The sequence below is a fragment of the Dendronephthya gigantea genome, unplaced genomic scaffold (genome assembly GCF_004324835.1).
Source record: "Dendronephthya gigantea isolate DGI-Jeju-01 unplaced genomic scaffold, DenGig_1.0 000004F, whole genome shotgun sequence".
In the NCBI taxonomy this organism is placed as follows: Eukaryota; Metazoa; Cnidaria; class Anthozoa; order Malacalcyonacea; family Nephtheidae; genus Dendronephthya; species Dendronephthya gigantea.
In genome coordinates this window covers 3,936,682-4,080,000 of record NW_021163014.1, presented here as the reverse complement: position 1 = coordinate 4,080,000, position 143,319 = coordinate 3,936,682, and the positions used below count along the sequence as shown (strand labels likewise).

Here is a 143,319-nt window from a genome sequence, read left to right as displayed (position 1 = left end):
CGGAGCGATTCAACTGTATACTCCTGGCACACTGGAAAGTCCAGGATATCCGAATTTATATCCCAATTACCTGAACTGCGAGTGGACAATTTATAACGCTGACGGAATTTCGGATATTCTCCTCCATTTTGTTCATTTCTCGGTAGGTAACGTTAACCATTGTTTTATGATTGATGTTCCTTATTAATAAATTGGTCCGCGTTGTCAATTTTCTACGATCTTTTATCCTAATACTAGCCCTATTCTATGAATTATTGGGAAAAGTCGTGCTACACGGGCGATTTCTATCGCCGATTTTTTCCTCTTAGCGTATGTTATTTTGTAAATTATCTACAATATACGTCGATATACGTTGCATATCTTCGCTGCGGAGTTAACCCCGAGCCGGTGCGGAGAACCGTGCGAGGGTACTAATTCCGTCCGGAGATTAGGAATTACACCCGGAACCTGGGAGTGCGTAGCGGGATCCAAAGTTGTCCTCTTCATGGACGGTAGACGGTCGACGTTTTGTCAGTTATGCACATGCGCGAGTAACGACTGGTAATCAACGACGTTCTGCTTGGCTAAGACAGAAAGTTTATATTTCAACGAGAACGTCAGCAATTTAATAACTGGCATATCGTAAACTCTTTTGTAAACGTTTCTGCTGTTTCATAAACTTTGTGCAAAATAAAACGAGAAGAAACATGATAAAGAATATTTGGCAGATAACTAAGGAGAACATGAATACAGACAAAGCGGTGTAAGAGAAATAGTTCATAATCTGCAATCTTAAATAAGACAGTGTTTATTTCGTATTTGCTTCACGGAAAGGATGCAGTTTATTATATAATTTTCATCCTTGTATGGCATGACCAACACCTTCGCTTGAAATTCAAAAAGTCTTTTGGAAAGTGTAATTTGAATTTTGATATGACAAATATCACTACACACTGTAAAACTTTTAGCCGTCGACTGCAATCACAGAATAAAATAACATTTGAGGTTTTTTGTTTGTCTCTGAAGATTTTATACCTTTTTAATCGTTTGAAACTTCAATTTTAAACCATTATTTAATTGCTGACATGGCATAATGCAGCAAATATTGAACGGCATGCAAAGTTTATATTAGCTCTATGATTATTTTTATTCCGAATGATAGAAACATTAGCTACCTATAATATACTCCATAAAGTATAATATAGCTAGATTTGATAAAATATAATCTAGCCTGAGTTTTGTTTCTTTCATAATATAATTTTGGGTCATGTTAGCTCAGGAAATTGTGTACTTGGTTTGAAATAGCAAGGGGTTGCTGCATGCATGTGTTTCTAGTTTAAAATTACTTAATAACATATACACCAGGCGTTCGAAGAAAATTGCCGTGATAAATAGCTCGTGTAGCCAGGGATCAAATGTAGGGAAGGGATAAAGTTAGGTGAATGACCGAGAATGAAGAGATTGTGATAACCCAAAAGGTCATCCTAAGAAGGAGAAAATGAAAAATGAAATGTGAAAAACCACACGAATTCTGAATGTTTATATCCGAGGCATCTGAGGTGTAGTACACTACATATAATTATATTGCTGACATGATTTACTCGAAATTGCTTCACTTTCAGCTGGAAAGTTGTGAATATGAATATCTGGAGGTTTATAACGATGATTTAAAGGGTGCAAGAAGACTAATGGGGCGATATTGTGGAGATCAGTTACCTAAAGATTTGAAATCAAGTTCCCATTTATTCATCAAATTTCACACGAACGGCAATTGGGGAAGAAGTGGTGGATTTATCCTGAATTATACCAGCACAAATTGTAAGACACAATTAAAACTAAGAAAATTAGCAATTTTTTTCAATAACATGCAGAATGTAAGTAGTTTGTAGTCTCCATGAAGGCACCATCATCACTTTGGACGCACGCAGCTGTATCATTGACGTAATGAAAGTAAACGTATAATGGTTAGGACGTTAAAAGGTACCTGGACGCCGGAAGCAGTTTCAATTGTGGTAGAGTGGCCACGATCTAACTCATTGAAACACTCTCTGTTCTTCCTTTCATTGGTAACATAGCTGTTTTGTCCGTTCTTAAGTTGACCAACATCCCATTCGGATCAAACCCGAAACAAATTTCCGGGAAAATATAGTACGACAATCAAAATTGCGTAAAATCAATTTACTTCACATAGGAGAGTTTAATTTCGTCCTTCTACTCGCGCGAATTTTCATAGGCATGATTTCGCGGAACGTAAAAAATGTTATATTAACAGTGGCGTAACGGACGTAAGGTAGGGCCCCCGACCGTTGGGGGGCCCCCATTGATTGCCGTCTATCGCCACGATTCTTAAAGAAAAACGGCGTGTCAGTGTATCGCATAAAAAAGTCAGGTTAAAAACAAATTGTTATGCCAAAGATAGGCCTAGGGTATAAGGTTGACTGCAAAGGAAAATACAGCATTAATGATGGTAGATTAAATAATAGATTATCCATCGACCATGGCTGAATATTCTATTCTATTACCCATGTTCTATTACTTCAATAACTAATGAAGTAATACACTAATGTAAATTTACAAGCTTCAGCTCTCAAATTATTTTTCAAGTGAAAACATAACAAACAGCTAGGGCCCCCCCACCAAATATACCTAAGGGCCTCATCTTCGTTCGTTACGCCACTGGTTATATATTCGGATTAGAAAATCTGCAGTTACGAGGAAATAATTATGTCATTAATCAGCCAATACCTGGTGTATGAGTGCAAGAACTGCTAAAAAAAATTAATTATGTAAGGATCCTTCAACCTATTTTCAACGTCTGACTCTTGCGACGTTTAAAAGCAAAAAGAATAATTCAACAAGACTTGTGAAAGAGTATATTTTAGTATTTTTTGCTAAATTCTAAAAGAAAAACTTTGACAGTTTCGATAAAGCATGCAATCAGTCAGGTTTCAAAATCTGTGTATGTGTTACCTGTTGCTTTATTTTTTGCAGATTCATGCGGAGAAACGTACCTGTATACTCCTGGCACCCTCAAAAGCCCTGATTTATACTCTAGGAACGTAGACTGTGTATGGAGAATTTTTAACGTGTATGGGACGCCTATTTTCCTCGAATTTTTGCATTTATCGGTAGGTTACGTTAGCGGCTGTTTACGGTTTAGTGTTCTGTGATAATACAATCATATTTCTCTGATCATCGCCAGCGATGTCGGTCATGTTCAGGACATGCGACGGTTGCTATATACCCGTGAATTTAATATTTTAGAAAGCACTGTTTATGAAGAAGCGATTTGAAATATAAATGGTCCTGGAATGAGTTTTAGTACATGTTTAGCTAATGCTAAGCCATATATTTCGGCCTTCAGGATATAGTGCGAGACATAAATCTCAAAACAAGATCAATGCAAGTTTTTTATAAAGAGAATTATTAATTCAGGAATAGCTACTATCGCATTTGCGCTTTTCAAAAATGTACTCAATTGCTGTCAACTTTGGTGTTTTCATGGCAATTTCTTTCAAAAGCTTTGTATCAATTTATAACGAAGATATTTTAGTTAATTCGAAAGCAGACTATAGAAACGCTTCGGAAAAATGGAAAATGTGCATATTTCGCGAGCAAACTGCACAATGTGTGCATTCTAAATTGAGGACAGCTGACCTCCTCCTGAATGTAAATGTTTTCAACGTGTCTGCGGTTACTGTTGATGTTGCATGCATAGTGCTTGTATTATATAAATTGCTCATAATTGCTTTGTCTTTAGACGAAAACTAGCCGGTGTGGATATGAATATTTGGATGTTTATGACGGTGATTCTATTAAATCAGCAAAACTGGGGCGATATTATGGCGGCCAATTCCCAATGTTTCTGTTATCATCTGGCCCGAGTTTATCTATCGTATATCACAGGGATAGTATATATAAGGAGCGATGTGGGTTTGCGTTTCGTTATGCAAACGTAAGCGGTAAGATTGGAAAAAATTATAATTCACTGAAAAGAATGCACAGATATCGATTTTAATATCTGTGGAGGCATATCCTATCGTGCCAGCATATATCAATATTATTTTTGCCCTATCAACTGACAATATAGATTACAAAGTTAAAGGCACTGCTTATTTCCTTGTTGAGCGTATCAGTTGTTGCGAGACGTTTCAATTTTTCTACTTATCCCTCGAATATCATATCATTTTACTGGCCCACTGGCCCTATTCAAGCACATCCGCGGCCATTTCGGTGTTCGTAAAATCTCTACTCAAATAGAAAAATAATAGATATTTGTCAATTTCACTTAATTGCTGATGATTGTTAACGACCTTTCAAAAACTTTATGTGCGCGTTAATTAGCCAATGAAAAGCCATTTCTCTGTGAATTAGCCATTCAGCTTTGTTACATACCCTAGCCTATGACAAATTTTTCTCAGACCTTTCTTTCGCCTTTGCGTCTCTCCCCGCGAATTTTAAGGCGGAGGAAACGAAGTTCTGTGTTCAGGCTATGATTTACCTAACTTTTTGTTGTTTTTTGGAAAGAGAAGCATATAATATTTCAAAAAAAAACAATTTCTTGTAGTATTTAACGTTTATATATATATATATTTTTTTTTTCTAATTAATTTTGTAGGTTATATCTTTGTGCGATTTTTTTTGCAGATTCATGTGGAAAAACACATCTGCAAACGCCTGGGACACTCAAATTTGACGATTCTGCTTTAATGTCCCTGAGCCTTAAGATGGACTGCGTATGGACAATATTTAGCACTGCTGGGTCGCATATTCTCCTCCAATTTTCGCAATTCTCGGTAGGTTATGTTATCTGTTCTTCTCCCCAAAACGCCGTGGAAGCTAGGATACTGATTCCGAGTATTTCGAATTACCGCGGGAAAAGCAAAATTAAAAGTCGTCCATATTTTATGTCATGGACTTCGGGGTGTCAAACCGGTGCGGAGCGCCGTGCGAGGTTATTATTCTACCAGGTGATTTTAATTGCACCTATAGGAATTCAAATGCGAATTGTTGTTGCGAATTAAAAAGTTGACCACCCTGAAAACACAGTTAGAGGTTAGGTGATTTTGTACGTTATGCATAATTTATACGAAGGTAGAAACTGGTGACAGTAACGACGTGCAAGCAGCTGATTCTAAAATTTTGGTTCACATCAATAGCAATTGCCTTCCATTTTAAAGCTTTTTAAAATTACTATATTTTTTATCTCGCATCATCCAGAACGTATATAAACGATTGACTGGTAATATTAAATGAAAGAGAATGTAAAAATGACTTTAAACGCGGGTGAACTTTACTTCGATTGGGTGATTATAGTTGAATTTGATAGCAGCTCGAGTTGTAGCTGATAAAGGATCTTACTTATGTGACAGGAAAGTCGATCATTCAATAGTCACAAATACAAAGCTTTCGCTACTTTTGAAATGAAAATTTTAATAAGATTGGAAATACATGCATGCACTAAGCTTACAGTCAGTGGCGTAGCCAGCCTGACGATTTTGTCCCGCTATGTAAATTTCGAGTTATTATAATTATTCATGTCTTTAGAAATCTATTGTTTTCACAGTCAGTGAACACTAAAATATTAGCATAGCGGGACAAATCGACAGGCTGGCTACGCTACTGCTTACAGTACTGTCCAGAAATAACCTAACACTGTGGCTACGGTTTGGTCGCAGTTCGCTTCGGGTTAGGTTGCGGTTCGGTCGCGGTCGACCGATATAGGAACCACAGACGACCGCAAGGGAAAAATACCTTCACACTGGCCGTTTGCTTCTAATCTTAAGAAATGTCTGTCAGACCGAGGTTTAATCTCCGTCTCACCGCGTTTGGACCTCGTGACCTCTCGGTTCAACCGTGATCAGACCGAGGTTTGACCTAGGTTCACCGCGGGTGTTGTTAGGTTATCTTTGGACAGTACTGTATAAATGTAACATGACTCAAATGAGTCGATAAACGATTTACTATTATTTGGAATCAAATGTATAATCAAATATAGTCATAAAACTGAAGTTAACATCACCCGTGTTTCAGTTACTTGAACCTGGAAATCAATTTATGGACTCTTACAGTTAAAAATTCAACCTTCAAAACGTCAAAACATTACAAAATCTTCAGGGCCTAAACGTCAAATGCTTTTCTTTGTAGTCGAATATAAAAGCTCTGAATTTCAAATGAATTTCGAAATTCAAATGCAAAATTTAAAAACCCTTACCTTACCTGACCTTTTGAAGGTAAAACAATGGTGTGATAGCTTTTCGTGGCCGGTTACATCTTTGAAAAACAACATATCAAGCTCATATCGTCTACAAATAAACTGCACTTTTTTAATACAGCAAATACGGAATAAACACAAAAGACTCCTAACTGTTTAAAAGACTTGGCAGCTTAGTACAGATTATGTATCATTCCTCTTTAATCACTCAGTCTCAAATTTTATCCGCATTGTTTAACAAGTATTTGTGCTCAATTTCATACTTTTGTGATATAATTTTTTTACAAAATAATTCGCGAAATGATAGTTAAATAATTTGCTGACGTTTTCATTAAATACAAACTTCCCGCCTTAGCCAATCATGACGTTGCTGATTACCAGTCTTTACTCATTACCAGTACTTCGCGCATGCGCATAACTAACAAAACCACCCAACGTCGACCGTACATGACATAGTAGTATTTGAACGACTTTGGATTCCGCTGTGTTCTGTCACAATACCCGGGTCTAATAAATCTCCCAGCGGAATTAGTGCCCTCGCACGGCGCTCTGCGCCGGCTCGGGGATAAACAGTCATTTCAAGGCTCAGTCGACTGCGTGAATACAAATATTACTAGAAATACATGCATGCAGCAACCCCTCGCCTCGGTTGAACGAAATTAGTTAAGCATAGGGATGGTAACATGATTGTTGGAAAATTTATGTGGGTTGGGGGTTTTGGAGGGTACATGGTATAGTGAGAAAAAGAAATTGAGAAAAGTATGGAAATATTTTTCTGCACGTGGAAATACTGTAGTCATAGCAACTCGCAACGGCCGTATATTTTTAAAGAATCAAAGTTTACCCTCATATTTTTGTGAAAAAATGGCAAAAATACGACGAGATTCCTACCTACTTAAGTTACTCATCTATAGTCAGTGTTATGGTAAATTATTTTAATTAAAATTACCATGAAATATAACATCAGACGTCTCATACAACTTCCAAAGTTTTAAGTTACGCTTCGACCGGTTTTTGCACGGGAATGTTTTGATTTTCTTTTCTTTTTCTCATTATGAAAACGGAGTTTATAAATGAAATTATAATGTCGTTTATCACATAACACATTCAGATTTATAGTGAAGTACTGAGAATATTAAAGTTGTGTTTACCACAAAAGAATTACTTTTTAAAGCCGTGCCGGATGAAATAGTAGAGAGGTTAAGATTCCCCGGTTCCGGTATACGGGTACGGGTAGCCTTATTTTGTTCACTGAATTTCCCTCATTGTTTCTCAATTTTTTCGAAGATTACCTTGACAATTTATTTCCAGTAGACTTTAGCCTCTTGAGGTAAGCATGATTTGTATCACGAAACGTGCAAACAACAAGAAATTCCAATGAGTAAAATATGGCTACCCGTACCCGTGTACCGAAACCAGGGTATCTTAACCTCTCTATTACCAAGTGTAAAATCTTCCGACTTCATTATACACGGTAAATTCGGTCGAAACTCGAAAATTTGGTCTTGTTATTTGTTAAACCGTGAAAAGTCCTGACCACATTCGAGTTTCCGACCAATTTAATTAAAAATACATATATTCGATATATATGAAAACATAAATTTATGAATTTCATTAAAATTTTGCGAAATGACAGTTATTCATTGATCTCAACCAATCAAGAGCTTAGTAGTTCACACTGGCGCATGCGCATAACGTAGAAGACCGTCCATGGCGTGAGGTCCATTGCATAATGGCGGACAACTTTGATTTCGCATTTGCACATCGTGGGTGTAAATATCCGAGCGGAATTAGTACCCTCGCACGGTGCTCCGCACCGGCTCGGGAATAATATCAAAAATTTTAAAAAAGCCGGTTTAAAGAAAAACGGTTAAGTTAAAAAGTATTTGCTCATAGAAATGAAGTCGTAAAGTCAATTAAGTCGTAAAGACCTCATCCATGCAGGGACTTTTCCAGAATGCATGGGCAGAGGTGAATTACTTTATTTCCTCCCAGATTAATTGTAATCTCGCGAGTTGCGCCATCAAAATTTTCCACACCAAAATTTTCACCCAAATCTGAAATTCCAATTTGGAGGAGGTCAATTTCAAAAATTATTTGCGGAGCGAATATTTACAAACCCAAATCCCTTACAAACTCGTGCTAAGGAGGGCGGCTATAAAATGGCCAGTTCTATTTTTTTTTCTTCGAATGACCAATGCAACAAACTAACCACTTCATATATCGATCATTATTGATCAATATGACAATGACCAGTAGCGTAGCCAGCCTGTCGATTTGTCCGCCCGCTATGCTAATATTTTGGTGTTCACTGACTGTGAAAACAATAGATTTCTAAAGACATGAATAATTATAATAACTCGAAATTTACATAGCGGGACAAAATCGTCAGGCTGGCTACGCCACTGACAATGACAACTGATTAAAATCAATCTATCGTGTTATAATTCATCTTCATTTAGCTGAGAAGTAGTGATGAGTGTAACTATGAGCATTTGACCGTTTATGACGGTCATTTCTTCATGCGGTATTGTGGAGACAAATTGCCTGGAGAACTGGTATCATCTGGACTAAATCTGACCATCGTATTTCACACGGATAATTTCTGGCCAGGAAGTGAATTTGTCTTAAAAGTCTCCGACGCAAATGGTGAGATGTTAACACGGTGCATTTTTTCTTGCAACTTGCAAGGCAATTCTACTTTTGTAAGATTTAATTTGGCCATTCAGAACTTTTATAGTAATTAATCATTATGAACTTTTATGGTAATTCAGTAATGTCCTGAATTTCTGGTTATGACTTTTATCTGAACCGTCTAACTTAATCAACCAAGCACATTCTCATTTTCAGAAAAATCCAAAGGCGGAACTAAGTGGTATATATTTGCAATAACCGCTGGAGCTGGACTCCTCTTTGGCCTTTTCATTGCATGTATGCTGGCGTGTTATCGTCGTCGAAGGTTCAACCGAATTTTATATCACCAATTGCCAAACACCATGCATGAACTAGATGATATTAACCTTCTACAAAGCGACAACGAACCAGAGAGTGCTGCACAAGACGGGAATAACTACACTTATGTTGATATCTAAATAACTCAATACTGTAGAGCGATATAATCGATATCGAATCTAGGAATAATAAGGCAATTTTTCTCCCATCAGCAACACTTAGTCTTAAAAGAACTAGTTAAATACGGGTACAATCTACACGGGTTAGAACAAGGCGTATAGAAGATATATAGCATTATGAAACGTCAATAAACATGCAATTAGGTGTATGATCAAAGTGGATGAACTTAGGATTGGGGTATTCTTATTTGAACTCAGAGTGATAAGCTGGTATCACCGAGCTTATCATGTGATAACCTGTTTTTCACATACATATGCCTTTATTCAGTTCAGGATTTAAATTTGGCACACATCGAGAAAAACATGGCTTGTGACTTCAAAGTTATCCTCTTGAATTGTCGTACTAAAGTTCTTAATTTAGGTTTTTACTCAGAAACTTTGCCTTTATTGCCACAGTTCATGCACTATGACTGATGATCCAGTACATTTTTATATAGGTTCGCGAAAACGATCGTAAACCAAACATAACAAATTCTGTAATTTACGAATGCATTCAGAGCAATACATTTAATTTGTGTAGCTAGCTGCAGAGCATTAATTTTGTAAAAAATTATGATTTTCTGCAGAACTCATTAGTAACAATCTACCCGTCACTATAGTTTTGAAATCAGTTCTCGATTCAACATGACTAATGTATCATAATAATTGTTGAAGACAGTATAACAGTATAAAAGTTTATACGATCACAAAGATTATACTTCTTTTTTCCATAATCTTGATAATTATATATCCTATCACGTTTTCCTTCATCAGAGTTCCCACTTCCAGACCACATGTTATATCACTTTTTGAAAAAGCGGTAAAATTCACGAGCATAAAGGAAGTGATGAATTACAAGTTATGGTGGACGGTAAGATAAATCCCGACAATATGTTTATGTTTATGTTCCTTGCTATAAATGGGGATTCAAATAATTTATATCGATTTAAAGATTCCATTAAACAGCGCAAACGGCACTAGCTTCATTTGAGCGTATGGAAATTTGAGCGCAAAGTATGTATAAATAAAAATGTAAATGTAAATCATATACTCATATAGTTCGTTGCCATCTGCGTCTGGTGGATGGTACGTCACACAATCCGTAAAGAGGGGGGAAATTGCAATCAAACAAGCGATGTTGACGATCAGCATCACAATGCCGTTTACATATAATTAAAACAACCAAAACATCTATAAATCAAAAGAGCCCAAACAACGAATCTCAAACACCGCAACAAAAGGTCACCGGCAACGCGACCATATTAATAATATCCCCGTTCGCATTACAAATCGAGCAGAACCCCTTCGAGTCCGAAGGAAAAATTCCAGACGTCATGTCCATCACGATCAACGAGCATGGCGCTATCAATCCGAACAGCCGAATAGTACTAACCTTAATGGATTGAATAAAGATTTTTTTTCGTATAGAACCCAAACGGAAGCCGAATCCACCCCGTCGAACACGGAGAATATCGAAAGACAGAATGCTATATGATACCGATTCCATTATTAGATGTATACTCCCGTTCGAACATCGCCAGTTCGAATACTACCTCTGATATTAGTAAGAATAACATTCACGAAAAAACAGCAAAAGTAGTCAATATTGAAATAGTTAATTTGAATATTAGATCGTTATGCAATGCTACTGACATGGTACAGCTCAAGGAATTTCTTTCTGAAACAAAACTCGAAGTCTTCACATTATCCGAAACATGGATGAGTTCTACGATAACGAATGCTGAGATCTCCATCCAGGGTTATACCTTATTTAGACAGGATCGCCTACATAAACGTGGATGTGGTGTATGTGCATACATTCGTAATGGCATTAAAGCATTTAAACTTAAAGAAATATCATTCGTTTCTGAAAATCTTTTCCACCAACTGTGGTTGAAACTCCGGAGTAAAAAGTTAAAATTATAATATGTATATCATACAGACCACCAGAGTGTCCACTGTTCTGCTTAGACACTGACTTAAAGCCGAGCTTTATCCAAGCCTTTCTTCAAAATAAGCCTATTTTTATATTGGAAGACTTGAATTGCAATGTTATGAAGAGCTGTCCAGAGAACACAGCATTAGGAAACTTCATGCTTGAAATGAACTTGAATCAATTAATCAAAACACCAACTAGAATAACAGACACAAGCGAATCGATAATTGACGTAATATTAACTACATCATTCAATCTTGTTATTGAAAGGGGCGTCATGGATATTACGCGGCAAGCGATCACTTACCGGTATATGCAGTCCTCAATGTGAAGCTACCTAAGCAATCACCACAATATATCTTAGCGCGCAGCTATAAGAACTACGACCGTGAAAGGTTTGCTGCCCACCTTGCATCTAGATTCGAAGAATTTATTTCTATTTTTGCAGACCCTAATGTCAATTCCAAACTTGACAAGTTTAATCACGTCTTTCTTACAACTCCGGCTGCTCATGCACCTGTAAGAACAATCAAAACTGAAAATCGTTCCAAATGCCCTGATTGGTCAAAAGTGAAATTCACCCTTGCTACCAGACTTACCATGGAGTACAATATTAGTAAAAATGGTTTGATACATTATTCCTTCTTATGGCAATAATAAATCTTTTTATTGTACCTGAAACATTGTCCACCAGGATTTGGAGAGCCATAGAATTATCACTAAAAATTTGAAATATGCTCAGTAATTAGTGAAATTACTTCAGCTCTTAAACCAGACATACCATGGAGTCAGTACACTATTAATAGAAATAGTTTGATACATTATTAGTCCTTATGGCAATATTAAATGCTTTTATTGTGCCTGAAACTATGTCCACCATAATTTGGACTGCAGCCATGCATAGAATCATCACTAAAAATTGAAATATTGTAATTAAAAATCACAAATATAAACAGAAAAATCACTTCAGCTTTTAAACCAGACATACCACGGAGTACAAGATTAATTAGAAATAAATTAATTAAAATTAATAATTAATCAGAAATAAATAAAGAATTAATGCATTATTCATCCTTATGGTAATATTTAACCTTTCTATTGTACCTGAAACTCTGTCCACCACAAATTGGAGAACTAACTGTAACCATAGAATTGTCACCAAAAAGTTGAAATATGTATGCTTTAAAATTCATTTTAATACTAGATTTTATAATTACAATTATATATGTATTGCAAATATCAAAATCTCTTCGGGAGAAAATTGAGATACAATTCAACAATACCAGCAAATTCTTTTGGCTTTATTAAATTCCTGTTTTTAGTTTAAAAAGAAGAAACAAATAGAGTATACATTCAGCAATATTTTCTTCTATTCATTGTTCAAAAGTATGACATAGTCATACTACACAAAATATTCCTCACTTCAATGAAAGGTAAAGTTGATATTACTATTAATCTTTATTAATATACCCACTGATTTTACTATTGAGCCTACCAATTGTTCTCATTCGGCATACTGCCATACTTTAAGAAAATGCCTTAATTAACCTAATCTTCATCATCTTCGTCAAAGCCTTCGTATTCTTCTCGTTTGTAGGTAGTGCAAGGTAGTCCTCTCGTTTGCAAACTTATAAAGTAAATCTTAATTTCGTATGGTTTCCCCAACTCGGCTTTATATTCTTTCAACGTAAATGGCTTTTCTGCTCTCGGATTCATGCAAACTATCTTCATATCAGGATACAACAAGCAATAAAGTTATAAAGTTCCTAGGGCCGGTTGTTCAAAAGCCGGTTACGCTAGCCCAGGGTTAAATTTGCTTAACACTGGGTTAAATTTTAACTCTGGATTACTTTGCGTTGTTCAAAACTGGGCTATCTTTAACCCTAGGTTAAAGGAAAGGTTAACTTTAACCCTCCTCGCTAGATGGGTTAACTTACTTAACCCTAGGTTAACGTATCAAGTTCGCAAATTAAACATGGCAGCCTTTCCTCTTAATTTGTTTCGAATAAATCATCCTCGTCGGGAAAGACGATATCGTCTACGTGGCATAAATATTGACGGCCTTTACGACGATGAGCTAAGGGCAAGGTATAGGTTTGGCAGAAACGCAATAATTAAATTACATTACAAACCTTCTGCATGAAGATTTAATTCGCAATACGCAGGGAGGCCATGCACTTGAGCCACAACAACAAGTCCTAATTGCCTTGAGATTTTATGCCTCCGGCAGTTTCCTACAAGTTGTTGGAGATAGTTTCGGTGTCGACAAATCAACGGTGTCTCGAACGGTCAGAGATGTAACTTTGGCACTGAATAGAAGACGAAATGATTTCATAAAATGGCCGTCTTCAATAAACGAAATCGAGAAAGTAAAGAACCACTTTTTTGCACAAGTTGGCTTGCCGTCTGTGATTGGTTGTGTTGACTGTACACACATCAGAATTCAGGCGCCACATCATAACGAGAATAATTACGTGAACCGGAAGCGCTATCACTCTATATCAGCGTACAGGGCATTTGTGATCATGAAGGTACATACTGATACTGTATCATAATTATATATAATCACACTGCTATTACTTGTACTGGGTGTCCCAAAAGATTAGTCCAGTTTAATTAATAACTTTTTGAATCAGTAAAGCCATTACACCACACGTTTAAATGTACTACATTTTTAATATACTCCTCTAATAGGACGGTTTACAAACATTGTGGCTCGATGGCCTGGTAGCACCTATGATAGCCACATTTTCCGCACATCTCAAATATGCCAGCAGCTTGAGAACAACCACAACCACTTGGAGCAGGGAATTTTGCTTGGTGACAGTGGCTATGCATTGAAGCCATACCTTATGACACCATATCATGAGCATGCCACAGCAAATCAAAGGGGGTTTAACCAAGCCCATAGGAGGACCCGGGTCATAATTGAACAAGTATTTGGTAGATGGAAGAGACGATTCCATCTTCTGCACTCAGAAGTGAGAATGCACCCGGAAAAGGTTTGCCAGCTTATTGGTGCATGCGCAATATTGCATAATATTGCAATTGCATTTAATGAGCCAATGGATGATAATGATGATGAAGATGATGAACTGGAAGTACAGGAATATCGAGGGCATGAAACAGGCCATCTTATCAGAGACATTATAGCAAATTGGCATGAATTTGTATATATTAAACCACAAGCTATTATGGTAAGTTGATTGATGTGTTCAAGCTGGTAATTGACTGAGTGTACACTCAACTTTTTCCACATACCTATTTAATTAAAATTAAATATTATCATATCAAATATTATAATTTAATATACAGTGTCAATAAAGTATGAGTTATAAATTATATTGCAAATAAATTTTGCAAAAAGAATATTTACATCTAATTTATAGATGACGTCATCTTGAGAGTATATAAGGAACCGAGTTTCGACATCAGATCACCCCTGATGAAGACACTAGACCGGAGTGTTGAAACGTAGGGTCGTGAAAGTTAATCTTTGTGTGGTGATTACTTTCATTTATAAACCAGAGAAACGATAATTACGATGAATCAAAGTGTTTAGAAAATGCAGATTCTATGCCCAAATATAAATTTGGTTATAAATATTGTCAGTGTACTGATCATCAGGAAAGCTTATTAACTTATAGCTTATTAATTAATTTAACAGACCGATGTATGAAATCTTAGATCAGGTATGGCATGATATCATGTAGATCTGTATAAGTTCTTCTAAAAATCTAGAAACATTTTCTTCGCTATGCCTAAATAAATCTCAACTAGTGCTTTTAATTAAAAAAATCGTAAATTTAGGCCTCAATTTGTTATATATGCGCATAGCGGACTTCACTTTCACTTAAACTTTGTATATTATATACTACAATATAATTATTTTGCTTGTACACTCTATAGATTTATGGTCGCATATGCATGCTAGTATATGTGGAAATATATGCTAGATATATGCATGTTTATGAATTCTAAAGCTACCGACCTGGTTATATATTAAACAAACTTACCCGTTGAGGAGCTAAGATTCAAGGCATAGCCTTTGTTGCTCGCTTTCCGGTTGACCTTTGCTTTCCTCCTATTTCTACCGACGGTCTGATACTTTGATGAATTTATATTTATCCTTATAACAGTTCAGGTTCTTTATCCAATGCTATACTTGCCAACCCGTACGTGAACTGCATCAACAGCCACTTGATATGAATACATCAACTGAACTCCCTTGATAGAGCTACTGCGCACGAGTCGCTTCCTTCTGAGCTTTGACTCTCGGAGAATTTCAAGTACAAGTTATATGTCGTAAAGAAATTAAAATAGTTTCACCGGAAACCTAATTATAACGTCTTCGGAAGTGCTTAAGAGTTTCGATAAGTGCAAACTCATGCATTTTCAATATTAAGATGTTTTCGTATTTCGCAGACCTGCATGTCTATTATTTATTCAAATCGTGCCATCTTGTAATCGATAGCGCCGGAAATGGTACTTGTCACTTGCCAAGAGTGTAAAATAATAAACTTTGAAGTAGTTCACAACAGACGGCACTGGTTACCCGAGATTTGACAAAGCCTGACATGATTTTGTGGTATTATAAAAAGTTCTCTTTAAACCAAACAAGAATATGCTATTGCTAGGATGACTGAACGTTTACCAGGATCATGTTATTTACTCATTTCAATACCCCAAAGGCCAAGCCCATTTTACAGCTCCAAATAACATCATTTTACACTCTTTGGCAAGTGACAACTAACATATGTCCTGACATGTGTGAGAAATGATAGCAACGTTGCTTTATTATAATTTATTATAATTTAAAGTTTTCTGCATCCAAAATAAAAATATTCAATTTGCAAAACTATATATATATATATATATATATATATATATATATATATATATATATATATATATATATATATATATATATAAATATATATACAGGCTTATTACGTATACAGCGTGCAGCATGTTGGTGAACTGATAATTTGAAAAGCTTATGTTATTTTCCTGGAAGAGCACTTGCAGAACCTGCATGAAATACTAAACCATTGAAAGTGAAACTAATCATGATTTATTTATTAATTTTATATCTCAATAGCCCACAAAAAGCAAGGAAGGGATAAAAATTTCAGAGATTATTAGCTTTGATGCTAACCGGATAAAAGCCCGGTTTCGCGCCGCTAACAAAATCGAACTCCTTGGCTTGGTTCATTGTTGGTGCTTGTATCCTCTGAAAGAACTAAAATCACCATTAAGTAGGGCCTACGGTTTACAGTGATGTAGACAGACTGACAATTTAGTACTGCTGCGCTAATATTTTAAGGATGTGTGTTTCAGGTCAAAATGTAGTGAGAGGACTAGCTGGAACTCAAACTTTAACCACAGTCCTCTCTCCACATTTCGACCTTTGGTTATCCTAAAAAGATTTTGCCAATATTTTATTGCTTATTGATTCTAAAAATAACTAATTTCTGAAGAAAGGAATGCTGCCAGATAATTTTCAATTTTCGCGTACTGCGTGTGTCGAAAGCCCTGGGAAAATCAATATGTCATAATAAATGACGTGACCGACATGGTTAATCATGCATGAGCAAAATCTGGCTTACTGGAATTCTTTGTTTTCTGATTGGACGAACAATTCTAGTGAAAACTATTGGCAACAACATTTGAACCTGTTAGAGCGGGTGTGAGGAAAGCTAATGTATCCACGTTCATCAACATAGTTTTCGTGACAAAATAAACACTTGCATGGTAATTATTTGAAAAGCAATGACAATTACTATACCTGGTTGCCATTCCAAAGGCAGCATGGGACTCCATACAACTGTAAACTGCATTTTGCTATTTTGTGGTACTTAGATTGCTATTTTTATGCAAATATTATATTATTTCAAATCCAATTTTGCCGTCAACAAAATTCCTATAAAATACCGGCATTTAAGTCAATAAAAAATTGCCATTAATTTGTTTTCCAAGTTATCCGAGGCCCTCAAATGCTATCTAGATCCTCTACAGTCTTTTTTCTCATAATTATAAACTTCAAAGTTCTCACGAAGCGGAGTTTAATAATAATAACTGATTATTGACCGAGCGTGAGATTTTTACTGTGAAACATCAGACCGTGGCTTTTTATATATTGTATGGCGAGAAATATTAAAATAACATTAATATGTGCATTAGAATATGAATATTAGTTTATATCAGGAGTTGAAAGAAAATAAGTACAGTATGGGCATGCAATCATGTACCTGTTATAATTATACGGTAGACGTTGACATAATTCGGCTTGATGGTTTTAAAATTCAGTAGAAAATCACGCATCATCACGTATAATGCGATGATGTAAATCTCGCCAAATATCTTGTTCACTACCTTTACAAAGTACACCATAGCATGCAATAGTTTTAGTGGCATTTAAAGAAATCTCTTTGCAGGTGTACATGTTATTAACACCGAGTCAATTTAGAAAACCACTTTCACTTCAACAAGTGCAATGGGTGAGCCTGCAAGAAAAGGTGTACGATCATGTGCATGTAAATAAACTCTGCTAGCTAGTCTTTCAAAGAAGTTCCTAAAAAGCGACCACGTGTATTGATAACCTGAACACTGATGAAAATGGGTCACGGGTACCAAATTTGGCCGTACCAATAATTTGACTGCAGTGAAACGGGGCTTTTAATGTTATTTGTTAAGATTGGAATTTAGCATACAAATGCATAATTTCTTTTCAATATTGCATGTGTCACTTTCTCGTCATCGAACTAGTTATGTCAGTCTATAAGTGCCATGATTCTCGCTCTAAAGAAACTTGACATCTGAATTCACCCTAAAAAACTCAAGGGTCTGCAACACAATTTTAGATTTTGTGGTATTAGCCAATTTAAAAGTTTATATACAGTGCATGTGTATAAAAAAATTCAAATCCAACTTTGACAAGCTGCTGTGTATAAAATACTAAAGTAAACGATATAATTTTTTGATGGCTTAATTAGTTTACGATTAGCTTAATTAGTTTACGATTATACTTTTCTTATATCGACACGATCAAAACTGGCCGAGTTATCGTCTTTTAAAAATTGTTGCTCAAAATCAAATTTTTCCGCCGATGGGAATTCGAAATGAGACTTCCAGACAAAACAAAATGCAAATTTAATTAATGGAGGCATTGTGTTCTTCAAACTTCTATCGTTGAACATTGAATAAGCAGAATTTTTGCGATAAATTTGCATTTTAGTTTTGCATTTTAGTAAATAAATTAAATTTGCATTTTAGTAAATTTGCATCTGATTATACGCTTTAAGATAATTGTTCTGTATTCGGAATTCAATGACTGCGCAGTTATCATTCCAAAACCAGATAAAATATTGTTTTCCAGGAATAACATTTGCAAACCTAGAAATACTTGCCCAATAAAAGTGAAACTGATCTGTGCTGATCTAAATAATTTTATATCATGGGGGGTAAAACTATACGGATTTCGGGGGGCGGATTATTCATATACACTGTTCTGCCCGATGGATTTCTTAATTTTGACCCATTGACTCCGTTCATTTTCGCGCTTATATACCATTAAAATATCTACAAACACTGATAAGTACAGATTGCAGTGACGTAGCAATGCGGCCTGACAATTTAGTCCTGCTATACTAATATTTTAGTGCATCTTGATTATGAAAATAAATAATTTATGCAGAAATGAATAATGATAATTTGCACATCAAGGACTACGACGCCGACACTTTGTATGCAAGATCAAATCCACTCCATTGAAACTCCACTCCACAAATCCATTGAAAAATGATCCTGTGCAGTTGTAGAGTAACTACCAAAATAATAGTACGAGTAATGTTTGAAATATTTATCAAATTTAGAAGAGCGGGAAGGGCGAGTTCAATTTTCCCAAATTTGAAACATCACGTGTAGTATTCTAATCACCCCAATTGTACGAGCAACACTACATGATTATTGCATGGCAAGGCCGTGCGCAGGATGTTTCAACAATAATTCATTTTGACTGGTCTGCGTCCATTGATTCCAAATTTATCTTCCAGAATTTAATTTACATGCTTCTGAAAACTCAAAATTCGCGTCGCGTTGTCGCTTCGCGTCCGGTCTGTGACCATTTGTAAACAAACATGGGGGAGTATAGCGGCTAAATTCACATCAAAAACTCTAATCACAATCCTTAAGTCTTACCAAACAAAGCAAGAAACATTATACAATTAATAACTAAATAATATTATTAGAAAACTACTGCAGAAAATGACAATAATACAGTTAATAGAATTTCGGTTCTTTGCCTACCTACCCACTACCATTTTCAGCCCCAAAACGGTACTCGCGACTTCCAGTGTTATCACATTTTGGACGATTGTTACGTCCGCGCATTTGCCTGATTGAATATTGCTATCGTTACTCGTAGCGGAAGTCGATCATAACCTCCCTAACGTACTACCGACGACGCGAAACGACGAGAGGTTTTTCAGTGACATTACATTATCGCTTCAAAAGTTGTAAATAAAACATTGGCAATGAGGCCTCTTGTTACGTTAAACTTCAATGCTTAACCTTTGAACCTCGCTCTGCCAGCAAAAAAACTCTTCGGGTTGACGCGTGAGGGCGTGGCTTACAGGACTAGAAAGCAGAGGTCCCAATGGGGGGGGGGTTTAAAGAGGTTAAAGTCAACTTTCTAGACGTACGTGAGCCCTTTCTTTCCCCGTCAGCTGAGATTTTATATTGACTACCTTTTTATTGTTGTATTTAATTATTGCAATAAAATAAAATAATGTAATAAAATATCCATGAAAAACGAACTTTAAAGCATGCGTTTGTTACGCAAGGCTTTATTGAGTTTAGAGATATGCATATAAAAATAGCAGTAAAAATAGGAATATCAATAGCATGACAGGGATTAGTGAATGATTTTTGCCACAGACGCCTGAGTAAATATAATTTCGACCATTAGCAAACATTAATCGCCTTTCCCTTTCATGCATCGTGGGATTAAATAAGTAATAAGGTGAAAATATTTATAATCCTCTCAGAACTAATACCTGGATAAACAGTCTTAAGTCGTCACTTATCTTAATGGTCGTATTTTTATAAAAAATGTGCGCGCTGTAGGCCATTCAAGTTCTTATATCAATCAATCGTGTTAAAAATGTTGCGCGGTCAAGCATGTAATAGATTACGTCATCAAAAGTTCAATTCGACAAAATAAGAGTGAAAATAGTTTAAGTTGAAAGATATTGTTCACAGACGTATTGTTTGTAAATTTTACTAGTTGTTGATGATAAATATTTTAAGTTGTGAACATTTTTAAGTATTGATCGATTGAGCAGAACACCAACTCGACTAGTGCGACAACGCCTTAAACAAACTAGATATGAGAGCTAGAACGAGCTTCTAAGACCAACCCACATTTCTAACTTACAACGCTGATTGGTTGGATAAGGATCAGCCCACTCTGGTTGTTGACGTCTACAAGTTTCCCTCAACCGTTACTATAAAAGGGCGTGCACAACCCCTCAGTGGACTAGCGGAGTAAAAAGCATGTGAAACATTAGGAAGCTCAACTTTACATGACTAACAACCAAAGACAAGAACAGAAAACAACGAGGTCCGAAAGGACGAAGAATTCGAAGAGAAGAGAAGAACGAAGCCAGAAACTAACATTAATGAACATTAGTTAACAATTGTAAAAGATCTCCTACCTCGCGTAGAAAATAAAAGACTTATAACACGTTGATACGTACTACATAGAATATAGTAATTACATTTGCTAACTTAGTAATTTAGGGTACAATATTTATAATTTACGTTTATTCTATGTCGTTAATCATTGAATGCCTAAACTTTTTAAGCTTCAAAATTGTCTTGACTTTTGCAATTGGAAGCTTGCAGGTTATAACAATTGTTTCTACTTATACTATTTTATTATTTGCTCTAATCATCTTCCTCGCAACATATCGCAGTATATGACAATATTAGAAGATAAAAAGGTGTTAGAATGCGAGACGAATATAGAGACTGAAAATAAACAATGACTCACTTTCAAAAACTTTTGACGAGACAGTAATACAGGCACATGCAGATAATTATTTTTCATCGGTTAAATGTAATTTATGAAATGAATGAGAAAAAAACACTTTCTTATTAGAAACATATGTGCATGGCTACATCTTCTCAATTCTAAAACCCTTTATCTTAGATTAATACTTTGAAAATTGAATATTTAAGTTTAACTGATTTTCTATAAACATTACGACCAACATTCTTCAACCACTTAATTTGTGTACTGGCACATTTCTTTTCGTACTTTCTTGCTTGTGATGTCTCTTCTCGTACAACGCTACTGAACGGCATATCCGCACGCACATGGTCGCTATAACGGTCCTTTAATGAAAGTGTTTGAAAAGGTTCCACCCAGTATATAGATGAAACAAAAACCTTTCAAATCCATATCCGCTTCCATTCCTTAAATACACTTGGCCAGTTATGATCACAATTTGTACAAAATTTCGAGTGTGATTTATTGTGAAGGTGATTTATTTAAAGCACAAGATCAATAACCACTTGCTTGGTGTGATTATAAATAAGGAAGCAACAAATGAAGCCAACAAAAACACGCATGGATATATATCGTTTAGTCGACTGAAGCACTGTCACAATACCCAACCCTTCACCTGTCCAATACTTTAACACTTGTAACATATTTTGATTTTATTGCTTTCCTTTTCTATTTCAGTAAGTGGCATGATCACGGTATACCATATGATGGTTTGAAGGTGTATTCATTTTCTCAATGTAAAATAATTGTTATTGCAGTTTTGCTGATTTCTAACTTTCGTATGTCAACCAATTTTTGTTTTAATTTGTCCGATTTTTGTTACGCCGGTGAAATAACTGTGAAGACGTTTATCAACAATTGTTATAACAAATGTCACGAGTGTTCTACTAGGTCGTAGAAGGTAGATCGGTTTGATTGATGTTATCCTTTTTTCCAAATAAAATAAAATATTGAACTATCTCATATGTTTTTAACGATGTTTTCGGCGTTGCAAGTTCAAGTGCTTATCACTGCCCCGCATCGATGATCCTCTAATACTTTTACGTCCGTCTTCATTGCGGAAACACATCAATACAATACGCGTGATGTCGGTCCACTCGGTTTTAGAATGTTGGCTAAAATGTATGTTATTTCTTATCTATAAATAAGTATCAAGTTATATTATCTGAAAGAGTTTGATGTTTACAACGTTGTAAAACAATTCTCCTCTTTCTTGTTGAAAGTTTAAGCATGCTTTGAAAACCTCATTCATTATAGTAGGTAGGTACATAGGTTTTACAATTTTCAGTCTTTTTAAACTTGATAGAAATACTATTTTATGTTTAGCGTGTTCCCAAGTTTTGTCTGAAGAGCTTTGTGAAAGTAACCATGTTTAATAAAATGCAGATCTATCAAATTTACAAACTAGATTCATTTATTGGTATAAATATAATTCTGATTGCAATAACAGAAAATCACAGATAAAAAGTAAATTGATAAATAATTTTAGCTTTTTTACTAAACTAAGTTTCCTTAATTAAAATTACTTAACCTTGGAAGCTGCCGCATATAAATTAAACATTTTGTGTTATCGTAGAAAAAATATGGAATTTCGCAAACTTATAATATCGAAGGTTAACTTTTCCAGACATAATTTGCCACATGCACTTTATTTGCTACATGCACATACATGTACCAAATTATATCTCGGAAACGCTTAAGAGGACGGTGTTAGCTTGCAATTGTTTTTCTCCCAGTGAATTTTTTCGTCAGCGCATGCATTAAGCTAGTGTAGCTATATTTATTTCTGGGAGCAAGTTCAAATTCTTGCAGAAAAAATTTAATCTGCAAAGTCAAATAAAGTGCTGCTTCCATCAGTTAAAATTTCATACAGGCAGCCACCCCCCTTTTTTTCAAGAATATAACTATTGGATGTAAACTGATGATGAGTGGAGAAAAATAATAGAATATCTGCTTGCTATAGCGTATTGTTTTAACACTGAAATGATATCCAACATATAACATTTAATCCTGACTAGCCCGATACCTAAGGACCGAAATTCAAGAACTTACGCAACGCCAATAACGAAGGGATGAAAGCCTGGTTCATGCAAGTTGCAAGAAAATGCTATTCCCCTTCATGGGACCAGCAAATAAGTATGCAAATAATTGGGATAGGGAATTCTTGCAATTAACTAAAGTGCGGACAAGGCTTAATTAAATCACATTTTGAATTGAAATTGTACATACTTACGGCTTGACGATAACTGCAAAACTGCATACTAATCGTATTTCGTCCAACGCACTATCACACTTTGATTTTGATTTATATTGATTTAAAAAACAAAATATTTCAAGTCCGATACTGGTTAAACAAAGCTATATAATTATTATACTTACAAACCTTACGGTAATACAACAAAACCAGAGAACATGTCACGCGATTTATCTCTGATATTTTCGATGTCATGTTTCTGAAAAACCACGTCCTCCCCGTAGATGGTAAATGGGGCCCAGATTGTGTAAGACCGGTAAGCCTGGATTTGGTGTTTTTGAAAGAGATTCTTTGTTTTTCTTAGTGCTTCACAAACAGATGTTCCCTGGCACAACTCACGATAAAATACTTCCATAAACTCTTTCGTGGCATCATCACTAATACGCCATAGTGTGGCGAGAACAGTGCGAGCGCCGGCTGCAATAAATGCCCGAGCAATACCTATGACACCTTCGGAAGAAATCTCACCTTGCCCAGTATGACAACAGCATAAAACTACCAAGCTAGCTAGCAAAGAAGTATTTATAATATCCTTTTGTGAGAGAAGGTAGTCGTCTGGATAAGGAAGAGTCGAAGTTGGCCGAGTCGAGGAAACGTTAGGGGAAAGCATTATTTCACCTCGAAGTTGTTCACCGTGAGCAGCGATATGGATTATGCTAGCCCCAGATAAAAGATCCAGTACAACCTGTTTTCTAGCTTCACGCCCCACTAAGGGTCTAGCATTGAAGAGCTTTGAAAGACATTCAACTTCTCGAGCAGCATTTGGTAGGGCATGGGGAGAAAATTCTTTTCCATTTAAGGAAACCGTTCCAACGGTTGGATTACCAACAAACAACGCAAAACCAAGGCCCAGATCTTGAGAGCGTTCAATGCTAAACCTTAGAGTGTGTAATGATGGCGTAACTTGAATGCTGTAACTGTGGGATAAATATGGCAACCATTTTCATCAATCAATGACGAAAATGGGGCAAAAAACAATTGCTTGTCAGGAACAACTATAAGCTTATTGCCTTTAATCACATCGCTTACAGGGTCAATCAGCAGTTTAAACAATGTTTTCAAAATACCGTCTTGGTTTAAATCATCATGTCCAAAAGCAGGTTTTTTAAAAAGAATTTTAGACGGAGATTTTTCTTTAAAAACGTCCAAAGGAAGAATAGATTTTTCATGAATACTGGCCATTGAATCGAGTTTGAAAAACGAAGAATCCCGATTAACATTCACATTCACCATTCTGAATAATTCACTTATCAGTTGCACAAATGTTTCCAATCGTGCTTCTGATTTTGATACTCTAAAGATTACTTCTTCATTTAACACCCAAACATTGAGAAAACCTTGCAAATCGAAAGCAAATACTATAATGGAAGTATCGTTACTGCTTACCTGGAGGATGCTCTGTAATTCTTCTATTTCTACCTCTTCTTCACTGTTCTTGATTCTCTTCCATCCCGCATTTGCATAATCGAACATTTTTGTATTCAAAGATTTATTCTTTCTTTCAATGGAGCAATGAAGTTCTTTAGCCCTTCCGAGGTCAATGACTAATAATGCAGATTCAATGCGCCCCAGGGAAATTAAGCAACCCATCATCATTACATGGTCGGTAAAGTATTGTTTAGTGAATGACAACTTATTTTGGTCTGGTACTGAGTTTAAAAATATTTTGTCAAAGATGCTGATAGATTCCATTAAACATGATATTGCACTTTCATGCTGTCCTAAACATCGATGTACATCTCCCAAATTACTTTTACTACTTGCTAAGAGTGACGGATCATTAATGGTAATGCTTATTTCTAAACCTTTCTTGTAATAGTCAATGGCTTTCTCATATTCTCCTAATCGAAGGTAGGCATTGCCCAAATTGCCATTCTGAATGGCTATTCCAGATATATCGCTAATACCAGTACTAATTTCTAATGCCTTTCTGTAGTAGTCAATAGCTTTCTCGCATTCTTCAATGCTAAGGTAAGCATTGCCCAAAATGCAATTGCTATTCCCTATTCCTGACTTATTGCCAATGGCAGTACTGATTTCTAAACTTTTCTTGGAATGCTCAATGGATTTTTCATATTGTCCTAAACATCTATAAGTATCGCTCAAATTGCCATTGACCATTGCTATATTTAACTGATCGCCAATAGCGACACTAATTTCTAAACACTTTTTTTCATAATCAATAGCTTTTTCATATTCTCCCAAGAATCTATAAGCAATGCCCAAACCGTTATTCGCACCTGCTATCCCTGATTTATCGCCAATATCAGTACTGATTTTCAAACCTTTTTCGAAGTAATCAATAGCTTTCACGTATTCTCCCAAACTAACGTAGGCGATGCCCAAATTGACATTGTTCGTTGCTATGCCTGACTTATCCCCTTTAGCCGTACTCATTTCTAAACCTTTTTTGTAATAGTCAGTAGCTTTCTCATACTCTCCGAAACTAAGGTAAGTATTGCCCAAATTGCCATTCCCAGATGCTATTCCTGTCTTATCGCCAATAGCACGACTCAATTCCAAGCCTGTTTCGCAATAGTCAATGGCTTTCACATAGTCTCCTAAACTAATGTAGGCATTTGCCAAATTGCCAGTGTTTGTTGGTATTCCTGACTTATGACCAATAGAAGTACTCATTTCCAAACCTTTTCTGCAATAGTGAATGGATTTCTCATAATCTCCTAATTTAAGATAAGCCATGCCTAAACCGCCATTATTATGTGCTATTCCTAACTTATCGCCAATGACAGTAGTCATTTCTAAACTAGTTTTGAAAGAGTGTATGGCTTTTTCATAATCTCCAATTTCAACGTAGACATCGCCTAAATTGCTATTGTTACAGGCAACTGCTGACTTCCGGCCAATATCAGCACTCATCTCTAAACTTTTTTTAAAATAGTCAATAGCTTTTTCATATTCTCTCAAGCCTCTATAAGCACTGCCCAAACAGGCATTCGCACTTGTTATTCCTGATTTATCGCCAATATCAGTACTCATTTCTAAACTTTTTTCCAAGTAATCAATAGCTTTCACGTATTCTCCTAAACTCAGGAAGGCAATGCCCAAATTGACATTGTTTCTTGCTATGCCTGACTTATCCCCAATAGCCGTACTCATTTCTAAACCCTTTTTGTAATAGTCAATAGCTTTCTCATACTCTCCGAAACTAAGGTAAGCATTGCCCAAATTGCCATTCCCAGTTGCTATTCCTGTCTTATCACCAATAGCACGACTCAATTCCAAGCCTTTTTCGCAATAGTCAATAGCTTTCTCATATTCTCCTAAACTAAGGTAAACACTGCCCAGTTTGCCATTAATTTTTGCTATTCCTGACTTGTCGCAAATAGCAGCACTGATTTCCAAACCTTTTTTGAAATAGTCAATAGCTTTGTCATGCTCTCCTAAACTATAATAGGCAGTGCCTAAATTGCCATTGTTAGTTGCCACTCCTGAGTGATTGTCAAATTGAGTGAAAATTTCTAAGCTTGTTGCAAAATACTCGATAGCCTCTTCATGCTGTCCTAGATGTAAACGGGCAGAACCCAGTTTCTCACAGGCAGTTGCTAATCCTTGAAAATTGCCAATTTCAGTGAAATTTCCCTATATTTAATGTAATAGGTAATAGCCTTTTTATACTCTGCTAATCTAAAATGGGTATCACCTAAGTTGAGAGTGGTGTTTGCTCTTTCTAATGGATCATTGTTTGCACTGACAGATTTTGAAGATTTCAAATCCATTTTATTACCTTTTCAGGTGTCTGTATCCTTACTTCAGACCTTAAACAAAATTATGTAAAAACTTATTAGAAGAGGTTAATTAATGTATATACCTCGCATGGAAGAGTATTTCCTTCGTTGACACTATCGAATTTTGAAGTGTTATTGTGTTCGACACTTGTAATAGTGATAATCGGACAGGTGATAGTGATATTGAAAATGCAGCATGGGGCTGTTTTGGGATGAACCTTTGTTTATGTCCCCAAAAAGTGCCTTAACTCTTTTAAATAAATAATAATATAAGTTACTGCATTAGTATACATTCATTTCTAAGAGAGAGCCTTTGTTTACGTCCCGAAAACAGGACTTAACGAGTGATTAGTCCCTCAACACCAGTCCACAAGTGAGACTTGGGAATGGCCAAAGTCATGAAAATTGAGGACATATTAACAATGTATAAAGTGGCTCTCTGTTAGAAGTGAATGTATACTAATGCAGTAGACTTATATTATTATTTATTTAAAATAATTCACAGACACTTATTTCTAAACCTTTTGTGCGATAGCGAATGGTTTTCGCGCATTCTCCTAATCTAAGATAAGCAATTCCTAAATAGCAATTGTTGCTTGCTAGTGCGTTTACAATTATTTGAGCCGAACGATCGGTATAGGCACGTTGATTTGCAAAGAAAAGCATGGCACAGGCCTTAAAACAGCTATATCAGATATTAGAAAATGAAAATGTGTTCACTAAACGCGATTGTAATTATGTGCCGCACAATAGTAATTATGTGCTGCACTTGTCAACTTGTCAAGTGTAATAAGCCATACGCTCTTCTTCGGACTTTTACGATATTTGATAGTACCGGGAAAATCCACGCCGACTACTGTGGAAGGTATAATTATCATCTTCGGTCTATTCGTGGGCAAAAATTCAGCAGGCGGGCTTGGAATGGGTTCAACAGGAAGTCTCTCACATCCAGAACGTTTCTTTAGGCCTCGCTTTGACAGCTTACGAAGGCAAAGATTGCCGAGGAATCCAAAATTCTTCACGAACTTTCGCCTTCACGAACTTTCCGCTCTTGCATTGGCTCTTCGGACCCAAAATAACTCTTGATCTAGAATCTCTTGTATTGTTAAAGTGCCTCTATCACTTGTGGGATCTTTACGGATTTGAATAGAGTTTGAAAAATTAGTTTATAAGCTCTACATCCCTTTTTGATATAGTTAAATAGTTTTCAGTGGAAATATTTACATCTAAACATGATGATTTGCCTAAATTTCCGTCGTGCTCGCGGCCCTGGGACTCAGGGACCGAGTTCTTGTAAAACATAATATAATCAATTGTAATTTTACTTCGATCTTCCAATAACGTAAAATATTTTGAGAAAAACTCGCTCAGTTGCTACAACCATACACACGCACCGTTCCCGCATTTTTTTTTGAAAATCGCAAACTATATCTCCAGTGAAACTCTTCTAGTTTACATTATAAAAGACGGCGTGTTTGCAAATCATTCCTGAGTCCCAGTCCCCCCAACCGACGTATTTTGGAAACTATTTAATTATATCAAAAAAGGTTGTAGAGCTTATAAACAAATTTTTCAAGCCCTATTCAAATCCGTAAAGATCCCACAAGTGATCATGATATAGGCACTTTAAGGGTCTCTGGATCTTATCGGAAGAATTTCCAGAATTGTGCTTGAATTTCGATGCCAAAACACCAATCTTCCTGGCTTTACTCAAGCCGAACTCTTCGAGTATACATCGAGGTCATTATTTCCCTTCTTCTCTGCATCAATTGTTGCTTTTGCACTTTTCACGATCTGAGGTGGCCATTCATCTGGATCAGCCAACTAGACTAGACATTTCCACCACAACGCTGCTGACGTGTCACTGACGCCACGACTACCCATGCAAGTCTGCAGGGTTTGCAGATGTAGGAACATGCACTGATGGCTTTGTAATACATTCGCATGGCTTATAATTTTGCTGACTGTCACGGTTTGCAAAGAATTGTATCGATATCAGGGAAGTTTTCAGTATCCTCAGCTTTTTTCCAAGGAAGGCCAAGAAGTTCGCTCTCCCCTTTCCAAGGTTGACCGAGTTGCTCATCTTGATTTGGATTTGTGTTCAGCTCCTCTCTACGTTCGGATTCGATTTGTGAATGAAGAACAAACTGAGAATCGTTGAAGGACATCGATATGAACAGCATCTCGTCGGATTCGCGGATACGAATTTGGATAAATTTCTGGTGCCAATCCTCCAAAGGGGCAACTGGATGCAGGCGATTTCTAACCAACACACTCCGAAACGTATTCTGCATTTAACAAAGTGCGTAGTGCATGGTCCTGCATTTAACAAAGGTGCGTTATTGGAGGCACGTCCAGATATTTATACCCCTCATCTGACCATGCAGCCTTATCATAACACTGGGCAATCCGCATTCGTTTAAACAAGCTGCCTTTTTAGTGATCTTTGCGCTAACAAGCAATCTTTTTACTTTGTAGACATGGTACTTAATACATGCAGTATTAATTTTATACACCCAAATATTAAACCACTATGAAGGTAGCCTCGGAAAATTTTATAATTTGTATAAAGTAATTAGAAAGCTTTTAAAATTTAAGTTCGCCAAAAAAACTACACATTTTTAACAGTATTAAGACTCTCGTAAAAATCGCATCAAAGTACTCAGGTGCGAATTTTATATAACTTATATAATAGCAATTATATAACAGCTAAATATATATACTACATTCGAATGTACTCATTCATAGGTTGCCATATATATTTATGTTCGTTTTTTAGTTGCATTTTGCAAATCCGGCAGACTGATTACTCGGGGAGAAACACTTAATGTGCATAAATAACGACAAATTCCTTCAGGATTTATGTTAGGATTTTTTTAGTAACATATTAAACAAGCAACTGTGGCTATGCAAAAAATGTTTAAACTTGAAAAAGCATCTAATATTATATAAAAAAAGACATGTCAGAACATGTAGCGTGATTGTGGCGTGATCAATTTATTTATCTATGCAATTATTTATTTACACATCTATGCTTGAGTCAGTTATCTGAATGTTGCTGCAATCACAGTAGTGCAAAGTGAAACTGCAATAAAATTTGTTAAAATAGATTTCTCTATGACTTTTCACTTGAGGCTCGAGCTATATACAGCGGTCAAAATCTCGATCTTTGTTTATTGTTTGTTTTAAAATAATTTTGCTTTTTTTCCAAGGCTGATCAAGCTGCTCATCTTGATTTCCAAATGAATGTTCACGGTCATTAGTAGGATTTGTTTACAGCTCCTCCACGTTCGGATTCGATGGTGATGACCGATGAAGAAAAAACTCAGAATCCTCTTGTGTTTGCATGGTGACACTCGATAAGTAATTTAGCTTGTAGGTACACCAGGTAAGTATTTAATACTACAAAGCTATCGGGCCGTTAACCCGGGTCTTCATACTGTAGGTGCAATTACCTGGATACACATTTACACTGTTTATACACGTCATTTAATATCACGTTAGTCGTGATTTGTTAGCTCGCCACATTCACATACCAAATAATTATGAAAAAGAAATAGTTCTAATAAAGTTCTAATAAATAGTTTTAATCTTTTCTTGCTCAATAGTACGTGGCGTGCTTTTTTCAATGTCTGCTAGCTAAATACTTGTCTAGGACACGCGCATTAATTAAAACTATATCTTTTTCATCATTATTTCGTAATTGAAACCCGCTAATTACTGGCGTGGGCTAACAAATCACGACTAACGTGTTATTTTAGTTACGTGTAAATGTTAATTCAGGGATTTTTCCCGATGAAGGCCCGCATTAACAGACCGAAAGCTTTGCAGTATTAAATACTTCTTAAATTACTTAAACTGAGAATCGTTGAAGATCTCGATATATGAAGCTAGGGCATCGCGTCGGATTCAAGGATACGGATTTGGAGAAATGTATGGCGCCTATTCTCCAAAAGGGCAACAGGATGCAGGCGATTTCTCACCAACACAATCCAAAACTTATTCTGCAAGTAGTGGCCCTACATTCAACGAAGATGCCGCATTATTGGTGGGCATGTGCAGACGCGTGCTTATACTCCTAAGATCCGATTATAACCACTCAATAGATACTCCATTCGAATGTACTCACCCTCAGGGTGCGCCATATATATTTGTGTGCGTTATTTAGTCGCATTTCGCAATTCCGGCACGCTAAATTGAGGATCACGGGGGGGGGACACTTAATTGATGTGCATAAATAACGAGATGAACTGCTAAACCTGGTGGTGAGCAATATGAATTTATTGTGACTTTATGTTTAAACAGTGCAAACGAAATGGAGAATTAAAATTGCATGCACAAGCTCTGATTGAAGACATAGTTCTATAGCTAGACTATGATGTTCCAGTACAATTATGTTACATTTAATAACTCGCCATATCGGGTGTGTATTAATTTGTCATATTACAATTACAAATGGCTGATGCCTGCCCCTTTCATAAAACCGAAAAGTCATGACTTTACCCATTAGCCTGAACACAGACTAGAGCGACAGAAAGGATTAGCCCATTCATTGTACATGGTAGGGGGAACTGACACAATTTTATGCGGCAATACCTATATGTAGACTGTAAATAGTATTCAAAAATGACAGATGGACATTAGGAATCACAGCTGCTAACTTGTGTGCTGTCTGTTGAGCATTGAGACACAAATAGTGTCAATAGAGCATGAGAGGGTATAATCATACATTTTTCTATGAATCCACCAGTAATGTATTTTATCAATAATATCTTTCCTCAAAATTTGTAGATGATAAAATCATGTGCGATTTACATAATGCTGCTCGGTACTGCAATTATTTTTGGGAGTGAATATGCGAAACTCGATTCCTTATATACTCTCAAGATGACGTTATCTATCAATTAGATGTAAATATTCTTTTGGCAAATAGCTTCCGTCATCCCTATATAGGACACAAGGACTCGCATTAATATGCCAGGCTTCCAAACAACGCCTTTGTCCATAACGATAATTAGTGGTAATGACTTTTGAATCGTTCCACGCAATGTTATGGTTAGTTTGACACACGTGTTCCGCCAAGGCTGATTTTGAACTTTCAAAGTTCGAAACGGCCTTTTGATGTTCTTTTAAACGTGTGCCGAACTGGCGTTTTTGTTTCACCTAGATATTCTTTCTCGCAATCACCACATGTTTTAGAGTATACCGCATGAATTTTCTGTCTAGTCGCTACGCGATCCTTGGGTTTCGCGAAAATATGTCCCAGTGTCTGAAAGGGTTTTAAGCAAATTTTATACCACGATTATTCAGGATCCTCATGATTGGTTCTGCAATTCCCTGAATGTATGGAACTATAACAAAACCTGTTTTTTAGGAATCACCCCCTGAGGAATTGCATCTAGTCGGGACAGGGATTTTAGACATTCATTTGAAAAGTTTCGTGGATTATTGTTCTCTCTCAGTACAGTGAGGACATAATCACGCTCGTTGTCCCCAGCAACGCGATTGGATGTTAACGATTCAACTCTTTGAAACAAAGTTTTTGCCACAGACTTTTTATGACCTTTTGGATGGTGTGAGTAGAAGGATAGATATTTGTCCGTATGTGTAGGTTTACGGTAAACATCAGTTTCTGACTGCCCTTCAATATTTCTATGAACATAAGTATCCAAGAAAGCCATGTTTCCCTCACTCGTGCTCTACAGTTAATTGAATTGATGGCTTAATAGAATTCAAATGTTTCAACAAATTATCGATCTCATTTTTGTTAACCGCAGAGGCCGAATCGTCAACATGCGGCTAAAGGCTAAAGCTCTTTGCTCGACATCTTCCATTACTAGGTTAGCAATTACTGCCGAGATCGGGGATCCCATCGCTGTCCCAAAACCTGCAGGTAATAGTTGCCTTCGAAAGTAAAATAACTCGTATTGAGACAAAAGAATAAAAAATCGATTATATCCTCCACAGGAAACGATGTTCTTTGTGATAAATAAACAGTGGCGTAGCCAGCCTGACGATTCTGTCCCGCTATGTAAATTTCGAGTTATTATCATTATTCATTTCTTTAGAAATTCATTGTGTTCATATTCAATGAACACCAAAATATTAGCATAGCGGGACAAATCGTCAGGCTGGCTACGCTACTGTAAATAAATATCTTCTGTGAGTCTTTTTTCAGCAACTTTGATAACAAGATTGACAGAGATTTTGGTAAACAAAGGAAACGACATCAAACGATACGAGCACTTGGTCTGTGTTTAGAGTTTCACCTCTAATAAATTCCGCGAAATGAGTGGAGTTTTTTACTGTGTAGACAGTATTCCCAAAAGTAGGAGACAATGATTCTAGCCAAATACCTCGAAAGAGTATAAGTGGGAGAATTGACAAAAGACACGATAGGGTAAAGTGACCTCGCTAATTTTGTTAGCTTTCTTAAAGAGTAATAGGCGTTTTTTCAATTCTCTTTCAGCCTTACCAGTTGGGTCAGACTTAAGGACACTATAGGTGTTTTTGTCATTGAGCAATGCACTCGCTTTCTCGCGATAGTTTTCTCTGTCCATTACAACAACAACATTGCCTTTATCTGCTCAGAGCACAACCCTGTCCCGATCTTTCTTCAAAGAAAGCAAAGCTTTGAATACGTTACTGTAAATATTTCTCGGGGAGCCTTAGCACGTCTGAGGATGCTACTGACTTCAGCTCTTACCGTTAGCTTAGTTTTGTCGTTAAGGTGAAAAATTCCTTCTTCAACCGAAGCGACAATTTCAGCTATTGGAATTCGCCTTGGTGAAATAGCAAACTTAAGACCATGCTCTAGTCCTTTCCTTTCAATCTCCGTTAGCTCCTTAGTAGAGAGGTTTATTACCCATCTCTGTATAGAATGGTAACAACCATCTATACGTAATCTCAGGAAGGAAAAACCTTTCAGACACTGGGACATATTTTCGCGAAACCCAAAGATCGCGTAGCGACTAAACTGAAAACAGATGCTGTATACTCTATAACATGTGGTGATTGCGAGAAAGAATATCTAGGTGAAACAAAACGTCAGTTCGGCATACGTTTAAACGAACATCAAAAGGCCGTTTCGAACTTAGACAGTTCAAAATCAGACTTGGAGGAACATGTGTTTCAAACTAACCATAACATTGCGTGGAACGAGTCATTACCACTAATGATCGTTATGGATATATAGGCGTTGTTTAGAAGCCTGGTATATTAATGCGAGTCCTTGTGTCCAAAATAGGGATGACGGAAGCTATTTGCAAAAAGAATATTTACATTTAATTTATAGATGACGTCATCTTGAGAGCATATAAGGAACCGAGTTTCAACATCAGATCACCCCTGATGAAGACACTAGACCGGAGTGTCGAAACATAGGGTCGTGAAAGTTAATCTTTGTTAGCGATTACTTTTATTTATAAACCAGAGAAACGATAATTACGATGAATCAAAGTGTTTAGTAAATGCAGTTTCTATGCCCAAATATAAATTTGGTTATAAATATTGTCAGTGTACGGATCATCAGGAAAGCTTATTAACTAATAGCTTATTAATTAAGTTAACAGACTGATGTATGAAATCTCAGATCAGGTATGGCATATCATGTAGATCTGTATAACTTCTTTCTTAAAATCTATTAACATTTTCTTCGCTATGCCTAAATGAATGTCAACTAGTGCTTTTAATTAAAAGAATCGTAAATTTAGGCCTGAATTTGTTATATATGCGCATGGCGGATTTCACTTTCACTTAAACTTTGTATATTACATACCACAATATAATTATTTTGCTTGTATACTCTATAGATTTATGGTCGCATATGCATGCTAGTATATGTAGAAATATATGCTAGATATATGCATGTTTATGAATTCTAAGGCTACCGGAGCTAGCTATATATTAAACAAACTTACCTGTTGAGGAGCTAAGATTCAAGGCATGGCCTTTGTTGATCGCTTTCGGTTTGATCTTTGCTTTCCTCCTATTTCTACCGACGGTCTGATACTTTCATTAATGTATATTTATCCTTATATCAGTTAAGTTTTTTTTCCAATGCTATACTTGCCAACCCGTACGTGAACTGCATCAACGGCCACTTGATATGAATACATCAACTGAACTCCCTGGGTAGAGCTACTGCGCACGAGTCGCTTCCTTCTGAGCTTTGATTCTCGGAGAATTTTGAGTACAAGTTATGTCGTAAAGAAAGTGAAATTGTTTCACCGGAAACATAATTATATCGTCTTCGGAAGTGCTTAAGAGTTTCGATAAGTGCAAACTGATGCATTTTCAATATTAAGATGTTTTCGTATTTCGCAGATCTGCATGTCTATTATTTATTAAGTTCGTGCCATCTTGTAATCGATAGCGCCGGAAATGGTACTTGTCACTTGCGAAGGGTGTAAAATAATAAACGGCTTTTTTGCAGCGCTAACAAAATCGAACGCCTTGGCTTGGTTCATTGTTGGTGCTTGTAACCTGTGAAAGAACTAAAATCACCATTAAGTAGGGCCTAGTGTTTACAGTGATGTAGCCAGACTGACAATTTAGTACGGCTGCGCTAATATTTTAAGGCGGTGCGTTTCAGGTCAAAATGTAGTGAGAGGACTGGAACTCAAACTTTAACCACAGTCCTCTCTCCACATTTCGACGTTTGGTTACCCTTAAAAGATTTTGCCAATATTTTATTGTTTATTGACTCTAAAAATAACTAATTTCTGAAGAAAGGAATACTGCCAGATAATTTTCAATTTTCGCGTACTGCGTGGCTGAAAGCCCTGGGAAAATCAATATGTCAACTGCGATCTGACTCGTCGTGTGAGGTAAACAATTACGGTTGCCGTTACGTGTCTAGTTTTAGCGATTCTATAACTGTATAGAAACACGGTAAATGTTTTCTATTTCTTAAATGTAAATAATATTTAAAAATTGTAGTAGGCGATCGTTATGTGATTTCATTTCAAGCAATGTAAACAAATTGAATCATAACAACTGAACTCCCTTGATAGAGCTACTGCGCACGAGTTGCTTCCTTCTGAGCTTTGATTCTCGGAGAATTTTGAGTACAAGTTATGTCGTAAAGAAAGTGAAATTGTTTCACCGGAAACATAATTATATCGTCTTCGGAAGTACATAAGAGTTTCGATAAGTGCAAACTCATGCATTTTCAATATTAAGATATTTTCGTGTTTCGCAGATCTGCATGTCTATTATTTATTCAAATCGTGCCTTCATGTAATCGATAGAGCCGGAAATGGTACTTGTCACTTGCCAAGAGTGTAAAAAATTACCTTTGAAGCAGTTTACATAACTAATTTCTGAAGAAAGGAATACTGCCATATAATTATCAATTTTCGCGTACTGCGTGTGTCGAAAGCCCTGGGGAAATCAATATGTCATAACAACTGACGTGACCGACATGGTTATTATTATGCATGAGCAAAATCTAGCTTACTGGAATTCTTTGTTTTCTGTTTGGACGAACAATTCTAGTGAAAGCTATTGCCAACAACATTTGAAGCCGTTAAAGCGGATGTGAGGAAAGCTAAAGTATCCACGTTCATCAAAATAGTTTTCGTGACAAAATAAACACTTGGTAATTATTTGAAAAGCAATGATAATTACTATACCTGGTTGCCATTCCAAAGCTAGCATGGAACTCCATACAACTGTAAACTGCATTCTGCTATTTTGTGTTACTTAGATTGCTATTTTTATGCAAATATTATGTTATTTCAAATCCAATTTTACCGTCAACAAAATGCCTATAAAATACCGGCATTTAAGTCAATAAAAAATTGCCATTAATTTGTTTTCCAAGTTATCCAAGGCCCTCAAATGCTATCTAGATCCTCTACAGTCTTTTTTCCCATAATTATAAACTTCAAAGTTCCCAAGAAGTGGAGTTTAATAATAACCGATTATTGACCGAGCGTGAGATCTTTACTGTGAAACATCAGACCGTGGCTTTTTATATAATTTGTATGGCGAGAAATATTAAAATGATATTAATATGTGCATTAAAATATGAATATTAGTTTATTATCAGGAGTTTAAAGAAAACAAGTACAGTATCGGCATGCAATCATGCATGCACCTGTTATACTTATAGACGTGGACATAATTTGGCTTAAATTTACTGGTTTTAAAATTAGAAAATCACGCATCAACACATATCACGCGATGATAAATCTCGCCAAATATCTTGTTTACTAATTTGACAAAGTACACCATAATATCGTCGGACAGTTTTAGTTTAAGTCGACACCATTAATTTTACAGTGGCATTTAAAGCAATCTGTTTGCAGGTGGAAATGTTATTAACACCGAGTCAATTTAGAAAACCACTTTGACTTCAACAAGTGCATTGCTTGAGCCTGCACGAAAAGGTGTACGATCATGTACATTTAAATAAACTCGTCTAGCTAGTCTTTCAAAAATCGATTTCCTTCTCACTTTCTGTACCCCGTAAGATTTATACAATCACTGATAAGTCACATTTTTCATGCAAGATTGTTCCACCAGGCCTCCCTACCAGCTAGGTGTCTGACAGTAACACCAATGTTCAACATTTAAAGTTCTAGTGTCCTAATTTAAATTATATTATAGTTTTTTTTCCTGCAACAAATAATATGATTCTGCGTACGTTTTGTAAGGTTGTAGCTACGAAGTACGATCATGTAATTGTGAAGTCGTCGAAGGTAACAATTTGGCAGATAAATTGTTGATTGCGTTATCACATTGTAGGTGGTTTTTTATTTAGTTTCAAACAAAGAATACAAAACTTTTGATAGTAGAGCTGATTTCTATTTAGTTAATCTGTGAACGTCTTAAATCTGACATACAGAAATCCTTCAATTTTTCCAGTTGTCATCGTCACCAAGATACCCTTTAAGATATATAATTTTTTATTCCGTATTCGGAATTCAACGACTGCGCAGTTATCATTCCAAAACCAGCAAGAAACTTACAAATACAATATTGTTTTCTAAGAATAAGATTTGCAAACCTAGAAATACTTGCCCAATGAAAGTGAGATTGATCTGTACTGGTTTAAATAAATTTATATCATGGGGGGTGAACTATACGGATTTCGGGGGATTATTTATATACACTCTTCTGCCCGATGGATTTCTTAATTTTGACCCATTGACTTCGTTCATTTTCGCGCTTGTATACCATGAAATATCTACAAACACTGATAAGTACAGATTGCAGTGATGTAGCAATGCTGCCTGACACTTTAGTCCAGCTATACTAATATTTTATTGCATCTTCATTATGAAAACAAATAATTTCTGCAGAAATGAATAATGATAATTTGCACATCAAGGACGACGCTGACACTTTGTATATGCAAGATCAAATCCACTCCATCGAAACTTCACTTTTGTTACGTTAAACTTGACTGCTTAATCTTTGAACCTCGCTCTGCCAGCAAAAAAAACTATTCGGGTTGACTCGTGAGGGCGTGGCTTACAAGACTAGAAAGCAGAGGTCCCCATGGGGGGTTTAGAGATGTTAAAGTGAACTTTTTAAACGTACATGAGCCCATTAGGAAGGTTATAAAATTGCATGTCATACATAACACAAAGACTAGCCCGTGTTCGGTCCCCGTCGGCTTTTTTATTGTTGTATTTAATTATTGTAATAATTAAGAAAATAATGTAATAAAATATCCATGAAAAACGAACTTCAAAGCATGCGTTGATACGTACTACATAGAGTATAGTAATTATATTTGCTAACTTAGTAATTTAGGGTACAATATTTATAATTTACGGTAATTCTATGTCGTTACTAATTGAAGGCCTTAACTTTTTAAGCTTCAAAATTGTCTTGACTTTTGCAATTGGAAGCTTGCAGGTTATAACTATTGTTTCCAATTATACTATTTTATTATTTGCTGTAATCATCTTCCTCGCAACATCTTGCAGAATATGACAATATTAGAAGATAAAGAGGTGTTAGAAATCGAGACGAATTAAGAGGCTGAAAAAAAAATTCCTTACTTTCAAAAACTTTAATACAGGCACAAGCAGAATGATCATTATTTTTCATCGGTTGAATGTAATTTATGAAATGAAAGAAAATAAAACACTTTATCATTGAAAACATATGTGCATGACTACATCTTTTCAATTCTAAAACCCTTCATCTTCGATTAATACTTTGAAAAATGAAAATTTAAGTTCAACTGATTTTCTGTAAACATTACGACCAACATTCTTCAACCACTTTGTGGACTGGCACAGTTCTTTTCGCACTTCCTTGCTTATGTGATGTCTCTCCTCGTACAACGCTACTGAACGGCATATCCGAACGCACATGGTCGCTATAACGGTCCTTTAATGAAAATGTTTGAACATGATCCAAGCGGTATATAGATGAAACAAAAGCCTTTCAAATCCATATCCGCTTCCATTCCTTAAATACACTTTGCCAGTTATGATCACGATTTGTATTAAATTTCGAGGCACCAGTAAAGATGATTTATTTAAAGAACAAGATATTGAACCACTTGCTTGGTGTGATTATAAATAAGAAAGCAACAAATGAAGCCAACAAATACACGCATGGGTATATATCGTTTAGTCGAATGAAGCACTGTTACAATACCAACCCTTCACCTGTCCAATACTTTAACACTGGTAACATATTTTGATTTCATTGCTTTTCCTTTTCTAGTTCAGTGAGTAGCATGATCACGGTATACCATATGGTGAGTGGAAGGTGTATTCATTTTCTCAATGTAAAATAATTGTTCTTGCAGTCTTGCCGAATTCTAACTTTCGTATGTGAAGCAATTATTGTTTCAATTTGCCCGATTTTTGTTACGTCGATGAAATAACTGTGAAGACGTTTGTCAACAATTGTTAAAACAAATGGCATTAGTGTTCTACTGGGTCGTAGAAGGTAGATCGGTTTGATTGATGTTATAATTATCTTTTTTTCAAACAAAAGGCAAATTATTGAACTATTTCAAGTTTTTAACGATATTTTCGGCGTTGCAAGTTCAAGTCCTTATCACTGAACAACGCTTCGATGATCTTCACATATTTTACTTCCTTCTTCATTGCGGACACACATCAATACAGTACGCGTGATGTCGGTCCACTAGGTTTTAGAATGTTGGCTAAAGTGTATGTTATTTCTTATCTATAAATAAGTATCAAGTTATATCTGAAAGAGTTTGATGTTTACAACGTTGTAAAAAAATTAAAACTCTCCTCTTTCTTGATGAAAGTTTAAGCATACTTTGAGAACCTCATTTATTAATGGTAGGTAGGTACATTTGGTATAAATATAACTCTGATTGGAATAACAGAAAATTACACAACAAAAATCAATTAATAAATAATTTTGACTTTTTTACTAAATTAAGTTTGCTTCAAATTTCTTAACATTAGAAGCTGCCGCATATAAATTAAATATTTGTGTTATCTTAAGAAAAAATCTGGAATTTCTCAACTTATAATATTGAAGGTCAACTTTTCCAGATATAATTTGCTACATGCACTTTATTTTCTAGATGCACATACATGTACCAAAATATATCTCGGAAACGTTGAACAGGACGCTGTTAGCTTGCACTTGTTTTTCCAAGTAAGTTTTTTTGCAATGTCGCACATGCCTGAAACAAGTGTACATTTATTTCTGGGAGCAAGTTCAAATGCTTGCACAAAAAGTTTAATCTGCAAAGTCAAATAAAGTGCTGCTTCCATCAGTGAAAATTTCATACAGGCAGCTACCCCCCTTTTTTTCAAGAATATAACTATTGGATGTAAACCGATGATGAGTGGAGAAAAATAATAGAATATATCTGCTTGCTATAGTGTATTGTTTTAACACTGAAATGATATCCAACATATAATTTTACTTGCATATTGGGAATTAAAGAGAAGTAAACTGGTTAATGTTCTAATCCTGACTGGCCCGATACCTCAATAACAAAGAGATGAAAGCATGGTTCATACAACTTGCAAGAAAATTCTATTTCCCTTCTTGGGACCGGCGAATAAGTATACAAATAATGGGGATAGGTAATTCTTAAATCACATTTTGAATTGAAATTGATATATACTTACGGCTTGGCGATAACTGCAACACTGCATACCAATACTTCGTCCAATGCACTATCACACTTTGAAGAGAGGAAATGTCTACTTATATTGATTTAAAAAACAGAATATTTCAAATCCGATTCTGGCTAAACAAAGCTATATAATTATTATACTTACAAACCTTAGGGCAATACAACAAAACCAGAGAACATGTCACGTGATTTATCTCTGATATTTTCGATGTCACGTTTCTGAAAAACCACGTCCTCCCCGTAGATGGTAAATGGGGCCCAGATTTTGTAAGACCGGTATGCCTGGATTTGGTGTTTTTGGAAGAGATTCTTTGTCTTTCTTAGGGCTTCACAAACCGTTGTTCCCTGGCACAACTCACCATAAAATACTTCCATAAACTCTTTCGTTGCATCATCACTAATGGGCCATAGAGTGGCGAGAACAGTGCGAGCCCCGGCTGCAATAAATGCCCGAGCAATACCTATGACACCTTCGGAAGAAATCTCACCTTGCCCGGTATGGCAACAGCATAAAACTACCAAGCTAGCTAGCAAAGAAGTATTTACAATATCCTTCTGTGAGAGAAGGTAGTCGTCTGGATAAGGAAGAGTCGAAAATGGCCGAGTCGAAGAAACGTTAGGGGAAAGCATTATTTCACCTCGAAGTTGTTCACCGTGAGCAGCGATATGGATTATGCTAGCCCCAGATAAAAGATCCAGTACAATCTGTTTTCTAGCTTCACGCCCCACTAAGGGTCTAGCATTGAAGAGCTTTGAAAGACATTCAACTTCTCTAGCAGCATTTGGTAAGGCAGGGGGTGAAAATTCTTTTCCATTTAAGGAAACCGTTCCAACGGTTGGATTACCAACAAACAACGCAAAACCAAGGCCCAGATCTTGAGAGCGTTCAATGCTAAACCTTAGAGTGTGTAATGATGGCGTAACTTGAATGCTGTAACTGTGGGATAAATGACAACCATTTTCATCAATCAATGACGAAAATGGGGCAAAAAACAATTGCTTGTCCGGAACAACTATAAGCTTATTGCCTTTAATCACATCGCTAACATGGTCAATCAGCAGTTTAAACAATGTTTTCAAAATACCGTCTTGGTTTAAATCATCATCACCAACAGAAGGTTTCTCAAAATGATTTTTAGACGGAGATTTTTCTTTAAAAACGTCCAAAGGAAGAATCGATTTTTCATCAATACTGGCCACTGAATCGAGTTCGAAAAACGAAGAATCCCGATTAACATTCACATTCACCATTCTGAACAATTCACTTATCAGTTGCACAAATGTTTCCAATCGTGCTTCTGATTTTGATACACTAAAGATTACTTCTTCATTCAACACCCAAACATTGAGAAAACCTTGAAAATCGAAAGCAAATACTATAATGGAAGTATCGTTACTGCTTACCTGGAGGATGCTCTGTAATTCTTCTATTTCTACCTGTTCTTCACAATTCTTGATTCTCTTCCAACGCGCATTTGCATAATCGAACATTTTTGTATTCAAAGATTTCTTTTTTCTTTCAATGGAGCAATGAAGTTCTTTAGCCCTTCCAAGATCAATGACTAATAATGCAGATTCAATGCGCCCAAGAGAAATAAACCAACTCATCATCATTACATGGTTGGTAAAGTATTGTTTAGTGAATGACAACTTATTTTGGTCTGGTACTGAGTTTAAAAATATTTTGTCAAAGATGCTGATAGATTCCACTAAACATGATATTGCACTTTCATGCTGTCCTAAACATCGATGTACAGCTCCTAAATTGCTCTTAATACTTGCTAAGAGTGACGGATCATTAATGGTAATGCTTACTTCTAAAGCTTTCTTGTAATAGTCAATGGCTTTCTCGTATTCTCCTAATCGAAGGTAGGCACTGCCCAAATTGCCATTCTCAATAGCTATTTCAGATTTATCACTAATAACAGTACTAATTTCTAATGCCTTTCTGTAGTAGTCAATAGCTTTGTTGTATTCTTCAATGCTAAAGTAAACATTGCCTAAATCGCAATTGCTATGTGCTATTCCTGACTTATTTCCGATGGCAGTACTGATTTCTAAACTTTTTTTCGAATGCTCAATGGATTTTTCATATTGTCCTAAACATGTATAAGTATTGCTCAAATTGCAATTGACCATTGCTATACTTAACTGTTTGCCAATAGCGGCATTAATTTCTAAACACTTTTTTTGATAATCAATAGCTTTTTCATATTCTCCCAAGAATCTATAAGCACTGCCCAAACCGTTATTCGCACTTGCTATTCCTGATTTATCGCCAATATCAGTACTGATTTCCAAACCTTTTTCGAAGTAATCAATAGCTCTCACGTATTCTCTTAAACTAAGGCAGGCAATGCCCAAATTGAAATTGTTTGTTCCTATGCCTGACCTATACCCTATAGCCGTACTCATTTCTAAACCTTTTTTGTAATAGTCAATAGCTTTCTCATACTCTCCGATGCTAAGGTAAGTATTGCCAAAATTGCCATTCCAAGATGCTATTCCTGTCTTATCGCCTATAGCACGACTCAAATCCAAGCCTTTTTCGCAATAATCAATGGCTTTCACATAGTCTCCTAAACTAAGGTAGGCATTTGCCAAATTACCAGTGTTTTTTGCTATTCCTGCCTTGTCACCAATAGAAGTACTAATTTCTAAACCTTTTCTGCCATATTGAATGGATTTCTCATAATCTCCTAATTCAAGATAAGCAAGACCTAAGCTGCAATAATTATTTTCTATTCCTAACTTGTCACCAATGACAGTACTCATTTCTAAACTAGTTTTGAAAGAGTCAATGGCTTTTTCATAATCTCCAAGGCTAAGGTAGGCATTGCCTAAATTGCCATTGTTAGAGGCAACTGCACGCGTCTGGCCAATATCAGTACTCATCTCTAAACTTTTTTTAAAATAGCCAATAGCTTTCTCATATTCTCCTAATTTAAGGTAGACATTACCCAAATTGGCATTGTTATTTGCTAATCCTGACTTATCGCCAATAGCTGCACTTATTTCTAAACCTTTTGTGCAATAGCGAATGGCTTTCGCGCATTCTCCTAATTCAAGATAAGCAATTCCTAAATTGCAATTGTTGCTCGCTATTCCTGACTTATTGCTAATAGCAGTACTCATTGCTAAACCCTTTTTGAAATAGTCAATAGATTTCTCAAACTCTCCTGAATTGAGGTAGGCTAAACCTAACCTTTCACTGTTTCTTGCTATTTGTAACTTATCACCAATAGCAGTACTCGTTTCTAAACCTTTTTTGCAACATTCGATGGCCGTGGTATATTGTCCCAAACTAACGTACGTCATGCCTAAATTGGCATTGTTACTTGCCATTCCTGACTTATCGCCAATAGCGATACTTATTTCTAAACCTTTTTTGAAATACTCAATGGCTTTTTCATATTCTCCTAAACTATGGTAAGCATTACCAAAGTTGCTATTGTTGCTTGCGATTCCTGATTTATCGCCAATAACAGAACTTATCTCTAATCCTTTTTTGAAATACTCAATGGCTTTTTCATATTGTCCTAAACTATGGTAGGTCAGGCCCAAATTGCTATTGTTATTGGCCATTCCTGACTTATAACCAATAGCTGTACTCATCTCCAAACCTATTTCGAAATAGTCAATGGACTTCTCATATTCGCCTAAAGTAAGGTAGGCATTGCCCAAATTCCCATTTTTAGTCGCTATTCCTGACTTGTCGCCTATAGCAGTACTCATTTCTAAACCTTTTATATAACATTCAATGGATTCCTCATATTTTCCTAAATAGAAGTAGGCATTACCCAAATTGCCAATGTTAGCTGCCATTCCTGACTTATTGCCATTAGCAGTACTAATTTCTAAACCTCTTCTAAAATAGCTAATGGCTTTCTCATATTCTCCTAATCTAAGGTAAGCATTGCCTAAATTGCCATAGTTAGTTTCTATTCCCGATTTATGGCCGATAGCAGTTCGCATTTCTAAACTCTTTTTAAAATATTCAATGGCTTTCTCATATTCTCCTAACATAAGGTAAACATTGCCCACATTGCCATTTATAGTTGCTATACCTGATTTATCGCCAATAGCCGTTCTAATTTCTAAACCTTTGTTAAAATAGGCTGTTGCCTTCTCATATTCTCCCAAACAAAGGTAGGCATTACCCAAATTGCAATTTTTACTTGCTATACCTGGCTTATCACCAATAGCAGTACTCAATTCTAAACCTTCTTTTAAATAGCCAACGGATTTTACGTATTCTCCTAATCTAAGATAAACATTGCCCAAATTCCCATTGTTATCGGCCATTCCTGACTTATCGCCAATGGCAATATTCATTTGTAAACCATTTTTGAAATAGTCAATAGCTTTTTTATATTCTCCTAAACTAAGGTAAACACTGCCCAATTTGCCATTAATATTTGCCATTCCTGACTTATCGCTAATAGCAGCACTGATTTCCAAACCTTTTTTGAAATAGTCAATAGCTTTTTCATGCTCTCCTAAACTATGATAGGCAGTGCCTAAATTGCCATTGTTATTTGCCACTCCTGAGTGATTGTCAAATTGAATAAAAATTTCTAAACTTGTTGCAAAATACTCGATAGCCTCCTCATGCAGTCCTAGATGTAAACAGGCAGAACCCTGTTTCTCACAGGCAGTTGCTAACCCTTGAAAATTGCCAATTTCAGTGCAAATTTCTCTATATTCAATGTAATAGGTAATAGCCTTTTTATACTCTGCTAATCTAAAATGGGTATCACCTAAGTTGAGATTGATGTTTGCTCTTTCTAACGGATCATTGTTTGCCGTGACAGATTTTGAAGATTTCGAATCCATTTTCTTACCTTTTCAAGTGTCTGTAACTTTACTTCAGACCTTAAACAAAATTATGTAAAAACTAATTAGAAGAGGTTAATTAATGTATATACCGCGCATGGAAGAGTATTTCCTTTGTTGAAACAATCGAATTTTGAGGTGTTATTGTGATCGACATTTGTAACAGTGATAATCGGACTGGTAATAGTGATATTGAAAATGCACCATTGGGCTGTTTTTGGGACAAACCTTTGTTCACTCTTTTAATTAAATAAATAATAATATAAGTTACTGCAATAGTATACATTCATTTCTAAGAGAGAGCCTTTGTTTACGTCCCAAAATAGGACTTAACTCCCTCAATACCAGTCCACAAGCGCAGTTTGGAAATCGAGGTCAAATTAACAATGTATAAAGTGGCTCTCGGTTAGAAATGAATGTATACTAATGCAGTAATTTATATTATCATTTAAAAGAATCCACAGCCATTTATTTCTAAGCCTTTTGTGCAATAGCGAATGGTTTTCGTGCAATCTCCTAATCTATAAGATAAGCAATTCCTAAATAGCAATTGTTGCTTGCTAGTGCGTTTACAATTAGTTCAGCCGAACGATTGCTATCTGCACGTTTATTTGAAAAGAAAAGCAAGGCACCGGCCTTAAAACTGCTACATCAGCTATTAGAAAATGAAAATGTGTTTACTAAACGGGATTGACATGCAATCAACAATAGTAATTATGTGCCGCACTTGTCAACTGCAGAAGTATAATACAACATACGCTCTTCTTCGGACTTTAAGATATTTGATAGATCCAGGAAAATCTACGCCGATTACTCTGAAATGTATAATTATCATCTTCGGTCTATTCGTGGGCACAAATTCAGCAGGCGGGCTTGGAATATAGGTAAAGCAGGAAATCTCTTACATGTATAACGTTTCTTTAGGAGTCGCTTTGCCAGCTTACGAAGGCAAATATGGCCGAGGAATCCAAAATTCCTCACGAACTTTCGCCTTCACAAACTTTCCGCTCTTGGGCTCTGCGGACCCAAAATAACTCTTGATCTAGAATCTCTTGCATTGTTAAGGGTCTCTGGATCTTATCGAAAGGATTGTGCTTGAATCTCGAGGCCCAATCACCAATCTTCCTGGCTTTACTCAAGCCGAACTCTTCGAGGATTCATCGAGGCCATTATTTCCCTTCTTCTCTGCATAAATTGTTGCTCTGCACTTTTCACGATCTGAGGTGGCCATTCATCTGGATCAGCCAACTAAACTAGACATTTCCACCACAACGCTGCTGACATGACACTGACGCCACGACTACCCAAGTCTGCAGGGTTGTCAGATGTATGAACATGCACTGATGGCTTTGTAATACATTCGCATGGCTTTTAATTTTGCTAACACGGTTAGCAATGAATTGTCAGTATTCGCTATAGTCGTTCAATCAATGGACGGGTACTGTGCTTTCTAACATGCAAATATGAAAATGTCACGTTTTAAAGTTTATCGATATCAGGGAAGTTTTCAGTATCCTCAGCCTTATTCAAAGGAAGGCCAAGACGTTTCCTCTCCCCTTTCCAAGGTTGACCGAGCTGCTGATCTTGATTTCCAAATGAATGTTAACGGTTATTAGGATTTGTGTCCAGCTCCTCTCTACGTTCGGATTCGATTTGTGAATGAAGAACAAACTGAGAATCGTTGAAGGACATCGATATGAACGGCATCTCGTCGGATTCGCGGATACGAATTTGGAGAAATTTTTGGTTCCAATCCTCCAAAGGGGCAACTGGATGCAGGCGATTTCTAACCTACACACTCCAAAACTTATTCTGCAAGTAGTGGCCTGCATTTAACAAAGGTGCATTATTGGAGGCACGCCCAGATATTTACGCCCCTTATCTGACCAGCCTTATCATAACACTGCGCAATCAGCATCATTTTAAACAAGCTGCTCTTTTTACTCTAGGACCTGTAAAGGAGTTTGCATGAATTTCATTTAGGACAGATTATCTCAACTGTTTTAGGGTAAATTTGGCGATGACGGTCAACATTGTATAAGTGCCAAAAGCTGAATCCGGGACGAAAGTCCTGAAAATGACCACACCCAAAAACTGCATAAACGACATAACTCTAAATCCTGAATTATCAAAGCTACAGTCTTTCTGAATTGTTTATATAGTTCAGAATGGTTGCTTTTAGGGGTGGTCACTACAGAGTGAAATTAGCATAAGTTTCATATTTTACAAGAAAATGAATGTTTACCATTCCAGGTCAACTGCTAATTATGCATAAAATTACAGATTCACCTAGCAAAGTCTAATTTTTCCTATTTTCTAAAAATTTTGCTCTATGATGAAAAAACATGCTTATTTCAATACAATCATTCTAAATTTCCTAGGAAATAACAATGTTTTCTTGCGATACAACATATTTCAAATCACTTATCCCCCGCCAGAACACGATCTGAGCCATATTTTGCAAATTTAATCGCCGTTTTTCGGTATAAAAATGTTGTACTTTAGCACGATTCTACAGGATGTATAAAAAAAATTCGAATCCAACTTTGACAAGCTGCTGTGTATAAAATACTAAAGTAAACGATAAATTTTTTATATGGCAACAAAGATTAGCTTATTTAGTTTACGATTATACCGTTCCTATATCGACACGACCAAAACTGGCTGAGTTATCGTCTTTTAAAAATCATTGCTCGAAATCAAATTTTTCCGCCGATGGGAATTCGAAATGAGACCTCCAGACAAAAGAAAATGCAAATTTAATCAATGGAGGCATTGTGTTCTTCAAACTTCTATCGTTGAACATTGAATAAGCAGAATTTTTGCGATAAATTTGCGTTTTAGTTTTCAGTAATGATTAGATTTTAAAGCCCTTTGGGACTAATTTTCAATAAAACAAACGTCCAGTTCCCATCGGCTGAAAATGGTGATTTTTATGAACTTTTTTTGTCGAACCAGTACTTCTTCATTTTTCAACTAAATTACACGTACAACGTGTCATTTGAAAGAGAAATAAATGAACTTAACAATAGTGTAAAAATCAACCAAATTTGTCAAATATATTTTGCATTATTACACGCAAAATTTCGATTCGAATTTTTTTGATACACCCTGTAGTTGACTAAAGAGTTATTCAACCAATTTTCGATGGGTTTTGAAGTAGTGCCATGTAATATTTTTTCATTTTTTTGTCCCTTAACATTTCATCAATCATGTCGCTATTGCAATGTTTCGCCGCCATTCTGCACGATAAACGCCACTTCTTGATTCCCAGCTGTATTTTTTTCAGAGCATCGATAAATAATTTATAGTACAATAGCAGCTATCCAAAATTTAAAAGCATTTGTCCCACTTGGTAGTAAAAAACCACCCCTCGTTTATCGGGAGGGAAATTTAAGTGCGAAATATTCAAAATAATTTAAAAGTCTAGCGCACACTCCACGACAAGTGCTCGTGGGCAACATTGCAGGGGGGTAATAAATTTCCACAATTATGTTTCTGGTTTATTTTTTTAGCTTTGTGAAAGCAAGAACATGCAATTTAAACGCGGCCGGAGACTTGTTATTTTGTTATGAGAAATATTAACAGTAAAACGGACAAATTTTACTCTGGTTGTTGACTGATTGTGGTTGTGAACAAATGTATGCTTGAATTTTCGTCCACCCGTAATGCTGTCCACGAGGACTCGTCGCGGAGTTTGCGCGAGACTTTCAAATTATTTCGAAACTTTCGCACTTGAATTTCATTCCCGATAAACGAAGGGAGGTTTTTTACTTCCAAGTTGGACAAATTCTTTTAAATTTTGGATAGCTGCTATTGTACTATCAATTAATTATCGATGCTGTGAAAAAAATTCAGCTGGGGATCAAGAAGTGGCATATATCGTGCAGAAAGGCGGTGAAACATTGCAATGGCGACATAATTGATGAAATGTCAAGGGACACAAAAATGAAAAAATATTACATGGCACTACTTCAAAACCCATCGAAAATTGGTTCAATAATTCTTTAGTCCACTAGAATCGTGCTAAAGTTCAGTATTTGGATATTGCTTGCAACGGACGGCGAAAAACGGCGATCAAATTTGCAAAATATGGCTGAAATCGTGTTCTGGCGGGGGTGAAGTAAAATGAAATATGTCGTATCGCAACAAAACATTGTTATTTCCTAGGAAATTTAGAATAAATATACTAAAATAAGCATGCTTTTTCATCATATGGCAAAATGTTTAGAAAATGGGAAAAATTAGGCGTTGCCAGGTGAATCTGTAATTTTATGCATAATTAGCAGTTGACCTGGTATAGTAAACATTCATTTTCTTGTTAAAATATATGAAACTTAGGCTAAGTTCACTCTTTAGTGACCACCCCTAAAAGCAACTATTCTGAACCATAAGCAATCCAGAAAGACTGTAGCTTTGATAATTCAGGATTTAGAGCTATGTCGACTATGCTGTTACTGGGTGTGGTCATTTTCAGGACTTTCGTCCCGGATTCAGCTTTTGGCACATATGCCATGTAGACCGCCATGGTCATTTTACCTTAAAACAGTTGAGGTAATCTGTCCTAAATGAAATGCATACAAACTCCTTTACAGAAGTTTAAAACTACACATTTTTAACATTATTAAGACTCCCGTAAAATTCGCATCTCAGTACTCAGGTTGAGATATCCAATTATATAACAGCTAAATATATATACTACATTCGAATGTACTCACTCATAGGTTGCCATATATATTTATGTTCGTTATTTAGTTGCATTTCGCAAATCCGGCAGACTGATTACTGGAGGAGAAACACTTAATGTGCATAAATAACGACAAATTCCTTCAGGATTTATGTTAGGATTTTTCGAATTTTCTATTAAAAAGGCAAAAGTGACACATTAAACAAGCAACTGTGACTATGTTTAAACAAAAAAATGTTTAAACTTCAAAAAGCATCAAATATTATATAAAATAGACATGTCAGAACATGTAGCTTGATTGCGGCGTGATCTATTTATTTATCCTATGCATTTATTTATTTACACATCTATGCCTGAGTCACTTATCTAAATGTTGCTGCAATAACAGTAGTGCAAAGCGAAACTGCAATAAAATTTGTTAAATTAGAATTCTCTTTGACTTTTCACTTGAGGCTCAGAATCTTCTTGTGTTTGCATGGTGACAGTCGATAAGTAATTTAGCTTGTAGGTACACCAGGTAAGTATTTAATAATAAAAAGCTATCGGGCCGTTAACCCGGGTCTTCATCAGTGCAATTACCTGGATACACATTTACACTGTTTATACACGTCACTTAATATCACGTTAGTCGTGATTTGTTAGCTTGCCACATTCACTTACCAAATAATTATGAAAAAGAAATAGTTGTAATAAAGTTCTAATAAATAGTTTTAATCTTTTCTTGCTCAATAGTACGTGGCGTGCTCTTTTCAATGTCTGCTAGCTAAATACTTGCCTAGGACACGCGCATTAATTAGAACTATTTCTTTTTCATAATTATTTGGTAATTGAAACCGCTTAATTAATGGCGCGAGCTAAATAAAATCACGACTAACGTGCTATTTTAGTGACGTGCAAATGTTAATTCATCTAATTGTACTGACTGCGCCATATATATTTGTGTGCGTTATTTTGTCACATTTCGGAAATCCGGCACGCTAGTTAGACTTATGATGTTCCAGTACAATTATGTTACTTTTAATAACTAGTCATATTGGGTGTGTATTAATTTGTCATATTACAACCCAATGGTCATGACTTTGCCCATGAGCCTGATTATATACTGGAGCGACAGAAAGGATTAGCCCATTCATTTTACATGGCAGGGGGAACTGACACAATTTTATCAGGCAATACCTATATGTAGACTGTAAATAGTATTTACAAATGACAGACACGGACATTAGGAATCACAGCTTCTAACTTGAGTGCTGTGTGTTGAGCATTGAGACACAAATAGTGTCAATAGAGCATGAGAGGGTATAATGACTATAATCATACATTTTTCTATGAATCCACCAGTATTTTATCAATAATATCTTTCCTCAATATTTGTAGATGATAAAATCATGTGCGATTTACATAATGCTACTGGGTACTGCAATTAATGTTGGGGTTGAATGTGAGAAAGTTTTACCTATGATATACCCAGCCCTTGGTACTTAATAAAGGTGGTATACTTTTGTTATCTTGAAAGAATCAAAAGACATGAAAGTGATGAAACAAAAATTAGATTAAAGTAAACTACAGTAATTAATTGCAAAATGAATCAAAGTGTTTAGAAAATACAAATTCTATGCACAAATATCAATTTGGTTATATATATTGTCAGTGTACTGATCATCAGGAAAGCTTATTAGTTAATAGCTAACTAATTATTTAACATACTGATGTATGAAATCTTTGATCATGTATGGCATATCAAAGATCTGTATAACTTCTGAATATCTAGCAACATTTTAGTTCGCTTTGCCTAAATTAATGTCAACTACGTAGTGTTTTTAATTAAAAAAAATCCAAAATTTGGGCCTCAAATTGTTATGCGCAGTGGGGACTTCACTTTCACTTAAACTTAATTGTATATTACATACCACAATATAAATATTTTGCTTGTATACTCTATAGATTTATGGTCGCAAAGCCATGCAAGTATATGTAGAAATACATGGTAGATATATGCATGTTTCTAAAGCCACTGACATGGCAATATATTAAACAAACTTACCCGTTGAGTAGCTAAGATTCAAGGCATAGCTTTTGTTGTTTCCTTTCGGTTTGATCTTTGCTTTCCTCCTAGTTCCACCGACTGTCTGATAGTTCGATGAATGTATATTTATCCTTATAACAGTTCAGGTTTTTTATCCAATGTTATTTGCCAACCCGTGAACAGCATCAACGGCCACTTGATATGGATATATCAACTGAACTCCCTGGGCCTGGGTAGCCTACTGCACACGAGTACAAGTTATGTCGTAAAGGAAGTAAATTTCTTTAACCGCAAACATAATTATATCGTCTTCGGAAGCGCTTAAGAGTTTCGATGAGTGCAAACTCATGCATTTTCAATATTAAGATATTTTCGTTTTTCGCAGACAGGCATGTGTATATTATTTATTCAAATCGTGCCCTTATGCATGTAATCGATAGCGCCGGAAATGGTACTTGTTACTTGCCAAGAGTGTAAAATAATACACATTGAAGCAGTTCACATGAGCCTGGTTATCCGAGATTGAACGAAGCCTTCGATGATTTTTTAATACCAAGTTCTTTTTAAACCGCATGCTATTGTTAGGATGTCTACACGATTACCAGGTCATGTTATTTACCCATTTCAATACCCCAAAGGCTAAGCCCATTTTACGCTGCCTTACATCACAGCTGCAAAGAATATCATTTAATTACACTCTTTGGCAAGTGACAAGTACCATATGTCCTGACATGGGTTTGAAATTATAGGATAGCAACGTTGCTTTATTATAATTTATACGTATCCTGATTTGACTCGGCTGAAAGTGTTGGTGAACTGATAATTTAAAACGCTTATACATATGTTTATCAGTTTATGACGCGCATTACTTCGAGCTTGTTTCTCGTTCTTTAGGTGGTTTCCTGCATGGATCCCCCGATTCCCAGAATCCCGGATTCCCCGATTACCGAACTCCGATTCCATGATTACCGAGCTCCGATTCCCGGAATCCCGATTTTTAGTTTCGATTCCACGATTCCCGGATTCCCTGCTCCAATTTTAAAAGTGGCCATAGTCATTGTCTGACAAAGTTGATGTCTCACAATGCACCTGGGCTGAACCTTGATACAGATATCTTACCCATTCGACTTAAGCAAGAAGAAAAATAGGCAAAAAACTAACAGAAGGGAAGTCGGAGTCTATAGTCATTGTCTGACAAAGTTGATGTCTCACAATGCACCTGGGCTGAACCTTGATACAGATATCTTACCCACTCGACTTAAGCAAAAAGAAAAATAGGCAAAAAACTAACAGAAGGGAAGTCGGAGTCTATAGTCATTGTCTGACAAAGTTGATATCTCACAATGCATCTGGGCTGAACCTTGATAAAGATATCTTACCCACTCGACTTAAGCAAAAAGAAAAATAGGCAAAAAACTAACAGAAGGGAAGTCGGAGAAAGGCAGAGTTATATAAATTTTGCATTGAAACCTTGAAGCAAAGCAATGAAGCATTGGCCGTTTTCACACTAGAGACGCATAATGCGTCTTCCCAGGTTGTCCGTCTTCAGTATAAAGACGGACAACAAACGTATAATATGTTCAGTTTTTCGTCTCAGAGACGCATAACCAACGATAGTTCGTCTAGACGGATAATGCGTCTCCCGTGTGAAGACGGCACATAGACGAATAATTTTGGAAAATGAGACAGTGATAAAAAACCCCAGACATTTTCATAATTTACGTTCGAATATAACGGAATATTGTGTGAATATTTTCCAAGGTAAGATATTCACACTTGATCATAATTATTATTATAAGTGTTGGTGAATGGATATAAAATAAGCGAGACATTATTCGGTGTAAGGATTTTCCGAAACTGTTTACATACTGCGAAATATGTGTGTACAGCCTGGTGTAATTCCGCAATCGCGTGTTACAGTGTTAACCATTGACGATCTAGATTTTTATTATGGGTCATTGAGGCTTTATTTCGTGTCTTCACTCCACAAGGAACAGATTACAAAGACCTATACTTTACCTTACCTGCAGATAGGGACCGCGCACGCACGGGTGCCTGGTATTGGAATTCGCGAATTTCGCACGCAAAATACCCCATGTTCGCTGCAAAATAACTTGAAAATTAAATGATGGCGGACATTGAAACCTTTTATGTAAATGTATGCGGTAAAGATCTTCAAAACAAACCATTTTTGAACTCTTTATGTTGCGTTATTCAAAAGTTATGAACTTATGAGCTGTCAAATTTGACAAATTTTGATGCTTTCGAACGCCATGAAATCACATGGCACCGATGTTCGTCGTAAACACCTCGTGTTCAAACGTTAATCCGGGATGACCCCCGGGTTCTTTTGGGATAATATTGGTATTAGAGGAGAGCGAAGGATCTCAGGATTTCAACGAGCTATGATTTTTTGGAAATCTCATCTCCGAGTGCATGAAAATAGGGAAAGCGACCTTAAAATAAAACATTTGCATTTTTCTGGTGCAAAATGTCAAGAAAATCAGGTATGGTTAAAATCTTTGTCTTAGAAGCTTTCTTTTGATATATATTTCTTCTTGTAAGAGTTCAGGGGTCATCCCGGATTTGCATTTAAACATTGGTATTTTGTAATTTTTTGTTAGCGACGTGCGGCAATGGAGCCTCGTGATGTGAATGTTACAACCATTTCAGAACAAATATTCGATGCTCCTCGTTAAAAATCTTACAAAATCAGGTAGAAAAGAAATTTGCTATAATCTTTGCATTAAAATATTTAAAGCAAGTAGTCAATTGGTGAAAATATCCAGCAATAACTACTTAACTACTATTGATAATAAACACTCAAATATTGCTCTGCTAAATCCAAATTGAGAGTAATGAGATTGATATTAAAAACTCTAGTGTTATATATATATATATATATATATATATATATATATATATATATATATATATATATATATATATATATATATATATATATATATATATATACACCCATTTGCAAAAACGTTGGCCGCAGATAGATATATAGATAGATACTCGAAATCTAATTAGAATTGCATATGTTGTGTAATATTATAGAAATCCCATGCAAATGTAATCACATGCAATTCTAATTAGACTTCGAGTATCTATCTATCTATCTATCTGCGGCCAACGTTTTTGCAAATGGGTGTATATATATATATATATATATATATATATATATATATATATATATATATATATATATATATATATATATATATATACAGGGTGTATAAAAAAAATGTCCCAAATGTAAAAATTCCGTTTTTGAGGATATTTTGCAGAATTTGGCAAATTTTTGTGTTCCTAGAGATAGTTAAGACTTATCTGGTATACCTAGGCCAAGTTTGGTTTTTCATTAACAAAATTATATTACCGGGGCGGGTGGTTCCTTTCCACTGATATTGAGAGGGCTTGCGCGCGAAAATGTAAAGCTGAAATTCAGATATTATTTAGCTGTCTAAAAGTAGGAAAGCTTTTTAATAAACTGTCAAAGTTTCAGGAAAAATAATGCATACTGGGAGCAACGCGCGACCCCTAAAGGTGACAAATATTTCATTGCGCGCAGTGGATTAAATGCATCGTTGATTTTAGCGTGACCGATCTCATACAAGGTGGGCAAATGAATAAATTAAAGCGAGAAACTGAACACAAAAACAAAGCGATTTATTCGTGATGTTAATCCTCTGCATGTCCACCATTTCATTCTAAGCAAACTGCGGCTTGTCTGAGCATACTATGATACTAAACACTGAACAGCAAACCATTTGTCTGTCCATTCGCCTAGATTTGCCGGTGGTAGCGTAGGCGATTTGCAAGAAAGAATCTCGAACGAAATGGATAATTTGAGGCAGGACAGACAAATGTGGTTCGCCGTTCAGTGTTTACCATGCTCAGACCAGCCGCAGTTTGCTTAGAAAGAAATGGTAGAAATGTTGAGGATTAACATCAAGAATAAAAATCTTGTTATTAAATCGCTTCGTCCTCTTGTTCAGTTTCTCGCTTTAATTTATTCATTTGCCCAGCCTTGCATTAGATCGGTCACGCTAAAATCAACCATGCATTTAATCCACTGCGCGCAATGAAATATTTGTCACTTTTAGGGGTCGCGCGTTGCTCCCAGTTTGCATTATTTTTCCTGAAACTTTGACAGTTTATTAAAAAGCTTTCCTACTTTTAGACAGCTAAATAATATCTCAATTTCAGCTTCACATTTTCGCGCGCAAGTCCTCTCAATATCAGTGGAAAGGAGCCACCCCCCCCCAGTAACATAATTTTGTTAATCAAAAACCAAACTTGGCCTAGGTATACCAGATAAGTCTTAACTATCTCTAGGAACACAAAAAATTGCCAAATTCTGCAAAATATCCTGAAAAACGGAAATTTTACATTTGGGACATTTTTTTTTATACACCCTGTATATATATATATATATATATATATATATATATATATATATATATATATAAATTCTAGTGTTACACTACTGTAGGTAATTGCAGTGGTATTTTTTGAATATTTTTTAAATGTAGGAAACAGTATGATATATTTATATGTACTATATATTTGGTAGAGTGCCAAAAGTTTGGTGAGCCAGGATGGCCCAGAAAAGACTCTTCTTCTTATTAAATTTATAGGCACTTATATGACATAAACATGGATTTGGAGTGCCGTTCAATGAACATGTATGGCTTTTCTAAACAATTAAATTACTGAGATTTTGAGACAGTCTGTAATAAAGTATACTTATTAATGAAAAATCAATTCAGTTTCATATATATATGTATATATATAGATCAGTTTTTTATGTTGTTATTTGAGGCAGTACCAATGATTTGTAGTATATTATATATATATTTTTATTATATATTTATTTTTAAAAGAACTTAGAATAATTTTAATAGCAATGGTAGAATACTGACATCAGTCACAAAATTAGTGACATCATTCAAAGACATCATGCATTTGCTACATTGCTATGGAAATTGCTTATGTAATATTTTTGCGGACAAAGTATTTCCCCATGTGTTTGGTTTCCAAAGAAGCCTTTTTAAAATGAAAAATTGAACTCGAAAACAGTAATTGTTTTGAGACCTGATATCATCATGATGTCATCATGTTTCCATGGTTACGCGGTTTTGCATAATTTTATAAACTAGCATAATTAAAATTTTTAATCTGTCTGTCATGAAACATTTTTAAAAAGGTATTATGAGTGATAAATAAATCAAAAAGTCTTTTTTACTATATTTTGTGACATTCTGTGACGTCATATGGTTGCTACGGCAACAGCAGAAAATCAACTGTGGCACCAACTTGTTGTTCTACACCTTAGGTATGCGGTGTGAAAATTTTATGCTGATTGAATGAGGCGTCTAGAAGTTATCACTAAATATGTTAAAATATTTCTCTAAAAACTTGGTTCTATGGTGCCACATTCTTAGCCCCTCTCTAATACAATTTCCTTATGTCCCTCTTCCAAAAAATGGCCTGAAATTCCAATGTTCAAATTGCCATAACTTTCGATTGCCTTGACCAATTTCGATGAAATAAACACCAAAATGTTTTAAATCACGAGCTCTATCAATCACGAGCCTACTTGTGGAGCCCTATTGCAAATTTTAAATTCCCGCTGTTATCCCTACTGTAGACTGTACCTTCCGCTATAGATTTTAATTAAAGTCCTATATATGTGCATAAAAACACAGCACAGAGCCAAGTGTGAGTATCATACGCGATGTCTGGTTTTCATTTAGTTGTGAGGATCGTGAATTATATATTAACTTGTGAAGGTGGCTGATGTGATATATTGTAGAATGTCTCAATGTGCAGCGGGAAGTCAACAATAACCTATTTGACTCAGAGTTGGTAGATATGCAAATATTTGAGGGCAAATTGTTATTAGCGCCATCAAGAAACTGACTAAGAAAACAAAAGGCCAAGACCAAGAAAACAAATAACTAGTGTGATGTTGTTTGATCTACTAACCCTGATTTGAATCCCGAAATCCTGACAAATTTTCATACGGATTATCTCTCATAAAATGACTTGTTTATATTGCTATCGTTACTCGTAGCGGAAGTCGATCTTAACCTCCCTAGTGTACAGCCGACGACGCGAAACAACGCGAGGTTTTTTCAATGACATTATATCACCACTTGTAATGTTGTAAATAAAACCTTGGCAATGAGGTCTCTTGTTACGTTAAACTTCACTGCTTAGCCTTTGAACCGCGCTCTGCCAGCAAAAAACTTTTCGGGTTGTCGCATGAGGGCGTGGCTTACAGGCCTAGAGAGCAGAGGTCCCATGGGGTTTAGAGAGGTTAAGGTGAACTTTCTAGAGGTATATGAGCCCATTAGGAAGGTTATAAAATTGCATGTCATACATAACACAAAGACTAGCCCGTGTTCCGTCCCGGTCGGCTGAAATCTTTTATCGACTACTTTTTTATTGTTGTATTTAACTATTGTAATAAAAGAAAATAATGAAATAAAATATCCATATGATACGTACTACATAGAAATAATTATATTTGCTAACTTGGTAATTTAGGGTCCAATATTAATAATTTACGGTAATTCTATATCGTTAATAATTGAAGGCCTTAACTTTTTAAGCTTCAAAATAAGCTTGCAGGTTATAACAATTGTTTCCACCTATACTATTTTATTATTTGCTGTAATATTCTTCCTCGCAACATCTCGCAGTATATGACATTAAGTATTGGAAGATAAAAAGGTGTTAGAATGCGAGACGAATATAGACGCTGAGCATAAACAATGGCTCACTTTCAAAAACTTTTGACGAGACAGTAATACAGGCACATGCAGATAATTATTTTTCATCGGTTAAATGTAATTGATGAAATGAATGAAAGAAACACACTTTATCATTGGAAACATATGTGCATAGATACATCTTCTCAATTCTAAAACCCTTCATCTTCGATTAATTCTTTGAAAAAAGAAAATTTAAGTTTAACTGAATTTCTGTAAACATTACGACCAACATTCTTCAACCATTTTGTGGACTGGCACAATTCTTTCCGCACTTCCTTGCTTATGGGATGTCTCTCCTCGTACAACGCTACTGAACGGGATATCCGTATGCACATGGTCGCTATATCCGTCCTGTAATGAAAATGTTTGAACACGATCCACGCAGTATATAGATGAAATAAAAGCTTTTCAAATCCACGTTCCGTGGTCCAGTTATTATTACGATTTGTACAAAATTTCGAGGCACCAGTAAAGATGATTTATTTAAAGCACAAGATCAATAACCACTTGCTTCGTTTGATTATAAAAACGAAGCGACAAATGAAGGAGCTTTCGTGCAACTCTAGTATAATTATTTCTCCAACAAATACACGCGCATGGGCATATATCGTCTAGTCGAATGAAGAACTCTCACAATACCCAACACTTCACCTGTCCAATACTTTAACACTGGTAACATTTTTCGATTTCATTGCTTTCCCTTTTTTAGTTCAGTGAGTCAACTGATCATTGTATACCATATGATGTGTTGAAGGTGTGTTCATTTTTTAAATGTAAAGTAATTGTTCTTGCAGTCTTGCGGATTTCTAATTTTCGTATGTCAAGCAATTATTGTTTCAATTTGCCCGATTTTTTTTACGCCTATGAAATAACTGTGAAGACGCTTGATGACTTTCAACAATTGTTATAACAAATGTCACGAGTGTTCTACTAAGACGTAGAAGGTACATCGGTTTGATTCATGTTATCCTTTTTTCCAACAGAAGGCAAAATATTGAATTATTTCGTATGATTTTAACGATGTTTTCGGTGATGCAAGTTCAAATTCATATCACAACGCTTCGATGATCCTTACATATTTTTACTTCCTTCTTCATTGCGGAAACATATCAATACAGTACGCGTGATGTCGGTCCACTAGGTTTTAGAATGTTGGCTAAAGTTTATGTTATTTCTTATCTATAAATAAGTATCAAGTTACAACATCGCAGAGTTTGAAGTTGTAAGCATATACTTCATTAATGACCTGCGCAAATAGAGCTATTGGTATATTGGTTCTACTATGGAGGATTTGTTCAGTTTAAATCAATTGATAATGAATTTTAGGTTTTTCACTAAATTACGTTTGCTTAAAATTTCTTAACATTGGAAGCTGTCGCACATAAATTAAATATTTTGTGTTATCGTAGGAAAAAAATCTGGAATTTCGCAAACTTATAATATTGAAGGTCAACTTTTGCAGATATAATTTGCTACATGCACTTTATTTTCTACATGCACATACATGTACCAAAATATATCTCGGAAACGTTGAACAGGACGGTGTTAGCTTGCAATTGTTTTTCTCCAAGTGAATTTTTTTACTCTGTCAGCGCATGCCTGAAAAAAGTGTAAATTTATTTCTGGGAATTAGGTTGTAAGTTCAAATGCTTGCACAAAAAGTTTAATCTGCAAAGTCAAATAAAGTGCTGCTTCCACCAGTGAAAATTTCATACAGGCAGCCACCTCCCTTATCTTCAAAAATATAACTATTGTAAACCGATGACGAGTGGAGAAAAAAAAATAGAATATCTGCTTGCTATAGCGTATTGTTTTGACATTGAAATGACATCCTAAATAAAATTTAACTTCCATATTGGGAATTAAAGAGAAGTAAGCAGGTTAATGTTCTAATCCTGACTAGCCCGATACCTAAGGACCGAAATTCAAGAACTTACGCAACGCCAATAACGAAGGGACGAAAGCCTGGTTCATGCAAGTTGCAAGAAAATGCTATTCCCCTTCTTGGGACCAGCGAATAAGTATGCAAATAATGGGGATAGGGAATTCTTGCAATTAACTAAAGTGCGGACAAGGCTTAACGAAATCACATTTTGAATTGAAACTGATATATACTTACGGTTTGGCGATAACTGCAACATTGCATACCAATCGTATTTCTTTATTACAACGCACTATCACACTTTGAAGAGAGGAAATGTCTACTTATATGGATTTAAAAAACAGAATATTTCAAGTCCGATACTGACTAAACAAAGCTATATAGTTATTATACTTACAAACTTCAGGGTAATACAACAAAACAAGAGAACATGTCACGTGATTTATCTCTTATATTTTCGATGTCATGTTTCTGAAAAACCACATCCTCCCCGTAGATGGTAAATGGGGCCCAGATTGTGTAAGACCGGTAAGCTTGGATTTGGTGTTTTTGGAAGAGATTCTTTGTTTTTCTTAGTGCTTCACAAACCGATGTTCCTTGGCACAACTCACCATAAAATACTTCCATAAACTCTTTCGTGGCATCATCACTAATGGGCCATAGTGTGGCGAGAACAGTGCGAGCGCCAGCTGCAATAAATGCCCGAGCAATACCTACGACACCTTCGGAAGAAATCTCACCTTGCCCAGTATGGCAACAGCATAAAACTACCAAGCTAGCTAGCAAAGAAGTATTTACAATATCCTTCTGCGAGAGGAGGTAGTCGTCTGGATAAGGAAGAGTCGAAAATGGCCGAGTCGAGGAAACGTTAGGGGAAAGCATTATTTCACCTCGAAGTTGTTCACCGTGAGCAGCGATATGGATTATGCTAGCCCCAGATAAAAGATCCAGTACAACCTGTTTTCTAGCTTCACGCCCCACTAAGGGTCTAGCATTGAAGAGCTTTGAAAGACATTCAACTTCTCTAGCAGCATTTGGTAAGGCAGGGGGTGAAAATTCTTTTCCATTTAAGGAAACTGTTCCAACAGTTGGATTACCAACAAACAACGCAAAACCAAGGCCCAGATCTTGAGAGCGTTCGATGCTAAATCTTAGAGTGTGTAATGATGGCGTAACTTGAATGCTGTAACTGTGGGATAAATGACAACCATTTTCATCAATCAATGACGAAAATGGGGCAAAAAACAATTGCTTGTCCGGAACAACTATAAGCTTATTGCCTTTAATCACATCGCTTACAGGGTCAATCAGCAGTTTAAACAATGTTTTCAAAATACCGTCTTGGTTTAAATCATCATCACCAACAGAAGGTTTCTCAAAATTATTTTTAGACGGAGATTTCTCTTTAAAAACGTCCAAAGGAAGAATCGATTTTTCATCAATACTGGCCACTGAATCGAGTTCGAAAAACGAAGAATCCCGATTAACATTCACATTCACCATTCTGAACAATTCACTTATCAGTTGCACAAATGTCTCCAATCGTGCTTCTGATTTTGATACTCTAAAGATTACTTCTTCATTCAACACCCAAACATTGAGAAAACCTTGCAAATCGAAAGCAAATACTATAACGGAAGTATCGTTGCTGCTTACCTGGAGGATGCTCTGTAATTCTTCTATTTCTACCTGTTCTTCACTATTCTTGATTCTCTTCCAACCCGCATTTGCATAATCGAACATTTTTGTATTCAAAGATTTCTTTTTTCTTTCAATGGAGCAATGAAGTTCTTTAGCCCTTCCGAGGTCAATGACTAATAATGCAGATTCAATGCGCCCAAGAGAAATAAACCAACTCATCATCATTACATGGTCGGTAAAGTATTGTTTAGTGAATGACAACTTATTTTGGTCTGGTACTGAGTTTAAAAATATTTTGTCAAAGATGCTGATAGATTCCACTAAACATGATATTGCACTTTCATTCTGCCCTAAACATCGATGTACAGCTCCCAAATTGCTTTTATTAATTGCTAAGAGTGACGGATCATTAATGGCGATGCTTATTTCTAAACCTTTCTTGTAATAGTCAATGGCTTTCTCATATTCTCCTAAACGAAGGTAGGCATTTCCCAGATTGCAATTCTGAGTGGCTATTCCAGATTTATCGCTAATAGCAGTACTAATATCTAATGCCTTTCTGTAATAGTCAATAGCTTTCTCATATTCTCCAAAGCTAAGGTAAGCATTGCCCAAATCGCAATTGCTATGTGCTATTCCAGACTTATTGCCAATGGCAGTACTCATTTCTAAACTTTTTTTGGAATAGTCAATGGATTTTTCATATTGTCCTAAGCATCTATAAGCATTGCTTAAATTGCCATTGACCATTGCTATTTTTGTTTGATCGCCAGTAGCAGTACTAATTTCCAAACACTTTTTTTGATAATCGATAGCTTTTTCATATTCCCCCAAGCATCTATAAGCACTGCCCAAACTGCCATGCGCACTTGCGATTCCTGATTTATCGCCAATATCAGTACTCATTTCTAAACCTTTTTCCAAGTAATCAATAGCTTTCACGTATTCTCCTAAACTCAGGAAGGCAATGCCCAAATTGATATTGTTTGTTGCTATTCCCGACTTATACCCTATAGCCGTACTCATTTCTAAACCCTTTTTGTAATAGTCAATAGCTTTCTCATACTCTCCGAGACTAAGGTAAGTATTGCCCAAATTGCCATTCCAAGTTGCTATTCCTGTCTTATTGCCAATAGCACGACTCAATTCCAAGCCTTTTTCGCAATAGTCAATGGCTTTCACATAGTCTCCTAAACGAAGGTAGGCATTCGCCAAATTGCCAGTGTTTCTTGCTATTCCTGACTTATGACCAATAGAAGTACTCATTTCTAATCCTTTTCTGCAAAAGTGAATGGATTTCTCATAATCTCCTAATTTAAGATAAGCGATGCCTAAACCGCCATTATTATGTGCTATTCCCAACTTATCGCAAATCACAGTACTCATTTCTAAACTAGTTTTGAAAGAGTCTATGGCTTTTTCATAATCTCCAAGGCTAAGGTAGGCATTGCCTAAATTGCCATTGTTTGTGGCAACTGCTGACTTCTCGCCAATATCAGTACTCATTTCTAAACTTTTTTTGAAATAGTCAATAGCTTTCTCGTATTCTCCTAATTCACGGTAGGCATTACCCAAATTGGTATTGTTGTTTACTATTCCTGACTTATCGCCAATAGCTGCACTTATTTCTAAACCTTTTGTGCAATAACGAATGGCTTTCGCGCATTCTCCTAATTTAAGATATGCATTTCCTAAACAGCAATTGTTGCTTGCTATTCCTGACTTATTACCAATAGCAGTACTAATTGCTAAACCCGTTTTGAAATAGTCAATAGCTTTCTCATACTCTCCTAAAATGAGGTAGGCATTACCTAACCCTTCACTGCTTCTTGCTATTTCTAAGTTTTCACCAATAGCAGTACTCGTTTCTAAACCTCTTTTGCAATAGTCAATGGCCTCAGCATATTCCCCCAAACTAAGGTAGGTCATGCCTAATTTGGCATTGTTAGTTGCTGTTCCTGACTTATCGCCAATAGCGATACTCATTTCTAAACCTTTTTTGAAATATTCAATGGCTTTTTTATATTCTCCTAAACTATGGTAGGCATCACCAAAATTGCTATTGTTACTTGCGATTCCCAATTTATCGCCAATAACAGTACTCATCTCTAAACCTTTTTTGAAATAGTCCATAGCTTTCTCATATTGTCCTAAATTATGGTAGACCATGCCCAAATTGCTATTGTTAGTTGCAATTCCTGACTTATCACCAATAGCTTTACTCATCTCCAAAGCTATTTTGAAATAGTTCATGGACTTCTCATATTCGCCTAAAGTACGGTAGGCATTGCCCAAATTGCCATATTTAATCGCTATTCCTGACTTATCGCCTATAGCAGTACTCATTTCTAAACCTTTTAAATAACATTCAATGGCTTCCTCGTATTTTCCTAAATAGAGGTAGGCATTACCTAAATTGCCATTGTTAGCTGCCATTCCTGACTTATTGCTATTAGCAGTACTCATTTCTAAACCTTTTCTGTAATAGCTAATGGCTTTCTCATATTCTCCTAATCTAAGGTAAGCATTGCCTAAATTGCCATGGATAATTTCTATTCCTGATTTATGGCCAATAGCAGTTCGCATTTCTAAACTCTTCTTAAAATAGTCAATGGCTTTCTCATATTCTCCTAACATAAGGTAAACATTGCCCACATTGCCATTTATAGTTGCTATACCTGATTTATCACCATAAGCGGTACTAATTTCTAAACCTTTGTTAAAATAGCCTATAGCCTTCTCATATTCTCCTAAGCGAAGGTAGGCATTACCCAAATTGCAATTTTTATTTGCTATACCTGGCTTATCACCAATAGCAGTACTCAATTCTAAACCTTCTTTTAAATAGCCAACGGATTTTACGTATTCTCCTAATCTAAGATAAACATTGCCCAAATAGCCATTGTTATCAGCAATTCCTGACTTATCGCCAATGGCAATATTCATTTCTAAACCATTTTTGAAATAGTCTATAGCTTTCTCATGTTCTCCTAAACTAAGGTAAACATTGCCCAAATTCGCATTAATATTTGCCATTCCTGACTTGTCGCCAATAGCAGCACTGATTTCCAAACTTTTTTTCAGATAGTCAATGGCTTTTTCATGCTCTCCTAAACTATAATAGGCAGTGCCTAAATTGCCATTGTTATTTGCCACTCCTGAGTGGTTGTCAAATTGAATGAAAATTTCTAAACTTGTTGCAAAATACTCGATAGCCTCTTCATGCTGTCCTAGGTGTGAAAAGGCAGCACCCAGTTTCTCACAGGCACTTGCTAATCCTTGAAAATTGCCAATTTCAGTGCAAATTTCCCTATATTTAATGTAATAGGTAATAGCCTTTTTATATTCTGCTAATCTAAAATGGGTATCACCTAAGTTGAGATTGATGTTTGCTGTTTCTAACGGATCATTGTTTGCCGTGACAGATTTTGAAGATTTCGAATCCATTCTCTTACCTTTTCTAGTGTTATCTTTACTTCAGACCTTAAACAAAATTATGTGAAAACTTATTAGAAGAAGTTAATTAATGTATATACCGCGCATAGAAGAGTATTTCCTTTGTTGAAACAATCGAATTTTGAGGTGTTATATTGATCGACACTTGTAACAGTGATAATCGGACTGGTAATAGTGATATTGAAAAAGCACCATAGGGCTGTTTTTGGGACAAACTCTGTTTACGTCCAAAAAACATTCCCTTAATTATTTTGAATAAATAATGATATAAGTTACTGCATTAGTACACATTAATTTCTAACAGAGAGCGTTTGTTTACGTCCCGAAAATAGGACTTAACGAGTGATTAGTCCCTCAACACCAGTCCACAAGCTAAATTTGGGAATAGCCAAAGTCATGGAAAACGAGGACAAATTAACAATGTATAAAGTGGCTCTCTGTCAGAAATGAATGTATACTAATGCAGTAACTTATATTATTATTCAAAAGCATCCACAGCCACTTATATATAAGCCTTTTGTGCAATAGCGAATGGTTTTCGCGCATTCTCCTAATCTATAAGATAAGTAATTCCCAAATAGCAATTGTCGCTATATCGGCACGTTTATTTGAAAAGAAAAGCATAGTACAGGCCTTAAAACAGCTATATCAGATATTAGAAAATGAAAATGTGTTCACCAAATGAGATTGGCACGCAATCAACACTGACCGAACAATAGTAATTATGTGCCGCACTTGTCAACGGCTGAAGTTTAATTTAAGATAATTATTTCATCGCTCCAGGAAAATCTACGCCGATTACTGTGAAAGGTATATTTATCATCTTCGGTCTATTCGTGGGCAAAAATTCAGCAGGCGGGCTTGGAATGGGTACAACAGGAAATCTCTTACATCTATAACGTTTCTTTAGGACTCACTTTGCCAGCTTACGAAGGCAAACATTGCCGAGGAATCCAAAATTCTTCACGAACTTTCGCTTTCACGAACTTTCCGCTCTTGGGCTTTTCGGACACAAAATAACTCTTGATCTAGAACTCTTGTATTGTTAAGGGTCTCTGGATCTTATCGAAAGGATTGTGCTTGAATCTCAACGCCTAATCACCAACTGCCTGGTTTTAATCAAGCCGAACTCTTCGATGATTCGTCGAGGCCATTATTCCCCTTCTTCTCTGCATCAATTGTTGCTTTTGTACTTTTCACGATCTGAGGTGGCCATTCATCTGGATCAGCCAACTAGACTAGATATTTCCACCACAACGCTGCTGACGTGAAACTGACGCCACGACTACCCAAGTCTGCAGGGTTGTCAGATGTAGGAACTTATGCACTGATGGCTTTGTAATACATTCGCATGGCTTTTAATTTTGCTAACACGGTTTGCAATGAATTGTCAGTATTCGCTATAGTCGTTCAACCAATGGACAGGTACTGTGCTGTCTAACATGCAAACATGAGAATGTCCCGTTTTAAAGTTTATCGATATCACGGAAGTTTTCAGAAGATTTGTGAATGAGGAACAAACTGAGAATCGTTGAAGGACATCGATATGAACGGCATCTCGTCAGATTCACGGATATGAATTTGGAGAAATGTCTGGTGCCAATCCTCCAAAGGGGCAACTGGATGCAGGCGATTTTCTAAGCAACACACTCCAAAACTTATTCTGCAAGTAGTGGCCCTGCATTTTAACAAAGGCGCATTATTGGAGGCACGTCCAGATATTTACGTCCCTCATCTGACCAGCCTTATCATAACACTGTGCAATCCGCATTCTTTTAAACAAGCCGCCCTTTTTAGTCTAGGACCTGTAAAGGAGTTTGTATGCATTTCATTTAGGACAGATTATCTCAACTGCTTTAGGGTAAATTGGCCATCGCGGTTAATATGGCATGTGTGCCAAAAGCTGAATCCGGGACGAAAGTCCTGAAAATGACAACACCCAGAAACTGCATAGTCGACATAGCTCTAAATCCAGAATTATCAAAGCTACAGTCTTTCTGAATTGTTTATATGGTTCAGAATGTTTGCTTTTAGGGGTGGTCACTAAAAAGTGAAATTAGCATAAGTTTCATATTTTACAAGAAAATGAATGTTTACCATTCCAGGTCAACTGCTAATGATACATAAAATTACAGATTCACCTGGCAAAGCCTAATTTTTCCGATTTTCCAAAAATTTTTGCCATATGATGAAAAAACATGCTTATTTTACCATAATCATTCTAAATTTCCTAGGAAATAACAATTTTTTGTTGCGATTTCATTTCACTTACCCCCAGCCAGAACACGATCTCAGCCATATTTTGCAAATTTAATCGCCGTTTTTTGCCGTGCATCGCAAGCACCATCCAAATATTGTACTTTAACACGATTCTAGTGGACTAAAGAATTATTCAATCAATTTTCTGGGTCTTGAAGTAGTGCCATGTAATATTTTTTTCATTTTTGTGTCCCTTGACATTTCATCAATTATGTCGCCATTGCCATGTTTGGTCGCCTTTCTGCACGATAAATGCCAGTTTTTGATCCCCAGCTGTATTTTTTTCACAGCATCGATAAATAATTGATAGTACAATAGCAGCTATCCAAAATTTAAAAGCATTTGTCACATTTGGAAGTAAAAAATCACCCCTCGTTTATCGGGAGTGGAATTTAAGTGCGAAATATTCATAATAATTCAAAAGTCTAGCGCACACTCCACGACAAGTGCTCGTGTGCAACATTGCAGGGGGGGTGATAAATTTCCACGATTATATTTCATGTTTATTTTTTAGCTTTGCGAAAGCAAGAACATGAATTTATAATTAAACCCGGAGACTTGTCATTTTGTTATGAGAAATATTTGTTATTTCCAAACATTTGTTATTATCAAAACATTGTTATTTCCTAGGAAATTTAGAATGAACATAGTAAAATAAGCATGTTTTTTCATCATATGGCAAATTTTAGGACCAGAAACTGGTCCCTAACCGCTGCTGATCTTCCTCTTGTTGTTGTTGTTGCTAGGCGGCGACGCTATTAAAAAAACCCCTAAGGCTCTAGCATTACTTGTTTGATTGGATTGAAACTTGGCACAATTATTCTAAGCAATATTCCGCATCGATTGACGGAGTTCGAATTTTTACTTTTGACCTTTGAAGCAAGTTACAAGCAATTCTTGACTATATGTGCAGCAAATAATATATACATATCATTAATATTCAGCCTATATACAGGGTGTATCAAAAAAAAGGAGACCTTTAGAAATCAAGCTATTGTTAAAATTTGAATGCTTTTTCAATTGCATTTGCACATATGCTGAACCGTAGTGCGTGAAACATTGATGGCATGCATGCATACATTAGAAAAAGGAGACCTTTAGAAAATGAATTGACGTTTGTACACAAGATTGTCTGCTCCTGGGAATTTGAAAATAACTTTAGTAGCATAAGGAAAAATAACGACCCAAAAATATTCAAATGACTAAGCACAAACGACTAAGCACAAAAGCGATAACAGTATGCGTGGTAAATTGCTTTAGCTGTTCCTTCAAAACATGAACAAATCATTTGTTCAATAATTTTTAACACTGCGTGCGAGCATTAGGGCTGTTCACATGAGTTAGAATTGACTTTGAATCCGGAATGGCTCAGCATCCCATTTTACAAACTCTGCCTATTAAAATGTTTACATGAGTCAGGAATGAATTACAACTTGATCTGACACAGATTCACTTGACATTTCGATCCGGATTGAAAATTACTGATAAATTGAACATCAAAAGAACTGAATGTCATGGACCATGACCTCCAACGTGGCCTCCATTTCTCTCAACACAAACTACCGTACGCTTGTGCATATCGCGAACTGCTTTTCTGATGACGACAGGCTGGGTATAAGTTAAGACTACAAAAACTCTTTGCTCCGAAGTCAGTTGAACCATTTTTGTTCTGGTAGTGTGCTTAGTCATTTGAATATTTTTGGGTCGTTATTTTTCCTTATGCTATTAAAGTTATTTTCAAATTCCCAGGAGCAGACAATCTTGTGTACATGCAAACGTCAATTCATTTTCTAATGTATGCATGCATGCCATCAATATTTAACGCACAACGGTTCAGCATATGTGCAAATGCAATTGAAAAGGCATTCAAATTTTAACAATAGCTTGATTTCTAAAGGTCTCCTTTTTTTTGATACACCCTGTATAAGTAAACGGAAACGATTAGAAATACATTGTCCTCTCTATTGTTATAAATACAATGCAGTTCAGAAATTAAACTCGGTTACGCAGTTCCTGGTCCACTACAGGGTGTCCCAAAAAAAACGAAAACTATTGAAATCACCCATAACCATGCAATTGTTAGAATTTGAATGCCTAAGCACTCTATTGGGACCCACAGGTGTATAAATGTTTACCATACTCATTTTTACGCATGCAGGCATATGATGCAGTAAAATTTGCTTGTTCGCAAAAATGATATTTATTAACAATATTTACCATTTACAAATATGGATAACATTATTTAGATGTGCATCTCAAGGACCATGACCTTCGACATGTCCCCTTTCTCTAGCAACACAAAGCATTTAGCATTTTATAAGTTGCATTAAATCCCCACGGACTGAAATTCGTTAGCACGGCATTCAAATTTTAACAATGAGTGATTTCAATAGTTTTCGTTTTTTTTGGGACACCCTGTATAGTACGATTGTACTTGTTTTAGAAAATGGGAAAAATTAGACTTTGCCAGGTGAATCTGTAATTTTATGCATAATTAGCAGTAGACTTGGAATGGTAAACATTCATTTTCTTGTAAAATATGAAACTTATGCTAAGTTCACTCTTTAGTGACCACCCCCAAAAGCAACTATTCTGAACCATACAAGCAATCCAGAAAGACTGTAGGTTTGATAATTCATTATTTACTGCTATGTCGACTACGCCGTTACTGGGTGTGGTCATTTTCAGGACTTTCGTCCCTGGTTCAGCTTTTGGCACATATGCCATGTTGACCGCTATGGTCATTTTACCTTAAAACAGTTGAGATAATCTGTCCTAAATGAAATGCATACAAACTCCTTTACAGGTCCGAGACTATTTTAGCGATCTTTGCGCTAAGGAGCAATCCTTTTACTTTGTAGACATGGTACTTAGACACGTATTACAGTATTAGTCTTAAACACGCAAATATTAAACCACTAAATAACGTAATTACTAAGCTTTTAAACTTTAAGTTCGCCAATAAGACTACACATTTTTAACATTATTAAGACTCTCGTAAAATTCGCATCTCAGTACTCAGGTTGAGATATCCAATTACATAACAGCTCATTATATATATACTACATTCGAATGTACTCACTCATATAGGTTGCCATATATATTTATGTTCGTTATTTAGTCGCATTTCGCAAATCCAGCACGCTGATTACTGGGAGAGAAACACTTAATGTGCATAAATAACGACAAATTCTTTCAGGATTTATGTTAGGATTTTTTGAATTTTTTATTAAACAGGCAGAAGTAACATATTAAACAAGCAACTGTGGCTATGCAAAAAATGTTTAAACTTGAAAAAGCATCTGATATTTTATAAAATAGACATGTCAGAACATGTAGCGTGATTGTGGCGTGATCCATTTATTTATCTATGCATTTATCTATTTACACTTCTATGCCTGAGTCACTTATCTGAATGTTGCTGCAATCACAGTAGTGAAAAGTGAAACTGCAATAAAATTTGTTAAAATAGATTTCTCTTTGACTTTTCACTTGAGGCTCGAGCTATATACATTGTGGTCAAAATCTCGATCTTTGTTTATTATTTGTTTTAAAATAATTTTGCTTTTTTCCAAGATTGATCAAGCTGCTAATCTTGATTTCTAAATGAATGTTCACGGTCATCAGTAGGATTTGTGCCCAGCTCCTCCACGTTCGGATTCGATTTGTGATGACCGATGAAGAACAAACTCAGAATCCTCTTGTGTTTGCATGGTGACAGTCGATAAGTAATTTAGCTTGTAGGTACACCAGGTAAGTATTTAATACTACAAAGCTATCGGGCCGTTAACCCGGGTCTTCATACTGTAGGTGCAATTACCTGGATACACATTTACCCTGTTTATACACGTCACTTAATATCACGTTAGTCGTTATTTGTTAGCTCGCCACATTCACTTACCAAATAATTATGAAAAAGAAATAGTTCTAATAAAGTTCTCTTTTCAATGTCTGCTAGCTAAATACTTGTCTAGGACACGCCCATTAATGAGAACTATTTCTTCTTCATAAATATTTGGTAATTGAAACCGGGTAATTAATGAATTTATTGTAACTTTACGTTTAAACAGCATTTAAACGAAAGGGACAAAAATGCAGGCAAAAGTTCTGAATGAAGACATAGTTTTATAGCTAGACTATGATGTTCCAGTACAATTATGTTGCTTTTAATAACTAGTCATATTGGGTGTGTACTAATTTGTCATATAACAACTACAGATGGCTGATATACCAGCCCCTTTTATAAAACCCAATGGTCATGACTTTGCCAATGAGCCTGAACATATACTAGAGCGACAGAAAGGATTAGCCCATTTATTGTACATGGCAGGGGGAACTGACACAATTTTATACGGCAATACCTATATGTAGACTGCAAATAGTATTGGTACAACTATAGAATACCCCGCATGCGAGAGTACTATGTAAACTGGCTACGTGGCTACGTGGCTACGTGTACATTTTTTGGTTACATTTAGGGTTGTACGGTATTTAAAGTTTGAGGGTGCTTGTTTAGGAGGCTTTTTAATGAGTAACACTGTGTTTAAGGTGGTACTCCACAAATATTTCATGAAATTTTCAAATTTGGTTTTTTTGTGTTCCACGGACATTGTTCTCTTACTATCTTCTCCGTTTTAGTGGTTTTCTTTGCTTACTTTTGAGTAATGCTATATTACGCGAAGAAAGTGTCCCAACTACGCCAGCACGTTCGGGGCCATCTTCGTGTTCGATATTTGTTCGAGTGATTATGTGGAAAACAAGATCATATCTGAACCTGAAAGTTCGCCACAACCTGCCTCGGCATGAATAATCAAGACAGCAAAGCCCATGAATACTGAGGGAACTAAAGGAGAACCAACGGGTTATAGACTCATTGATTTGTCAATCCTTTCTGGCCTTTCAAGGACTTGCCTTGTAGAACAACATTATGCTTAATTTATTCTGTTTATGTTTTGAAGGTTTAGCTATAGAAAAGTTTAACACTCACTTAAACTGCAACGTAATGCAGCAGGCAAACAGGAGATTTCTGTTCACCTGGCTTTACGACTGTCTTTGTTTCCGAAAAATTTGCACGAGTTATTTCATAATATTAGCGTAGAAAGTTACGTCTGGGTAGCGCACGAAATATTTTTCGGATAATTTTCGCTAGTCTTCACCAAGATGGCGGCAAGACGTGTTTGGTCGCTGTCTCTAGATATATTATTTATTCTCAGTTTCTTAGTGATTTTCGATAAATCTCAAATGGAATTTATTCCTGGTAGCACTCAATTTAAAACTGGGGATATTTATTTCATCTCCCAACGGTTGATGACATCGGAAGGGTTATGTATGTCGCGTGTAAGCTGTTTCAACATGCCACTTTGGCCCTGGCTCTCGTAATCTTGGCTGGAGACGTGAAACTAAACCCTGGATATCGAAATATATCAGATATAAAGAAAGTTCGAGGACTGAAAATAGCACATTTGAACATTCGAAGCCTTCGACATAAGATTGATTCGTTACGCCTGGAAGAATTGGACAACGGGATTGATGTTCTTACACTCTCCGAGACATGGCTAGATGATACAGAGCATTATAGTGAATTTGCTCTTCCAGGATTTACGTGTGTAAGATTGGACAGAGTTGGTATTAAACAAGGATACGGTGGCGTCCTTGCCTATGTTGTGAAAGTTTGCCTTTCCGTGTAAGGGATGATGTTAGTAATGGAAAAAAATGAGTGTTAATGGATTGAACTAATTCGCCCCAAATGCCGCCCAGTCATAATTTGCTGTGCTTACAGAAAACCTGCAGCAGATTTGAACCAATTTGTTGAAAATTTCCAGCGTGCCATGACTCAAGTTGTTTTGATCAAGTTAAATGTGATTTTGTGTTACTTGGAGATTTGAATGTAAACATGCTTCAAAATGCGAATGCTAAGAATAGGAAAGAAAAACAAATGCTTTTGAATTTAACACGCACTTTCGATCTCTCACAGCTAATTACAGAACCTACTCGTGTAACGGATACTTCACGCACTTTGATTGATGTTATTTTGGTAAACAATGAGCATCGCATCGCCGATTCCGGTGTTGTCCCTGTTTCGTTGAGTGATCACTTTCTTGTCTATTGTATCATAAAAGCAGGTGTCAAGAAAGCACCGCCTAGAACTATTGAATATCGCTCATATAAGAATTTTGACACTGATGCTTTTAAAAACGATCTCAACCGCGTTCCATGGCATATTTTAGAAAATGAGGCAAACATCGATGATGCATTATATACCTGGAATAAATTATTCTGTGACGACATTGCAAATTTGCATGCGCCGATGAAAAGACGCAGAGTACGGGGTGTGCCATTACCATGGATGAATACAAAGATAAATGAATTAATGAGAGATCGTGATTAATATCACCGCAAGGCTATGAAATCAAATTCGCCTCATCATTGGGCTGAATATGAAAGACTTAGAAATCTAACAAATCGCAAATCTGCGCAAGCAAAATCAGAATACTATTGTAATATGATCAAAGAAGCTAAAGGTGATGCTTCAAAAGTATGGCAAGCTGTAAATGAAGTTTCCTCTCGTAAGGCTAAAACATCGGGTCCACAGTGTATTATTGCTGATGGGATCAGTTATGTGACTCCCTTATCGATTGCATCTGCATTGAACTATTATTTTGCTTCAATAGGGAAGATTCTTGCTGATAAAATAACACCCGTTCCCGCTTATTTATCCTTAAATAAACACTTGGAAATATTCGAATTAAAAGAAATTAATGAATCAATTATTCTTCAACATTTAACGAACCTAAAGACCAATAAAGCTATTGGTCTAGATAAGATCAGTGCAAGGTTATTGAAATGTGGTGCACCAATAATCAGTTCCTCTATCACGAAACTCATTAATTTGTCGATTCGTTCCGGTGAATTTCCAGAGATTTGCAAATGCTCTAAGGTTACTGCTTTGTTCAAGAAGGGTGACCGAACAAATGCAAGTAATTATCGACCTATCTCAATATTACCCACCCTTAGCAAGATCATGGAGAAAGTAGTCCATGCTCAATTATATGAGTATCTGATTTCGAACAATTTGCTCTCCAACTAGCAATTTGGATTTCGCTCTAAAAAGTCAACAACTACAGCTTTGTCTGCATTTGCAGATGAAGTGCTAATGAATATGGAAAAAAGGAACATTTGTGGTGCCGTATTTCTGGATCTGACCAAGGCATTCGACACCGTCGATCATGGAATTTTAATATCAAAACTGTCCTCTATGGGCGTTTCCATAAAAGCTCTTGGCTGGTTCAAATCGTATCTTACCAATCGAAAACAACGAACTTCATGTGAGGGTGAACTGTCTGATACTCGTCCTGTTACTTTTGGAGTCCCACAGGGCAGTATTTTAGGCCCATTACTGTTTTTGGTGTACATCAATAGATTATCCGATGTGGTTAAACACTCAGAAATCTCACTGTACGCTGATGATACAGTAATGTACTGTTTTTCAGATGATCCACACGAACTGGAAAATTGTCTAAATGAGGATCTCTGCAATGTAGCCGTTTGGCTTAGAGAGAATAGACTTACATTAAACCCAGAGAAGTCGAAATCCATGTTAATTGGAAGTAATAGAAAATTAACGAATATTTCTTCATTGACCCTATCTATACATGACAGTAACCTGAACTCGGTAAAAAATTTTAACTATCTTGGGATCACGTTATCTTCGGATTTTTCATGGACTAGTCATGTTGAACATGTAATATCAAAAGCAAATAAGCGACTTGGCCTCTTACAGGGAATTAAACATTTTTTGCCTTACCAGGCGCGTTTGTTATTTTATAACAGTTTAGTGCTCCCACTTTTTGATTACGCTGACATCATATGGGGAGATAAGAATAATATAGTTATAATGAATGATCTTCAAATCTTACAAAACAAAGCAGCAAAGCTTATTTTAGATAAACCATTACACTCTTCTGCTACTGAAGCTCTTGTAAAACTGAAGTGGCCGAATTTGAAAGAACGCCGAATTTGAAAGAGCGCAGATTTTATCATCGATGCGCGTTCGTTTATAAATGTAAAAACGAATTAACAGATCATAATTTAAATCTGTTAACTAATGGAGACGTGCACCATTATAATACTAGAAACAGTGACCTTTTTAGACTTCCACGTGTTAGTAGAAATTGGGGAAACAAAGAGTATGCTACCAAACCATCTATGACTGGAATTCCCTAGATAGAGAAACTAGAAATGCCGCCAGCCTTTAAATTTTTAAGCGTAGAATATTTAGTAACTTCCTAAAATAATTTTTTACCATTATGTATTTTAGATTTTGTATTATTTGTATTTAGTTATATATAGATTATTTAATCTCTTAGGACCTTTTTGAAAAACATTGTAAAATGAAAAAGTATCCTAATAAAAGATTATTATTATTATATTTTGCTTCGTTTAAAATGGCGAGGGGTTTGCTGCATGCATATATTTCTACTTTCTAGTTATCTTGATTGCTATGGCAACTACCAGATTTAAATGTGCCATTTATCATCAAATAGTGTGAACAATATTCCGGGGCAAAAAAACTGTCAGAAAAGCCATTTTTGAAAAAAAGTTCCAGGTTGTGGAGTACCAGCTTAAGTTAAAGTAATTCAACTGGTTGTTTTATAGGACGTTGAATAATAGAAGTTAGCAAATTATTGGAATTAAGGTTCTATTTTGAGAAGTGTGTATTTTAATATTTTGGTGTTTTAATGGTTGGGTGCACAATTAGTAAGTATTGGAATTTTAATTACGTAAGGGTTGGAGGTTAGGGTTAGGGTTACCAAGTGGTCAAGTAGCCATGTAGCCATATAGCCATGCATGTAGGCAAGTAGCCATTAGGCAAGTAGCCATTAGGCACGTAGCCATGTAGCCATGTAGTCGTGTTGGTATAGGAATAAGGAAGAGATGTTCGCATGTATGTTGCCAGGTAGCCACAGGAAAACAACACTTACATGTGGCGGGGTATTTTATAGTTATTCCATAGTGTTTACAAATGACAGACACCAACATTGGCAATCACAGCTGCTAACCTGAGTGCTGAGTGTTGAGCATTGAGACACAAATAGTGTCAATAGAGCATGAGAGGGTATAATCATACATTTTTCTATGAATCCACCAGTATTTTATCAATAATATCTTTCCTCAATATTTGTAGATGATAAAATCATGTGCAATTAACATAATGCTACTTGGTACTGCCATTAATGTTGGAGTTGAATGTGAGAAAGTTTTACCTATGATATACCCAGCCCTTGGAACTTAATAAAGGTGGTATACTTTTGTTATCTTGAAAGAATCAAAAGACATGAAAGTGATGAAACAACATTTAAATTAAAGTAAACTACAGTAATTAATTGCAAAATGAATCAAAGTGTCTAGAAAATGCAGATTCTATGCCCAAATATCAATTTGGTTATATATATATTGTCACTGTACTGATCATCAGGAAAGCTTATTAATTAATAGATTACTATAATTATTTTAACATATTGATGTATGAAATTTTAGATCATGTATGGCATATCATAGATCTGTATATAAAATTCTTATGAATATCTTGCGACATTTTGGTTCGCTATGCCTAAATTAATCTCAACTAGACTGTTTTTAATTAAAAAAAAGCGAAAATTTGGGCCTCAAATCGTTATGCGCAGGGCGGACTTCACTTTCACTTAAACTTTGTATATTACATAACACAATATAATTATTTTGCTTGTATACTCTATAGATTTATGGTCGCATATGCATGCTAGTATATATGTAGAAATATATGGTAGATATATGCATGTTTCCATAAAGCTACTGACATGGCTATATATTAAACAAACTTACCCGTTGAGGAGCTAAGATTCAAGGCATAGCCTTTGTGGTTCGCTTTCGGTTTGATCGTTGCTTTCCTCCTAGTTCTACGACTGTCTGATACTTCTATGAATGTATATTTATCCTTTTTATTCAATGCTATTTGCCAACCCGTGAACTGCATCAACGGCCACTTGATCCCAACTCCCAAGTGGGGGTTGACCACTGAGCTATATAATAATTCCTGGAGGACCGGCTCCTAATGTTTTTGGTTAAAAAAGTGAAGCAAGAAACATGGCGGATTTTTCGTGCTGACGCCAGATATGGTCCGAAGAGGTCATGGTAATTACCACTGACACGGCTCAATATTGAGCCCGCTCCAACATTCACTCCCCCCTGCTTATAAAATGTTTTTTTAAAAAACCTTTGGAGGTATTTTCAATTTTTGACGACATTTTATTACCATTTGTTGATTTCATTTTAAAAGCTGTACGACTGAGACGTAATTCTCCTGCTGTAAATATGACAAACGATTACTAAAACCGCAAAAATTTCGGTATTTACAGGATAACATTTGAAATCATTGGTGAAATCAAAATCGCGAAGCCGAAGTAATTTGAACATGAAGTATAGTATCATATAATTTTCATGAAAACGGAGAATTATTTAGGATCGGGTATGCTTTGTTAGTACTACATAGTCACTCTTTATGATATGAGTATAATTGACAGTTGGACTTTGCTATATCTGTACAAAAAGATCAGCATGAGTGCCATTCAATAAAAAGGTGATCCTGAATAATCTATTTTCACTTGAAGAATTAACTGAAATGTGAACTCAAGATTGTATGATCGAAAAACAGGTTTATGTAATGTAACCCATTGTCTTTTTTATTTATTTTGGCCTTTTGCCAGTTCTTAACTTGCCAGTCTAGCAGCCATTAAAATCCACCTTTGATTAATAAGTGAAAACTGCCAATTCTTTGAGAATATGAAAACATAAATTTTAAAGTATAAACTATACATTTACAAAAACTTAAAACAAATTAAAGAACCAAACTTTATAATCCCATAGTACTTATTGTTTAGGAAATTTGCTCAGTTTTTACTTGCACAATTACCCTGTTCATTCAAATATTTTATTTACAAGATTCACCAATAGATAAAATAGCCCAATTAATTTGACATTATCACTGTATTAAGACTGACCAGAGTCAATGTTGGACACTAGCCTACCTAAGGACAAGGATCACTAGAATCATGTGTGTTTTCAGTGGCGGATTACCCAATAGGCTACGTAGGCTGAAGCCTACAGGCCCGGGCTTTCGAGAGGCCCGTGATTTCTAGAGCTTATTAGTTTTCAGTGTTTACTACTTTTGTTTTATGAGATGACAATTTTCCTAATCCAGGCCATTAATGCTCTTGAAAACCGTAGGAACTACGAGCGGTGAATTTGGACTATTTAACCGTTATCGCACAACACATTGTTTAATTTCTTTGCGCGATACTCAGAACTCATGAAGTATTGCGTTTTATCAAGTCCGCTGACCATCTCAATAATTTTCGAAATTTATTTAGCCAGTACGGCATTCACGCGAGTTTCATATATTTATCTGGAATATTTGCTGCTTTCTATTTCTAGAAACCCAAAGATGCGAGTTTGAATCCTCCTTGAAGCGACGAATTATTCGTTGTTTCTTAGCCGTGCCATGCAGTTTAATAATATGAAAACTAACTGGTAACTAAATTTAGTACCAGTGAGAATAGATTATCTGACTCCGAGGCCTGCAATTTCTTCTTAGCCTACAGGCCCCGTAATTTATAATCCGCCACTGTGTGTTTTAATACCTTGAGTGCTGAGTTTGCAAGATTATTTAGTCACTTAGATTTTGTTTCTGTTCTATTAAATTGTCTGGGTATGGAGCAGTGAAGGATTCTTGGGACTGACTGTTTCTGTTTTTAAAGTATGGCAGACCTGGATGTATTAATATGGCTTTGTATATTATTATGGTCTAAAATTTGCTTTTATTACCTAATCTGTTCAGCATTTTCATTGTAAGGTTTGCACCAAATTTGAATTATTTATTAATACATACCACTTATTAACCGAATTTGAGGTCCGTACTAGAAAAATATCAGACCGAGGTCTTGACAGTACGGACCGAGCGATAGCGAGGTTCGTACATAAAAGACCGAGGTCTGATATTTTTCCAGTACGGAACGAACGTATTCGGTTAATAAGGGATTTATTATATGGCATACAGTATTAATTTAGTTTATTTATTTATACAATGTTTTATTTATTTATATCTACACAAAAAAGGATTATGCATCAAACAACGAAAAGGTATGTACATAAATCTTATAGGGCCCTGTCTACAATTTAACTGGCTTTAATAATATATTTGCATGTGTATCTACATAAATAATATGCAAATATATGTCACATGCGTTGCCATTTGCCTTTGCATTCCGAGCCTATCGGCTTTCTACTTATAAATACTTATGTGCTAAAGCTTGTAATTGCGAATTATCTGACAATATTCTTTAAACTTTAACGTTGGACTATGTTTTATATATATTCACTCCCTGAATGATTTCTATATTAAGCGATTGAATTTTGATACGGCATGTCACAACACAATCTCATAATTTATAATTCTACATGTACAATACAAACATATGGTAGCATACAGGTGAAAATATTTGAAAGTTTCTCATTTGGCTTAGGGTTGTACAAATAGTTTCGTTAAATATGATTCAGCTACAACTTTGAACTAAAAAAGACAGGGCTACACAATAGCCCTGAAAATCGTAATGAGCGTGATAACTCTGGATAACTCTAACATTGACCTTATCATGATGATGATAAGCTTAACATTCTCCTTATCATTTGATAATTTTGAGCAAAGCTCTCTTTATTATTGTATAAATGTGTACCAAAAGGCACTGAATAGTCACAATGCATATCGATGACTTATATTTATGATGATTCCTCTGATGTAAAGCCATAATATTTAAAAAATATAGCATCTTAACATTGACCTTATCATTATGCTAATTAGCTTAACATTCACCTTATCATTTGATAATTTTGAGCAAAACTCTCTTTATTATTGTATAAATGCGTACCAAATGGCACTAAATAGTCACAATGCATATTGATGACTTATATTGATAATGATTCCTCTGATGTAAAGCCAAAGTATAGAAAAAATATAGCATGTTAACATTGACCTTATCATTATATTTTGTTGTATAATGTTCACTCCCCCCTGGTAAATGGTTCTTTTGCAACAAATAGACTCCTTAAGTAGATAAGTTGAAAATAATGGGAAAATAAAAGTGGCATCTTAACATTCTACTTATCATGTAGTGTGGACGCGGACGGGGACGGTGACAGGGACGGGGACGGGGACGCGGACGCCAAGACTATAGCAATAGCTCTCTTGCACTAAAGTGCAGGCGAGCTAAAAATCAAAGATAAATAAATATAATATTCACATGTACCAAATAATGCCCTTCTTCGTCCATTCTCCGTCGATATTTTTCGTGTCAAAAATAAAAGTGCAAGCTTGTTTTTGTTCAAAAATATGAGAGTTGGACCGTTACCACGGCAACGGTCTAATACTGGGGGATTCCAGACCGGCAAAGAACCAATCAGCGCACGCCATTTTAGTCACGAGACCGCGTGCCATATAATAATGTTTATTATGTTCACTGTATGATACCAGATCAAAGTTAGTTTGCATTGTGTATAGTTTTACTACAAATGGGAAAAGTGGGCAAGCTCTGCTATTTCTGGTTTCTATTTTCCCACAATTGACATTTAAATATGTAAATATAAATATAAATTATAAACCATGTAGCCATTCTCCCATTGAAAAGTGAAAATAAAATGTCTGATCTTAGCCAAAACAGAACTATTGACCAAGTAAAAGCAATCCTATATGCAGAATACTAGTTCATATCACTTTGTTATGGCTTTTGCCAAAATTATTAAACCTCAGCTAAAAATTTCAGCTTGATACACATACATACTGAAGGATACAGGGTTAAATAAAATGATGCAAATGCCTGGCAAGTGCAAAGATCTTGCAACAAGATGTTGAAATATATCATTTTGGCACAAAAATTAACGATTGCGAAACAACTGCACTTATAAATTACGTATTAAAAAAAATTGATGTAAATAAACTCTGATCCATTATTATAAGCGTGAAGCTCGGAAACAGGAAGCTTTATGTACATCTTCTGTGCAAGTAGTAGTAAAAATTAACCAGAGAGGTGCTGAAATCACCTAACGCTCGCCTGCACTGTTTGTCTAGAATAAGGCTAAACTCTGTATGAAAGGTATCTGTATGAAGCACAAATTACCGATCTTTTTATTACAAATTACAAGGCTAAAATCCGCGTTGGAAGGTAATATTAAGCACAAACTTCAGATATTAGTTGTGACCTCAGAATTACTGGCCAAAACTGGCCTCGGAATTACATTAGTTTTATTTGTGACCAATACTTCTTCCGTTTCTCGCAATCCGCGCACGTGATATCAACAGGTAAGTTAACGGACCAGGCAAAAGTCCCTGCTTTAAGCCGGGCGCACACACAACGATTTTACGGTAGTTGGTCCATTCAGGTTTAGACATATAGGCTGCCCTTGCCCAGACATGTTTTCCTTCTCGCGGCGCTCGCGCCTCGCGCGTGTACGCGAGTCTACTTGGTCTAATCTGACCAAGTATAGATTGCCAGTCGCCACATTTTGATGAAAACATCCATCTAGACAATCTAGACAGGAATCGGCCGACTAAAATCGTTGTGTGTGCGCCTAGCTTTATGAAATAAACAAGATTGGATTTTTATATCTACACAAAAAAGGATTATGCATCAAACAACGAAATGGTATGTACATAAATCTTATAGGTGCTTTAATAATATATTTGCTTGTGTATCTACATAAATAATATGCAAATATATGTCACATGCGTTGCCATTTCCTTTGCATTTCGAGCCTATCGGCTTTCTACTTATAAATACTTATGTGCTAAAGCTTGTAATTGCGAATTATCTGACAATATTCTTTAAACTTTAACGTTGGACTATGTTTTATATATTTTCACTCCCTGAATGATTTCTATATTTAAGTCATTTAATAAGCGATTGAATTTTGATACGGCATGTCACAACACAATCTCATAATTTATAATTGTACATGTACAATACAAACAAATGGTAGCATACAGGTGAAAATATTTGAAAGTTTTTCATTTGGCTTAGGGTTGTACAAATAGTTTCGTTAAATATGATTCAGCTACAACTTTGAACTAAAAAAAACAGGGCTACACAATAGCCCTGAAAATCGTAATGAGCGTGATAACTCTGGATAACTCTAACATTGACCTTATCATGATGCTAATAAGTTTAACATTTGCCTTATCATTTGATAATTTTGAGCAAAGCTCTCTTTATTATTGTATAAATGTGTACCAAAAGGCACTGAATAGTCACAATGCATATCGATGACTTATATTTATGATGATTCCTGTGATATGTAAAACCATAATATTTAAAAAATATAGCATCTTAACATTGACCTTATCATTATGCTAATTAGCTTAACATTCACCTTATCATTTGATAATTTTGAACAAAATTCCCATTATTTTTGTGTAAATGTGTACTAAATGTCACCATATAGTCAAAAGACATATTGATGAGCTATATTTATGATGAATCTTCTGATGCAAAGCCAAAATATTTAAAAAATATAACATCTTAACATTGACCTTATCATTATGCTAATTAGCTTAACATTCACCTTATCATTTGATAATTTTGAGCAAAACTCTCTTTATTATTGTATATATGTGTACCAAATGGCAATAAATAGTCACAATGCATATTGATGACTTATATTGATAATGATTCCTCTGATGTAAAGCCAAAGTATAGAAAAAATATAGCATTTTAACATTGACCTTATCATTATATTTTGTTGTATAATGTTCACTCCCCCCTGGTAAATGGTTCTTTTGCAACAAATAGACTCCTTAAGTAGATAAGTTGAAAATAATGGGAAAATAAAAGTGGCATCTTAACATTCTACTTATCATGTAGTGTGGACGCGGACGGGGACGAGGACGGGGACGAGGACGGGGACGGGGACGGGGACGGGGACGGGGACGGGGACGGGGACGGGGACGGGGACGGGGACGGGGACGGGGACGGGGACGGGGACGCGGACGCGGACGCGGACGCGGACGCGGACGCGGACGCGGACGGGGACGGGGACGGGGACGGGGACGGGGACGCGGACGCGGACGCCAAGACTATAGCAATAGCTCTTTTGCACTAAAGTGCAGGCGAGCTAAAAATGCCACCAAAGTAGATTCAAAAACAAATGTAAGTCTTACAAGTGCGAGTCGGAGTCGATATTCCCCCTTTTTAGCGACTAACAGCATCCCCAAACTGAAAAAAGGCAGTTGTTCCTTCACGTCAGTGAAAAACTATCAATGTTCGGTTGAAAAAATACGAAAAAATCACAAGAAAAATTAAAATAAAATTGAAAACAGCCGGAGGGAGAAGGAGTGCGCCTGAAGCATTGTATCGCGGTTGTCAGTGGTAATTGCCATGACCTCTTCGGACCATATCTGGCGTCAGCACGAAAAAATCCGCCATGTTTCTTGCTTCACTTTTTTGACAGGTGCCGGTCCTCCAGGAATTATTATATAGCTCAGTGGGGTTGACTACCTCACGGGCGTTCTTTGTGGGTGACATTAATACATTTGGTATGCGGTTGTTCACACAAACTCGTTATTTCTTCGTAAATAATGGTAGCATGTTCGTATTGAGATTGCAAAACAGATCGGCGGCACAGAACTTTAAGGTGGCTCCCCACAGTTTTAAGAATATTGAAAACTTGTGGTTTTGATTTAAAATTTAGCACGAGATTTCTTGCTAAGGAAAAGAAATTTCCCAGATATATTAACTAACATTCTAACAGTCGGAAATTGCCCATAAGCATGACGTCATTACCGTTGTTATGGTAACAATAGCGATTCAATATGCCCGCCATTTTGCCTATTCACGCATTTTACTCGAAAACAAGTTCGGTTACCCCAATTTTTTATTTTATAAAAAGTTTTCTTACAAAAAAAAAATTTGAGCAAGTTTAAAAAAATTCTATAGAGCGAAAAAATTTCTATAACGAAAAATCAAGTTTTTTAATTTTTAATAAATTTGGCTCTATAGAATTTTTTTTAACTGGTTCAAATTTTCCATTTTTTTGTAAGAAAACGTTTTATAAAATAAAAAATTGGGGTAACCGAACTTGTTTTCGAGTAAAATGCGTGAATAGGTAAAGTGTCGGCCATATTGAATCGCCATTGTTACCATAACAACGGTAATGACGTCATGCTTATGGGCAATTTCTGACTGTTAGAATGTTGGTTAATATATCTGGGAAATTTCTTTTCCTTAGCAAGAAATCTCGCGCTAAAATCTTAAATCAAAACCACAAGTTTTCAATATTTTAAAAAATTGTAGGGAGCCACCTTAAATACTTTTGTATGCGTGTTATTTTAAGTATTTACAGTGTCTATTCACATCCTCAACTATTTTGCTGATGCACATTTGGATTTAATATGCATCTTTGGATCTTTGTATTCATTTCACTGGGTGAGATTATTTTTTACGAACTTAAGATTTTACAAAACTATTACAAAATGTTGAGGTGCAATACTTCTCAACTACAATAAAAATTTATGTCATAAAATTCTATCTATATACCCACTTCTATATATAACTCTGACTATCCCCTACGTTACCAACCAAAAATAATATTTGCATCCAGTACGTAGCACCGGCAAAATGTTATTCAAAACATTACTGTCAGGTGGCATGATGTGACAGATGCCCCATAAGTGACACATCCCTGTATAGCCCAAACTATCTTATGCATGGTTTATTGTTTTGACTGATTGGAATAGACCAGGGCTAAGAAAAAAGTACTTGTGGTTCCGACTTCCCAACCAATCCTATTTTTTTCTGCCAATCAACCCACATTTTTTGACATCATTGATGGTGCAACCCTATTTTATTTGGGTGGTTGCAGGTTGCTCATACAGTGTATTGCAGGTTGTTCATAGAGTTCACAATATGAAACCGGAACCACAGGGTTTTTTGGGCCCCAGCATTATCTAATTACAGTAAAACATGTCTTGTAATGCTTGACCATAATCCAACATGAAACAGCTGGCATGAAAAAATTGGCCACAAGCATCACAACCAATCCAGTCATCCCCATCATCTTCTTTACAAACTTTGCAAAGTGAATTGTTTCTTCTGTTTAAAAAAAAATATTATATTTCCACAAGCAATATGCCCAAATGTATCATCAAACAATTTCCTCCTCAACTGGTGGGAGAGTATGCAACAGTTAATGGGGTTTTTATAATAACAAAACTACAGTATCTGCTACATAGTCACCGAAGAGGGATAAACCATGTTAATTCCTATATCAACCTGGTTAATACCTATTCTGTGACGTAGTGACAATTTTTTATAAATCACTCTGTGAATTTGCTATTTCGAAATTTAATACAACTTTAAAAAAGTAACTACCTTATCTATAAGCCAACCAGGAACAAAATTTTTGTGTACAACTGACTTTATTTCCTTGAACATGATGCTATAGCCAGGGGGGAGTAATGTGCACATGTCTGATATGTTCAGTTTCACGGGTCCAAATTCCAGTACTGTACCTGTGTTCTGAGACCCATTCTTGCACGCGTAAATAATTCTTTTGTATGGCGAGAGGTATTTTGTTGTGGACGAGCTTGATCATGTCTTCAATTTCCATTAGCAAATCACAGCTGAAAAGAAACTGTATTTAATATGCTCATTCCATAAACTCTGTATTGGCTAAATCTCTTTATTATATGTGTATAGAGATTTATGCACAGCAGATTGATGAAATAAAAATCGTATTTCACTGTGCAAGTTAATTTAATGCAATTTGATTGGACGTACGATGTTTTTCACGTGTAAAAAAAAGGCCATACACGGCTTTTGATTGGGCGTACGATATTCTTCACACGTGAAAAATTGTCGTATGTCATTTTGGCGGCAATTTGTTTAAATTTTCTTTCAAGATGGGCTCGAGATATAGGAGTGAGATTCAAAACATAATTCTCATATTCAAGATATTTTTACATTCAGCACATTCTCAAATCTTTCGGAAAGAATGTCTAACTTCTATTGAACAAAATTACAAAGAAACTGAACGGTAATAAATATGTTTTCATGCATAAAGTTTCGATTTTGTTGCTCGCTGTGTTTTTGTATAGTAAAAGCGTGTCGTTGTCAAATTGATCTCTATACACATTTAATAAACAAATTACTTCATGGTTGGCTCGTTTGTACGATTTTTATTACGCACTCGTTGCGAAGGATCGCAAACTCACTCGTTCGCTGCGCTCACTCGTTCGTATTGCGATCCTTCACAACTCGTGCATAAAAATCGTACGCACTCGCCAACCATGAAGTAATCTCTATTTATGTGCTTTTCTCATTCTATATCTGAGATAACGCAGGGCTAAACGTTAAAGATTAAATTAATTGTTAAAGAATCTTATTCTCAATTTTGGGTTCAGGTATTCTGTAATCTGGGCAATAACTGAGTATAACGATATAGATACAAGCATTACAGAGACTTAAAAATGAAAGTATATGCACCTGTTTTTGAGTAATGGTTTTGTGTCAGGATCGAATAACTCTTCATTGGGTGGGTCCAGAGTAAGATCAATGAATGGGTGCTCTTTCTTGTACAAGTAATTCCTGTAAAAGAAGATCAATCAAATTTGTTGTAACAGCGATATAATAGTTGTTTTCTGTATTGTAGGTGGGGAAGAGTCATTTAATTTTTTAAAAGAAATTTTCACCTTATCTTCATTTGTGTTGATATTTGTTGGTGAAACGATCTTCTTCCATTTTTTCCTAAGAGACAACTTCTTATGAAATACTTTATGGTAATCTGTTGATGTAATTTTCAATTTCTTCTTTTCAGGGCTACTTCTTAGAAAAAGTCCATCTACCTTTGGACAAGTTGAGCGAAGTGCCACTTGTAGATTGTCAGCAATGTTTATCGCGACTCGAAGCATCTTCGCATCTTTTACCAAAAACGAGATATTCTTCAGTCCAGAGAGCTTATCTTGAAACTGTCTCTTGAGTGTCGCAAGAGTGCCGGGTTCTATACTGGTGAGGTGAAATTGTTTGCAGACAAAGACTGATTGCTTCCAAGTGCTTGCAAGTCCGGTGGTGATCCCTCTGGAGTTACGTCTGGAGTTCAGGTGGATCTACTGTTTTCTTTATGGAAGTTGGTGGATTGATTAGCAAACCGTCAGTATCTAGTGTAATGAAGATGCTCTCTCGATAGGCCAAAGGCAAGCTCGAAAATTGCCACTTGGAAAAGAAATTAAAGATCGCAAAGAAATGCTTGCATGGAAAAGTGGATTGCCTCCAAGATTCGCATGTGCAGCTCGGAAATGAGAATTGAACCAGGTAGCTCAGTTTCTTGTTTGAACTTTTGACCAGAAACTTCCCTTGTTGATCGTTTAAACAAGTAATGTCCTTTTCCTGGATCTCCTGGGCGGCGAATTTATTTTTAAGACAATGTTTAACGAAGTTTGGTGGACGGTTTTGCAGGTAGTCAGGAACAATCGCGTTGTACTTTCGGTATGAACCACTCAAACGTAAGTTAGCACTTAGGTAGGTTTGATATGAATCTGGCAGGAAAGAACATACAATCATGACGACGATGCGGTAGTCGTACTTGAATAGCCTGTTCATAGACTCGACTCCGTTATTGGTATTGACGATGTTTAATGCTTGTGATTTTCAAAAGGCGTGACACCAGCGAAAATGACAAGCGATCCACGTTTTTTCCACATAACTTCTCACATTTCCCTTTGTTTTATAGAGCATTGATTGGCGAAGCTTGGTTAACTCGTCGTTATACTGCGCCTCTGTTGCAACTCTGCCAATTGTTGTCATTGATTTCTGGAGAAACTCTTGCTCACTCTGATCAAGCCCGTTTTTCCCCAATCTGACCCAACGCTGGATTGCCTGCTGACGGTGGAAATCACAGATATATGCAATAACACCAGGAAAGCACATTTCGATCGCCCCAATTTCAGGGGCTGAAAAATCCACCATAAAGTATTTTGGACTCCAGTCCCGGTTCCATCCTCGCAAGATCCCCAAGGCTTCGGATATGGAAATTTCGTCCTCGTGTTGACACATAAACTCAGCAACTACTTTGTAGCCAACGTTGGTGTTTACGCACAAGAAGAACAACGGCATGGCATATTTCGTGGTTTTGTACGTCGCGTCAAGGAGGACAAGATCGCTTCCATATTTCAGAAGAAGTTTTCGTTGCCACTCTTCGTGATGAACAAAAAAAAAATTATCGCTCTCGTTAGTGGGCACGCTGGCACCAAAATAGTTCGGTTCGCCCTCTTGGGTTCGCAGGAAGAATCTTGTACATGGCGAAGACTTTTTTAAATCAGTTATTTTTCGAAGAAGAGACTCTTGGTCATCGTTGCAGTATTTTCCAGCGGCAATAGCTTTTGAAATATGATTTCGTAGGTCATTGGAACTCGGATAGTATCTGCGATTTGTTTTCCTTGGCCACGTGTGTTTCGGAGCACCAGAAAGTAGCTCTTTTTCCACGAATTCGTGCAGACATCGTTTAACCTCCTTTACACCAGTGACATTTTTCTTTGCGAGATCATAGATTCGTTCGATGATTCTTTTGTGAATTACTTGGTTTACCGACGAACTTTCTCCAACTGGATGCCCTGAATGCTCCTTGCTTAAAGGGATTTTCAAGTAGTGTCGTGTAGATGTCTTTAACGCCTCATTTGAACCCAGTTTTTTTTTAAGCTCTTCTGGCGTTTTCTCTTTGGCCATTCGGATGCTGTTAGGAGTAGGCAAATCATTTGGTAATTCAAATTCGTCGAATACTTCAATATGCCGTAGTTGTACAGCAACCGAACAATTTAGTTTTCGCGTTCCTTGTAATTTTATTCGACGATTCCTTCCATAGTTGTGCTCGTGTACAGGCTTTGGCTTCCAACTACCTCTCGCATCCTATATATAGACTTTGGTAATGAAAAAAAAAATAATTGTGTAAAAAATAATTGTAAAAAAATGCGTTGTACCTTTTCAGAACCATGTAAACAGTGTCTGATCTCTGCTCCAACGATCACAAAAGGATTCCAAAAATCGAAACAGGTACATTTCCGCGCTTGTGCTCGAAAATTGGAGACGCTAGGAAAATCATTGGATAAGCATTCAGTACGATAAAATGCACAACGATGATAGTGTATTTTTTTCGAAGTACAAGCCATAATATACATTAATAATGGCAATAATATACTGAGTGTATAAATATAATTTAAGAAAATGATATTTTACCTGTTTCAGAATATCTTTTATGCCCCTTCGGTCTGAAATGTGATTCTGTCGTCACGAAACATGTCGAGCTCAACGCCAAATACTGTTCGATAAACAGTATAACTTCCTCGTAATTCTCTCCGTTAACATAACCATAACAGTAAGATCCTTAAGGCTATTCGAAAATCTTGTAAAATCTTTTTTAAAAAGTCTACAAGTGTAGTCGAAGGTGAAGCAAGTGTTCTCAAAGAAGACACCGCGGATTCTGGTATCTATAGTGTTGATACAGATTCAACTGTCGGCTCTGATGATTCGGCTAATACGAAGAGAAACATAAACAGTTTCTGTAACTGGGAGATATCAACTGAACTCCCTGGGTAGCCCACTGCACACGAGTACAAGTTTATATGTCGTAAAGGAAGTAAATTTCTTCAACCGCAAATGTGGGTAAGGGTAAAACGAGGAAGCGGAATGGCGGAAGCGGAATGACGGAAGCGGGATGAGGGGTAAAACGCGGAAGCGGAAAAAAGGGTAAACGCGGAAAAGAGGGTAAAACGCGGAAAAGAGGGTAAAACGTGGAAAAAAGGGTAAAACGCGGAAAAAAGGGTAAAACGCGGAAAAGAGGGTAAAAAAAAAGGGGCGGGAGGGGGGAAAAAAGGGTAAAACGCGGAAAAGAGGGTAAAACGCGGAAAAAAGAGTAAAACGCAGGAAAGCGCTTGCCGTGCGGCGTGCGTGAACCTTAAGCCTGGTTTCCATAGACGCCGACGTGGCCCGTGGGCAAAGTATTATTCGGTGATTATTGTCTTTTACTGACGAGTGAAATCTTTTGTCTTAAGCTTTCTGAAATCATTTTCTCCTCAGATGATTACGGACAATGAGTTGGCGACAGGTCGGCGTCATATGGAAACCAGGCTTTAGTTAAACAAGGTTCGAAATATATCGAGAATTTATACAGATATAGCTACAGACATATATTAGTATGTTTCAATTTTGTAGAGGAGGCACACTATATTTTGAGCCCGTCGTATGGAATTAATCTGCTGGAATCTGGATTGCCTGTCTCATGTGTGTGCTCTTCCTATTTGTGGTAGACCAGGTAGGGCCCTCAAGACACATCACATACTTAGGTGCCAGGTGGCACACAAAAAGGTCAGCTTATTGAGTTTTGTGATAATTGGTAGTAGACGTACAGAACTGATTTGAATACACTATCACTGTTTAGTATACACCCGACTCTTGTCTATTACAAATCCTACATTCTCATTGGCCACTCAACCATTGTCTATTCGTGATGGTGCACGTTTGGGAAAAATCAAAACAAACATGAAAAATATGGCAGTAAACTCTTGTTTTGCCGAGGTTTCTGAGGAATTTTTAGAGAGTTTGATCGAGAATTCTGTCCCTGCAAAAACTAAACAGGCTACAAAATATGGCATGAAAATTTTTAATGGTAAGGAACGAAATAGAAAACCGTATTTTATTAATAAATCTGCTTTTATTCGGCGCTCACGAGTGGTTAAATAGGCCTAAATTCACAACATTTTCGTCAATTTGCACTATAAAAACTGTATTTTTAGAATGGTTTGCCGCACAGTCTAAATTCACTACACCAATGGAACAAATGGCCAAAGACGAGCTTTGTCAGTGCCTCCAAATATTTTATGCCGCTGCAAGACAAAGAGACGGTAGCGAATTTAAAGTTACTACGCTTCGCAGTATACGTTCAGCGATTGACAGGCATTTAAAACAAGCACCAAACAACAAGCCTTGGTCGATAATTGCTGACCCTGCATTTGAGAAAGCCAACAAAACCCTGAATGCTATTTGTAAGAAACAGACGAGGGAAGGAAAAGTCGGAGCAATTGTCCACAAAGCTGCAATCACGCCAGAACAACTGGAAAAATTGTATGAAAGTGGCCAGCTTGGCAACAGCGACTCGCAAAATCCTCGTCAGCTCATGCAAACAGCTTGGTTTTATATTACCCTCTATTTTGGTAAACGAGGCCGAGAAAATCTAGGAAAACTTACCAAACAGATGCTGGTCCTTCGCTCAACAACACAAGCACGCCGATACTACGAGCTCCATCGCGAAGCGTTAATTTCAACAAAAAACCACCAAGGCGGTCTGAACGACAACATCGACGAAGCTGACGGCAAAATGTTTGAAGTTCCCAATTCACGTCGTTGTCCAGTTAAAACCGTAGAAAACTTAATGAAGCACCTTAATCCAAATCACGACGCTTTGTTTCAACGGCCAAGAGAAATTTGTGCCAAGTTTCATGTAGACAGTGATGAAGTTTGGTTCTGTAATTCTCCCCTTGGTATAAACACGCTCGTGAATCTACTCAAGACAATGTCGAAAGCCGCCGGGATAGTCCCCCACCTAACAAATCATTGCATTCGAGCTACGTCTGTCACAGTTTTGTCCGACCACAATATAGAGGCAAGACACATCAAAGCCGTTACTGGTCACAAATCTGACTTCTCCATTCAGTCGTACAGCGCGAGAGCATCTTTCGAACAAAAGGAAAACATGTCGAATATCCTAAGTCGCTTCGTCTCGGGCGAGAGTAATCCTTCCATTCAGTCTAGCCACTGCAGCTCTACTTACAGCAAGTCAGACCTTATGCAAACATCATCCGCAAAGTCGACGTCTTCAGCACCTGAAATGACTGATCGAGCTAGCCCTGATGTCCAGTTTCGCATAGAAAACCAAGCCACAAATATCCAGATGCAAGCTCCACAATCGTTCAATTTCCATGGCTGCACAGTGTCAATCTTTAACAACAACTACACCAGACAAGAATGATCGTTCCCACTTTCCCGTTGAACTTTTCTTCCCTTGGTAGTTTTTTCGTTTATAACATTTAAGAAGAAATCTTACTTACGAACGTTTTTTGGGCATTTTAAAACCAAACTGTTTGCTTCTGACCGTTGATCTCGCGTGTATTATACGTATTGTTTACATGTCATTTTATGTCGCGTGAGTGACGTTCGCGCGACCGTATAAAATTAAATTAATTAAATTATTTTTCGGTGTAATTGTGGTGTATCGATTATTTTCTCGAATTTAATATATCTAGGTACAGGGTGTATACTAAAACAATTAGACAACTCGCCTTCGTTGTCCATGAACGAATAGTCAACTCAGGCTTCGCCTTCGTTGACTATTCGCTCATAGACAACTCGGACTCGTTGTCTAATTGTTAAATGGTGGATACAGTGAGCACAATTCACAAATATTTACCACATAGGCATTACATTGGTAGCCATATGCAGCTACATACAGTGCAGTCTATTAAGACAAACAATGTAATCTACTGATATCAATACAGCCTTCGGGGGTAGAAATAAAATTAAAAATATATAGTTTGTTTGTAGGTAATGTCGTAATGAAATATCCTATGCTATAAAGATAATGCTACCAAATGCTACCCAGTCCTGCAATTCAAAAGGGTCATATGGTGAATAACAGCAAGTTTACATGAAATTGATAAACATCAATGCCCATAAAATAAGATAAAGTGACAGTAATACCAGATGAAAGCAAAGTGTTTGTCCAGAAAATGCAGATTATATGCTTAAAACTTATGAAGTTTTAATCAAAGTTACCATAAAAATAAGAGTGACTGTGATTGACTTTCTCCACTCCTCAACATTTCAAATATTGAATATGACTACCATACATCCCATTATCAATTTGGCTACCATAACCTCTAATTTTTAAAATGTAGTCAGTTCAAATCTTAAGCATAATAAAAATAATAAAATTAAAATATTTACTGACATATCATAATTTTAATATTATCATAATTAAGTCTTAATTACAGTGGTATAAATATTATTAATAATTCATTACCGGATTTAAAATGAATGACAATTAAAAATCATAAAAACTGATGAGATAAAGCTGAGTCGGTAAATATTTTAAACCTTTTGAATTGCAGAACTGGATACCATCAGTATATTACATTGTTTGTCTTAATAGACTGTACTGTATGTAGCTGCATATGGCTGCTAATGTAATATACCTGTGAGGTAAATATTTGTAAATTGTGCTCACTGTCTAAACCATTGACAGTGTATTCAAATGAGTTCTGTGTACCACCAATTATCACAATAACTCAATGAACTGATCTTTTTGTGTGCCATCTAATATGTGTTGTGTCTTGAGGAGTTGAAGCCGGGCTCTACCTGGTCAGGCTGGTCTACCACAAATAGGAAGAGCACACACATGAGACAGGCAATCCAGAGTCCAGCAGGTTAATTCTATACGACGGGCTCAAAATATAGTGTGCCTCCTCTACAAAATTGAAACATACTATTAATATATGTCTGTATGCTTCACCTTAGCTGGCTAATATGTATCAGTAATAGTACATTACTTAGTTACCTCGCATTTGTAGCATGTAAATTAGTTATATTATCTAAGGAGAAAATGATTTCAGAAAGCTTAAGACAAAATATTTCACTCATCAATAAAATACAATAATCACCGACAATAATACTTTGCCCACGGGCCACGTCGGCGTCTATGGAAACCAGACTTAAGGTTCACGCACGCCGCACGGCAAGCGCTTTCCCGCGTTTTACTTTTTTTCGCGTTTTACCCTTTTTCTGCGTCTTACCCTTTTTTCCCGCGTTTTACTTTTTTTCGCGTTTTACCCCTTTTTCCGCGTGTTACCCTCTTTTCCGCGTTTTACCCTTTTTTCTGCGTTTTACCCTCTTTTCCGCGTCTCACCCTTTTTTCCGTTTTTTACCCTTTTTTCTGCGTCTTACTCTTTTTTTCCGCGTTTTACCCTTTTTTCCGCGTTTTACCCTTTTTTCCGCGTTTTACCCTTTTTTCCGCGTTTTACCCTTTTTTCCGCGTCTACCCTCTTTTCTGCGTTTTACCCTTTTTTCCGCTTCCGCGTTTTACCCCTCATTCCGCTTCCGTCATTCCGCCTCCGCCATTCCGCTTCCGCGTTTTACCCTTACCCACATAATTATACCGTCTTCGGAAGTGCTTAAAAGTTTCGATGAGTGCAAACTCGTGCATTTTCAATATTAAGATATTTTCGTATTTCGCAGACCGGCATGTCTATTATTCAAATCGTGCCTTCATGCATGTAATCGATAGCGCCGGAAATGGTACTTGTCACTTGCCAAGAGTGTAAAAAAATACACTTTGAAGCAGTCACATGAGCCAGGTTACCCGAGATTTAACGAAGCCTGAGATGATTTTTTAATAACAAGTTCTTTTTAAACCAAACTAGCACATGCTATTGTTAGGATGTCTACACGATTACCAGGTCATGTTATTTACCCATTTCAATACCCCAAAGGTTAAGCCCATTTTACGCTGCCTTACATCACAGCTGCAAAGAATATCATTTAATTACACTCTTTGGCAAGTGACAAGTGCCATATGTCCTGACATGGGTTTGAAATGATACGATAGCAATGTTGCTTTATTATAATTTATACGTATCCTGTTTTGACTCAACTGAAAGTGTTGGTGATTTGATAATTTAAAACGCTTATACATGCATATGTTTATCAGTTTTTGATGCGCATTATTTCGAGCTTGTTTCTCGTTCTTTAGGTGGTTTCCTGCATGGAACCCCCGATTCCCAGAATCCCGGATTCCCCGAGTACCGAACTCCGATTCCATGATTACCGAGTTCCGATTCCCGGAATCCCGATTTTTAGTTTCGATTCCACGATTCCCGGATTCCCTGCTCCCATTTTAAAAGTGGCCATAGTCATTGTCTGACAAAGTTGATGTCTCACAATGCACCTGGGCTGAATCTTGATACAGATATCTTACCCATTCGACTTAAGCAAAAAGAAAAATAGGCAAAAAACTAACAGAAGGGAAGTCGGAGTCTATAGTGATTGTCTGACAAAGTTGATGCCTCACAATGCACCTGGGCTGAACCTTGATACAGATATCTTACCCACTCGACTTAAGCAAAAAGAAAAATAGGCAAAAAACTAACAGAAGGGAAGTCGGAGAAAGGCAGAGTTATATAAATTTTGCATTGAAACCTTGAAGCAAAGCAATGAAGCATTGGCCGTTTTCACACTAGAGACGCATAATGCATCTTCCCTAGTTATCCGTCTTCAGTATAAAGACCGACAACAAACGTATAATATGTTCAGTTTTTCGTGTCAGAGACGTATAACCAACGATAGTTCGTCTAGACGGATAATGCGTCTCCCGTGTGAAGACGGCACATAGACGAATAATTCTGGAAAATGAGACAGTGATAAAATAAACCAGACATTTTCATATAATCTATTCGCGCGAGTTTTCATCGACTTATTTGTCTGATTAGTTGTCCCTTCTTTATACTAGACAAAAAATATTAAAGACGCATTATGTGTCTCTATAGTTGGAAAATGGCCATTGTCTGAAAAGGACGCCTTACAGCTTTGCATTAGTGATTAGGAATTGTGTGATAAATACCAACCCTAAATATGTATATATTCCTTGCTAATTGCTATATACAGCAGCTAGTTTTTTGGTTCAAAAGCGAAAATGAAACGCAAACTAATGGAGATCTTAACGCAAGATTATTGCGCGCATTGGCTATTCTGCAGGGGATTTCCGCTGATCATTATGAATGACAAGCTAGAGATTTCGCTTGCAAATTAGCCAGACGTGTTATGTATCTTTAACGCAGGGGGGTCCCTAGGAGATTAAAATATAAGAAACTCAACTGATCAACAATGGCCTAAGACATATTTAAAATAATTCTTGCTTTACACTTTCAAACCAAAAGCAAGGTCTAAAGAAAACAGATTGAAGGTAAATATCAATATTTGTTTTTCGCGGCATATGACTAATTTCAATTAATTACTGATGGACCGAACTCGTAGATGAGTTAGGTACATTCCGAAGAACTTTAATGCTTTCTAGGCTTTACATTGCATATGATCCCGCAGTGGATTTAATTACCCTGTCTGCATTATTACTTGCTCTTTTTCGCAAGAATTTTGGCAAAAAGTTAAGCATGGCCCATAAAACGTTCAGTGCCAGCTATAGTTCCATATCAGTTTATGTGACTATACAAAGCGACACGACACCGAGCACGCTGCGTAAGCATTGAGTCATTCTAACATCACGCACTACGCCAAGTTTTAAACCAGCTCAAACGGAAATACCAAACTGAAATGCGAACAGAAGTTAAAAGTGCAACAAAAGCGAACCGAAAACCCCAACAAAATATTATTTTGAACATGGTGAGGCACATGAAGAAAGAACTAAACTAAACCTCATTCGATTGCTAGCAAGGTGAAAGTATTCTTTCATGACAATCATGTGATTTTGAATACAGTAAGACACTGAGTATGACCTTTACTGTGAATATCCTCGAAATATTCGAAGTATTCCGATGTGAATAAAAACGCACGCCATATTCTCACCCAGAATAAATTTTACGTTCGAATATAACGGAATATTGTGTGATTATTTTCCAAGGTAAGATATTCACACTTGATCATAATTATTATTATAAGTGTTGGTGAATGGATATAAAATAAACGAGACATTATTCGGTGTAAAGATTTTCCGGAACTGTTTACATACTGCGAAATATGTGTGTACAGCCTGGTGTAATTCCGCAATCGCGTGTTACAGTGTTAACCATTGACGATCTAGATTTTTATTATATATGGGTCATTGAGGCTTTATTTCGTGTCTTCACTCGACAAGGAACAGATTACAAAGAACTACTCTTTAACTTTAAAATTTACCTGTAGACTGTACCTTCCGCTATAGATTTTAATTAAAGTCCTATATGTGCATTAAAACACAGCACAGAGCCAAGTGTGAGTACCATACGTGATGTCTGGTTTCCATTTAGTTGTGAGGGTCGTGAATTAACTTGTGAAGGTGGCTGATGTGATATATTTATAGAATGTCTCAATGTGCAGCAGGAAGTCAACAATAACTTATTTTACTCAGAGTTGGTAGATATGCGTGTATTTAAGGGCAAATTGTTATTACCGCTATCAAGAAATCAAAGAAAGCAAAAGGCCAAGACCAAGAAAACAAATAACTCGTGTTATGTTGTTTGATCTACTAACCCTGATTTGAATACCGAAATCCATACAAATTTGCATACCGGATTATCTCTCATAAAATATGACTTGTTCACGGCAATTATACGATAAAATGGAGCCCATGCAGGCTTAATGCAAGTTTCCTTAATGTCATTTTGAAATATATTTTGCGCTAAGAAATATCGGCTCGAAAATCCTGAAGTGAATAAGTATTTATTCACCTACGAATTTAAGTTGGAAAGTTTGTGCAGATGTTTTGACTTGGTTCAACTTCTTGTGCAAAATAATATGCCTATCATATGCAGGCATAAAGAAATATATCGCGGCGGTAAAAATCTAGCGAAATCACACATTGATTCCCAGCCGTGTGTAATTATTCTTTTGTTCAAAGAGAATATAGCAAGACTGTCAACTGTCATGCCTGGGTTCACCTCGACCTCGAACTATTAAAAGTTGCCGGAATTAACTGCTCAATATATGGTATCAAAATCGGCCATAACACACACAAAAAAACTGTATGAGAAAAACGTACACGCCTAAAAACGATCAGGTTGATGCAACATTGATATGAACAGGATTGATCAATGTTGTGCTGCCCACATTGTTCAGAGTTGTTATCAACTTGGAACAATATTGTTACACCCGATTCAGTTCCAACAATATTGTTCAATGTTGATAACAACTCTGAACAATGTGGGCAGCACAACATTGTTCGATGCTGATGCAACAACCTGATGAGTTTTTAGCCGTGTACGCTTCTGTGGTTTGCCTCGACACAACATTTTAGTAATTTTGAAAAAGTCGGTGTTGGCTGCATGTATAGCTGTAGTGTAGTGTCGTATTAAACATTGCACACGTATATTTTCGACCGTACTAATTGCCTCTGATGATTGCTGAAAACATCGCTATATTCTTAGTAGAATTTGTTACATTTTTATCTCATGATATTTTTCAGTGATGTTTCTTTTCAAGCCAACTAAACTTCTTTTTTGCCTCGTATTCATTCTAGGTAAGTTCTAAAGCATGCTATTATAGTTAATTACACGCTTGACTTCAAAATTAATGTCGTTACGAAACAATATCTGTTGGTTATATAATTAAACCAAGCAGCATGCATTGATTGACGAAATAACATTAATATTCTTCAGTTTTATTCCTTTCAGTCGACTTGGTCAAGGGTGCTTACTTATGCTCAGTTACCAGGCACCTCTCTGCAGCCCCTGCCCCCTCCATATGTTTAATTCGTTTCAATTAGGCCCATTTGCACTCGAGAGTTGGGAAATTTTAGCTAGTATTATTCGCTGTCCCCGATCCCTTATCCCTTACGTCTATGATGAAAAAAAATAAATATAATCTTACTTTTTTTAGGCTCCACTACGGATTGTCAAGCAATACATTATACACTACCTAAGCAAGGTTATATTATAGTACTAAATTTAAATATAAATCTTTTTAAAACACTTCTTCAACATGTGCTAGACATTCATATATCTATACTCTCTATACATATAAGTGCTAAATGTCAGACGAGAAGATATTCTTTGTTGTATCAGAGAAATAATTGGAACATAAACATGGAATTAAATTGGTGTTAAACAATTCAGGATAATTAATAACTCACTCAATTTCGAAACGTGTGTTCGTGAAAAGTCGTATCTTATTGAAAACCTATACGACTCTACATCACATCGTTGTGACATAATGAATTTATTGTTACAAATATTACGTTGCAGTCTTGTGCGGGCAGAGCCATTTGTATACACCTGGTAGACTCAAAAGTCCTGGATATCCCAATCCATACCCGAACAACTTCGACTGCAATTGGACAATTTCTGCAAATGGCGGAAAGCATATTTTCATCCAGTTTTTTAATTTCTCGGTAGGTTTCATTCACCGTTGATTCGATTGTGTAGTAAAATTATGAAAGTTTTGAATTCGAGGAGGAATGATATTGACAAGCAATCGAACCAAATGTTTTGAAATGTTAGCTTGGTGTATTTTATGTGCTCTGGTCCTTTATTTATAATTACATCATTTTAGCCCTTTGTTAATCACTTTAGTCCTCAGATTCTTGTTCATTACTTTTTTGACGGTATCTCCGCGATTGTGAACTTTATGTTTCCATTATTGCTCTAAATTGCTTAACTTTCAGCTGGAAGATAACCCAAGGTGTGCATATGATTATTTGGAGGTTTATGACGGTGATTCCGTGCATTCAACGAGACTGGGACGATATTGTGGATACCAATTACCAGGAAATCTAACATCTTCTGGTTCTAATCTGTTTATCGTATTTCGCAGCGATAAAAATGTGGAATATAATGGATTCTCTTTTACTTATTCCGACACAATTGGTAAAATGTGTTTACTAATTTACTTTTAAGAGCATATAAATTTTATCAGTATGCATGATGATGTCTGTTAGCGATCGTACTATTTATTGAGTAAGATTTTGTGTAGAAACAGAGTCTCAGAGGTGAAGCCAACACTAGTGCACTAATCTGCATTACAAAACAAAATGGTTACTTTTAGCAGTTTTCTCGTGTCATGCATATTAGTGCACTAGTGTTGGCTCCACCCCTTCAGAGTCTCCTGGTACGTAACTACCCCTTGAACAAAGTACCGAACTCTGTTTCAGCTGTTGTATGTTATTACCATTTTTTTGTTAGGGATGTGCCTTGCATAGGCTATTGTAGACCTGTTTGCACTTTTCTTTTGGGTGATATTTTTGTTGTGTTCTAAACCTTCCAATATTATAATGTTAAAGTTAATATTGTCCTCATTAAACAATTCGATTTTTTGTCGGAAGAATATTTGGACCACAAATCCTTCCATTCCAAAAATTTCGCTAAGCCCCCCAATATCAGTGAAAGCAAAGGTAATCCCCGTACCCTCTAATACACGTTGCTCTCCCTTGTTCATTGCTACAATAACAGCTCTCATTGGGATTGATACTTCCTTGCAGATCAATGCGGACAAAGTCACCTTTATTCTCCTGGTACACTAAAAAGTCCCCTTTATCCCAATCTATACCCCAACAACGTTGACTGCAAATGGATTGTTTCAAGTAACAACGATAAACACATTCTTCTGCAGTTCTCATATTTCTCGGTAGGTCATGTATACCGTGTTCAATTATTGATCTTCACATATATTAATTAATATTTAATAATTAGTCGAGGTGTCTACACAATTAATAATAATCAGCACAATGTCATAAAAAATTATAATGGCTTCAAATTCTTATTTGAAATACAACAAAAGAAAGCTATAGTCATTGACCAATGACTTGATAGTAATCTTGTAATGTTGCAAAGTTCGAAAATACAACACAGGCTTCCCGGCTGAGACAGTGAATCTTGACCAATCACCTCGAAATTTATACTAAAACACAATAGACTTCGAATTCAGCCGAAAGGCTTGTGCTGTATTTTCGAACATTGCAACAACATGGCTCTGCCATAGAGTTGCCTGATCACGGGAAAAATTATTTAGCGAGTCGGAGAAGCAGTAAAGCCTGATTTGGCAAAAGGGCTACATTCTAATCTGCCTCAGTGTGAGAAAACAATGGATTACACTTTATGTTTTTATTAAATAAATTGCTTCACTTTTAGCTGGAAAGAAGTTCCGGTTGTGTGTATGATTATTTGGAGGTGTATGACGGTGATTCTGTGAATTCAACAAGACTCGGGCGATATTGTGGCGAACAATTACCGGAAAATCTGAGATCTTCCAGCTCAAATTTTTTTATCGTATTTCACACGGACGGTAGTGATCGAAGATATGGCTTTCTTTTTAGTTACACCGAAGGTAATTTATGTTAAATCTTTAATAACGTATTTATAGTTTGTAAATCTTATATCAAGCCTTGCCGTCGTTTGTGCATTTTGCCCTTTCAACTAAAAGTAATGTTAATTAATGATAAGGAACATTAAGCAATACTAGAACAGGCATGATGTATTCCTTTCAGTTCTGTTCTTTCTTTCACTCGTCACAGGTGTTCTTGTTTGTGTCGACACTCCGACTCATTGCTTTAAAAAAATGTTTTGTCAAAGTTCGTTAAGCGAATATGTAACTTATTGTTTCGCTAATGCAATGGTAGGCAACTGAGTCGTATAACTCGTTCCATACCCTAATAGCGTAAACATATACATGAGCAATTTGTGTGAAGTCGCTGTGAAAATTGAAAGAGCGATAAAGGAATGTTATGTTCAAATATAATGTGACGCTTATGTTCAAATGTAATTCCTGCGGATATAAGATATAAATACAAACCAGGTTTCTGAGAAGGAACTTTGAAAAACAGGAGATAATTATTTCGAAACTGACGCTCTTATTGCTCACAAGGGTGAAGGGACATCAATGGTCGAAAATCAAACAAGTAAATCTCAGTTTTTCCTCAACAGCAGCTGGCTTAAAATTGACAAAAGTAGCTACCACGAGAACGTGGAGTTTATTCTCATTTTTTCTTCAAGTTTCATTCCTACATATTCAAAGAAATTTTATTTACGTTTAATTTAGTTGGAGTTTCATGCGGCAACTCTCACCTTTACACTCCTGGTACGCTTGAAAGTCCTGGATATCCCAATTTATACCCCAACGACATTGATTGTGAATGGACGATTTCTAGCACTCACAGAAGACCAATTCTCCTCCAATTTTCGAATTTCTGGGTAGGTTACGCGTTGTTTTAAAACTGATTTGTATTATGTTTAATTATTTCTTCGATATATTGCTTCTAATACGATATTCAGTTTTTGTAATACATTCTTAACGAAACTGATATAGTGTAATGAGACATAAACATAATAAGCTTTAATTAAAAGGGAGCGAGAAAGAAAGTGATCTGAATGAAAGATTGCATTTCATGCATTTATGACCGAAGAACGGGGGGGGGCTATTCATTTCTGAGACACGTAGATTAGTATTAGTGTTATGATGGAGTTAAAGAGCACTACGATCAGTGGCGTAACTATAGAACGATAATTGGGGGCTGAATATTCAAATATTAGAGACCTTTAGCTTGACGTTTACGGCCAACGCCAAACCGCTAACAAAGTTTGTGTTTTAACTTCACTATATCTTTAAGTGTGCGGCAATTTCGCTAAATTACAAACATTCCTCATAAAACTTGTGATGTTCAGCAGTAATGTAAGAAAGCAATAGGCTATTTCTGATGTATTTAGAAAAGCAGCTAATTCAGCTTTGTTATGTTCAACGTTCGCCGTATAAAATTTAATACTTGATGGCTGAGGGTGTATGCAGTCGTTCAAGCATTATATTTTATACGGCGAACGTGTAACATATACGGGAAAGCTGAATTTGCTGCTTTTCTAAATACATCAGAAGGAGCCTATTGCTTTCTTACATTACTGCTGAACATCACAAACTTTATGTTGAACGTTTGTGATTTCGCGAAATACTAAAAGATAGTGAAGTTAAAACACAAACTTTGTTAGCCGTTTAGTGTTTGCCGTAAACGTCAATCTAAAGGTCTAAAGGTCTCTATTCATTTCTCCCCTACGGATTTCTTTTGTAAGTGCAATGGCTCACAATGGAAATCCGTTGGGAAATACTGACATTCATCCCACCTATTATCGTTCTAGTTCACCCGTAGACCTACAATGTGAGCAAAACGTACTTTTTAGGTGATTCCTAAATTTAGTGACTCTTATTTATTTTCGATGTCTATAGATAGGAGATTGGGCAAGAAACAATATCCTCAATAGTTACATGTCCGCATTTTCTTTTCATGTTTTCCGGTTTTTATTAACCTAAGGGAACACAAACAGGTAATATTTCCACCCAACAATTGAACGCATTAGCTTTGCTTCACTTTTTATAGTTGGAAAGAAGATATGATTTTTTAAACATTTATGACGGTGACTCGGCGGATGCCAGAAGACTGGGGAGATATGATGGAGATGAGTTGCCAGGAAATCTGCAATCATCCGGCTCCAATATTTTCATCACATTTCACACGGATGGTAGTGGGCAAAGACGCGGGTTTGTTTTTAACTATACCGAAGGTAATTTAAGTGAATTTTTTAATAACGTATTTATACTTATAGTTTGTAACTCTAATATATATATATATATATATATATATATATATATATATATATATATATTAATATACACCCATTTGCGAAAACGTTGGCCGCAGATAGATAGATAGATAGATACTCGAAATCTAATTAGAATTGCATATGTTGTGTAATATGATTGAAATCCCATGCAAATGTAATCATATGCAATTCTAATTAGACTTCGAGCATCTATCTATCTATCTATCTGCGGCCAACGTTTTTGCAAATGGGTGTATATATATATATATATATATATATATATATATATATATAATATATAATATATATAATATATATATATAATATATATATATATATATATAAAACACAAACACAAACAAATCAACAAAATATAATCATAAAATTGTATTTCATCGCTACACTGTGTTTCACGTACTAGTTTTAGTACGATCCTCAGGCGATAACTCCTGAGGATCCTTAGTTATCGCCTGAGGATCGTACTAAAACTAGTACGTGAAACACAGTGTAGCGATGAAATACAATTTTATGATTATATTTTGTTGATTTGTTTGTGTTTTTGCTCTACTATTTACTTGTATTGAGCACTCTGGTTTACTACGCACAAATCCAAGATTATATATATATATATATATATATATATATATATATATATATATATATATATATATATATATATATATATATATATATATATGAAATCGATGTGAAAATTGAAAGAGCGATAAAGGAATGTTATGTTCAAATGTAATGTGACGCTATGTTCAAATGTAATTCCTGCGGATACAAGATATAATTACAAACCAGGTTTCTGAGAAGGAACTTTGACAAACAGGAGATAATTATTTCGAAACTGATGCTCTTATTGCTCACAAGGGTGAAGGGACATCAATTGTCGAAAATCAAAGAAGTAAATCTCAGTTTTTCCTCAACAGCAGCTGGCTTAAAATTGACAAAAGTAGCTACCACGAGAACGTGGAATTTATTCTCATTTTTTCTTCAAGTTTCATTCCTACATATTCAAAGAAATTTTATTTACGTTTAATTTAGTTGGAGTTTCATGTGGCAATTCTCACCTTTACACTCCTGGTACGCTTAAAAGTCCTGGATATCCCAATTTTCACCCCAACGACATTGATTGTGAATGGACGATTTCTAGCACTCACAGAAGACCAATTCTCCTCCAGTTTTCGAATTTCTCGGTAGGTTACCTTACGCTTTGTTTTAAGACTGATTTCTATTGCTCTTTGCTCCTTCTAGATGTTAAGAGGATAAAAGTAAAAAGGGATAGGGGGGGGGGAGGGATAGAAGTGAGCTGAATGAAAGATAGCGTTTCATTTATGACGGAAGAACACGAGGGGATTAAACTATTCTTTTCTGAGAGAAAAAAATAATTGCCAGAGCTAGTTTCTCTGTTATAGTATTAGTGTTATGGTGGAAATGAACTGCACAATACAATCTGAACAAAACTTACCTTGAGCAGACTCCCTAAAGTTTTACTTGCGATGTATATACATTAGAAGCACGTAAATATTGAGGACTGGAAAAAAACAGCTTCTTTTTTTCTATAGATAACGGAAAAAGAGCCCTTTTTCGATTGAACTTATGCTGCTAAGCATTTCGTAATCATTCTTTCAGTGTTTGGTACTGGCTTTTATTCACCTGAGCGAAGACAATATTTTTCTGACGACGTCAAAATTATTTTTTTCTCTATAGGGCACTATGCATAACCAGATGTGTATTTTATGCTAAAAAGTGTATAGGATCGATCTCTTACAGTGCATTGTACTTCGTGTTGAATTTTTGTTCTTTATTGTATAATTAATCAAAATTGCTTTACTTTTTAGTTGGAAAGTGGATTTGATTTTTTGTACATTTATGATGGTGATTCAGCGGATGCAAGAAGACTTAGGAGATATGATGGAGATCAGTTGCCTGGAAATCTGCAATCTTCCGGCCCCAATATTTTCATCGTATTTCACACGGACGGTAGTGGGCAAAGAAGCGGATTTGTTTTTAATTATACCGAAGGTAATTAATTTATGTGAATCGTTTAATAACGTAATAATTCTTATAGTTTGTAGACTATCTGAAGGCACACATCGCCTTGCCGACGTGTGTGTCATTTTCTCCCTGTCAATTAAAGAAATGTTAATCAGATTAATCCATAGTTAAGAGATAATCGAAGCGTAATGTTGGGTCAAAAAAAAAAGAAACAATGTAAGAGTTTGGGATTATAGGCCATGTATGGGTGATCACCGTATAACTCGTTTTATATCTCATTTCATATTTTGTTTGTAATGTCAAACAGATAAAAAAGAATTCGGATATAACTGCGGGAAATTGATGAAGGCTGAGGTGTGTCTTTTTGCTTACAGAGATAAAACAGACCTCATTTTATAAAAATCTTTCATTTATGATTATACAGCAGCCTAAGACCATACTACCTTTTAAACAATTTTAGAAGACGCATGATGTATTTTTTTCAGTAATGTTTTTTCTTTCACTCGTCATTAGCATAGTTAGTCTGTGTCGCCACTTCAACTCAATGCTAAAAAATGTTTTGTCAAAGTCCGTTTAGTGAGTATCCAATTTATTGTTTTGGTAAATCAATGATAGCAAAGATGCATAACTCGTTCCGGACTCTAATAGCGTAATTAAACACACGTGACCAATTTGTGTGATGTTGCTGTCAGAATACAAAAAGCGGTCTAGGAATCCAGCGCTTATGTTCAAACGTGATTCCTATCAGGCGCGGATCTAGACCGTATCGAACGTGGCTCGAGCCACGGTCAGATTTTCCCATCCAGAATTTCCCATCTGCAATCTAATATTCACACATTATTTAGAAGTACATATTAATTCTTTGAATCACACCAAAATTAAGGAAATATATGTCTAAAACAAATAATTTGAGTAATATCTTTCGTAATCGTTGTCATATTATTACCAATTCCTGCTAAAAGTTCATATTACGATTGTTCAGTTAACACTGAACTATAATATTCGCCGAAAGCTTGCCGAATTGTGCCGAGTATGTTCGGAAGCTAGTCGTGCATTCGAAGCTGCGATCACAGCAACTAGTTGACACGGTCAGCGTGCAGATTATTGCGCAATTGTTACTAAATATAGTAACGCTCGGACACGGTGCAGTGTAGCAAACCAATCACAGGGCAAGCTTTTGCCACGTGAGCCACGGTGCGACACGGGGCGACACGGTGCGACACGGTGGCCTGTTTTTGATTGCGCAATAAACATGATAAACAATAAAGTTCGACACTTCTCGACTTCGAACTCGGATATAGTTTATACATAACACGTTAAATTGGTCTGTTCGCTGCATCCTGGCTGATTCAGGCTGAATCGAATGCATTAATACATGAATCCGTCGAAATTTCTCAAAAGCAAATCTAAGCGAGCATATTTCAGGGGAAATATCGCTCTTCAGGCTACAACATGATGGAATTATTACTAAAGACAGGCTTCGCTCGCTCGCGTTTACAATCGCAACGACAATTTTTAAACTGCTATTTCCCAAGAGACAAATACTGAAAATCTTTAGCCAATGTCCTTGTAAGGTAAGACTTTTAGGTTTTAAATCGAACTATGGGCGCTCTCCTTTATACGGAAAAACGGCCAGACCGGTTCTGTTGTATTTCGGTAGTCGGTACAGACAAAAGTATATCATTATTTACATCTGCCTAACACGGGAAATGCAGTTTCACCGCTATATTCTTAACGAAATACTCTATTTCAATTTAAAATATGACCGGTCTGACCTTTTTGGCCGCTTAATGGAAAGCGCCCTATGATACAAATTTGCATTTACGCTGTGAATAATTTGTGTATGCAAATTTCACGTTATGTTGAGTGTGAATGAAATATCCGTAAATACCTTACCAAAAATTTTGGAAATGGTTTTGTGGTTTTATGAAAGTACAGGGATTTACAATATTCGCTTTTAAACGTTCCCTGAAGAATATTGTAGAACCAAAGCTCAGAAAATATTTGTTTCGGAGGGTCCATAGCCCCTTCGCCATACGCCCCCACCCCCCCCCCCCCCGACCGGAAAATTTCTAGTCCAATATGACACGGTCAGATTTTCGGCTGGATCCGCGCCTGCCTATAAATAACGAACAAGGTTTCTGAGAAGTAACTTTGATAAAAAGGAGATATATCTAAAGTGACTCTCTTATTGCTCACGAGGGACATCAATTGTCGAAAATGAAACAAAGGAAATCGCAGCTTCTCTCCAAAATTGACCAAAATTCGACGACAACGTGGGGTGTAATCTCATTTTTCTTCAAGTTTCATTTTTACACGATCAAATAATTTGTATTAATTTACATTTAATTTAGGTCCAGTTTCATGCGGAGACTCTCACCTTTACACTCCTGGTACGCTTAAAAGTCCTGGATATCCCAATTTATACCCGAACAACATGGATTGTGAATGGACAATTTCTAGCACTAACGGAAAACTGATTCTCCTCCAGTTTTCGAATTTCTCGGTAGGTTACCTCTTGCGTGGTTTTAAAACTGATTTGTATTGCGCTTTGTTCTTTTTAAAAGGTAAGAGAGTGAAAGTAAAAGGGGGAGAATAGAAGTGATCTTAATGAAAGATAACATTTCATTTATTTATGAACGAAGAATAGGAGCGAACTGGACTATCCATTTCTGACGCACAATAATTACAAGAGCTAAATTCTCTGTGATAGTATTATAGTGTTATGCTGCATGGATATATATACCGCACTATACGATTTGCACAAAACTTTTCTTAAAGGTTGCTTCCAGAAGTTTTACTTGCGATGTACAGTGCTGATAAAAGTATTCAAACACCGTTTGTATAGACCTCATAAAAGTGCTCATATCTACTTTAAAATACAAGCAATTTGTGTGGAAATTTTGCAAGTGACAGAACGAGTTTTTCGCACTGCTCCTCAGTTATTTTAATTTACTATTTTAAGCCTAAAGTACATTTTTAATCAAACAAGTGCCATTTATTACTTTTTATAAGGTTTACTTGGGAGATTGTTTGTGAGATATCGATGATGAGTATAGTAAGGTGTTCGTATTTTTAAATAAAGATCGAAAAATGTCAGTTATTGTGCGTATAGTTTTCAAAACATTCACAACAATAAATTTTATTTTCATTCATTTCTATGTTATGAAGGATGTATTTCGAGTAAGTTCTATTAATATTAGTCAATATCTGCAATTTATTTTTAGAACACCAAAAGACCCAAGTTGTCAGGTTTTTAATATTTAATGATTTAATTGCTCATCAAAGAATTTATTAATCTAAAAACTGTTTGTTGCGCTAAAAGACCGGATTATTTTCAAAATAACATGGAACATTTTCGAATGGAATCACAATGAGACAGTTCTAGAAATCATGTTAATACGAATATAATTGAGTTTTGAAAATGCAGGGGTATATGCCATATCTTTGTTCACAAATGTACTTGGAGTAACCAATTAATTCCTAAAACTGCTGGGGACGGCATAATATCACACTCTATATATAATACAAAAAAAGGTCATTCAAATAGGTTCGGTTTTAATATGTGTATGTCGATGTTTCTTATAGAATTAGTTAAAGGTCCAAAAGAGGTCTTCGAATACTTTTTATCGTTACTGTATACAGATAGCAAGCATGAAAGATATTGAGAATTGGAAAAAAACAGCTTCCTTTCTTAGAATAAATGTCGGCAAAAAGTGCCCGTTTTTTTATTCATTCCCATATCTTTGCACGTATGTTGCTAAACATTTCGTAAGCTTTCTTTTCGTATTTTCTATTGGCTTTTATTAACATCAGGAAAGAAAAACAGGAAATATTTTCCTCTGCTTTCCTTTTTTTAATGAGCTGACGACGACACGAACATGTAAAGATGCCGATGTCATCAAAATATTTTTTTCTATAAGGCATTATACCCTGAAGTGCGCTATATTTTGCTAATAAGTGTCGAATCTCTTTCATCGCCTTGAATTTGGTGTTAAATTTTCTTTTTTATTGTATGGCACGCTCGAAAATACTTTACTTTTTATAGTTGGAAAGTCGATATGATTTTTTGTACATTTATGACGGTGATTCAGCGAATGCAACAAGACTGGGGAGATATGATGGAGATCTGTTGCCAGAAAATCTGCAATCATCCGGCTCCAATCTTTTCATCGTATTTCAGACAGACGGTAGTGAGCGAAGAAGCGGATTTGTTTTTAATTATACCGAAGGTAATTTACGTGAAATCCTTTAGTAAGGTAATTATGATTATAGTTTGCAGACCATTATGAAGTCACATTATCATTATAACTCATTTTATATCCTATTTCATATTTCAAATAATGGCAAGCTTGAAATTGACCAAAACTCGACGAGAACGTGGGGTTTAATCTCATTTTTCATTCAAGTCTCATTTTTACATCCTCGAAGAAATTGTACTTACGTTTAATTTAGTTCCAGGTTCATGCGGCGACTCTCACCTTTACACTCCTGGTACGCTTAAAAGTCCTGGATATCCCAATTTATACCCCAACGACATGGATTGTCAATGGACGATTTCTAGCACTCACGGAAAACCGATTCTCGTCCAGTTTTCGAATTTCTCGGTAGGAATATTCAGTTTCTGTAATATATGGATTATCAGCTGGACTGTTTTAATGAGACAAATAGCATATTAAAAGGGTTGAAAAAAAAAACAGGGGGAGGGGAAAGGAAAATTAAAAGTATTGTTATAGTGAAGATAAAAAGCTCCAAAATGTGCAAAAAACGTATCTTTAGTATGGCGCTGTACAGTTATTGAATCTTACTTACAATGTATATAGCTAAGAAACACGACAAAGATTAGGGCTTGGACAAAAAAAGTCTCTTTTCATAATTAGATGTTTGCAAAAAAAGTGCCTGTTTTTCTATTATATCCCATATCTTTACACGTATGCTGCTAAACATTTTGTAAGCTTTCCTTTATTGTATTTTTTTGCTTTTATTAACTTCAGGAAAGACAAACAGGAGATATTTTCCCCCAGCAATTGCACGTATTTTTTCCAAGAGAGATTTCTTGGTTTTCGCCATGAGCGCTTTCTTTAATGGTTGGTTCACCACGACGACACGAACATGCAAATATGTCAATATCGTCCAAACATTTTTTTCTCTACAGAGCACTATACACAGAAGTGCGCTAGATGCTAATTAGGATCTCTTAACGTGTATTGTACTTTCTGGTTTTGATCTTTATTTTGTGGCTTACTTGATATTGCTTCACTTTATAGCTGGAAAGTCGTTTTGATTTTTTGTACATTTATGACGGTGATTCGGCGGGTGCAAGAAGACTGGGGAGATATGATGGAGATCAATTGCCAGGAAATCTGGAATCATCCGGCTCCAATGTTTTCATCGTATTTCAAACCGACGGTGGTGGGCAAAGAAGCGGATTTGTTTTTAATTATACTGAAGGTAATATATGTGAAATCGTTTAGTAATGTAATTATAATTATAGTTTGCAGACGATTACGAAGACACATTATCATTATAACTTACTGTATATCACCGTTGATATTTGTTTGTAATATCAAATAATAGCAAGCCTAAAATTCACAAGTACGATGAGAACGTGGAGTTTAATCTCATGTTTCAGTTTTACATCCTCGAAGAATTTGTATTTACGTTTAATATTATTGCAGTTTCATGCGGCAACTCTCACCTTTACACTCCTGGTACGCTCAAAAGTCCTGGTTATCCCAATTTATACCCGAACAACATGGATTGTGAATGGACAATTTCTAGCACTAACGGAAAACCGATTCTCCTCCAGTTTTCGCATTTTTCGGTAGGAATATTCAGTTTCTGTAATATTTAGATTATTATCTGGTTTGTTATAATTAGACATATAATGCATCATAAAAGACAATAAAGAACAATAATGGAGGAAAAAACAATAAAGGAGGAGGAGGGGAGAGGAATAGTATTGTTATGGCAAAGATAACGAGCTCCAAGATGTGCAAAAAACGTATATTAAAGATGGCGCTATACAGTTATTGATTCTTACTACCAATGCATATAGCTAAGAAGCACAAAAAATAAGCTTAGAGATTGGACAAAAATGTCTCCTTTTATGGTTAGATGTATGCAGAAAGTGCCCGTTTTTTAATTTTATGCCATATCTTTACACGTACGTATGCTGCTGAACATTTTGTAAGCTTTCTTTTATTGAGTTTTTTTGCATTTACTAACCCCATGGAAGACAAGGAGGAGTTTTTCCCCCCGCAATTGCACGCATTTTTTCGGAGAGAAATTTATTGGTTTTCGTAATGAGCGATTTCTTTAATTGTTGGTTCACCACGACGACAAGAACATGCAAAGATGCCAATGTCGTCCAAACATTTTTTCTCTTTGGAGCACTATACACAAAATTTCGCTATATGTTAATTAGGATCTCCTCCAGTGTATTGTACTTTGTATTTTTGTTCTTTAATGTGTGGCTTACTTTATATTGCTTCACTTTATAGTTGGAAATTGGTTCTGATTTTTTGTATATTTATGACGGTGATTCGGCGAGTGCAAGAAGTCTGGGGAGATATGATGGAGATCTGTTGCCAGGAAATCTGCAATCATCCGGCTCCAATGTTTTCATCGTATTTCAGACAGACGGTAGTGAGCGAAGAAGCGGATTTGTTTTTAATTATACTGAAGGTAAGTTGCGGATTTCTTCATTATATACGGTCATTATATACTTATAATTTATGTAGTATATGAAGGCACATCATGTCACTTCAACAGATATAAAATGGGTTTGGGCAGAGTATGTACTGAAGTAATGAAATTCCTTCATGATGGTACTGTCCTCGTAGTACACGCACGAAATATTTTCTCCTTCAACCCAGTCCCTAAATTTTTAATAATTCTTTTAAAATAGTATAATCTATTGTACTTTTTTTTAAAATTTATGCACTCTGATTGGGTTACTGAAAGTGTAAACAAGCTTGCTGATTGGTCAAAAACGAAATCCCTCTTTGTTTATAGCATTCTTTCATTGCAGAATGCGGGGAAAATCACCTGCATGTATGCTCCTGGCATACATAAAAGTCCCCTTTTTTTAAACCTATACCCCAACAACGTAGACTACAATTCGACAATTTCAAGCAGGAATGAGTCATCATTATAAAATGGTGAATGTATGATATTTTTAAATTGTAGCAGAGAGAACATGACTGCCCTCGCGTGCCCACGCAGAAAGGGGCAATGCAATATAGGGATGGTAAAATGACTTTAGATCTAGGAAATTATTGTGGCGGGACATCTTTTCTGCCGATATATGGAGCTTATCTTAATAAAACAAACGGAAGGATGAAAGTTCCTTATATGTGACCTTCCACGGGAAAACGTACGTTAACGCTATTTCGTTCGTTCAAAAATATCGTTCGTTATCCGTTCGTTTGCCGTTCAAACGCTTCAAGCGTTCGTTGAAACGATTTTTGAGATCGTTCATCGTTCGAAATTGCCCGTTCGAACGCTTGGCAAAAAACGTTTGAAAATTGGTCCAAAAGCGTTCAACCGTTTGACTTACCGTTCGTTGAAACGTTTGCCGGAATTTCGTTCAATCGCATTGGATTTGGTTCAACATATTAGATTAAACATTTGCAATGTTACAACTTTGCAGAAAAAGCGCAGAATGTGCTACACAGAAATACTCCCAGAAACGTATCCAGTTCCTTAGTAGAAGGCTTGTAAAGGAAATAGTGGGGTTATATCATTTTAGCCCAATCGAATGCTATTTTGTGCGCTTCGTGTTATTGTTTATGCTTAGCGTCATGCAGACATGAAGGCTATTAATATTCAGTGCATGCAATTATTTCATTAGCGGCAAATTTCACGTCGTAAGCTTTCTTTCAAAAATTTATCGTTTTTTGAAATTTCGGTAATGCACTAAATGGTTAGAATTTCTGCTTTACTATACTTCTGTAGCTTCCATAAGCCAAATTTCACCGCGCGCACAAACAACGTCGCAAGCCATATATATTACAGCATTACGAGCCATAATATGCCTTAGCAAGGTGCTAATTAAGTTGCCATAATTGTCGGAAGTCTCTAAATGTATGTAAACAGACAAAAACAGATTTTAAAATGAATGAGATTTTGCGGTTACATATTAATATCGTACTTTGAACCATGTGTATTCAGCTAATTTATTTACATCTGATAAACTTATAATTGGGCCTCCGTACTGATTAAAATCTATTCAAAATTGAGGACCGGCATCCTAGGACGGACATTTCAGCTTGAAATTCGTTGTCTTTAATGCAGTCTGACATAGCTACAAATTATACAACAATTGAAATACCCTAGCTAATATTTGAAGACATAAATACAGTGACCTAACGCGCGTTCGGTAGGGTTACGACGAGAACTAAGGGATCCCCATTTATTGGGGGCAAGGATAGATAACGAAACATCATAGTTAAGCAAAACGTGATTTATGACAGACAGGGAATTAAGGGACCCCGCAGTACCAAGTATACCTCAAGACCCCATCTTCCGTTCGTTACGCCACTGCATGAATATCATAGCAATTAAATATTACGTGCATCTAGTCTAAAACGGGAGCCGGAGCAACAAGATCTTCAGTGCCCTGCTTACAAAATTGTCTTATTTCCTTAAAAAAGGTATCTTTTGTCTCCCCAGATCTAAGCCATCTGGCTCGATCGTTGCTGGCATGTTGAAAGGTGGCAATTGGGTAGCATATTTTAATAAATTGAATTTCTTCTCAACTGAATTCACAAACTCTTTTGTAAGCAACAATTCCCGGTTGGTCAAAAGCAAAACGGAAATGGTGATACGTTGTAATGTTTGGATCTTTTTGAAGTACTTACCCAAAAATGTCGACCAGTCATAAACCGGGACGATAACTTTGCCATCGTGGCTTCCCACAAGCTGGGCTTTATTTAGTCCAATTGAGCTTGACAGATCAACCAGTGAACCAAACTCGTATATTGAGGACACATAAGAATTTCTAAATGCTTTTTTCAACAAGCCGAAACCACGATCGGGACTGAACTTTGTGTGACCAGCAAGGAGAAACGAATAGATAATTGTGCTGTGGAGCTTGTTTATAACTCTCCAGGCAAGTACCACAAAAAGAAATTGTTTTTATTTTGCCCACCACAATTGTCCGCGTGAAAATGTACATCAGTCTCTCCAAAGCCGTGATGCTCCAAGAAATAATGTAGGTAGCTAATGGTTGGATTGGCTCCTTTTCCAACTGACACAGCCTCGTATATTAAAAAATTTATTTGGCGGGGAACAGCTTCACATGTTACACCGAAAATCCCGCATTTTCTAGGTGTCTTGAAATAGATGGGGCCAGGTTGCATCGGATTACTCGGTATGTGGACTTGCTGAGCATAGTCAAACGAATAGTGCATTTTCGTTCTAAGAGAGCATGGATATCGAGACTCGGTAAAGTCAAAGTTTTGATCAAACGACGTCAAACTTTCTTCTGCTTCGTTGCAGGATTTTCGATAACATTCTCGCTCTGCTTTAGCTCTATCCAGATGTTCTTGGTGCAGTTTGACACAAGCTGATTTTTCCTCTTCAGATAAATTAATTGATCTCTGAGCTTTGTAGTGTTCTCTTGACAAAACTGCGCACAAATCTGTCATGGGTTTGGCCACAATGATGTCAGGCAGGGTCTCTTTCCAAAGGTCGGCAAATTTCGAATAAGATACCGAAGCCTTCCCTGTAATTTCGCAGCTTTCCTTATAACATCTCCATACGCTAATTTTGCTTTCACAGGATGGTAGCAGTTTGATGTCGTCATTTTTGTAGCCAGGTATTCTACCGGGCAACAATACCCCATTTTCCTCGGCATAATTCGAAATAAATGTCTTTATATCTGATATAGTCGAATAGATATTGTGTTACTTGGCAATCTCTTCTTGTTTCCATGGGTTCTAGGGTAAATGCCGAAGGTATCATAGTGTTCTTTGAGTGAACGAAAACGAGTATCGCTTATGCCATAGAACCGCAGGAACATTTTCTTGCATATCGGTATCGATTTATACGTAAAACAGCATCGGGGGCTTCTAATTCGTTTTTCACCAACTTTTTCAGTATACTCGTGTGTCGAGGCTTGTATGTTTGCCAAAATTACTAAGTCAAGTTCCTTCTCTACTCAATTCCAAGCAATTATTAAGGTTGGAAAGCAATGTTCTTTTTGAAAAAGATTTGGAACAAGGATTTCCAGTTTGACCACCGGTGCAACCGCAGCCAACTTCGAGAAATGATTGTACGCTTTCTTCTAAACTCTCCTGGTTTTCAGTTTCTTGTCCCTCGCTCATAGCTATTTGAAACTAGTGATAAAAAAATTGACTTATAAACTAAGAGCCTCCCATGGAGAGGATGACCTTTGATCAAGATGTAACTTTGATCAAGACTGATGTAACTTTGATCAAGATGTAAATTGGAGTAACTTGCGTAGTGAACCACTATGACAATTGACAATTTCTCGCGCAATTGCGCTACACATAGGAAAATTTTAGATGAAGAAGACCTATAAACGGAACATCAAACTTGTAGTTTTAGTATAGACCTACATTTTCTGCACAATATATTGTGACAGTTTATAATTTATTACATGCAATGACAAATAACCTTAATTGTTTCCCTTTTCACAACTTAAATGATTGATCGATGCATGACTAATCGAATATGTTAGTTGAATTTTATGCTAGCAATTAATATAATCATATATGCGCACACATTTTTAAACATTAGTACCATAAATTCTGTTGCACCTGGGTTTCAGTTGACGAAGCATATCTGCAACTTGTAATAGAACATCAGACTTGCAGTTAAATTGTACATTTTCTGCACAATATATTGTGACAGTTTATAGTACATGCAATGACAAATAAATGTCATTGTTTCCCTTTTTCACATTTAAATGATTGATCGATTCACAACTAATCGAATGTTAGTTGAATTTTATGCTAGCAATTAATATAATTCATATATGCGCACACATTTTTAATCATTAGTACCATAAATTCTGTTGCACCTGGGTTTCAGTTGACGAAGCATATCTGCAACTTGTAATAGAACATCAGGGCCGGTTGTTCGAAAGGCGTTTAGCTTAAACGGTGGATAAGCCAAAGTTTAAAATTACTCTCATGCATCTTGTGAATGACTAAATCTGCATCTTATGCATTAAATGTGTACTTCCATTGACAATTAAACTATTTACATCGAAATATTTCAGCTCAGTTGTTCAATAAATATACAGTTTTGCTTTCCATTTTGAACTTATCCACCGTTTAAGCTAAACGCCTTTCGAACAACTGTCCCCAGACTTGCAGTTAAATTTGTACATTTTCTGCACAATATATTGTGACAGTTTATAGTACATGCAATGACAAATAACCTTAATTGTTTCCCTTTTTCACAACTTAAATGATTGATCGATGCATGACTAATCGAATATGTTAGTTGAATTTTATGCTAGCAATTAATATAATTCATATATGCGCACACAGTTGACGAAGCATATCTGCAACTTGTAATAGAACATCAGACTTGCAGTTAAATTTGTACATTTTCTGCACACTATATTGTGATAGTTTATATTACATGTAATGACAAATAAATGTAATTGTTTCCCTTTTTCACAATTTAAATGATTGATCGATTCATAACTAATCGAATGTTCGTTGAATTTTATGCTAGCAATTAATACAATTCATATATGCCCACACATTTTTAATCACCAGTACTATAAATTCTATTGCACCTGGGTTTCAGTCGACAAAAATATCTGCAAAGTGTAATAGAACATCAGACTTGCACTTAAATTTGTACATATTCTCCACAATATATTGTGACAGTTTTTATTACATGCAATGACAAATGAATGTCATTGCTTGTTTCCTTTCTTCACACATCATATATATATATAGTCGCTGTTCAGTGAAGATAAAACGATTTGACTTGTTACATAATATAATATATTGTATTATACCGTATCATTGCATTCTTATGACGATGGCGCAAAGCGAAGATATAACGATAATTTGGAAAACAAACTGCAAGTGGAGAGATACTGATTATGTTGTTAAAAGAAAGGATGTACGACCGATATGTGGAAAGGACGCGAAGGCATGTGCGCTGTTAAAACCAGGAGATTCGGTAAAGGTCAAATATGGCGCACGTTGGTATAACGCAGAAATTATCCAAATAGGAAATATCGGCATTAGTAATGAAGGCGGGATATGATACTTGCTTGATCTCATTCAATAAATTTCAAGAGTTGTATTTATATGTGATATCATATGCCCTTTTTCTATTTTTGTGTCAGTTGTTGATGCGATAGATGTTCAGTCATGGTGGTGAAAATAATGATCACTACGAACAGTTTGTGGCTGAACAAAGAAAGAGAGAAAGAGGATGGGAAGTAACGCGTGAGGAAAGGAGGGCAAAATTACAAAAGAAACTGGCAAAGGAATCTGAGGCTTTAACAACGCATGTTGACGAGTTTCATAACAATGCGGCAGTCGTTGCTGTTGACCAGACAAAGGTATATGCATTATATGTTAAGTATATTAATGCACGCATGCCCAAAACAGAACATTACCAAAATTCTGTTTATCCACAAACGTATAGATTGTTCTTTCATATTCAAGTCTCATGCATGCATTCGAATATAATTTACATGAATGCATGCGTATTAAACAAGCGTGTATTAATAACAAAATTTTATGCAGATTAGGATAAAAGACATAGCAGACATAAAATGAAAGTATTATATAGACGATTAATGTTACCAAAATCATTATCAATCATTTCTATCTTTTCAGATGATTGAGATTGAGGAAATAAAATGCATTTTAAAAGAAAATTTTCTGAGGATAGATAAACGTCTGGAGTCATTGGAAAAACTCGCCAAATCTTCGGAGAATGTAAGTGCCATTTTTTATAACTCAGAGCAATATATATAGCTCAATTAGACGATATGGATCAAATCTTAATCTTAACTTTGTTTTAGACAATAGAAGAAATGCGCATTTCGTTGCAAAGTTTTCTGCCCGGGACAAATCAGCGTTTTGAGAGGCCTGAGCTTTTGGAACCTTCTGCTCATTCAACTGAAAAGGTTAGTTGCATCATGATCAGTGTTCGGCAGGAAATTAAAGCCCCGTTTACACTACGCGCGATATGGCACGGATAAAAGTTCCGGCCGTGCCACGTTTACAAGTTCTTGCATGGACTATACACTATAGGTATAGTCCAAGCACGGATAAAATGGTATGGGTGCCAGTTTTATCCGTGCCGTACCAAATATCGCGCGTAGTATACGCGGCAAGATTTTACTCGAGAACTCGTGCCAAATATCTTTTACTGTATACTTTATATTTAGTATGCAATAATTAAAACTCTTATATAGTTGGGTAAACAATGAAGTAAATCTAGATAACTATTAAACTGGTATGCTACATTGCAATGATGGCCTACCGCAATGAAATTTGAACGAGATATTTAGACCTCACACAAATATCTATATATTTATATAGGAATTCAGTAGCCCATTTAATAATTCCTCGACATCGTTTCTCGAAGACACGTCATCGACCGTGAATTCATCAGGCGATCATGAGCAATTTCAGCTATCAACGATAGACATAGATGTTTTGAAGCGCTTGATCGATGACGCCGATGTTCATCCGGTCGAGGGCGATCAAGATAAAGCCACAAACAGTTCGCAACTTTCACCAAAGTCAGATGCACCAAGCACAAGTCAAGTATTGTCTGATGATATTATACGAAAATTTGTCACACCGAGCAAGAATATCAAAAAAATTAGCGAGGCGTTAGAAAAGATCCCAGAGCCACGAAAGTGTGCATTGAAATTGCTACCTTTTTTTTTCTCCGACCGTGAGCTAAGTGAATCCAACACTGATGGGACGCATGGTAAACCACCACTCGATCCAGTTAAATTGAATTCATTGAAAGGTGTGTTGTCGAATTAAATGTAAATGACTAATGTATACTCAAATGACAAATATTAAAACCCTCTTGCGAACCATTCAAAATCCAGCAACGGCAGGACTCTATATATCGATACTATACCTACTGTTAATAATTTGAATTACACGTTCTCATATCGATAAAAATCTTGTTTTTCTTTTACAGTATTGTTATTCATGCGCTTTATCATGAAGAGTAAATACGACGAGGAACTTGTTTGGAAAGCGGTGAAGACAGCCATAAACAATAAATGCCGGGCAAATAAGTTTTATAAAAAGAGACTTGATCTGGCATAAATATAACTCATATATGCATTGTAAATATTTATTTAGATTCTTAATTCACAAAAAATTGCTTTATATATATTGATATATATGGACATTTCAGCACAATTCACTTCACATGTATATTTTGGTTGTAATTTGATTTCTCTTGATTAGCTCCTCGAATCGGAAACGTGGAACGCGGAAAAAGCTCAAATCGTACAAATGATAGAGACTTTATGAAAGTAATGAACCTTTATGAATGATGTTCATTGTTTGACATTGTTTATTATAATAAAAAAACACCAGTGTCGCACAATGAACATCATAATATTGCTCAGGGAAATTTAGCATATAGGCTTTGTTAATGCACAAAATATCATCTGGTCAACATAATTAGAGCCGTGGCCCGTGTGACAAATATAACAAACCAGAAATTGTAATCTATATTATACCATTTAAGTTTTGTTGATATTAAACTAGCATAAACCATCAAAGACGCCGTCTACAAATTCCGTGTTTTGTGAGATTGAGTTTAGCGCTATGTTTTAACCAAGTGCGTGCAAACCCAAGGGCAAGTTGCCAAGTTAACGCGTACAAACATTTAAGTTTGACCTCTCGGACATTTCGCTTATATATTTTCGCTATATTTCATCAGAAAACGAACATTAGAATTTATCTTGCTTGGACAACATATCAGCTGCTTGGGCAACAGGAAAATATTCACTAATTCTGATTTGGGCTCTTTTATTAGGAAAGTACATCCCGGATATTAAATTGCAATCATGCATGGTCATTGCACCTTGAAGGCTGAAGCCTGCCAGCTAGAGCGGCAAAATGAACAAATTTGAAATGGCGCCTATGAACTGTTTATGCGTATATGAGCGCGCGGGTAAAGATCTTGAACAGTAATTTCGCGAAGACTAAATCAAATATTTGCTGGATATTAACATCTATCGGGAAGTCAAGGCGTTTTAACACGTGCATATAAAGGTATGAAGTATGAACACTATACGAAACATTAGCTATAATATAAGGCTATTCATGACTGGGCATACTTTATTAGGCGCGCTTGCAATTATTTCCTCCCAGCATTGAAATCCGGCTTATCGATGAAATCATCAACAGAATTCGTATTACGGTTGGCTCGATTTAAAGTTTTTTTTCCTTGAGTGTGTTTGCTTGGCTAAACTGTAGCTCTCTATTGATCCATGCATATATCGAAATATGACACGCATTCGAAGTAAGATTTCATATAGATGATCATGCAATTGTATATAACAAGGCGTTCTCAATTGCATTTTATGTATATATGCTAACGCGAGTAAAATGGAGTCGGATATAAATGCACACTGCAATATAACCCTTTAGATTACTTGTCTTGGCCGGGGGAATCGAGTTTGGCCACGATCATCCAATCATTCCGAATAAACATGACATGAAAGGTTGCCAGACCTTCAAAATGGCTTGGCTGAGGTTAGAGTAGTTGTTAAGCTTGGTGGTTACAATTTAATAGGATGCATTTACTCACATTAAAACAACAATTGTTTACAAACTTTGCTGACATTTTTCAAAAAATATGTGGGTAGATGCTACCTCGAAATATATATAATTATATGATAAACTAAAGATTTCGCCAGACAAAATGGATTGATCATGATGCTTTCATGCATGTCTTATTTTAATAATCTGTCCGGGGAAATCTTGATTAGTTAATTTTACTGTAAGCAGGAGGCACAAATTGTGTCACAAGTAGATGTCTCGAAGATGTTGAGGATCGATGTTTCTTAAAATGGTGAGTATAAACTCCCCTGTGCATGCATTTGGCATCGTCGTTTCTATATGGGCGGCAGCATTGCTATATGCTTTGCAGAAAATTATTTGCACTCTTTGTGATTTAAAAACCCGGTTTCTATATGGGCCGTCTGCTATTGCTATATGCTTTAGTGAAAATACTGTGCACTCTTTTCTTGCTGCCGGGGTTGAGTATTAAGTTGCTTTGCAGGGCGGATATTCGGACCTTCGGGATTGCGGATTGCCGGCGATCGTTTGAAATGAAGATTTCGAAAATTATCCCATTAATTTACGCGTTCTATTTCTTTAGGTCACTATTGTTAGGCTCATGCAGGTAGCTTAGGTATTTTTACACAGTTAACTATGTAGATGGTCGAATATATGGGGGGAAATAAAATATTTCCTGATGAATATATTGACCACCAAGAATTTAGTTAGCTAATTTAATATCACAAGTATTAATTAGCGATATACTGGCTCATAAGTCATAACACATGCATATGTGATCGTATGGTCACAAAACATATCACTTATATGAAAAAATATGGCGGCAGAAATAGCAACATTGCAGCTTTAGCTTTGCGAAGAAAATATGGCGATGGTGCACGCAGTCAATAAAATAGATTATTATCAAACTTTAAAATATTCTTAACGTATAATGATGCCCTTATAGTCGTTACTGACATTACTGTGTATAGGCGACATTCCGCGACAAGCTTGACTGCAGGTAGAGGCTACTGGTGTTGCTGCACGGGACATATTCGGTGTGCACTAGGTAAATATCCAAGCTTATATTTTAAATATTTTAGTACCGCGCAATGCATTGCTGAAATTGAAATGTGGATTTTCACGTGTATAAATGGTTTGGATATTTAATGTAGTATTTATACCAAATAAGTTTTGACAGCATGCAAGCACACGTTACTACGCTGGTTCGCATACAAACGAACTTTGCCTATGTGATATTCTGTATTAATGTCTGGTTATCATCTGTAAACAACTTGATCCTTGCGCTAATTAATTTAATCGTTTGCGCGTCAAAGAGTATAAGCAAAAGTGTACAGTGGAATCTCTTGTGTTTAGTTTAACATAAAATATGTATCCAGTAGCTCAAACTCAACCAAACTGAGACGGTGCATGACCGATGACATTGCCTATGATATTATTATCGAAGCCAGGCCATTTATGGCAATCTTCGTTTACTCTCGGTTTAGAGCCGTGTTAATAAAACGGATGCATGCTGTATGTGTTTATATGTCTTTAACCACTCATACATATAGTTTGTCTGTGGAGAGATTTACAAAATCTGTAACGTTGTTGCAAATGAACACGCGCTGAATATCTTAATGGGTATAGTTGCAGATGATGCATTGATTAATTTGACATAAGGATGATAATTTGTACTAATAACTGAAGGCTTTCTAACGATTAACCCGAATTTTGATGCAAAATGCAAATGTATATATGTATATAAAGTATATAATATTGTGATTTAGGTAGTATAGCTATAAATAATCTTAGTTAAGCATTGAAATGAAGGTATAGCTATTTATGTACACGCGCATATTTGCGCCAACACATGTTACGTGTTTGAAAATATTTCCTATTCTTTTAATTAGTCAATAATATCTTGCGTCAATCATACGCGCAACAGGCGTTCAGACTAATTCGTTAAAACCGTTCATAAACATAAATCGTTCAAACGGCTTCTGATTGAACGTTTATTTATCCGTTCGTATTCTCGACTTTAAACGTTCACATTTTTAGCTGAATTCGTCAAAACGTTTTCTGGGTTCGTTGAAACGTTATTACAGATCGTTCACTACCCGTTCGTTATCCGTTCGTTTTGCCGTTTCAACGAAATATCGTTAACGTACGTTTTCCCGTGGAAGGTCACATATTATATAGGCCAAGGCATTTAAAAACAGGCACGATCTAAGTAATATATGCATGGCAGTGCTTTGTCCGCCCTTGAGCTGGCAAACGTTCCATCACACTTCCACTCGGATCAAAAGCGAAACAAATTTCCGCAAAAATGCAGTACGATAACTAAACTGCGTAAAATTATTTTACTTTAACGAGGAGAATTTCATTTCGTCATTCTACTCCGTCATTTCAAAACTTATTATTTCGCGGAAGTAAAAGAATGTTATTAGGATTAGAAAATCTGCAGTTAAGAGGGAATAATTATGTCATTAATCAACCAAAATCCTCAGTGTATGAGTGCAAGAACTGCTAAGGATCCTTTAACCTATTTACAAGGTCTGACTCTTGAAATTTGATCGCTTAAACCCAAAAAGGAGTGATTTAGATAGGGAAACTTTTGATAATTTGATAAAGCATGCAATCAGTCAGGTTCCAAAATCTGTGTAATCTTAACTGTTTATAACTTTGTGTATGTGTTACCTGTTGTTTTATTTTGTTGCAGATTCGTGCGGCAAAGCTTACCTATATACTCCTGGAACCCTCAAAAGCCCTGATTTATACTCTAATAAAGTAGACTGTGTGTGGAAAATTTATAACGTTCATGAGACATCTATTTTCCTCGAATTTTTGCATTTATCGGTAGGTTTTGTTAGCGGCTGTTTTTAGGTTATTGTTCTTTGAAAATATAATCATATTTCTCTTATCATCGCCAGCAATTTCGCCCATGTACAGGACATGCGGTACAACGATTGCTTCACATATGTGAATTGAATGGGAAAGAACAGTTTAAGATGAAGCGATTTGAAATATAAATGGTTCTGAAACAAATTGGAGTAAAGAGAAATAAAGTTGGAATAAAGACTATAAAGTTGAACGAATTATTAGTGCATGTTTAGCTACTAAGCCATATATATACTGTATTTCGGTCTTCGGTATATAGTGGGAAAGTAATAAATCTCAAATGAAGATAAATGCATGTTTTTTACAGAGTAGTGAATTCTTTATCAGGAATACTATTGCATCTGCGCAAATTCAAAAACTAAAATATACTGTCAACTTTCCTGTTTTCATACCAATTTCTTTGAAAAGCTTGGTATCAATTTATCACGAAAATATTTTAGTTTTCGAAAACAAACAGATAGACAAGATATGTATATTCGTGGCACATTGCCTTCTAAATTAAGGGCAGTCGACTCCTCCCTGTTATAAAATTAAAGTTTCAGCGTGTCCGAGGTTTCATGCATGTGAAAATCATGTGGATTTTTCGTAAAGGTACTGCTCATATTGCATGGTGTTTGTATTATATATAACTTGCACATAATTGCTTTGCTTTTAGAGAAAAAACAGCTCCTGGTGTGAATATGAATATTTGGATGTTTATGACGGTCAATCTATAAAATCGGCAAAACTCGGGCGATATTATGGAGGCCAATTCCCAATGTATCTGGTATCATCTGGTCCCAGTTTATTCATCGTATATCACAAGGATAGTATATATAAGGATCGATGTGGGTTTGCGTTTCGTTATGCTAACGTAAACGGTAAGATTAGAAATAATAATAACTCACTGAAAATAATGCCCAGATTTTAGGATCTGCGGAGAGATATCCTCTTGTAAGCATTTATCAATATTTTTTTCCCTGCGCGACCAACTAACATTAATGACTAAAAAGTTAAATTTTAAATCTAATTCCCTGTTGGGTGTATCAAGAGCTCTCATATGGTAAATTATGGTAGAACTGCAAAATCATACAGTTTTTCAAGTATTATTCAAAATAGAATTATAGAGTTTTTTTCACTGGTTGACCGCTCTAAAAATCTAAAAGAGAATGAGAAGGTGTGTTTTATTTCAAGAAATAAATGACGGTACCAATTAAGTGTTTTATCACCAAACAGTACGTAAAATGTCAACGAACTAAACCTAAAAAATTATCTGAAATAACATCTAGGAGTTGTAGTATAAAAGACTAGATTATTTTTAACTGTACTTAAGGACAGGATTGGCCAATCAAAGTGGTGTATTTCTGAGTTCTTTTGTTTACAGAACTTATAAATGCATGTGCATGTCGTTTGATAAGACAATCCACGTGCAGGCTTTTTAAAAACAAAAAATACGAATTGGGAATTAACTCTGTAGCCCGCAAGTACCATGTATTTAGTTGGATTTGCAGAATACGTAGCTGCTACTATAAGCATTATAATGCATAGGCTAAAGTTTTGATGGTGTTTGATTTCACCTCGATTTACATGGCCTGAACACAGACCTCCGTTTCGCCCGCCTAAAAAAAATTCGCAGGGAGACGCAAAGACTTTGCAAAGGTCTGAGAAAAAAGTTATCAAAAGATCTTTCTGCTCACTTTGCTCCTTTTAGTAGTCAACGCTGATGCATGATTGATACATTTGACATCCAATTCAATACTAATTTTCTTGTAAACATTCACGGGGTATCTCTGCCGAGTGTGCCTTTTGTTTCGGTAATGCTAAAGTTCACACACAAGTGCATGTTTACTAATAATAAAGAAATTGTCTCTGAAGAAGGGTTGAATGTATATACAGGTACATGCATTGAGTGTGCGGATTCTGCTTTTTCATTAAACGAATTCGAAGGAACTAGCGACACATTCCCAATTCCAAGACGTTTCAATTTTTTTACTTATCGCACGCTAATAACGTTACACAGGTCGACTGGCCGTTTCCGAGAACATATCCATTTAAGTAATCGTAAAAATATCTACTCAAATATAAAATAAATACATACATTGTCAATTTCACATAATTGCTGAAGATTACCAACGACCTTTGAAAACATCCTTTCATGTGCGCGTTAGTCAATCAAAAGCTCTGCATGTTAATTAGCTATTCAGCTTTGTTGCTAGTGTTTATATACACATAGCTTTCGAAAACATTTTCCTTTCTTTCGGCTTTTTTTAAGTTATTCTTTACCTATGGTTGACTTTTTTGGCAATGGGAAGGATATTTAAAAAATATTCAATCTATTACTTGCGGTATTTAACGTTTATATATGTTTATGCCAAAATAAGAAAAATAAAAAAATAAGACATGTCGGTAAATAAAAATTGCCTTCATATACTTTTTCCTAATATGTTTGTACTGTTTTTTTGCAGAATCGTGTGGAAAAACATATCTGCAAACTCCTGGAACACTCAAAATTGACCATCCAGCTTTTTACTGGAACCTGATGGACTGTGTCTGGACAATTTTTAACACTGGTGGGAAGCCTATCCTCCTCCAGTTTTCTCAATTCTCGGTAGGTTATATTAACTGTTCTTTTTCCTTTTACCCAGAAATTTTTATTGTACTACCTAGGAATTCAAATGTTAATTAATTTTAAGTAGACCATGTACCAACGTTCTTCATGGGTATGCGAAGGTTGAAACTAGTACTGGTGACAGTTATATAGAACCCCAGTCCCCTACAAACTCGTGCTAAGGACAGTTCGTGCTCTCGTGCTGAAACAAAACATGTTGGATCTTGTAGCGGCTATAAAATAATGGGCAGTTCTATTTTTTTCTCCGAATGACCAATGCAGCAAACCAACCACTTCATATACATCGGTCATTATTGATCGATATGCCAATGACAACTGATTAAAATCAATCTTTCGTGTAATTCATCTTATTTTAGCTGAAAAGTAGTGATGAGTGCAACTATGAGCATTTGACCGTTTATGACGGTAATTTCTTCATGCGGTATTGTGGAAACAAATTGCCTGGAGAACTAGTATCATCTGGACCAAATCTAACCATCGTATTTCACACAAATAATTTCTGGCCAGGAAGTGAATTTGTCTTAAAAGTCTCCGACGCAAATGGTAAGATGTTAACCTTAACTAACCTAAAGGCCCTAGATGTTACACGATGCATTTTTTCTTGCAACTTGCAAAACAATTCTACTTTTGTAAGATGTAAATTTGGCCATACAGAATTTTATAGTAATTAATCATGATGAACTTTTATCGTAAGTAATGTCCTGCATTTCTGGTTATGATTTTTATCTGAACCATATAACTTAATCAACCAAGCACATTCCCATTTTCAGAAAATTCGAAGGGCGGAACTAAGTGGTATATATTTGCAATAACCGCTGTAGCTGGACTCCTCTTTGGCTTTTTCATTGCATGTATGCTGGCGTGCTATCGTCGTCGAAGGTTCAACCGGCGTATTTTATATCACCAAAAAATATCAAACCTCGGTCTTTTATGTACGGACTTCGCTATCGCTCGGTCCGTACTGTCAATACCTCGGTCTGATATTTTTCTAGTACGGACCTTAAATTCGGGTAATAAGTGGTATTTATTATATGACAATGTTTGTTTTTGTAAATCCTGCAATTTGATTGGCTGCTGACGAGGCGGGATTTTCCCATATTGCCCACGGGCAATACGCCCAATTTTTTATGCCTTCGGGAAAAACAACAGCAATTCGAAATGAATTATTATTCGTGTTTATGGTTTTCCCAAATTAAGTCATATAATAAATAACTTACTGACTTCGATTGTTCGGTCTGTACGGTAAAATATCAAACCTCGGTCGTGCCGTATTGACCTCGCTATCGCTCGGTCAATACGGCACGACCTCGGTTTGATATTTTACCGTACAGACCTCACTCTCAGTCAGTAAGTTCTTAATATGCTCCCTCACTAATATTTCAAACACGAGGTATAATTCGCAGTTCCTTTCATGCAGTCTCGCTACTCGTTACTCGCCAGTGTCTTGCGCAGTCTTGCATCGAGTTACTCACGGACTGTACTGACCGTATATTAACTGACTATTGACCGAGCGTGAGGTCTGTACTGTGATATTAATATCAGACCGAGGATCTTTAGCAAAAAAACCTCGGTCTGATATATTTCACAGTACAGGAGCTTGCTGAGGTAAAAGCCTCGCAAGGTCTTTAGCTTATCTAATATAGCTCTCGTGTGCGGTGGGCTTAATAACTATTTTCACGTCAGAGCACTTAATATGGCTATATGTATATACAAAATATTTAAACTTTCTAACAGAAAGTTTACCAAAATGACTGAGATATACATATTTATATTAAAATATAGTTCACCATTTTTAAACCTGTATAATAAACACATAGTACGGAACCTCAGCTTGGTTAAATTTTAATTTTTGCGAGATGTTGAAAGCAATAAAACACCAAACTATATGAACATACCACTTTTTGCGTCATCTTTTCCCGTGTTATGGCATCTACTTATCCAGCAAAAACTCGAGAACAATTTAACACGCACGATCGTTAAGTGTAAATTATGCAGAATGGCTGAGGAATGAGGAGAAAACATTTCTCATGAATTAATCAACAAAAGGCTACTGAATAAATTTGCCCGCAAAAACACGTATAATCTTATGGATGCAAGTCTTATTTGTGCTCAACAAACTGAAAACTTTCTAACTCAGTCTAATCAGCAACAACAGCAACCTTCATTTTGAATACAACTAATAAAAATTAATGTCCGTGTATTCAACCACAAGACGGCAGGAGTACACTTTTCACTTTGTCGATCAGAGTGATATGAAAGTGATCATCGAGTAATGGGGAAAAAGTATCTTAATAACTGTATACAAATATTGTTGAAAAATAGTTTTTGAGGTGCATCTCAAACGCCAGGCAATTAACATAGCCATGCGGTTCAGTTTTCAGTTCATGAATTCAGATCAGTGTCGCTTCTATCATAGCAGCACCTAAAAGAAAATAATGGCGATCAAACATCACTCTAGAAAATTGATGCATTTCATCACGTTGGGGACAACATTTATGCGTCTTTATAAGCTTCTAAAATAGCTGCGTAAATAAAGCTATAGAGTCTTTATGAACCAGCTCTACATGGCGTGGACATTTGGCGATGCCTATACCAACAACGAGCATGCAGGAATTGGGGCTAAAATGTACCTAATAATTATGCTGCGAGTGTGCAATTTAAATCCTAAAAATATTCTTTAATTCACTGGAACATACTTGAGCATCATCTCGACTTGTCCTCAAATTGTCAGTGCATGGTTAAAGATCGATAAAATTAATTATGTTTTGGACGTGGACAACTATGCAGACTTCTCAATAGGCGACTTGCGCTTTAGACTAATTTTTCATCGAATTAACAAGAAGAAAATAAATAATCACAGTCAGAAAGATCTTACTTGAATTAGTGCAAATGCCAAGTTTGACTGCGAAATTTTGTAAAATACGAAAAATATAGCCATGCGAAGTTGGCAAATTTTGTATACTTTTGCATTACGTGCGGGAATGTGTAACTAATTTACCGTTTTTTTCCTCGAACGATTCACGGGCTCACGTTAAAATGCATGACCGTGGATAAAGGATTTAAATTTTGGTTTTTCCATCAAATACTGCTTTAACAGGCAATGTGTGGAAGTTTTACGTTGGAATTCTCAGCCACTAAAACTCTACATGCAGATGTCATGTATCATTGTTGTCTCCGTTTTATAGCTCATCTAAATAATATTGGTAGCAACAGCTAAATTTTGCCCTCAAGAAAGAGCAATATCGCTCTCAGGCATCACACACCCCTGCCCGGTCTCGTTAATTTGACGGACGCGTGTATATATTATATGTATACTGATGATGGTAAGCCACCTGTGCCGTAGCCGGAGTGCACCGTGTACGCCTGCCCAGGCGTCTTGTTTAGTACCAACTTTCGGCTCTACAACAAAGAATACAAAATTCATAAACTTAGTATGGCTGTGTTTTCCCAAATTTACAACAATTCGCAGGCAAATTTGGCAGTTTTAGTAAGTTTAATAATCTCTTCCAGTTTAAGAAAATATTCTTTTTATCACGGGTAGGAAATTAGTTGAAAGCGCAAGTCGTCCATTATGGGTTACATAGAAAGCAAATTTTATTAATTAAATAGAAAGCAAAATTATTAATCTGCCTATAAGACCGTGACCGGCCTGAAAAACAAAGCGCGCCTCGCCCGCGCGGGATGAGCGTGCGTAAAGGCTATTCTCCATTACCGTTCGCTTCACCCGCGCGGGCGAAGCGGCTTTTGAAAATCTGCCCATGAGACCGTGACCGGCCTGAAAAACAAAGCGCGCCTCGCCCGCGCGGGCGGAGCGTGCGTAATGGAGAATCGCCTTAATAGAGAATCGCCTTAAGTTTCTTAGTAACGTACACGCACTTGACATTAGCAAAGATGCACTGGATTAGTAACACCAGACTCGAATAGTAGAACTTGATCCTGAATCGATGATCGAGTAAAATATTGAGTTGCATGATTAATATTAAGACATGGCCTTGATTAGAGAAACTCAGGTGGATCTTAAAGCATGGACAAGGCACGCAGTAATAATACTTTTCCATGCCATACTACAAAATATCGTTATGTTTGTACGAACGATTTTATTTTCTAATTGAAATTTTAGCAAATTGAGAGATTATTTTATATGAAAATATATCTCACCATTTTTGCTCCTATTATAACCGCATAGTACGTCGAATCTTTCAAAAAGTTTTAGTGACTCTGACTCATTCTGTGTATTACAAAATAACACCAAGCCATGGACATTTCACAATTTAATGTATAAATAATTTTGCCTTATTAAACAATTTTTGCTTACATTCGGCTGCCTTCTCAAAATATTTTCCGCGTTCATGATTAGTTTTTGACTTAACAATACAAAAATATAATGATGAAGAACTCTTTTACATTGAACGTCAATCGAATCTCAGTTATAGTTTCCTGTATGTTAATCAATGATGTAAATCAAGGTGTAATCAAATTAATAAACGAATTAGATATAATAATTAAAGTAAGTTAGGCTGTCTGAAACCACAGTTAATAGAATATATATGGTTTGGAGACTAAATGAAAATACGTCATGTCAAACCTGTTGTCCAGGTTTATGCAAAAAATGGTTCCTTGTTCATCATGTCTCTATTGTATTTTAGCAAAACTTACCAATGGCAATCGTCTTGCTAATAGGCACCTCAACCTTGACCTGAAAAAATGTTAATTAAAAGATTGCTATATATTGGTTTATCGTGCAAAATACAATAGACATGTAATGGGAAATGTGCAATTTGTTTTTGCATAAATCTACCTGAAGATACATAGTTAAACAGTTGTATTGTATGAGGTTTCAAACCTTGTATATTCTATTAAGTGTGCTGAAAAAACAATAAACTATGATAATTCAATATTTACCTTGAAAGCGTTTTCAGTCGCGCGGATATAGCTCGCTAGGAAAGGCAAGAAAAAGTCATGCCTTCTCAAAATAACACGCCTAGAGCTAAATAAATTGCTGCTTTGAGCATTAGCAAGGGCAATTATCCAATCAGTATTGAATATCAGGGCAACTAATGCCATTCGAAAAGAGCATGAGTAGAACTTCAGACGCGCATGAAACGAACTTTATTATTGAAGAGCTGACAACTTGGCAACAGGCGTCACATGCATTTTCAGTCATGGTGGCCATGACAAGCATGACCTGTAGCTGCAGCTGCTACGCCACTGCTTTCAGCTATTATATTGTTATTGAGTACTTGAGTTTACCTTTATACGTCCTTGTTGAAATTTTAAGTATCGTTGCTGTAATTAACTTTTGAATATCTAAGCCTGCTGCAATATTATACCGATATCCTTACATTTTGTTTTATTTTAGGAATTCTGACAAGCGAGTGCATGCCTAGATTTGCCTTGTGTGTTACTGAAGTCATGGAACTTTGAGATGATTTGAGGGCAATTCGTTCCCCCGTTCCGCCAATGATCCTTCATCGAGGAAAAATATTGAAATCGGAAAAAATTGAAATCGGAAACGATTTTCGCCATATGGAATGTGTAATATAACACAGAAAACGTGCGAGTATTACTGTATAAATTATATTGATTAGCAAATGTGCTCGTATGGAACCTAATCCTGAATTAAAGTTGTTGACTCTATATAATGGACGACTTGCGCTTTAGACGAATTTCTTACCTCGGCGATAAAAAGGACATTTTCTGAAAGAGCTTACTAAAATAAGTAAAACTGCCAAGTTTGACTGCGAATTGTAGTAAAATACGGAAAATATAGCCATGCGAATTTGTCGATTTTTGTATACTTTTGTATTACGACCGGAAGTTTGTAACTAATTTAGTTACACATTTCCGCACGTAATACAAAAGTATACAAAATTTGCCAACTTCGCATGGCTATATTTTCCGTATTTTACAAAATTTCGCAGCCAAACTTGGCAGTTTTACTAATTTAAGTAAGATCTTTCTAGCTGGGGTGATTTATTTTCCTCTAGTTACTTCGATCAAAAGTTAGTCTAAAGCGCAAGTCGTCCATTGTATCATATGATTTGACACGATGTCTGACTCTGGCCTGAGAACTACTTCCCCTCCACAGTGACAGCGCCAGGTGGGGAATTTTTAGAGAGGAACCTGCGCCATTATTGACAACAAACTAGCGGCAAAAAATTACGTCACCTACGGATAATTTTCAATGTCGTGTAGGTGGCAAAACATTGAGAATTATCTATAGGTTTTTAGCCAATCACAATCGAGATGGCATTAGTAATGCATAATAATTATAATTGTTGTAAGTTAATAAATAATCTGGGCTAATTAATTTGGGACATTAGTTAAAGTGTAAGTCAAGTCCGCGTATGTAAACAAACGGTTTGTTTATATTTTGAACTTCATTATCTTTTAAAATACGATGTACTGTCTGAAGCACGTTCTAAGACTATTTAGGTTCGTTACGCTTCTAAATTAATATGAACTAGAGTTTATGTTAAGAAAAAATAAGAAACATGCGAAATTTAGGCAAGTGAGGGCCCTTCCTTGTTATGGGCAGAACCTATGCGCAGAACGGACTTGACTTCCACTTTAATGCTTTACTTTAATACTTCCACTTTAATATTTCATCAAAACATAAGCCTAATGTGAGCGACATTTGCCCAGACAAGTTTGCGCAAGCGCATTTGCCACATGGTGTCATGGTCGGCACTAGATCATAGACAACATACGCACATATCTGAAACTGCTATACATAACGGTCAGCGATGTTGCATTTGCCTGATACTTAATATAAATGTGGTCTTATTATATTTAAAATACTTTGTATAAAATAATATACATTTTGTATTTTTATGCAACTCAGGACGATACAAATAGACTGTATTTAATAATTAGTATTACAAAATGAATTGCTCAAGTCATTTACAAAGATAGATTTCTCAAATACCCTTTCCTCGTATAATATCATAATTTGTTAGTTTTAACATTATGGATGAAGATATCATGTAATATGGATTATGGATATGCCATCATAAACTCTTTATTATTATTATTATAACGTTAAAATTCATTATTATGTAATTTAGGTTTTAGCAATATTTATAAATCTTATTTCTTTTCGTGTAATTGTAGTACATTATTCTTATCTATAGCCTATAGGGTTCAGTATTACAATAGACATAATTATATATATATATATATATATAATAATATAATATATATATATATATATATATATATATATATATATATATATATATATATATATATATATATATACATATATATATGTGCATGCGCGCAACATGGCGACTGTCTCGAAGCGACGTCGACCAGAGAAAAGCTTTTACAAAACTGTATAAGTGTAAAGCGAGAGAAAGTAACACAGAAACGTTTACGAAAGGCAGAGAAGTCAAAATTATATTCTGTTGAGGTTAGTAGTGATTGATTTACTGACTTACACAAATAATAATAATAATGCAAATTATGGGCTATCTTTAAAAGGGGGAACGGGGAATGGGGGAACGGGGAATCGGGGAATATCGGGGAATATCGGGGAATAATGGGGAATATCGGGGAATAACGGGGAATATCGGGGAATATCGGGGAACGGGGGAATAACGGGGAATATCGGGGAATAACGGGGAATAACGGGGAATATTAGATTCAAACAGCAAATTTTTAACAATTAATCATCCCAATGTAAAAGTAGCATGGCGTGTTTAAAAAGAATATTTCGACCCCTGTCCAATAACACAACATATCAAACTATCATAACCTACTAATAAATAATGCATTATCTGGTCATAAAATTAGGAGATATTTAGGACGGAGGTCGGAGGACCTAAATATCGGGGGAAACTCGACGCAGACGGGAATTCAAATTCCCACTTACAACTTCGATTTAATGAAGTTCCACCATAGTTAGTGTCAAACGCAGAAACTTTAAAAGTTTCAATCGAAAATTATCCTTTTGAAACTTTTTATGACCGATTCTTCTGCAAATATTTAGGTCCTCCGTCCTTAATATTTCCTAATTTTATGACCAGATAATGCATTATTTATTAGTAGGTTATGATAGTTTGATATGTTGTGTTATTGGATTGCGGTCGAAAAAGTCTAACATTATTCTTTTTAAACACGCCATGCTACTTTTACATTGGGATGATTAATTGTTAAAAATTTGCTGTGTGAATCTAATATTCCCCGATATTCCCCGTTATTCCCCAATATTCCCCAATATTCCCCGATATTCCCCGTTATTCTCCCATTCCCCGATATTTCCCGATATTCCCCGTTATTCCCTCATTCCCCGATATTTCCCGATATTCCCCGATATTCCCCCATTCCCCGATATTCCCCGATTCCCCGTTCCCCCTTTTAAAGATAGCCCAAATTATGTTGGTTTGTTGCCGTATTTTAATATGAAAAGCAAAGGTCAAGTGGCTGAAAATAGTTACAGCATTAGGGTTTAAAGATTGTTTGCTTTGAACAAAAGTACAAAACAGCGCTCAATTGCTACATACTGTATATTATATAGTTTTGTTTGTGATGATAATATTGTGTTGTCTACGCACTGCTGGGTTGTGTTGCAACCATGAATAGTTAGTGTTTATTGAAATATGTGCGTTGATCCGTTTAGATTGTTGATCGGGACAAAGCCAAAGACGGAGTGAAAGTTCACTATACAGGTTACTCAGAATGCGATGATGAATGGGTATCTTGTACAGAGCTGAAGACTACAAGAACACTTGGTCAAATGTCTCCACGTTTCATACCTAATGAGAGATAATGTAAAGACATTAATACCTAATGTAAAGACAGTAAACTGAGTAAAGTAAGCCGTGTAAAAAACGTTTCGAGCAAAGTCAAAGCCCCTTATATTTTAAAGTATTTTAGTTGAAACTATAGTCAGCTAGATCTGAACAATGCCTTGCACAATGCCCAACAAGTATTTGCTCATTAACAAACCAAATTTTGTTGAATAATTATACTAAATATACTACAATACTTGCAAAGGCTGCAAACACTTACTGGTTTACATTGACTTCAAAGAAAGGATTTCAATGCGATTCTTTATTTTCTTGTTTCTTCTCATTATTTTCGTTGAACGCTGTATCAGCCACAAATACATGAAATACAGTAATCCCAACCAGCAGCCAAAACCTGGTGAACGCTGAAGTTGACATCATTTTCAAACGCGAAATGACGAGGTCAGAATTGCGCGAAAATTTAAAATTTTCCCACCAAAATGACCGCAAGGGCCCAAGCTTTTTGAATCTGCCTGTACATTTCGACATTACGCATGGCAAAACAGAGTTAAAACGCTTTACACGTGGGTCGTAGGCGCAGTGACAATATTTTTTATACTAAACAATAAGTTTGTACGCAACTTTGAGGCAAAAGTGACGGGGGTTTTTTTAACATCTAAAAGAAAGATTTAAGACAAGAAATAGCGCTATAACACAAGGAGTCCTAAGCCGAGTGAAGAAATTAAGAATGTTTCATATAAACCCGAGAAATGAGGTATTTTAGGGAAAAAAGCCATGTTTTCATTGCGCGATTGTACTACGCGAACTCAGCGTGACCTGACACCTGATACGTCTGACCTAATGGCATTACATGTTTTGCCAGTCACGCGATTGACGATTAGGACAAAACGGATTAGTATGATGGAGAAGTGTTGAGATTGTGTTACCGTCCACGAGGGTCGAGATTGTACTGTGAATGTGATTAATATATTTTATTTTGTGTGTTAATTTTTGACTGTGAACGTGTGGGATTTTCCGAAGGGAACGAACCACCCTTTCCCACATCGGAAACTTTCGTATCACTGGTGGAAAAAATACTAACTTTGACAAAGAGACGTGTATTTTTATACAAATATTACAATCTGTACTCAGATCATGAAACTAAGCTACCTAGCCATTTGTCGTAACATCATAGTCTTAAGGGGCTGTTTACATGAGCCCGGTTACCCGAGATTGATTTTGAGGTATTGAAATGAGCAGATAACACGATCCTGGCCGTCGTATAATCACCACAACAATAGTATGTGCTTGTTTGGTGTCATAAAGACTTATTTCAATACCTCAAAGTCCTCTCACGCTTCGTTGAACTCGGGTAACCCGGCTCATGTAAACAGCCCCTAAGTCTCTGAAAGGTGTTCACCCTCGATGTATTTACTAGTTAAAATACTTGCGACAGATCTGTATCTTTTGTTTGTTTGTTTGCTTGTTTATGGTGTGTTTGTTTTCTAATTTAGTAGTAAACCTAAAGCCTAAAGGGGAATTTGAAGCGACAAGCGTTCGACGCAAGTGCGAGAGAACCAGTCGTATCAGGCGCGACGTTAGAGATACAATGAACGCTGCCACACTCATACGCGTTTATCATATTTGGCACTTTTTCACATCTGTTGACTAACAACTTCAGCCCTTCCTAAAACAATTCATATTGCATATTTTCTTTGCGTTGTTTTCACAGAGGAGCGGCAATACAGAATGTATAATCGGCAAAGTATGATTGCCGTCTCTGGCAACATGCTGCCGTAGATAAAGTCTTGTGGAGTTATAGCCAGTGAAACAGATGCCGAGATGCGCCATGTTTATGGTTCCAAGTTTAATCTGTAACTGGAATCTGAAATTGGAGCTGACCGGTTAATTGTGAAATACGACTGGCGACACTTGATTTTGCTCGAAGATTTAATAGCTTTGCCAAGATTTTTATCCAATATATTTGTTTCATTTTCGATGCTGTATCGACAATCTTTATTATGATGTACGAAATAAACCACTGAAGGCAGGTAAGTAGATTATAATCACAGTAATTTGCTTCAGCACGGCAGAACTCAAAAGCGACTAGATATCATGTTATGATGGAGATGAGTAGCATATCTTTGTGCGAGGTTTGTGTGTAGCATTCCTGTGTGATTGCCACACTACACGAATATTATATCAGTGAGTCAAGCAGTGTTCATGTTAACTTCAGAGGCCTAGTTTGGTTTTTAAGTAGTATTTTTTAAAGAAGGTACCAGATTGACGAGCAATTATTAAATATGCGATATACCATTTATTGGGTGATTTTGGTCGGCACATCCTCGTCCCCAGGTTTTTCGTGTACTGCATGTTGGCTCGACACATCCTCGTCCCCAGGGCCTAGCTCCGTTGCTCAGGGCTCGCTCAGCACGGCTAAACTCGGTACCAACACAAAGGTCGAGCACGGATAAAACATTTAAAACATTTAAACACGATAATTAGATAACTACCTTATTCGCACTCATTTTCGCGCGCGACTTCAATTTCGCGATTTTATCGAAGCCATATTCCGCGAGACTTTATTTTCGCAATTTTGAAGGATGGGAAATATAAAAGGGCATTAAATTTCGCGAAATATTTCTGATTTCATAAATATTTCAAAATTATTTTGTTTGCATTTACTATTGTATTATTTTATAAGCTGTACATGTTGTTGATCATTATTTATTAAAAAATTTATGATGTAGTAATTCGAAATTTTTGGCGGGCTATTTAATTTCGCGCGGGTAAATTTCACGGGGTTTTTTATTCGCGATTTTTTTCAATCGCGAAATTAAAGTCGCGCGAAATTAAGTACGCATATGGTAGTTGTAAACCATTTGGACCCATTAAGAATACAATTGTTTTGAACCGCGAGTACTGAATTTCTCTTTTTCTTTTAAAGTTGAACCACAACTAATCCCAACCATACTCACTAAACTTCACCACGGGCACTGGGCTGGTGTTTGTCTTAGAAACGATAGAAAAAAAATAAAGTCTTTACAGCTCAAGAACCCCTTGAAATTATATTAGTGAGGTTAAGATTTGGCTTCCACTACCGCTACCTCTCGCTAATCTATTAAGCTCGTGATTGGTTAGTCTGATCGACCTATCGCATTTGATTGGTTTATATTCCCTCAAAGGTTGTGGTAGTCGTAGTGGTAGTCAAATCTGAACCTCGCTATTGTCTCATTCTCAACGTTTATAATAGGAATTGATAAGAAGCAAGAAGCATGTGGAAGTACAAGTGTCTGTGAATATGGTGCAAAAGATCTCCAAGACGATGGAATAACTTCTCAGAGTCCAATGCAGTCTCCATCATTAGCAATTGTGAAGTTTTTGGTTAAATATTGTGGTGCTAACTTAAGACGCAAAGATGAGTCGGGCAAAACTGCGTTACATCATGCTGTTGATGTTGGTGAGACAGACATTGTCAAATATTTTGTTGAACAATGTAGCGCTGATGTTAATGACAAGAATAAAAAAGGGTGGACAGCGCTGAACTATGCTGTTACAGAAGGTTCGCTTGAAATGGTTAAATATCTTGTTGAACATCGTGCTGATGTAAATAGCAAGGATACGTACGGATGGACAATGCTTCACTATGCTGTTACTAAAGGCACAGTAGAAATGGTGAAATATCTTGTTGAGCATGGCGCTGATGTAAATGACAAGGATGAAGTAGGGAGGACGGCGCTGAACTATGCTGTTACTAAAGGTAGGCTGGAAATGATGAAGTATCTTGTTGAACACGGCGCTGATGTAAATGGCAAGGATAATAACGGGTGGACAGTGCTGCAAGATGCTGTTACTATACGTACGCTAGAAATTGTTAAATATTTTGTTCAACATGGCGCTGATGTAAATGGCAACAATAATAACGGATGGACAGTACTACACTCTGCTGTTACTGAAGGTACACTAGAAATGGTAAAATATCTTGTTGAAAACGGCTCTGATGTAAATGGCAAGGATAATAACGGGTGGACAGTGCTGCATTATGCTGTTGTTAAAGGTACGCTAGAAATTGTAAAATATCTTGTTGAACATGGCGCTGATGTAAATGGCAAGGACACTAACTGGTGGACAGTGCTGCATGATGCTGTTAGGTTTAATAGATTAGAAATTGTCAAGTATTTAGTTAAAAAGGGTGCTGACGTGACTCTTCACACTCACACTCTTGCCATTGACATCCTCAAGATGGCTGTTGAGAAAAATTCAGTTGCTTTGGTGAATCTTCTCTTGGAAAAGAACATTGCTGTGTGGAGAGCTGGAACATTTCTTGTTGAAGAAAAACAAATGAGTCTTCTTGAATTGAGTATTCATCTTGGTCGTGATGAAATTACAACTATCCTCAAAAGGTCCGCAAATCATCGTGAGAAAATTCAGATGTTGAAAACAATGAATTGCAACCAGTTAAAAGAGGTAATGTTTCAAACATACTTGATAATTCGAAATATGTCTATCTGCAGCGGCCTAGGAACCTGGGGGTGGAGGGTGGTCACAGGGGGCACGTGCGACCGCAAAATTTTTTAAAAGACTAAAAATGTCCTTTTTGTGATGAAAAATGCCTTTTTGCATAAGCCAATGAGGCTAAAAATAATATTTTAAAATCGAAGGTGCCCTTTTTGTTTCATACGTATGCCCACTTACACATGACCAAATCTTTTTGTAGTGCATAAATATAAACAACACCAGTGGTGTCCTTGCAATCAAACCGTCCCTATACATATTTTTTGCTGCCTTTTTTATTAACCAAAAATGCCCCTGAAAGCTGGTGCACTTCTGCTTTTACTTATAAGAATGCTCAAATCTTGCTCCTTTTGCTCCAAACTTTTCACTCAAGATAATTTGTGCTTTTTCGTCCATAGACTGAAACACCAATGCAAGCTTTTGTCGCAAAGAATCAATTCAAAATTGGTGATGGTTGTGGTGGTTCACGTGTCTATGTTGGTCTCATGAAGGATGGAAGGGAAGTTGCTGTTAAGAGAATTTTGATGCAAAGTGAGGATGAAACAGTTGAAAACGAAAAGGAAGTCATGAATCTTATCGAAACAAACTCTCCATTTATAGTGAAATATCGACATTTTCACCGTGACGATACCTTCACGTATCTTATTGTTGATCTTTGCGAAGAAACCTTGAGGGAACTTGTCCAGACATGCACTATTAAACATTTACAAGAGCATGGTCCACGAATGATTAGGGAAATTCTATCCGGACTTGACTTTCTTCATGGTAAAGGAATATTGCACAGAGATCTAAAACCATCAAACGTCCTTGTTGATATCGAAGGCCGCATGAAATTGGCAGACTTTGGGATAAGCCGCGTTCTAAATGACGATGAAACGACAGTTGAAACAGATGCTAAAGGCACTCACGGATGGATGCCACCGGAAGTAATTGAGGCCATAAAGAAAAACGAAAAAGGTCGCTTCAAAAGAAAATCAGATATCTATGTCGCAGGTATGATTGCTTTTTACGTGTTAACGAAAGGTGAACACCCTTTTGGTTCTTCGTTAGATCGAATGAAAAATATTTTGATGGATAATCCTGTCAATCGGAGGAAACTTGGTGATCGCGAAGCTCGTAGGTTTGTGTCGTGGCTGATTAATCACAAGATTGATGATAGACCTTATGCTGACGAAGCATTGGGGGATCCCTTATTTAGCGACACCACAACGACCCAGCGTCAGTTGTTTGAAATGATCAATCTTCTTAGCCGACTTGGTGAAAATTCGAGTGCGACAGAACCAATAGTATCTGGTGACAGTGTAGAGCAACGCTGAACGCTGCGTGGATTTGTAATTCGTAGAACGTCGATAGCAACTTTGATGGTCGGTGGATCATTTACAGCTTCGGAAGTCGCCGT

At 36.2% G+C, this 143,319-nt stretch overlaps 7 protein-coding genes, 1 long non-coding RNA gene and 1 pseudogene across 12 annotated transcripts in view; 6 read left to right on the top strand and 3 right to left on the bottom strand.

Moving 5' to 3' along the window:
- The window catches only part of LOC114515590 (cubilin-like), a 43,994-nt gene extending 34,015 nt beyond the window's left edge, over positions 1 to 9,979 (top strand). For all 3 annotated transcript variants that reach the window (XM_028534878.1, XM_028534876.1, XM_028534877.1), the window contains 7 exons: positions 1 to 142; positions 1,602 to 1,797; positions 2,971 to 3,107; positions 3,740 to 3,941; positions 4,627 to 4,775; positions 8,656 to 8,842; positions 9,044 to 9,979. The exon at positions 1 to 142 is cut by the window's left edge and continues 7 nt beyond it. In XM_028534878.1, coding sequence (XP_028390679.1) covers positions 1 to 142; positions 1,602 to 1,797; positions 2,971 to 3,107; positions 3,740 to 3,941; positions 4,627 to 4,775; positions 8,656 to 8,842; positions 9,044 to 9,285 — 1,255 coding nt within the window. In that variant the 3' untranslated portion in view covers positions 9,286 to 9,979. The remainder of the gene's footprint in view (positions 143 to 1,601; positions 1,798 to 2,970; positions 3,108 to 3,739; positions 3,942 to 4,626; positions 4,776 to 8,655; positions 8,843 to 9,043) is intronic.
- A 3,235-nt stretch (positions 9,980 to 13,214) lies between these two features.
- LOC114515567 lies at positions 13,215 to 14,445 on the top strand (annotated as a pseudogene).
- A 9,250-nt stretch (positions 14,446 to 23,695) lies between these two features.
- Positions 23,696 to 29,479, bottom strand: LOC114515566 (tetratricopeptide repeat protein 28-like). Its single transcript, XM_028534849.1, is given in 4 exon segments — positions 23,696 to 24,501; positions 24,504 to 27,165; positions 27,311 to 27,341; positions 29,283 to 29,479. Coding segments are annotated over 4 exon segments (3,696 nt in total).
- Positions 29,480 to 40,947: 11,468 nt separating this feature from the next.
- On the bottom strand, positions 40,948 to 45,727 carry LOC114515565 (tetratricopeptide repeat protein 28-like). The gene has a single exon (XM_028534848.1). The coding sequence runs from the start codon at positions 45,715 to 45,717 to the stop codon at positions 41,563 to 41,565; it is 4,155 nt and encodes a 1,384-aa protein (XP_028390649.1). The 5' UTR covers positions 45,718 to 45,727; the 3' UTR covers positions 40,948 to 41,562.
- A 13,750-nt stretch (positions 45,728 to 59,477) lies between these two features.
- LOC114515591 (tetratricopeptide repeat protein 28-like) lies at positions 59,478 to 79,012 on the bottom strand. Of its 3 annotated transcripts, XM_028534881.1 has the most exons (5): positions 78,852 to 79,012; positions 69,004 to 69,311; positions 67,649 to 68,536; positions 66,110 to 66,758; positions 59,478 to 65,629 (listed from the first exon to the last, which is right to left on the bottom strand). In XM_028534881.1, the coding sequence occupies exons 4-5, from the start codon at positions 66,720 to 66,722 to the stop codon at positions 62,037 to 62,039; spliced, it is 4,206 nt and encodes a 1,401-aa protein (XP_028390682.1). In that variant the 5' UTR covers positions 66,723 to 66,758; positions 67,649 to 68,536; positions 69,004 to 69,311; positions 78,852 to 79,012; the 3' UTR covers positions 59,478 to 62,036. The 3 variants fall into 3 exon arrangements, with proteins under 3 accessions (XP_028390682.1, XP_028390680.1, XP_028390681.1); XM_028534879.1 differs by having other exon boundaries at positions 59,478 to 66,758; XM_028534880.1 differs by lacking the exons at positions 67,649 to 68,536; positions 69,004 to 69,311 and having other exon boundaries at positions 59,478 to 66,758.
- A 4,675-nt stretch (positions 79,013 to 83,687) lies between these two features.
- On the top strand, positions 83,688 to 91,105 carry LOC114515598. Its single transcript, XR_003686207.1, has 3 exons — positions 83,688 to 83,719; positions 88,884 to 89,377; positions 89,796 to 91,105. It is a non-coding gene; the product is annotated as an uncharacterized LOC114515598 (long non-coding RNA).
- A 1,541-nt stretch (positions 91,106 to 92,646) lies between these two features.
- LOC114515593 lies at positions 92,647 to 94,104 on the top strand. Its single transcript, XM_028534883.1, has 2 exons — positions 92,647 to 92,723; positions 92,851 to 94,104. Exons 1-2 carry the CDS (start codon positions 92,708 to 92,710, stop codon positions 94,080 to 94,082), a joined length of 1,248 nt encoding a protein of 415 aa, XP_028390684.1. The 5' UTR covers positions 92,647 to 92,707; the 3' UTR covers positions 94,083 to 94,104.
- A 3,873-nt stretch (positions 94,105 to 97,977) lies between these two features.
- LOC114515592 (cubilin-like) lies at positions 97,978 to 134,322 on the top strand. The gene is made up of 22 exons (XM_028534882.1): positions 97,978 to 98,066; positions 100,278 to 100,331; positions 100,691 to 100,738; positions 101,056 to 101,201; positions 101,475 to 101,676; positions 102,288 to 102,433; positions 102,937 to 103,132; positions 103,844 to 103,995; positions 105,168 to 105,351; positions 106,441 to 106,592; positions 107,238 to 107,421; positions 109,749 to 109,900; positions 111,443 to 111,626; positions 111,850 to 112,001; positions 112,662 to 112,845; positions 113,073 to 113,218; positions 113,898 to 114,081; positions 125,887 to 126,023; positions 126,721 to 126,925; positions 128,510 to 128,652; positions 129,030 to 129,216; positions 134,033 to 134,322. The coding sequence occupies exons 2-22, from the start codon at positions 100,280 to 100,282 to the stop codon at positions 134,095 to 134,097; spliced, it is 3,201 nt and encodes a 1,066-aa protein (XP_028390683.1). The 5' UTR covers positions 97,978 to 98,066; positions 100,278 to 100,279; the 3' UTR covers positions 134,098 to 134,322.
- Positions 134,323 to 139,342: 5,020 nt separating this feature from the next.
- Positions 139,343 to 143,319, top strand: part of LOC114515564 (ankyrin repeat domain-containing protein 50-like) — a 4,095-nt gene continuing 118 nt past the window's right edge. Inside the window, exons 1-4 of the mRNA XM_028534846.1 lie at positions 139,343 to 139,456; positions 140,659 to 141,396; positions 141,499 to 141,872; positions 142,319 to 143,319. The exon at positions 142,319 to 143,319 is cut by the window's right edge and continues 118 nt beyond it. Of these exons, the coding sequence (XP_028390647.1) occupies positions 140,754 to 141,396; positions 141,499 to 141,872; positions 142,319 to 143,236 (1,935 nt within the window). The 5' untranslated portion in view covers positions 139,343 to 139,456; positions 140,659 to 140,753 and the 3' untranslated portion in view covers positions 143,237 to 143,319. The remainder of the gene's footprint in view (positions 139,457 to 140,658; positions 141,397 to 141,498; positions 141,873 to 142,318) is intronic.

Excerpts from the sequence above, each read along its gene's own strand:
- LOC114515565 (XM_028534848.1), bottom strand. The coding sequence starts at position 45,717 with ATGGCCGATAACAATGGGAATTTGGGCAATGTTTATCTTAGATTAGGA.
- LOC114515591 (XM_028534879.1), bottom strand. The coding sequence starts at position 66,722 with ATGGATTCGAAATCTTCAAAATCTGTCACGGCAAACAATGATCCGTTA.
- LOC114515592 (XM_028534882.1), top strand. The coding sequence starts at position 100,280 with ATGTTTCTTTTCAAGCCAACTAAACTTCTTTTTTGCCTCGTATTCATT. Across the intron at positions 109,901-111,442 it reads TCCAGTTTTCGAATTTCTCG|TTGGAAAGTCGATATGATTT; the intron begins GTAGGTTACCTC and ends TACTTTTTATAG. Across the intron at positions 128,653-129,029 it reads TCCAGTTTTCTCAATTCTCG|CTGAAAAGTAGTGATGAGTG; the intron begins GTAGGTTATATT and ends ATCTTATTTTAG.